General features: G+C 41.8%; 3 protein-coding genes across 3 annotated transcripts in view; 1 reads left to right on the forward strand and 2 right to left on the reverse strand.

Moving 5' to 3' along the window:
• The window catches only part of tiparp (TCDD-inducible poly(ADP-ribose) polymerase), a 20,130-nt gene extending 9,192 nt beyond the window's left edge, over positions 1-10,938 (reverse strand). The window contains exons 1-3 of the mRNA XM_079166288.1: positions 10,682-10,938; positions 8,532-9,588; positions 1-36 (exon numbers count right to left, since the gene is read on the reverse strand). The exon at positions 1-36 is cut by the window's left edge and continues 154 nt beyond it. Coding sequence (XP_079022414.1) covers positions 1-36; positions 8,532-9,562 — 1,067 coding nt within the window. The 5' untranslated portion in view covers positions 9,563-9,588; positions 10,682-10,938. The remainder of the gene's footprint in view (positions 37-8,531; positions 9,589-10,681) is intronic.
• Positions 10,939-34,004: 23,066 nt separating this feature from the next.
• On the forward strand, positions 34,005-36,011 carry ssr3 (signal sequence receptor, gamma). Its single transcript, XM_079166823.1, has 5 exons — positions 34,005-34,214; positions 34,539-34,665; positions 34,968-35,066; positions 35,426-35,557; positions 35,763-36,011. The coding sequence occupies exons 1-5, from the start codon at positions 34,085-34,087 to the stop codon at positions 35,827-35,829; spliced, it is 555 nt and encodes a 184-aa protein (XP_079022949.1). The 5' UTR covers positions 34,005-34,084; the 3' UTR covers positions 35,830-36,011.
• Positions 36,012-39,967: 3,956 nt separating this feature from the next.
• On the reverse strand, positions 39,968-118,349 carry kcnab1a (potassium voltage-gated channel subfamily A regulatory beta subunit 1a; the record flags this gene model as incomplete). The annotated part of the gene is given in 15 exon segments (XM_079166841.1): positions 39,968-40,198; positions 40,355-40,443; positions 40,894-41,014; positions 41,634-41,728; positions 42,043-42,163; positions 43,821-43,906; positions 46,155-46,245; positions 46,248-46,322; positions 46,326-46,458; positions 47,778-47,822; positions 48,920-48,964; positions 49,904-49,983; positions 55,176-55,213; positions 64,860-64,903; positions 118,087-118,349. Coding segments are annotated over 15 exon segments (1,416 nt in total). The 3' UTR covers positions 39,968-40,108.
• Between the last annotated feature and the right edge of the window lie 14,806 nt (positions 118,350-133,155).

Here is a 133,155-nt window from a genome sequence, read left to right on the forward strand (position 1 = left end):
CGCATCGCCCCGAAGTCTAGGGAAAACACACGACCCCTGGAACAAAGAGTTGAAAAAACATCGTTAGGAAGAAGAAAGTTCTGCAGTCGGAGGGAAAAAACAAAGTACACTGGCACGGTCGGCTAACATGTGGCTGTGGCACGGTGACCTATATGGTCACAGTTTATAATTCCATGAAACCTTAATTTAACCGAAGTGCCCCGGAGCAAGACGACCAAACCTCTAACTGCTCACTCAGTATGAGTCACGCAGGGTGACGGCGTCAACCACATGTCACATGTTAACTTGCAGAGAATAGAAAGACAAATATTACCAAATCATTACATTTATACACACGGAATTCCACTCGTGTGATGATTCACACATTCATTTTTAATGTTTAAACTTTACTTTTACTTTACTCTGTCAAGATTTAAACCACAATGACATCAGCAAGACTGCCAAGGAATGTGCTATTTCTGCGGTTTTACTTTGTGACATAGCTGACTAACTTAGCTTCGTTAATATTGAATAAAATGTGTTTATAAGTGAGCTTTTGGGTTTCTAATAGGGGGACTTTTATACCTTTACCTTTATGCTAAGCTGAGTTGGCTGTAGCTTCATACTTAGCGTACAGCCACGAGAGCGGTATCGTTCCTTTCATCTCACTCTCGGCATGAAAGTGAGTTTTTTCCCCAAAATGTCGAGCTATTCCTGCAAAGCTTTGACTCTCATTTCTGCTAAACTGATTTGTCCTTTTGTCAGTCCGGTTCAGCTAGAACAATGAACACATGTCTAACGTGTTAGCATCCGCAAAGTGTTAGCATCTGCTAAGTAAATAAATGTTAGAAATGCATAGCCTAATCTTATCATGTGCATACAACCTCCCTTAACCCCTCTCTGTCTCGACAAGCGTGGGACCAACCCCCCCCCCCCCCGTGTGTGCGTGTGTGTGTGTGTGTGTGTGTGTGTGTGTGTGTGTGTGTGTGTGTGTGTGTGTGTGTGTGTGTGTGTGTGTGTGTGTGTGTGTGTGTGTGTGTGTGTGTGTGTGTGCATCAGTCTCTCTGCATTAGTCCTCCATAAGGCCTCTGGCAAATCCTTTCTGGGTCAGACATACCACTCACATAAATGTGGGCATCATAGACTGGCACGCTATGCCATGGAAGATAGCCCGACAGAGAGGCATACACATACACACACCTACACACACAGCCTCACACATATGCATATCCACCACATACACACAAGAGACACATGCAAGTTTTGCAACACACAAAGGATGCACATAGCCTGACAGTGTTAATGGGCTCATTGATTTATGCCGGGAAACTAATTGGATGTCATGTCAAAGGTTAGACATCGGCGAGTGCAGTGTGTCTGTCTGGAAATGTGTGTGTGTGTGTGTGTGTGTGTGTAAAGCAGGGGTGGTGTTCTGGTAACGTGGGTGCCTCAGGTTTGTTCTAAATAAAGCACATGAATTACATTATAGATGTTTCCTATCTAAAACACAGAGAAGCTGGGTGTGTGGACCTGCTGAGTTATTGTTCAACAGCCCGGAGAAGTGAAACCTCATTTTATAATAGGTACACTGTATGTAAGTATATAGTTTCATCTGCTATAAGTGCAATTACTGGTCACTGGAGTTACAAGCGCACACACACACACACACACACTCATCAGTTTCGGTCAGGAAGGTGATAATGAGAGCTACTGAGTCAATTTCCCAAAACAAAACTGACACAAATACTAATTACATACATATTATTCACAGGCTGTGTTTCTGCTAAGTCACGCTGTGACTGCAACCCTACAAGAGGAAGTGAAATAGGAATTCAGCCACTGAGCACGTGCAGAAACAAAACAGTAACCCAAGGAGTGAGTCACCGATTATCAGGTCTCCAGTTTACCAGAAAGACCAGGCAGATGCACAATGCAGATGTCCACCAGTTAATTCTCTCTGAACTGCGTTCAAGCATTCAAGAAACTAAAAAAGAAATGTTTTGGTTTCAATTTTAAGCAAAAATTAAATTTGAATATCAAAAGGTAGAACAGCAAGAACAGAGAATCAGAAGAGAAAGGATGATGGGAACAGGCGCTACAAGAAAAGACGGGGATACAGAAGGCAAGGCAATCAACTGAAAATACAGAAACAAATGCACTGTGAAAACAGTACATCCTTCACTTCGCCCCTGTTCTCCCCTGCTCACATTGTTCTATTCATTTGTTCCGTCATCTCTCTGCTCTGTTCCCTGTTTCACTCCTTCTTTTCGTTTCTCTGTACTTCATGTCTGAAAAAGAAAGATGCACCTGCATGGCCTTCTCTCTCTCTCTCTCTCTTTTACGGTCTCAGTACAGAACAGTTTCTGCCTGCAGCGATATGTTATGATGACAAGAGCTTCTCTATATGTGTGTGTGTGTGTGTGAACTTCAGACTGACTTATGATGCACATTGCACACACACATTTGCAGGTTTTATGATGAGGAGGTGAAGTGAACTTAATTGTCGCATTTACAAGAAGCCTTCCCACCCCACTGATCACCTTGATCTCCCTTTCTCACACACACACACACACACACTCTCTCTCTCTCTCTCTCTCTCTCTGAAGAAGACAGCTCTCCGGAAAGGTCAGTCAATGATTTTCAAAGCCTTTCACTGAGTCCTTCCCCCTCCCTCGCTCCCAGACTAGTTTGTGCCGTTCTAAAAATAAAATTCCGCCGGTTAAATTAAGTGCACTGAGATTCGGTGCTTTCAAAGTGGAGGCCAATCAAAAGTTGGAAAGAGTCGCAAGGCACGCCCACTTCTGGCAAGGTCGACACTTTCAAGAGCGAATGTCGGGCTGTTCCAGCTTGTGCGAAGGTACAGGCTCGAAAGTCAACAGAAAATGCAAATTGAAAGAGCAAGCGTCTTTTAGTTTTACAGGGAAAAGACTTAGACGTTGAAACGGAAAACCCAACTGCTGAATAGGGAGGGGTGTTTGTTTGGTAAAGGTGAAAGAAGAAGGCCCCGGAGCAAGGACGTGGACTAAAAATGCACCAAGCCGGCTCTGTTCCTGTAGCGGGCAGCTCCCAGGTGTGTGGATCAGTGCTGGATATGGGAGCAGGGTGTTGCTGGAGAAAAAAAAAAAGTAGTTTCAGCAGAACCTTTCCCTGGATAAATAAAGGTTAAGAAAACTCACAGCACTGTCAAAATGGCTGTTAATCCCCTACACTGCCTTTAGCACACACACACACACACACACACACACACACACACACACACACACACACACACACACACACACACACACACACACACACACACACACACACACACACACACCCCTTCAAACTTTCTCACGGCTGCACACACAAGGACCCGCATACCAGCATCAGTCATGCTATTGTGAACGTCACAGGTTAGAAAAAAAATAAAAAATACAACACTCATTTGCGCACACACACTCTTTTGACAGACTCATGTACACACGCTCAAACTTCATCCAGTCACGCCTTGGTAAGTCAGTCAGTCAACCAAATCTGCTGATGAAGTCTTCTTCACACACACACACACACAACCTTGATGTCATGGGTAAGTGTTATTTCCTCATGTCGGAGCTATTCACTTGCCAGTTATCTATTCAAATGTGCTTCATTTGATTTTTTTTGTTTTTTTGCTGCTCTTAAGGCTGTGAACAACATGGAGTCACACAAAGAGAACAGGAACAAATGTCCACCGGCATCTCCTGCGCATCCTGGGTTGTTCCTGTTAAGAGTGTGTGTGTGTACCTGTCCTCCTCTACCACACATCATTAAGCTAACAGTGCAGGTTGTCCTATCTCTAAGTCCTTTGACCCTTCAACTCTTCTGAAGGTACAAAACATGAAAGCACCAGCGAAGAGATGGGTGGATAACTGAATTTGACATTTAAAAAAAAAAAACACTTGGGGACACTTGAAGAGGAGAAAAGAGGATACTGCTCGAGTGCAGAGGCAAAGCACACATTTCCATATCTCTTACACCTCTTTAGGGCCCCGGGGGACTATTGAGGAATGGGAAAAAAAGGGTACAAAGACAGAGAGAAAGGGAGTAAAAGAGGGGTGGGACAAAGAAATGTACAGGACGAAGGATTCAGTAAGGAAAAAGGGAGGGAGGGGAGGGGAGGAAATGTAAAAAAAAAAAAAAAAAAAAAGATGGAAGGATGAAGGCAGACTCTGAGTAATAAGAGGCAGAGCGACCCAGACCTCGCCCGACTGATTCATGGCATGGACTGTCTGACACGTTATAGCCACACACACACACTCAGTCTGATTATCTTGACACCGCCTCTTTTCACAAATGCACAATCACCACACGCAAACAAGCTCTCATAGACACAACCGTCCTTGATTTTCTTTGATTCGTGACACAATGAGGTAACATGGAATCCCCCGCGATATCCACACACACACACACACACACACACACACACACACACACACACACACACACACACACACACACACACACACACACACACACACACACACACACACACACACACACACACACACACACACACACACACACACACACACACACACACACACACACACACAATGGTGTCAGGTCGCTCTGCCCTCAGTGCTCCGTAACTCTTTATGGCAGTTAATGACAGGCCAGGCTTATCTCTCTCAATCATTCACACACACACACGTAAGAAAAAGATGCGCTTCATCATGGTAATGTAAAAATCTGAACGTTTTATCCAACTCTCCGATAGATAATACAGGATAATTGACGACCTCATAGGAGATTTGGTTGAGAATGTCTGTTTTCCTGTAAATCACACACACACACTACAGCGCAGCATAAATCTGCTAACAAGCAAGTGTACGGCCAACGATTATCACAGTATAACTTTTAGAAGCGATGACTGTGACATTTCTCCTTACTGCTGAGTTCATGACTAAGGAGGATTAGCCAGACTTCAATTCCTGCTTATTATATGGATGGGATTAACCTGTGCTATGGATCATACACACACACGGGAACAGCACAGGAACAGCTCAGTGCAGAGCACACACTCACATACCCTACAATAGGCCGCAGAGGACATAATCAGACGCAGACACACAAAAATGCTCGTACGTTTTCTGTCCGCTCCTCTCTTCCTCACACACACACACTTCACACACACAGACACAGACGGCAGATGGTAAAAACAGGCCTGTGTTGCCATACCGACAGTAAAGCTTGTTAAGTCATCTGCTGCTCTTTAGATCGCTAACAATGTTATCATTTGGCTGTGGTAACCACAGTGATGCCCTGTGTGTGTGTGCACTTGCGTGCATGAAAAGACAGGCTGGACTGCGTCTCTAAAGAACAGTATCAAAAGAGCCCTCACACACACGCACACGCACACGCACACACACGCACACACCCAGTACAACACAAAGCGTCAAGTAAATGACTGAGCTGAGTGCTGAATAACCACAACAGTGTGAGCAGTTTACTGACTTTCCGGTTTGTCTCTCATCACCTGATCAGATCTCATGAGCCCCAAACCAATACTGAGTTGAGCCAGCGTCAAGATACTAATTCCACAACGTTCGCATACACCCGAGGCAGCTCAACCGTCTATTGTAAGTGCTAACCTGTGGGGTAAATAAACATGGGATTAGGAGGAGACAACACTTAAAAAACTATTTTTTTTTTAAAAAACAGGAATTAGCCAGTGTTTTCTTACTGTGGGTACGAATGCGTAGCCACCAAAAAAAAAAAAAACTACACGTGTTATTTGTGCTTTACGTTCTCACTCTACCATTCTCATACAGTCAAACCTGTTTTCAGGGTCAGGGTTAGAAATACTTAAAAAACACATTCTTGAGAGGTTTATGACGTGGGTGGTTGGGGGGGGGGGGGTACAAATGCTCTCCAGAAGCAGCAACACGGAGGGTTATGATAAAGAATAGCCATGAGGAGAATCTGTTTGACACCTTACAGGTGAAATATATAACGTGTTGACAGTGAATGGGACTGTGGAATTAAGTGAAAACCAGTGTGAATTCAGTGATTGTCTAGCTTGTGACCAAATGTGTCAAAAGACTAATTACCAGAGAATATATCAGAGTCGACCTGTAAAATCTATCATAGAAAATCAAAAGAAACGACTGTAATAGCCTGTGTGGTAATCAGGCCACAAACAAAACACAAGTTGTTGGGCAAAATGTTCAGTGAACATGACAAAACTTGTCTCAATATGTAAAGTAATACAAACAAACAAATATGTCAAATGATCTAGAGGAGTTGTAGTGAAGTGAGCTAGATGGCCCCGTCCCACTGTGAGAGTGTGACACACTAACGGGCCTCTGAAGAATTTGGGTTGACACCACCAGGTGCATGTCCTGTTTGTGGAGCAATATGCACTTTGCATAGAGTTTCAGTTGAAAACATGAGTCAACAAGTCAAACACATACAAATCTTTGTACACAAACCTGTGCGTGTGTGTGTGTGTTTGTGTGCGTGTGTGTGTGTGGTGTCAATACAGACATAAACAAAGGCAAACACACATGGCCGCTCAAAGGGCTCCGTTAATCATGAAAGACCCGATGATGTGGACGTGGTCGAGGGTATAATGGCATAATTCTGTGTCATTGAGTGTTTTCACACAGACTGCACTTTTAACCCGACTCAGACAATAATATGACAAAGACTGTTCAAACTCCCTGATTACATTATGAGGTCACACTTGAAGTGAACATGAAATAGTTTGAACGTGGTCGTCGACAGCTTAAGTTGCCTTAACGACGTGTCAACTCCACCTTAATTAAACAATGACTATCTGCGTGTGCCCTGACTTTGGGATAACAGTTCAATTGCTTGATGATGTCTGTAACTGTATATGTTAGAAAAAAAACAGGCTGAAATAGTGAGTCGGTTCATTTTGATAATCGATGAACCAAAAGTAATTTCTCACACAAAAATAGGAAACGCTCCTTCTTTTTATTTATGCAATAGTAAACTGAATATCTTGGGTTTTGGAAAGCTGGTCTGAACAAAAAAATAGAACTTGACAAGTTCAATGAACTGTGATTGTGGAAACGGTACGGAGCAAAACAATGTCAGACCCATAAAAAGACCAGTTTGCTGGCAGGATCTTTCATGAAGATGACATCATGGGGTGAAACAGATTCAGTAAACAGCACAAACAATAAGAGACCTGTGCTCAGAGCGAGGTGAACAGCGGCCATGTGTACATACTCCTTGTGCGTGAGTGTCCGTGTGAATGTGCCTGCATACAGTACCGTTTCACAGGAAGCGGTGCATGCTCCTTTATGTCACCCCACTGGGGCTTGCCAAGTGCTCGCATGTGTGTATCTATGTGGGTGTGTGAGAGAGTGAAAAAAAGGTTTATCTCTGTCTGCTAAAAGGCGTGCGTGTGAGCACTGCAAGCCGCTGAGCTCCTCTGTGCAGCCTATTCGTGTGAGCGTCTGCGTGCCAAGCAGTGTGTGTGTGTGTGTGTACACAGTAGTGTGCATGTCTATGACCGAGGGAAGATGAGAAGCTGCCAAGTGCGTCTGTGTCAGTGACCGCACAAGGCAACTGGGGGTCATGGAAGTTCACAGCTTTCTGCCATAATTTGGACGGAGCGCCGGCCAATCACAGGGTGAGTTTTGGAGTGTAGGGGGGGGGGGGGGGGGGGGGGGGGTATCCAGGCTGGGATATGGAGTGCGAGGGCACAATAGCTGATACGATAGTTCAAATAAAGATGCGTGTCATGTATACATTAACGAGAAGACGCATGAAGGCCAAAACACACCCACGGAGGAGATAAAAAACAAAAAAAGGGACCGACACACGCGCTTTCACACACGCATTAATAAACCACATTGATGGCATTAGGAACTGTGAAAATAACAGGCACATTCACTTGGCTGCGGTCCATGAGCCACACATGCACAGAACAGCTGTGGAGTCAAAAGCTTTCAGTTTGTCGGTGGTGGTGAAACCAAAGAGGAAGCTCAGGCCGAGGTCTACTGTTTCCAACACGGCAAACTAGAGGTGCTTATCATTCACAAGCAGCCTATCGGCTTACTGCGCCATTGTTGCCATGTCACAAGAGTCAAATGTTTGTTAATTCATAGGTACTTGTGACATGGCGACAATGTAACTAATCAATGGACCCCTTTTCAGCAGTACTTAGGACACTACAATATACTGGCGTGGGTGCAATGTACTGTATCGACCCAGCAAGTACGGGTTTGTGTGTACTGCTATCAGGGTATTAAAAGGTCTATTTTGGCATCTTTGTTTCAAAAGTATTATAAATTACATTTAAGTCTTGTTGTCTAGAATAAACAGAAATGTTGGAAACCGATGCCTTACCATACGTGCATGAAAAATGTTTCCAGTTCCTCTTTTGAATTGATTGAATTGAAAGTGAATTGACCCCCGTGTTGCCCACAGGTACAGATCTAAAACAGAAATGCTCTGTTACTGCTTCCCTGCACAGTAAGATCCTGTATCTAACTTGAGGGCATACAGTGTACACGATAACGGATAATACCGCTCAAACCCTAGAGAGGGATACTTACTGAAACTTGAGCCTGACTTGCTCATTGTCCGGGTTGCAGTACAGTCTCTCCAGCTGTTCCTGGGAGTCGTCTGCTATGCTCTGCCACGTCTGATTACTGCTCCTGCGGATCTGCCAGTAGTAGGGCAGGACAGTGTGGTGGTGGGCACAGTCATTGCCGTACACACACAGTCCTTGGAGGAAATCCACGCAAATGTCCACTGAGTCCGACTGGTGTGTGTGATACTGGAGCTGTGTGAGCAGCTCAAAAACCAAGTCCAAGGAGGCCTCTTCACTTTTATCCTGAAATAGCACTCCTTTGTCAGGCTGCAGGAGGAGGGTAAGGGGGCCCGGGACGCCGGTGCAGTCTTTGACTGGAGGGTTTTTAGACCCAGAGGTTAAGAGGTCATTGCTTTTGATGCTCCCCTGCTGGTGGAGAGCCTGGGGTGCAACTGTGGGAGGTATATCTCTGCCGGGGGCCGTTATTGTCACCGTGCTGCCGGCCGCCCTGAGGCCAGGTTTCGGCTGAAAGCAGCGGCTATCGGGGGTAGTAGGATCCGCGATCTTGGGTCGCTCCCCTCGCCGCTCGGTCTCCTCCAGCTCCGCAGTAGTATCGGCTAATTCCACATCACCGTCTCGGGTCAACAGCCCCGGAACTCCGGCCCCAGCCGCGGTGTCTACAGCAGCTCCCTGGTCTTTGAGACACACTTGGCCCATACAGTTCTGTTTCACCACGACCGCCGCGCATAAATTGCCCGGAGTCCTGCCCGGCTGGCTCCGGGGAACAAACACCCCATCCCCGGAGACCAGCGCATCCGTGCTCAGTAAAGTGGTCAGTATGGGGTCCTCCAGGGCGCGGTGGAGGCATTTGGCGTCCAATTTCCTCTGCTTCTTTTTGAAAAAGGGTTTCACCAGAGGTATTTTGTCCGGGAGACCCACTATCCGCTGTTCCGTGAAGTCTTCCCCTTCGTCCATATTTAAACTCATATCCAGGGAGATCCCAGTCGGTACACCGTCTGTGGATTTCTGGAGAATGTGCAAAGTGTTATCCATGATGCCCTCCTAAAACCCCGACAGTCCTGTGAGAAGGAAAGAGAAAAAAAGAAAGATGCAGTCATCAAAGATAACACCTATAATCCTATAATCTTAGTTTAAAAAGGTGAAGTCACCCCGTCATCTATAAAGCCATATGATTAATAGGTCGGACGAGCTGTAAAAAAAGAACTGTGGAAAGTCATCTTTCCTTTCATGGGAAGGAAACCCCTCGTTTCATCTGCTGAAACGAAACCTGTTTAACATCTGACAAAAAAAACTACAGACTGGTCTGATCTCATAATGACCCTGCAGGAATAATTAAACACAAATAGGCCCTTACATGAATAACACAGCAAGAGCTGCAATAACGATCAGCTGAAACAGACTATTATAAACACATAAATGATTGTTACAGCTCGTTAGGCCGATAATGGATCTCGTTTGGAAAGGAGACGGGTTCAGCTGCTTGCATCCAGTTATCGAAGCGGAAAAAATATATTAGCCTACCTAATCCTGCTGTAGAGACTTTAACAGAGTCACTAGTTTCAGATTTTTTTTAATAAAAAAATGAGAATATATAATCGGACCGTAATTCGCTTTTTTACTCTTGTGCGTCCTTGGGCTCTCACTAACGTCATGCGTGCAATTACAGCTGCGTCCCCGAGCAGGAGCGATAAAATCATCACTGTAACAAAACCCCCCTCTCTCCTTCTCTCCCGGGACTATATATTTTGATCACGGGAGTCCGATACGCGGCCGCTGCCGTCTACGTGCCGCTTTCACATCGTTGCGCGAGCAAGTTTGCACGTAGGCTACTGTCGACACGTTAAAACACACAAGGCACTGCGGCGGAGCAGCGACAAAAGAAACACGGTGCGAGCTCCCCGGAGCTGTAATTTCGCCCGCGCCTCGCTACAACAGCTTTCCTCTCGTTAACAAACGTTTCTTGCAGCAGACGCGGAGCGGTGCGGGCTGCGGAGTTGAAACGCTTTAAAAACCAACCGGAGAAGCACTGCAGTAGGCAGGCAGGGTGATTTGTAGCAGTGCAAGCTTTCCACGGAGCCGGATTCGGGGGAAAAAAAGACCCTCGCTACATTTCTCTCTTGATACAACGAGACGACAAAAAAACACCCCTACCTGCGCGATAAAGTCCGCCCCTCTCCCCCTGGTCTCGACACTCTTTGGTGGGTAAAATCCAGTGCGTACATCGGCGGAGCTCCGTATCCAGTCTGGAGATATTAGTATCCGTGTCTGGACTAGACTGTAGTCCGGTTAGGTTTTCTCGTGTCCCTCTGCTGCCCCCGTCGCTCTCATGCTCTGTCTCTATTTCATGCTGTCTGTCCACCCTCTCTTTGTATCCTTCTACCGGATAGAAAAGGCGCAGGCGAGGAGCAGAGACCGACAAAGGGCGAAGCACAGCTGTGGCGAGCTCTGCCTGCCTCCCGGCTCCGCACAAACAGGCCCCGCCCCGTAACCTGGTCACAGGCGGGGCTTCGCTTCAAAGACAGGAGGGGGGAGGGAAAGAGGGAGTCGTCTGGTGGTGATCGGAGGAAGCTGCATGGGGGTTGTGCAGTCCGTCGGGGGCTTTGTCAGGCGCCGAAAGTAGGGATTAAAGACAATAAATGACATTATTATACAATCATTAAGGCAGACCAGCTAGAATAATTTAGATAATTTCATTAGGTAAAAGTTGCAGCCTATTAAATCAACATTCTCCACTTCAAGTAAAACACGTGCATTTCTTTTTACGTTTGCAAAGTATTATTATACTTTGTATAATGTTGCCAGATACATTTTTGAAAATGTATCGTGAACCTATTGTTCCTTTAGTGTGTTGTGTGTTGTGTGTGTGTGCACACGGTCACAAAGTTCCTATTAAAGACAGTTCACACAAAGAACCTTTAAACAACCAGTGGCTACTACACTGGACCACTACAACACGTTTCTAAGTTTTCCATTTGTGAGTTAGTTTGAGCTAAAGGAAATAGGGTCTAATGACCCCTCAAGACGGGTTCACATGATTAGGTAGCTTAATAATGCAAGAGCCTTCTTAGTTGAAGGCCTACTTTTTGGTTTTGGGGGCCCCTCGGGGGTCTGGGGCCCCAGGGCAGTAGCCTGCTTTGTCTGGTTGGTAATTTGGATTTAGTTAAATAAAAAATACTGTGGGGATCCTGACAAAGGACTATTCACCCACCGAATAGATTGTTTTACAACCTGGAAAAAACTAAATAGTCTATTTTGGGCTGTGATTATTTTATAATCATCTAAATAAAAGAGTAAAAAGTACAATAGGCATCTGAAATATAGTGAAGCATATTATTATCATTAAATGTACTGTAAATACTAATGTGAAGTTTGAGCGTCGGTACAGCGGTTATATTCCTAGAAATGCAGTGTAATAATCCGCCTCAAACATGAGTTCACTGCATGCAAGAAATAAGTTGTGTTATGTTGTGTGAATATGATTACTACTCCTCTCATGACAGGTCTTGTAAAGAAGTTAAACTGCATTGGAAACATTTGGATGGATCACAGCAGAACATTTCACATGAGACTAAGCATGAAACTTGTTGAGACATAATTGTAATTACACCAAAAGCACAAGAGAATGAGTCATTTTCTCATGCTTGTATTTATTAGTTTCTTGGTGTATTTACTGGCCTCAATAGCCTGTGCACTTGATCGGTCACATTTCCATAGAGGAGTGAAATGTTTACTGACAGTGCATTGAGTCAGCTTCTCTCTCCTCCCTGTTTTACCAGAAGTAGTTTTTTAGGAACCTGCTGTGCTGCACTGCCTTCCGGCTCAAGTTTCGTTGTGTGCAGACAAGCCTGCTCAACCAAACAGTTTCTAAAGAGAGGATTTCACAAAAGGGCTGGTCTCTAAGCAGACAAACTGCAAACCAACCACATCGTCATATACGTCAGAGTATACCAAAAACAATTCAGAGATTCTTGTATATTACGTTACATCCTTGTTGTGGCTAGAGTTATAACTTCATGCAATGTGACATGAGATGAGTGGATCCAAAGGTAAGCCTGCTGTGACAGTCACAAGCTGTGCTCTATTATTCCCTTTCAACAGGAATTAGAGACAGATTTTTAAAACTATTTTTTATAAGAACACCTACATCCAAAAACTCAATCAAGTATTTAACCCATTGCAGTTTAGTGTACAGTTTCTCTGTAAGGACGGGAGACAGCAGTAGGATGAAACACTCCGTCTTGTACTTTTTCCTACTGATCTAGAAAGGGAAATAACAGGAAATTAAAATCCCCCTCATTTCCCCCTCAGGATCTCTGTGGGAGCCACTATGGAGGAAACACCACATCTAATATGTTATTCATGAGATTAATTACCTATTAATCTCCCCCTCAATGCCGTTTAAGCACCCACACCTTTTAACATCTCTGCCTATTAACCCCCTAAACTTTAATGACAAAGGTGTAAAGAGCAAACCTGATGTGCCACAGCTATTGACATGCAAACTATTTTAACACCCACAAACCACCGACAGATCTCGGCACAGTTTTTAAATTATTTATTTTTCTATAGGCTGCGGTTCAAGAGGTCAGAGATCAACACAAAAGTGCGCAACCATCTTCCAGGCAAACGCTATGCCGTCAAAGCAGTTCCAATGAAGGTTAGTAATTGGGAAATTGCAGGCTTGCTGCTGAAGACATGGGAGAGCTGACGTATATGAGAGTAATTGCCTGGTTGCATACCGACGGATCTACAGCATTCCTCCCTGGCTGACATGCATAACGACGTCCTATTGTTCAAGTTTTGACTTGTCTCAGAGGACGCCCTATAAAAGAGATACCTGCCTGCCAACTTCAGCTCGCTTGTTTTGTTGCCTTACTAAAGTCAGTGAGTGATCTCAACACATGCAACAACAAGTACTGTGATGGGCCTTCAATATATCTGGGAAGTGCTGTCATGAAGCGTAATAGAAACATTACAGAAAAACTATCAACATATCACTGGAGATTGAACATAATGTTCCATGAAGTGTGTCCGCATCTGTACTGGGTGAATTATTGCAGTATTTATTTGGCAGAACTTAACTCAGTAAAAACATACTGATGCTTCAGTTCCTACATTTCTGTTCTGAAAAGGAGGTCAAAGTTCAGAGCTGCTCGCAGGAGCAGGAACTTACTACTACTGATACTAACATTAAACTTTTTCAGTTATTCAACCAACCCAAAGCACAGGAAAGGACATTTGGGTGGGTCTTTTTAAGTGGCAGGGTAAAGGTGCCGCGTTTCAGCCCCCACCCTCTGAATCTTATCTGTTCACATGACACAATTACTGGAGGCAGATCAGTTAACACTGGTGACAGGCCTTCAGCCTTGACACGCCTGTTTTACGCACAAAAGGGTTTCACAGTGTGGAAACATAAAAATAAATTTTATTGAGGTAATTGCTGTTGGATTGGCTGTGGAACCCGTGGGTGCCATAAACAACGATGAAAGTCTTGTTGTATAATTATTGTCATTATGACCAGTCATGTTGTCTCTTTCATGTGAATTCCAATGGGCTTCACACAGCTATGTGTTGTGTAGGCTTTACAAGTGGAACATAACACATTTTCTCACAAATTTAAATACTTTAAATACATTTTGCTGCTTATTGTTCTTAACCTTTACTCTAAAAACATTTAGAATACAGGACTTGTGATGCAGTATGTGTACATTGTTGTTAGTAAGTGAATTATCTGAATACTAGCAGGCTTCACTGATAAAACAGAGTGCAGTGTGAGTTACCTGCTGAGACTATTGACTTTATATGACTAAAGTTCCAGATATGTATAACTTCCAACGCCCATAGCAGGTGCTTTATTTTGTGAGTCAGCGACACAGCTTGTTCCATTTTTTCAGATTGAAACTGGTTCTGTGTATTTTATACCACCTTTGAGCTGTGCCAAGGCCATTTATTGTTTACGACTAATTCTTTTGTGCAAGAGACGAAACACCATTGAAAATAAAAGACTGAAATTGCCACATGTATACTGGGAAAATCCATAAATGAGGGGTAGTTGTATATATACAGTATAATGATTCATTTTCCCACTCTTTTACTCCAGCCAAAGACAGAACAAAACACATGGAAATATGGAGATATGCACAAGTCAAAGTGGCATTGTGACACAAGTAGTAAGGCTAAACACAACATTAAAACACTGTTGCTGCAACTCTAAATCATGTATTTCTGGGTCATTGATTCACTGAAATCCAAACACCTGCTTTGAATATCATGCAATGTGAACCATATTTCCATCTAGACAGTCAACAAACTGTCAAACAATCTGAATTAATGGGATTCAAAAGCAAACAGAGTTTTACAGAGAGATGTGAAGCATCACTAATGAGCGACCTGTAGCCTGCCTGTACCCAGATAGACCTGATGTACATTATCTATTTCTCTGCCAATTTATGTTTGCATTTTGTTGCACAACTTTCCTCAAATGATGACAGAAGACACATTAAAAAAAAACATTTCTTTGCAGGGCGGCTTTGATATGTGAACACACCCAGAGGTATCTCAGGTGATCAGTGACTAAAATAATTGAAATGGTTCTGTGTCTTCTCTTTGTGTATTGTGTTACAACTGCACACATGCAAACACAACTGGAAACACCAGGGAGAAAGATGCATTCTGAGTCTTGAAATATAATGCATTTCAGTGAGCAGCAAAATCTAAAGTCAAAAGGCACAAAGGGTGAATTCTTAAGGGTAATGAGATGATGATGGTGACTACAACGGTTCAATGGGATGTTAATGGGGCGGAGGGAAATGTGGTGGTGGTACTAACCCACTGTGAGGATCCCTTCAGGGCAAAAAGAATTTCTCACATCTATTGAACCTTCCTTCATCTGTCTGCACACTACTGCCACAGACACACACTCTCCTTTCTTTCTGAAATACAACACACACAGACATCATTCTTCTTGTGATCTAACCAGTCAGGCTACCTGTACATTAGTCTCTCTCTGACAACAGTATATTACCTGAAATAACTTGAAGAGCTTTGACAAGCATGCTAGTTTAAGGAGACTGAGTGGAATACTAAAATACCATCTAGATGTAGTGTGTGTATGTGTGCGCGCATGAGGTTTAGCTAATGCATTCCTGCATGTGATGTCAGCACAGGGGCGAGTGCATCAGATTGCAGACATTACAGCAACATTACAGTAAAGAGCTTTAGATGTGAGTAAACCGCATTAACTCAGTCTCAGTTTTAAATATGTATTAATGTTATTCTGAAAGTGCTACAGAGCGCTGCAGGAAAACAGTCTGAAACCCAGAAATTAGTCAGATTTTCGGTTCCCTTATCTTGACGTCAATGCGTTTTTTGAATAGGTTTTTGTGGTTTGATGCCTGAAATAAAGTCTGCGATGAACATAAGTTTAATAGATTTTTAAGTTTTGTTCTACGTCATAAAAGATGTCATTAAATACCCCCTTTCATAAGTTTTTACTTGTCTTAAAAAATGCTAGAGCTAACAAGTGGCTGAGTAAGACTATTAAAGGAGAACACTAGTCCGCCCTTAGCTTAGTGGGGCTAACGTAAAGTTACGTGACCATGTTGTAGTTTGTTTAAAGTCTTATAATGTTATATTTTTCAACATCAGGTTAAGCAAGACTGAGGCCCAGCGGTGTCTTGAGCTAAATGCTAACATCAGCATGCTAACAATGCTAACAATGACAATGCTAACATGCTGGTGTTTAGCAGGTATATTGCTTCACATGTTCACCATCTTAGTTTAGCATGCTTACATTTGCTAATAAGCACGAAAAACAAAGTACAGCTGAGGCTGATGGGAATGTCGTTTTTTGCAGGAATTCTGTCAAAAATATTAGTCTTGAACAAAGAAACATTTTGACCTGATGATGGTGCTACATGAAAAGCTAGAGGATAAGCATGTCATTAGGATTCCTCCTTTGACCACCATGAATGTCTGTCATCCGTCTAATAGTTGCTGAGATATTTCCATCTGGACCAAAGTGGTGGTCTAATCAACAGATAGACAGACTGCAGTTACCATCCCAGACGCCACGCTGCTTGCTACTGCTCATCATTGACTTGTTTTTTCATCTTTTTCTACACTAACATGTCCCGGTAATGCATGCTACCTTTTCTTAAGACTTTCCAAGCTTCTAATCATACATTAACCTTTAGAAGGAACCATCTCAGTGTCAGATCACATCTGTCTGAGTAGACCCCTAGAGGTGAGAATGACCTACTCACATACAGGTTCAAAGCTTGGTATCAGGGATCTCTGCTGCTATGGCAACATAACAGGAATGCATGTGTGTCTGTAAGAGAGAAAGAGAGAGAGAGAGATAGAGAGTGTGTTTGTGTGTTGGTGTGAGCGTGTGCTTTGGTGGTCTCTTTGATGATCTATTCCAAGAGTTTGGCATTAGTGTATGTTTGAGGTTCAAGGAGAGAGGGAAAAGAGGTCAAGAAGAAAGAAAAGGGGGGAAAGGGAGACGGGGAGGGGCAGAGGAGAGGTTGAGGGTCAGCTAAACAAAAGGCTCTTTGGCCATGCTTCCCCGGGTCAGGGCTTAGAGGGCAGGAAGTAGCGCAACAATATCCGGCACTTCAGGTTAGGACCTCCCGCCCCCACCAAACTTCTGCCTCCCTCACACACACAGCCAGGTCACCCAGTGTGCCTTGACAATGTATGCTGATCAAAGGCAAGCTCTGGCTCTTAGAGGGTGGGGGTGGGGGGGCAGTGTAGGAGATTAGCCTGGGAGGGAGTGTGAGCTTGTGTGTGGTTGTTCATGTGTGCTGTGGGTGAGCAGGTCCTGTGTGCCTGTCATTCGTCAAAGAGTAGTGGGCAGTTTTGGGGATTACACAGTTTGAAATATGAAGGGAAGTTATTGTCTCTTTAGCAGTCACAGCCGGTATTTGTGGTAGATGCTGTTGTTAGACAGTGTATTAAGAAGCATTGGGGTCATTGGTTGGCAAGCAAATCCTAACTTTAATTGGCGAGACACATTTATTTAACATTCTGGACGATACAGCCTTTTTGATTTTTCTGGACTGAATCACACAGCACACGTATTGTTTATTGGCTGGATAGACACACACCTTACACCTAACTCATATATCACAAAGGGATTGGCTTCAATAAATGTTTGTGTAACCCCAATACATTATGTCCAGTGGCGACTATGGTTAGTTCATTTTCCTGGGTTTGCTGAAGGTGTTGATGCAGCAAACATTAAATGATTCTCCAGTGATGTAGTTATGCACTTTCAAAGATTTGCAAGATACACATTCATGTTGATGTTTCAATATCTTGCATCCACTTAGACCTACATTTGTCACGTATATATATACGCATATATATATATATATAAATAAATATAAAGTTAAGTTAGCTGTCACATGGACGTGCTGACGCAATTTAGTTTGCAGTCTCAATGATTTAAAGTCTTTGTCATATACATAGACTTATTGTGTTGATACAAATAAATAGCTCATGTTGTGTTTAGTGTGTTGCGTTATACCGGTATTTTCTGTGATATTTAAACAATGAACTATGGATATTGTTTGAGTAAAACACATATGGTAGTATTGTGTAAAGAGTGCCTCTTAAATCATGTTATAGTACAGTTATGGTGACAGACTCTCTCTCCACCGCTCTCCACTCGTATTTAGAGAATTAGTTTGCCGAAAAAGAGACAAATCAAACAAAAACTTTTTTATTTTTTCAAATCTTCTATCAATATCGGGATAATATCATTATCATGAATTATTTTGGCCACGATAATCATGGCAGCCTTAGTTGTGTTACATAAACAGATTACTGTTAATCCTCAATCATCACGTACAATAAGCATCAAGTACTGGAGCTACTTGCCAAATTAATTTCAACATGCTTCTCGTGGCAGTTTTTGTGGTACTTGTTGTTTTCTCTGTTGTGTAGGTGACATTTGGAAGTGCTTGGGCACTCCGGTTGCCTGAACATATTTCAGTCAGGTCAGGTTTTTGTTGAGGTTGTTGTTGTTGTTGGCAGGATACGCCTAAACAAGTGGTAAGGAGTCTGGGCAGGTTTGACGTTTACTTTGTTTGCTTCATCATCTCAGATTTGAGCACAAGTGACACCCCAGAGAATACCGCCTTACACGCTTCAGTGGACAAAGAGGGAGCAGACAGCGGGGAGGGGAAGGTGAGTTGAAGAGAACCAAAAAAGAAAGTTGGAAGGGAGTGAAGCAAGACAAAGATGAGGGATGACTAATATCTGTGCCGTCAAGGAGACTTTATTGCGATCACATGTGGATGTGGAAAAAAGAAAGAAAGGGGTGACAGAGAGGGAAACACGAGGCAGCCAGAAGAACACGGAGAGAAAACTTCTGGGGAAATTTGTCTTCCTGACTCACAGGGAAAGCAGTTTGCTCTGCAGCGGGGAGATAACAGAGAGAAAGACTGACGGGGCAGGAGAGGAGGTGAGGCCCAGCAGGTGGACATGAGCCAGCATGTCGCTTGGGGCAGAAACTGTGGCTTCAGAGAGGAGCAGTGAGGAGAGCAGAAGAGGAATTTTAATGACCCAGAAACCAGCCCAGCAGGTTTGCAGTGGCAAAATGCCTCAGATACCTCCCATATCCTCCTGCTCTAAATCTTCTACTTCCCCCCTTGTTAAGTTAAATACAAGTGTCGTTGTTTGCAGGGACCATCAGCAGCAGCATTATCTACCGCACCTTTGTATCTTTACGCAGTCATGCCATCAGTGTCGGTTTCTGTGTGTTTTGAAGTAGAATCCCTGTTTCCAGTCACGCATAACAGCTAGTTAATGATTCCTTTAAGTTTCTGTTTACATGACAGCATGTTGCCTTTCCCTTTCCCTCCTCAGCTGATGTTCCAAGTTTAACTTTGACCCGAGCATGACGCGGCCGTCACATTCCCTCAGAGTGGTGCGATCTGCTATTTTCCTTTCTCTGTCAGACGCTGCACCGTGTTTCACCCTATCAGGCCTCGGGAACTATCTCTCTGTCTCTCTCTAACCTTCTGATCATTTCTCGAGAACATGACTTAACTAATGTTTTGCTACAGCGCTCTTGTGTGCATGTGATATGTGAGTGTGAGTGTGTGTGTGTGTGTGTGTGTGTTGGGTGTGGGGGGGAGGTTTTGGTTTTCATTCTCCGTCCCTGTTTTGGTCCCATGTTTGGTTATAGCACATGTTATACAAGCTGATTGTGCAATGATTTCATGTTATCCCAATGTGCAACCCATGTAACTGCTGATAGAAACACTTTATTGTTTTTAAACTGAATCATTTATTAATGTATCAGTCTCCTATTTGAATTACATACTTTAATGTCTAAATTGGCTGTCATATGCTTTCTCGGCGTTACTGAACTTTCTCCTGTTTTCATTTTATCTTCTCAGTATTTGTCCCCCACATTACTGTATCATGCTCAGGCTACAGGAATCCACTCAGTATGAGATAATACGCTGTTGTTATGATTAGTGTCTTTTGAATATGAAACTTGTTCTGTTGTTGTCCCTCAGCTCAAGGGGTGAAATGCAGTTATGAATATCTTTGTTAGAAATCTAATTTGAGGACATGAAACTAGAAGTCTGTTTTTGAGTCTGTAGCCTGTTCCTGGCCTGAAGTCAGCCATCACTGCTGTGTGTAAGACGCTGTAAAGCCGGTTGACCTGGGAATGAACTCGACCGAGTGGTGCCATCATTGCCATGGTGACCAGTACCGCCCCTGGCGTGCAGGTTTTAACCACAGAAACTTGAAGTTCCAGCAAAAAGAGAGAAAAGAGGACATAAAAGATCTCTTTTTGTTGAGGAAGTGGTAAATGTTGCTTTGCTGGCATCTCTATACATGTTAAAGTTGTGGCATCTGTTACTGCCACATGTTACTCAGTATGTGACTGTAGCCAACTGTATGGAGACATGTAATCTGATATTTGGTTATATGAAACATATTTAATCCTGTTTAGAAAGACGACCTTGAATGCCACTTTAATTTTATGGGCCATTTTTTCTCCCCCGGACACTCTGGTTCTCCTCAGAGTCTTAATATTGATCGGTATTGCTGTATGATTGCTACCAGTGGGTCTAAAGGTTTCAGTGTCAATCGTTTGGTCCATCTGTCCATCCGTACTTCTGCCAAAAAACTTTGTTCAAGAGCAAGATTGCCATGAAATACATAAAGTACCTTTGGTCCCCAAAGGCTGATTCCCAGTGATTTTTCTGACCCATTGACCTTTCATCTGTCTTAATCGATACTTAAGTCGATTGCAAATTATCTCAAATTCAACTGGCCTGATAATCACCAAAATGACTGTGGATATCTATGATCTCATGAGCAGGAACGCTAATACTTTGATGACTTCCTGACCTCTCAAGCAGCACCACCGTCGAGTCACATTTCACAGAACCTTTAAAATCTAGTGAAATTTACAAGCGTACTCACGCTACAAAGAGGAGGAATACTTTATATTCTGAGCACTTCAGGTGCTTTCCTCCTATGCCAAACTCAGGCCACAATGTCAACGCTTCACACACTTTTTTCTGGCTGTAACTTTCATATCATATGATGCAATGAAGTCTACTGGCTGTAGGATCCACCAGTGCGGCTTTAAACTTATTTTTCCTTCCTCAAACTCTGTTATCATGTCCTCTTCTGTCTGTCTCCTCCGTCTCTCCCACTCCCACTGATCTGTGATACCCCTTTCTTCTACTTATCCTGTCATATTATGTTTCCTTATCCTCCCTCACTGACCATCCATCACTCCAAATGACACGTTTACAAAGGCCTCAGAAGAATAGAGAGAGAAGCAGAAAAAAAACTATGTGAAAGCAAGCTGGAGGGCTGTTGGCTAGTGTCAAGATTTCAAGTATATTGACTGAAGGAGGGGAGGAGGATGATAGAAAGAATCCACCATTTCCTGACTGGAAAAACTGTTTTGGCAGAATGGTCCCACATACACCCTCATGCACAGAAACGGCAATGTTGACAGGAAAACAGCTTGTTGCCAGGACAGAGTATTCATTTATTACTTCCCCTCTGACTCTGTGGATTCACCATAGGGTACTGACAAGCACACAGGAATTGTTCTGTGCATTGTTCTGTATGTGTTCCTGCTTGCATGGCAACCGCAGCATTATGAAATGAAGCAGCAATAAGTGTCAGAAATGAGCTATGAGTAACGGAGCTAAAGGTGAAAGGTTTGTATGAGCTTGTGCATGTGTACGTGATTTTCAGATGCTAAATACACAAGTGTGCACTCACCAGTTTGTAGGATAACTGACTCACACAGAGGGTGAACTTTATCCCCCGAACGTTCTCCAGAGGAAGCTTGTGTACAGCAGTTGGCTTTGTGTTGCCGCATGGTTTGAAATGGAGTCAATCACCTCATTTCCTGGCAAAAGGGCAGAGTGGCACGAGAGGAGAGGCGGAATCGGAAGGGGAGTAGAACAACAGAGAGAAAAAAGCAATGGACAAATCTTCTTTTATGACGCAAAGTCCAGGACGTGTAGGCAGCAGGGTGGTATAATGGACAACAAGTCGTCCTCCATCCACAGTTCATGACCTTCTGAGGATAAACACACTCCCTGCTGAGGTGTCCTTGAGCAAGACTCTGAACCCATACCAGCTCTCTATCTGACCCTGATCTATCACCTCCTCTTGAAAGGAAGTAAAACAAGATACAATGTATCTAGGGAGACACAAGCTATCATTTCATTAATAATATTACTGCACTTGTTTGTGCTCCTGATTGAGAAATATGAAGACTTTAGCTCCACCTCCTGGCCTTGTGCTTTCATACACCTGCTGCATGGGGGAGAGGCAGAAGGAAAAGATTGTGTAAAAAAAAAAGATATCGGAGTGACTCAGTTCCTGTAAAGGATGAACATTCTAAAAAGTCCGCGACTCACACACACATGCACGACCAATGATAGGGAGTGTGCAGTCTAAACATGTGGGTATGAGCCTATTCAGTCTTCCCAGAAATTATACACAGTACTAATCCGGACCAGTTGGACTGTTTCTTTCTGTTACATGTGAAAGTACCACACCTCTCTCGCTCTCTCTCTCTCTCTTTCTCTCTCTCTCTCTCTCTCTCTCTCTCTCTCTCTCTCGCTCTCTCGCTCTCTCTCTCTCGCTCTCAAACACAGGCACACAAATTAAAGGAATAGTTTTGGACATTTTGGAAAATGCACTTATTCCCTTTCTTGCCGAGAGTTAGATGAGAATATCGGTACAACTCTCATATCTGTCCATATATGAAGCTGGAGGTGAAGTGCAAAAGCAACGATTTGTGATTATATGGGGGGTTATGCACAGGACTGTCTTGGCTCTGGTGCTGTGACTTCCTGTAGTCTTGTCGTCATCGTGAGGTTGCCTGGTTCCAGTAAAGACATCAGAAAGTCACTGCACCTGGCTGAGAAATAGTCCCGTACGTAGCTCCTCGAAAAAACCCCCAAAGTTGTTTTTGCACTTTTAAGTAAACAACATCTAACATGTTAATTAGTGAACTTCAGAGGGGCTGTCAGTTCCAGTCTTCATTCAAAGCTAAGCAAACTGCATGCTGGCATTAGTTTCATATTTGACAGACAAACATAAGCAAATACATTTCCATGCAGTAAACCATGATTGAAACCAGAGAAAAGTGAGATAACGGCGGATAGAGAAAGTATGAAACAGTCGAGCAGATAAAGGGGAGTAAATGTGAGAGAGGGAAACTGAAGTACAGACAGGGGTGGGAGTTAAAGCAGCAGTAGGGAGGAGGTGGTAATATGGAAAATGTGCTCCTTGCTACCGGCTTTGTGCAACGGTTAAGTCATATTGTATGATTCACTGGAGGACCACGGACCCATCTGGAACACAGCTGCAAGTGTATGGTACGTGTGTGTGTGTGTGTGTGTGTGTGTGTGTGTGTCCATGTGTCTGTGCACACATCAGTGTCCGTGTTGCCTACGTGTGGCAGATAAAGCCAACATGCGCAAAAACATGTGGTCTTGAGAACTAGCGGATTCATCCCACCCCACCCTCCCGAACAAGTCAACTACAGTAGAAATACACACACGTTTGCACTATGTTGCATCATTGGGCCCACAACCCCGGATCTCACCACCAACACAGCTGGTCATTCACAAAATTGATGGTAATGTCGCAGAACCTTCAGGGGCATGCCAGGAATCCCTCTGATCCTGATTGATTCATTAGAACTTTACAAGAAATAGTAAAAAAACAGATTATTCACTGTTGCTCTCTTTATTGCCTTGTTTTCTTCACACACTCACTCACTTTTTCTTTTAAAATACCCAAGTCATTGCTCTATAAGGAACACCACTTATTTTTCGAATTAAGTCACTGGCTCTCACAGAAAAGTCTTCACTCAAAATAAATGTATTGGGTTTGTACGTTGTATTGCAGTGTAAAGTTAGTCTTAGAAGTACGATAAGGAAAATTGTAAGATGAGACTGTTACATATTCCTGTTTTGCTCCCTATTTTACTTGGAAAATAATGCAAGACCTTTTTACTTCATGGTTTGTATTCTTAAACAATATGTTTCACTTTAGATTTCAAGACAAGGCCTCTGTCTAGTGAACATAACCCTCTCTCAGATGATGAGTTTGGCTGGGGTTGTTAAGAGTGTAAACCTCCACAAATGCAATAGTGCAGGATAGAACCGCTAACGTTCAGTGCAGTTCCATCTTTACTATTTCAACATTTGGAATAATCCAGTGCACAATTGCTGTTTTGGGGAGGGGTTACAGTAGGGGAATGTTCAATTTGCATGCTCTTAAACACTAGCAAAGAGGTCTTTTAGTATTTTGTTATACTTTCACTCACACACATTCTGTAGCATGTCGTTGTCAGACAGCATTACTTAAACCCATCCACACACACATGCAGAAACACACACACAATCTCACACACGTACACACAAAGTCAGAGTGAAACACGCCATTGTTATCCTAATAATGCTCCCCAGTGCATGTCAGGGAGGCTGTCTGCTTTTCTGGTGTCAGAACCGTCTATCCTTCACGCCAGCGGCTCCATGACCTACTGCCTAGCGTGCCTCTGTCTGCATGCATGTACATGTGTGTGTGTGTGTCTGGAGGCTCCCGGACTGCCAGCTGTACTCTCAACATGCCCAGGGAGAGCCTCGTCTCACATGGGATAGAGAAGACAGAGAGAAGACCTCTTTCCACGCTAACGCTTCTATGTTAACACGAGCTGTGCACGCATGTCTGTTTATGTGTGAAACAGAGATTGAGAGAGAATGTGTGTGTCTGTGTGTGTGTGTGTGTGTGTGTGAGAGACAGAGGGGGAGAGAGTGCCCGACGGGATTCAGTACAGCAGAGGGAGGGCAGAGGTGACTTGGAGGGCTTTCACATTTCATTAGGACAGCGGTTCACACATGTAAACACACACACTAGCACTCACACATTTCCTGCCCACCTCGTCCACTCCTCATTTAGCATCCCTTTCACTAACACGTTTGTTCCCCCCCCCCCCCCTACATGCGAGCACGCACAGCACTCTTCTCATAAGACCTTGGCCCCTGCCTCACCCAGTGGCACACAAACACACACGCATTTACCCTCTCTCATGCAAGTATGCCAGCCTCTCACAGGGAATTGGACATTAACTCACACATGCACCTTGGACATATGATCAAAGTGACACGCACACCAGCAAACAAAGTACTTCGCTATTCACAGTTTTACATGCATGCATGCAGAGCATCATGCAAATATGTTTTTTATTACCATGCCATCAGTGGCCTCTGCACACAATTCCTTCTTGACACACACACGTTCGCCATAGGTGGTGTTTCACATGCAAAACACACAAATACGCACGGGAACAGTGCATGTCAGCTGCATGTCAGGGGACCAGGACGTCATTCATATCTGTGACCTTGTTTTGACAGACACACAGACGGACTGATTGAACAGACAGTTCCAGAACAGTGTCAAACATTCAGCCAGCAGAACAAAAATAATATAAATACAACTATTCCTTTTGTTGAGATTTTAGAAAAAGCTTATTTTCCTTTTTGGAACAAAAGAAATACGCCACATGAAATAGATTAGTCAGAAATGGATGATGATTAAATCCAGTGACATAATCTCTTAAAAGAGCAGAGTTTGTGTGATTCAAGTGACTCATAGTTTAAAGTGATGTAATTCACAGTTTTTTTTTCCTTCAAATTATGAATATCACATTTTGTCATAAAGGTCTTCAAGATATGATTTTTTAAATTAGATGCTTCAACTGTGACATAATCTAAAATGTCATTCTCCTGGTCAAGGACGACAGCTTTGGTTTGAATATTTATTTATCAGCTTTAAAATGTTGGATTTTAAAACATGAACTAGTCCTCTGAATCCTACAACTTTTAAGCTAAAGGTAACATGAATAGTAAACCTGCTTCGGTCCAGCAATTATTAGCAGAAAGCAAGTTTCACTAAATACTTAATACATTTTTGTTGTGCTATATTTTACTGTATATTATGGTTGAAGTATAGTTAACGATAGGAAACTAGGTTACAGAAATATTGTCATTGATTGCGGTTAAAAAAAATCCAACATTGACTGCTGGGCCTCTTATGACTCAAGCCTCCACATGTGCTGCAGTGTGTAGGTGTCACAATACTTCCTGCAACGCCACTGAACATAAACTGTGTTCATGAATTGTCCAATAAAAAAGTAAGAGAGGCCTGAGGTAGAATGAATATTAAAAAGGACACATAAAACAGGGAGAGACGACAAACAAACAAAGTGAATTTTGAAAATATGACAGAAACTAACTCAATCGAAAATATCTATCTGCTAAATCAAAATCGGCTGCTATGTGTAGTAGAACCAGACAGTCTACAGCAGCAGAAGCCCTACAGCTTTGATCCTGGGTTTTATACGGAGTAGGTCAGACATGCAGTATATCCAAGAAGAATTCCTTCTGTTATCTCACACATGTTCTCCAACCACACCGTCTGATCCCTCATGCTCCCCATATGGTGAGTTTTACACGTCCAAAGACACAAACAAACACACCAGGGATGTTCACAGAGGCATGCGTTAGTGTATACACATGTGCAGGATGTATGAAGCAGCACAGCTGTGTGCGCACACAGTCAAACAATCCCACCGCATCCACTCGGTAAACATTTAATTCACTGAGATGCTTAATCTTCGGAGGTATAACAGGCACCACTCAGTCCCTTTCACCACTGCTCCCTCATTTTGGTAAAGCGCCACCTGACGGAGGAAATTTTGGAAGTAGTCGCTTCTATGTAAGTGAAAAATCGCAGTCTCACATTTAAAACAAAGAGGCAAATAGTTCCACTGTGGCGTCCAACGAGTCCAAAAAGGACAATATCATCTGCACACAACAGAGATGCCACTGTAATGTCACTAGACTGGACACTTTCCAAACCTTTCTGGCATCTTGATATGTCATCTATGAACATCATAAACTGTTACATCTGACACCCATCTTTAAAAAGCTTGACTTAATGCCATGAATGCAACTCTTACACCAAGTGCATGAAGACCGGCTAAACTCTTGGCTCTCCACACGCCACACATACTTCTCTCGGGACATCTTTGCCTTTTACAGATCATAAAACGTGCAGACACAATTAGCTAAGCTCTCATTATTCATGTATTATCTCTGAGACTGTGAACAGCTGGTCTTTGGTTACATGACCAGGATGGAATCTGCATTGTTCTGTGTGAATCTGAGGCTCAGATCACAAGTGACCCGTAACCACCACGCCGTGAAGTACTTAGTTGACCAGACAACAGAGCAGACTCAGGTTCGCAACTATGACAGGAAGGCACTGAACACATTTTTGGCCGTAGCTCCGAGCAGCTGCTTCCACGGCAGCGGATCAACTGACAAACTTTCAGATAAACGTCTTCAAGCACACTTGAGGTGACAGTTGAAATGCATTGTTCCAAAGTGAACATTCCCACCACATCCTTACTACAGGTTTGTGCTTACAAGGTTTGTACCCCTTCCTGTCATTTGACACAACTCACTCCCCAGTAGACCTCGTGTTTGTTATTCATGGCCAGCACAAACGTCTCCATTTCAGCTTCCAACTGCAAGAAGCCAGTTCCTCTCAGACAGACAAAATAAGACAGTTTTCAGTTTTGATGAGTTAGCAGTGGTTGTGCTACATTAGGCTATGTCAGACATAGATTTGACTGATCTAAACTTCATTTAACCATAAGTTGGTAAGACAGAATTCCTCAAAATGTCAGAGCATTCCTTTCGCAGAAATGTTCAAATGTTTGTTCCTATGTAGCTCCTATAAACATCTTCAAAGCAAAAATGTGTGTGTGTGTGAATGTATGTGTGTGTGTGTTTGTGAGAGAGAGGCGGGGGGGTGGACTCCTACTACTCTGTTTGTGCTGTGCCCAACACTTCCAGCATCTTTGTTTACAGCTCTCCTCTGCTCTTTTCACACTGTATTTGATGAGAAAGACACACACATTAAACACACTGCTGTTGGCAGGCACAGGGACACACACACACACACACACACACACATTTACACAATGGCACACATACTGTGATCCAAAACCCACCGCGGTGACCTTTCAGATGCAGATGGAACAGCAGCTTCTCTCCACTGCCAAAATGTCAACATCTTCTGCTCTCTCTCTGCTTCTTAGACAAGCCAAGTTGGCAGCAGGTTAGCCTTCATGTCCCTGCACATTGACTAAACACTCACACACACACACACACACACACACAATGACCCGCGCACAAAGTTCTCATTATTAGATCTGCTGAAGGATATAAATTCCCAAGTAATTCATTCAACAGCAAACTGCCTTGCATGCAGACAACCGTGCTCATGGTGCACTCTGCCTGTATCTACACATTAAAACAGAGCAGTACAATCTTATCTATTTGTTTTTCTATGAGCACACTGTGAAATCTGGGATTTGTTGCTGGGAAGGAATGAACCACGGCAGCGTTTGTTTTGGGACCGAGCTCTGCCTGAAGGGTCACCATAACTCTGCCAGTGGAAGCCAAGCCTGTGTCATCGTAGTCCGGATAGTTAAGAATCTCAACGCCCGGGTCCAGCTGACCCGATAAGTAATGTTTATCTAAACCGCAGCTACACCTCCACACCTACAGCGTAACTCTCACACGCCGGCGTAGTCATCATCAGTTGGGAGACACAAACACATGGCAAAAGAAAAAAAAGAAAATCAACACATACAAAAGAGATTCATGCAGGTTTTTTTAAGAATCTGCAAATGACACAACCTTTTTCTTTTACAGTGTTTCACTTACAGGAATATTCCAGAAATAGGCTTTGATGTCATGAAGTGTAGCAAAACGATACTTGGAACAGGCTGTATCTGGTCACAAGAAATCCTAAACCAAATATCTCCACCTTAAATAAGTAATTGGGAAGTGTATAGATTTAAAAATTTGATATTTAAAAAAGAAAAACAAGCAAATAATCTTGTTTTTGTGTGTGTGCATGTGTGTGTATCATGGCACGCACACAGTTTATAGTTTTAACTCCTACACATTTTCCTACCAATGATGAGGAAAGGGGATGGTGAAAATAGATCAAAGTTTGGTCCTCGGGGTTCCGCGATCTCTCTCTCACACACACGCACACACAGTCATATGCTCGCATGCAGGTTCACGTGCAAGCGCACAACCCCGAGGGTGAGGAAACTATTTATGGTGAAAGTGGGCAGAAAGTGTAAACACATGTCTGGCATCCTTTGAAAAGACAAATATTTCACTCCTTCTCCTCCCTTCATCTCTCTGAGGGATCCCCACCCTTCACCTCTATCCCTTCCATCCCTCCAGCTCGACCATATCACATTCTCCTCCATGCCTGTTAGCCGAAGGGGGAACATAAATCACAGGACATAAAGGAGATAGGACTGGAGAAGCACACGCAACCATTTGAGCAAATGTATGTTGAAAGGCTGGGGGTGGAGAGGCTGGGTGCATATTGTGTTGGAGGAACACAATCCCTCCCTGCAGGATATGACAGAAGAGATGTCACCAGACCCTGAAACTGTTGAACGGCGCCTCCAGTGCCATCACACAGGTGCTTCTGTCTGTCTATCTTCTCCTCCTCTAATCTGTTCGTTTTACAACCTCTACATTCATCTCTCAACCTGACTCAAGGGTGTATATATATATATATATATATATATATATATATATATATATATATATATATATATATCAAGGTTCTGTCCCCTTGCATATTTATTTTTTCCAAAGGAACACTTAAATCTGAAATGAATAACATCAGCCAAACTGCTGCTGTTGCGTAACAATGATAATATCTAAAATAGTTAAAGTATCAAAAAGCCATTGACTTTTAGACGGGGGAACTGGGAGTGTTAAACTGATGAAATTGTAAGTCCACGCTTAGGCCACAGTTGAAATTGTCTTCAAAGACCAGCGCTGTTCTCGGGAACATTGTCGAGCGAGTCAGCTCACTGGGCTTATTTCCATTTCCTGTGCTCAGTGTTGTTTACTGATCCTCGGCATTTTGTTCTCATCATTTCATGCAATAAAGAGTTATCGAAGGGCTTTTGTCGCTGACTGGACAATAAATTCACACATATTATTCATATTTATTCTGTGCGTCAACTCCTGTCTCATTGTCTGCAGGCCGTGCCTCTTTTATGGAGCATAATCAGAGGAGGTTAAATAAAGAGGAACAGCGCAGCACGATTAACATAGCTTCCTCTATTTTTGAGTTAGGACTGTAAAGACGGTCAACTATTGGTCCATGATGCAAATTCACCTGTCAAAGCTCACCAGTTGATTTAGCTCCGAAATTTGGCGGCTTTAAACGCTGGTGACTGGCCCTTTACCAATTGACTAACTGTGGAGTTATTGTTTTGCGTAACAGAGCATGATATGAATCTACTGTAAGTATGTGTGCATGGCATTTTGTTTTCAGCTTCATCCCTTTTATTTCTGTTTATAGGTAACTCTGCAAAGCACATTGGATCAAATTTGCTATTAAAAGATGACTTTACTAGCCCAAAGTACACTTCAAACACATTTGATTTGATTGTTTCACTAACAGTAGTAGATTATACGACATATAAGTTATTTGAAAAATACACCGGAGAAGTAATTGTGCATATTTTGAGCTGTAGTTTGCAGAATAAAGCGGTGTTTTGGATCGCACACATGGAACCGTTTGGAACCGTTTCATAGAAAACTAAGAAACCAAAGTTTTTCGAGGAAAGGGAAGAAATCTATAAAGTCCCTCTCTGAGCCTTCCAACCTAAGAACTCATGCCACATGTCGGTGATAAAAGATTAATAAACGGCGTTCATCTTTGAACCATCAGAAGCCGGAGGATGTTGGGTGACCACACGCCTGCTCAGGGGACTTCCATAGTATCCAACATTGTGGAAAAGGACTTCATTCTGTAACCACTTTTGTTCTATCCAAGAAGGACTGGACTCATTTAAATGAATCACTTCATCAGATTCTTGTCTCTGTGAATATGAAGTTGGAGAGACATTAACACTGATGAATATTACGTGCTACTAGATTCATGTTGATCTCATAGCCTTGGAAAGCCGATGGCACAATAGTACTATCTTTACACACACACACACACACACACACACACACACATACAATGTTGTGGCATGCAGATGTTAGAGATGTAGGGCTCCAAGAGATTAGCTTTGGGCTGGTGAGATAACTCCAAAATAATTTGTCACTATGATAGGTGATCTGTCATAAATGCTTCGACGGGTACGATCGGAGTGAGATAAAACATACCAGCACTACTAGGCACAATGTCCTGGAGCAGTCCACTGTGTGTGTGTGTGTGTGTGTGTGTGTGTGTGTGTTTTTCCCCCTCATTCCCTGTTGGCTGTTGATGGTCAGTATGTGTGTTTGCCCCTGTGGTTATGTCTCTGGTGCCACCAAAGCCAAAGTAATCTGGCACAAGTTTATGCACTTACACATACGAGAGAGAGAGAGAGAGAGAGAGAGAGAGAGAGAGAGAGAGAGAGAGAGAGAGAGAGAGAGAGAGAGAGAGAGAGAGAGAGAGAGATCCCCAGCCTTGCCTGGCATTGTGTTGGCAGGCCTTTTGGCATCACCTCCTCCCCCTCTCTCCTCCTCTTTGCCTCCTTCCTGCACCCCTGAAGTGCATGGTTAATCCCTAAACTCTATCCCCATTTAAAGACATGGACATCACTTGCATTGCATTCTAATACACACACACACACACACACACACACACACACACACACAAGCCCATGCACTCAGTGTCACGCACAGAGAGAGAAAGAGAACAGCTCAGCGGGCGGTTAAGCACTGCAGCGGCAGCAGCAGCAGCAGGCCGAAATATCTGTCTGGTTTTTCCGCGGTCCCGAAATGTCTCCGGCGGCGGGCATGTGACAGGCTTGGAGGACGAGATAAGGAAGCGAGGGGGACTTTTGAAGATGCTCGTGCTCCACTAATGGGTCATGACTCCGCACGGTCACACTCTCATGCACACCACAGAGTGTGGCATGTTTGTCAGATGAGGATGTGTGTGGAGGAGGAGCTTTAAATAGCACCTTGAATAAAGTGTGTGTGCACTTAAAAGCAGACGTTCCACAGCAGGCATGAGGTATGTGGGCCCGTAGGGTGGGCAGAAGTCTCATTACTGTTTATGGAGATTTTATTTTTTTGTTGTGCTTTTGGGAGAGATAGTCTTCACTTATCCCTTTAGTCTCTAAAAAGTCTCTCCAGTCAGTCCAAACCTTAGCTGTTTTTCTGTAACTCTAATCTCTTCCTCCTGAATGGTATCCACCTCTCTACAGTGTGTAACTGCTATTTAACAAAATGCTAAAACACTGAATAAATAAGTTTTATCTGGCACTATAAGCAGCATGAGGTCATGACCTTGCTCTTCTTGATTGTTTATAATCCGTGTGATTTACAACCTGCAGATCTACTGCTGCACTCGTTGCCCTGGCGCTCAGGAAGTGTGCGTCAGTTGGATACTTAAACTGACATGTACAGACATGTAGATGTTGACCTCTAGTGGGCGAAATGTGAACTCTTGAACTCTGCTGCAGTAGCTCTTGTAGAACGTCTTCAAACCATCACAAAAATATGATTTTTCATATTGCAGTATCTGTTTTTTAGGGTTTAATTTCATTAAATGGTAAAAACTGCTGAGATTAAGAAGTATTTTTGGAGTGGAGTTTCCAAATAGGAAGGAGGAAATATCTGTACTTCTACCAAAAAAAAAAGTATTTATTCAGGAATAAAGACATGGCATGTTAATAAATGTGCTGATGTGACTGTAATGGTATGGGATGTGGTGGGGCACTGAGCATGATTCATGCAGAAGTCAGAACTCTGAAGAAAAGAGGAACGGCCCTTTTGATGTTTCAAAACCTTTTTGTTGTTGTTTGTGTAGTTTGGTTAGAAGGTAAGCATTGTATTTTCTCTTGATTTCTCCTCAACCATATCCCCCATTTCACCTGTTTCTCACTTACATACCTTTTAAGTTTATTTTACTCTTATTTATCTATCTTCTTTTCTTACCATTGTGTGTTTCTGATATTTTTGTAGTTGTTCTTGCTCTTGAACATCCAGTTATGGCAGAATTACAACCTCTGTTTCACTATAGCACACTTGTATGGCAATGCATTGGTGTAACTGTCCACAAAAATGCATAACTAAAAAAATAAATGAGAAAATAACAGGTTGGGAAGCAGATGGCAGTTCTAATTAAGTAATATAACAATCTTTGCGCAGGTTTTAAGATTTACTGTATAAAACATGCTAATTTGTTTAAATTATTTCTTTCTCCAGTTTGAGTTGGTTGAAAGCAGTTTTCCAAAATAAAAGAACAGTAAAACAAGAACTGAATTGATCACATTTTCAGTTAGTTTTGGAGCAGGTGGTGCTACTATGTTTTCCCTGTACGCAGAGGATAAGTTGCCACAACACTTTGAGTTTTTACACATTGTTTTAGAGTAATCCACAAATAAAAGTCCAGTCAACTTCATTGCATTAGAGTAAACACATACACAGAAATAGACATAGGCCTACTGAACAAGGACATCCAATCTAAACAAAGGTAAAACATCCAGCTGCTATCTACAGACTGTAAATGTTAGAGGCAGAATGAGGGTTTGTGTCACAACTTTACTGAGGCTACTTATAAGGTGCATGGAGAAGAGAAAAAATCTGTAGAGGTAAAAAAAAAATGAAAGTAACATGTAAATGTTAGAAATCTCACGAATGAATACAAAACAAATCACAGCTATAACCAAGAGGAACGTGAGGAAACATGGGGTTGTATCTTGTGAACTGACTGTCCTTTGATGAAGCGTTACCGGTGCAGTACTCTTGTTTTCCTGTGGAGGACAGCAATACGTGGCAGTGCCGGAACTAAAGACGAAGAAGAAGAAAGCCAGCGTATTTCCGGGTTTATGCTGACGCGTCCCTCTTCTCCTAATACTCCGACGTGTCAGTCCTCTTGTGTCCCGAGCTGAGCAGCAGACACACCGGTCAATCCGCAGACATGGCTCCCAAAGGCAGCAAGCAGCAGTCAGAGGAAGATCTTCTCCTCCAGGACTTCAGCAGAAACCTCTCAGCGAAGTCCACCGCTCTCTTTTACGGAAACGCACTCATCGTCTCTGCCATCCCCATCTGTGAGTACCAGAGAGAGGCTGGAGCAGCTAGCTGATGCTAACTAGCCTAGCTACCACTGCTTGAATTTAGGAAAAACACGATTTAATGATGAGATTGTCAAGAGTACTTTGAATTAACTTCATTAGCACGTACACGTTTAAAGGCAGAAGAGCATAATAATACAAGATTATCAATACGAATGACTGTGATAGGCTAAAGGTTGGTTACTGTGACTGCTAACTCTGTCAGTGTGGTGACTTTAGGTTCAGAACACCTGGATTATGACATGTATTGAATCAACATGCTGCACATGTGGCCAATATTGATCGACTCCATCTTTCTAGGGCTGTTTTGGAGGATTTGGCACATGGACCTTGTCCAGTCTGCAGTTCTGTACGCTGTGATGACTCTGGTCAGCACCTACCTGGTGGCCTTTGCCTACAAGAACGTCAAGTTTGTCCTCAAACACAAGTAAGAAGCAGACACACACCACTCTGCATCTGAAGTTTCTCTTTCCTGCACGTGTACGTTAGTTCGATCTGGGGTGCACTTATGTTACCTTGCTGGTACAGATGACATTTACATTAATAAGCACAGAATAGGGGGACATTTTGTATGTAATTACACTTAATACATTTGGTAAACAAAGTACCAAGGAAGACCAATTAGTGGGGAACTGCTGTGCGCCAAAGTACTTGTTTTTATAAATCTGGCTCAATAATATTCTTTCCCTGATCCTAAATATTTGTGACCGTTCTCCCCCCATCCTCCAGAGTTGCCCAGAAACGCGAGGATGCCGTCTCCAAGGAGGTAACCAGGAAGTTGTCCGAGGCAGACAACCGCAAGATGTCCCGCAAGGAGAAAGACGAGAGGTGAAACATGCATCATATCGTGAAGCCAAACCTCGATACAGTGTGTGTTGGGCTGGACATTTGCGCCTGTGGTTTCACAATTAGCTTTGGCAAATTAAAAGTGTTTTCAGTGTAGTATGTCAAGACATAGATGTGTATAAAGCATAAATGTAGTGCCGACGTCTTGTGACTAAAAAAGCAACATATGGCAGAAGAGACGGTCTTCTTAAACGTGGGTTAACGTTTAAATGTCTCTCCACGTTGTTGCTGAAAAGCCTGTTGATTCAGTGTGAGTCTGCAGTGCCCCTGAGACACGTACTGTGCTGTATCTTCGTATTTTTCTTTACATGACCATGAAAGTTATTTTTCTGTCTGTTTAGGATCCTGTGGAAGAAGAATGAGGTCGCCGACTACGAGGCCACCACCTTCTCCATCTTCTACAACAACACTCTCTTCCTGGTGCTCGTCATCATCGCCTCCTTCTTCTTGCTCAGGAACTTCAACCCCTCTGTGTATCCTTTTAATCACAATGTACAAGCCGTCGGCATATTAACGTTTGGGATTGGAAGCGTTAGTGCAGTTCTTTTGTTGTCATACACTTCACGCAGGTGAAGGCAGATGTTGCACATTTCCACACCAATTCCTTTCAACTCTGATCTTTCCGAGTTGTCATTAAACGCTCCGAAGTTTTTACCTTAACCTACTTTTTTCCCCCAGCAACTACATTCTGTCCATCAGTGCTTCCTCAGGACTCATCGCTCTGCTGTCCACAGGCTCCAAGTAAAGGAGGAAGAAAAGGGGAATAAAAGCTTGAGGGGTGGGTTAAAGAGGGTATACACTTGTTTTTCACTTAAGTTAGGAATGGGGTTTGAAGGACCGAAATATCACATTTCAACTTCATGAAATTCATGATCAAATGTCTGTCTTCTGTTTTTTGTAACAAATAAAGCAACCAGGTATACTTTTCCTCTGTTAATTGTGTGTGCCATTCAGTATGCTTGAGAGCCCTTTTATTTATTATATATTCATTTATTATGTTTAGTAACCTGTTGGACAAAAGTGAGACGCTGACGTTTCCATTGGCAATGCATTTAATTAGAATCACACTTTCATATAGACTATTTACAGAGAAAACAAAAAGATACGCTGATGATTTAACACTAACATAACAAACTCAATGTCAAGACTTTTCCATCAATAAGTTTACATGTTGTAGAAAATCTGCAGAGTAGATTACTTGACATTTTTATGAGGATTAATCTAGTTTGGCTTCATACCAGAACAGGAACTGTTGGGTTGAAGATGATGCGTCACATTGCAGGACTCTTCATGTTATGTGAATCAGAGTTCAGCCACAGCTTAGTTTCTAGCTTTGTTCCTTTTTGACCTTCAGACCAGTGTTGACATGTTGGTGAAAAAGTCTCTATTCTCGCAAACAAGGCCAGTTTCCCTCAATTATCAAAGCATCACATTAGTACCCAAAGGAATATTGTATTGCTTGTTTCCCTCTGTTGAGCTGTTGAGTCTGAGGACAAACTGATGCATCATGAAGCAAAAGGTTGGTTGAAGGAGAAGATACGAAAGACAATCACCTTCACGTCTCTTTGACTTAACTGTTCCCATAACATTATTTTGCCAAGATGGAACAAAGCCGTACACCGTAACAAACCGTAGGGAAGGACTAAGTGGACAAGGATGACAATTCTAGTAGTCGTTTCCTTTATTTTAAAAAGGTATAATATGCAGCATTGTCTGTGGCTGTTTGTAAACACACAGCATCCCAAAGTTGGCCTCTTCTTTCCTGGTGCAACAAGGGAGAGAGAGCTCAGCGCTGGTTGAGCGAGCAAGATAGTGAATGAAGAGAGGGAGCGATAAAGCAGTGTATCAGAAATAAAACGTTTTTTCTTCTAATTCTTCTTAACACAGCAAAAGAAGAAGACAAGAGAAAATACAGGCAGAGGACAGACACTTCCAGTTGGTCTGAAGTGGTGATTGAGAGGGATTACATTTGTACCTCTCTATACATCCTTTTTTAGGGAAAATGATGCATACTATACCTTTAAGTCAATATCCAAAAAAGTGATCCCTATATAAACGGTGCCATGAGAGTCTTACTGCTTTGTTTTCAAAAGCTTTTGTCCAAATGAGGTAATAGTTAATATATAGTGTAGATTAGGCAATCTAATAACACAAGAATCAGCATACCTATTGTTCTATTCTCACTTTTATTTGTCGGACAGCATCCGGACACCATTTAACAACTCGTCGTGAAAGACATCCCTGATTTTGTGTTCCTGTAGTGGGACTCAAGTCAAGGCACTCTGTCGGGTGGAGAAGTCTCCACACACGCCGGCAGGCCGCGGTCCAACATGGTCACTGATTCAAAGTGAGAAGCAGCTTGTTGACTTGCAACCAAACTGAAAGTACACATTAGTACACGTCACACATTTTGCCACCAGGATTTACAGACTGTTTACCAATTACTATTTTAGTATATAAACCACTTACTGCCCATATTTTGAGAAGGAGAGTCAAGTCTTTTATAGGAAAAGAGCAATACCAATGCTTTTCTGGATATTTTCTGTTTGTAAATTGCTGGTTGTTTGCTTTACAATGATGACCAAGAGGAGGTCAGCTCACCCTTCTTTTTATACAACAACAAGTCAATGCAAATAGTCACAAGAAAGTCTGTTCCTTATCCGAGGCCAGACTTCTGAAAGTAAACCGGGAGCCAAAACACTGCTCACTGATGCTGCGTTTTAATATGTGTAACAGCATTTCTGGAAAGTATCTATATATGCTGAAATTTCCTTTGATTAAAAATCTGGTGGGTGTTTGAGCTACAAGTCAACAAATGTACACCGATGACAAGACAGTGACTCAACTGAAACCAGGCCAACATTTCTGCTGATCGCTGTGATGGCTTGTTTTCCAGATGAAAAAAAGGAACGACGGCGACACGAGCTGTGAGAGCTGAGCCACCTGGTCAGAGACAGTGATTCAAGGTCGATGCTTAAGTTCGAACAGAAGCTCCTTCTTTAAATGTCATTATTGATGCAGATTTCATAATCTGACGTCATGATGCAAAAACAAAGAAAATTGACCTTTAGTCCTTGTAAATACTTCTGTGAAATATCTTTCAGGAGGCAGAAATGAGTTCTGTGACAGTGTGATGGACGAAGAGTGACTCAAACACTGCAGAGGAGCAACACAATATATTTACATCATATCTATATATTTGCCATACAGTACTGTGAAGTCCTCATATGCACGAGAGGCTTCTTCCTGGTTTTGCTTATGTTACAAAGTATGCCGTAACATTTTATGTACACGTAACATCCCCATAGTTCTCCAAACAATATCTCAAAATGTCAAAATAAATTTCTATATATATATTAGCTACTCTAGAATAAATACTGTAATCTTTGCCACATTCCAAAAACCTTGCCTATATGCCTCTTTGTGGCATTAACACGCAATTGTTGCAGATATTATAACCATGACCAGCCAGGTGGTCAGTCATCCTTTTATAACATAGATTTGCTATAAGTCATTTTCTGCAAGGTTCGTTGAGGCAATCAGCATCGCAGGTTCAGTTCACAGGCAACAAACGGAGCCAAATGTCTCCAACATGAATGCAAACCGAGAGAAACGTAGTCCACTTCTTTTGCAAAGCAATATTTCTCTTTTCTATAATCTAATGAAGCCGAACAGCAGTTCCTGAAAGAGACCACACGGGGGCGACATGCTTCCCTCTCTCCCCCCTAACAGAGTCCCGATCCCACCGATGGTCCACAATCCTTTTGCTTCACAGGCGATCACAAACAGTTGACAAGCTTGCAGCATTTTTGATCAAGCTCCTTTCTGTTTCATTCTGTGCTTTGTAGAAAAGTAACGAGAGGCACACTATAGCAGGAGAAGCATGCACCTGTTGGATAATATACTCAGGATTTGCAGCCTATAATATGTACTGAATACTATTCTGTGCTATGCTAAATATGGGACTGAGTACACGTGGTAGGTAGTTTAAGATTCATTCAAGCTAACAGGGAACTGGTTTGCTGAGGCCTCATTCATGAAGCTCTTTTCAAGAAGTATGAGCATTGTCACTGCTTAACCTCACATTTCATGAAAAAAAAAGACCCCCCCCCCACGTTTTGAGTGACTGCCTCTGACACAAGAGGTGAGATGATTGAGCTCATATGTTAATTTTTTTTGCTGCACTGCATAGCAATTGAATGAAAGCACTGACTGACTGGGGGGGTGTTCATGCAACAGTGTCTACTTTCCTAAGCTAAGCAAGTCTAAGGTGCTTGTATTGAGATGTGTTCAGCTTGTGGTACAGCAATTGTCATGAATAAAATATGTGCTCAGTATGAATTTTGTGCTCAAATTAAATAGCTCGTGGGTGGAAGTCTGGGCATTAGAGAGGAGGATTGAGACCTGAGGGTCACTGGGAGGATTGTAGGTATAGGAAAAGTGAATAAGTAGCATTACCGTCTCCCTCAAGAACTACTATCAAGGTGCCCTGGAGCAAGGCACTTTTACTTGAAATATTCCTGCAGTGCTTTTCATACTGTCCTGCTCAAATCCCAACTGTGCATGTGTAAATATGTGTGCATGTGTATCACAAACTATTAAGAGCTGTTCCTGCAAGCCTTGCCATCTGATTTCTAAACCGAGATGTGGTGCTCTAGATGGGCACGGGTTAGACTAAGCGCTGCATAGATATAGTTAAATGGACCGGTGCTGAAAGAGAACACCTTGGTTGGAGGGGGGGGGGGGGGGGGGGGGAGGACAAAGTTTTGATTTGCGGTGAAGTTGAAGTTGCGTTTTGAGGCTGCAAAAAGCTGAGTTGGTTAAGCGTCTCTTGGCTGAGCTGGACTGGACCTGAGATGAACCCGATCTGTGCAGGGCAAGGCTGTCTGTTCCAGGCTGAAGTGGGCTGGAGCTGAGTGGGGCCCAAGGAGAGAACCATGGACTTGAACATTGAACGGTGGGTCCATGGTAGCAGTATGCTTAAGTAGGTGGGTGAGTAGGAAGGCTGAGTCCACCCGCCTGGTCTAAGAGCGGTAGTCCTTCTTACTGTACGGCCTGTTGCCCAAGATGTGGTCGACTTCAGACACCACATGAGATGTCATCTTAGGAAGGACCTGGGTGAAAAGAGAGAATGATACATTGACAACATGCCAGGCAGGAAGGAAGTGAAATATACAATGAGGCAAAAAAGGGGGAAAAGTAAGGAAACCAAGATGTATAAAGAGATTTGGATCTCGACAACAGCTGTGTGTGTTTCTGCATGTTCCCACCTGTATGGCCCCGAGGTTCTCAGTGAGCTGCTCAGGGCTGGATGTTCCCAGAAGAACTGAGCTCACTCCCTCATTTCTAAGACACCACGCTGGAGAAAGAAAGAGAGCTTGATGTTCCCACAGAGCCCACGTGATGGCGCACTATTGATTATTACACAAATTAAACTGAGCTTTTAGTCGCTCCTCCGGGATGTATACAACAATTTATCTTATTTACCTACTAATCGAAGTTTTTTGTTTGTTTACCAATTGCAAACCTTAAATGTCTGTCAGCCTTTTTTCCAAAGCACACCACTGATTTTTTTTAAACGTTTGATTACATTTACTTCTACCTTCCAGGCAGCTCAGATATTTAATCGGAGCTGAAAGCACAAATAGATATTGAGGTCTGTTTGTCGCTATGCTGCAGGGAAAATCAAACACAGACATTGTGTAAAGGATTTGGTGATGTCTCACATTGAAAGCCCTGAGCAGTTGTGTTTTCAAAGCCCCGCTTCCGGTTGCTTCCACAGTATTTGCTATAAAATATGAAGTCTTACCAACAGCCAGCTGAGGCAGAGTGCAGCCCAGCTTCTCTGCAATGTGGTTGAGCTCTTTCAGCTTGGCCTGTTGCTTCCTTCCATCCTCACTCACTATTTTCTCCTTCAACCATTGATACGACTGGCGGGAGGGAGGAGAGGAAAGAGATTGCGTGAGCGAAGGAGGAAGGGAAGGAGAAGTTATGTGAAAGATAGATTAGACACAGAAACATGAAGGAGAGACAGATCAAATAGACTTTCTCTGTATAATTCAGTTAAGAAGATTGACAATAAATGTCAAAACAAGATTCAGAATCATATCCAGTGTAAGTATACATAATATTCGGTCACTTGTTTTAAGACTTAAAAGACATAGAAGGAGATTTTCACAGTGATCTTGTGCCTAATATATCAATATATCTTGAAGTCCTGACCCCCGTGTTATACAAAGCTGTCTAGTTTGGTACAATCTTAGGTAGCACTGATTATCTGTGAAGTCTGCATACATTAAAACTTAAAAATAAAACACACGGACAAACAAGCTAGAGCTTTAGCAGCTTCTGCAGAAAACATTCAATCACAATTTTCCATCGCCCTCCCTGACGCTGACACTAATTAAAGTAATAGTTAGAAAGTAAAAAATCTGTTAAGGATGGAAGCTTTCTCTTCAATTCACACGGTTCTTCTACTTTTGGAACAGAGCAGATCAATTGTATGCGTTATAATAGAAAATAATCATGGTGAAGTTGAGTTTTGCATACCTTCATGGAAGCCCTGGAAGATTCAGGAATGCCATTTTCATACTTTCCTGTGATGATGCCGCACGCCAACGGTGACCACGTCATCGCTCCAACTCCTGTCACCATGGGGACCATAATGAGTTAAACAGGAGTTTTAGTCAGACGTGTTGAAGGAAGAAGTGTGAAAAAAGAAATGTGTGAGAACAGTGCCAGGAAAAGATAAAGATAAAAAAAAGAATTAAAACTCAGAGGGGATGAGCAACAGATAAGTAGAGAGATTATTTATCGGTTTAATTGGTTTCATTAATTTAACTCATCTATGAGAAACTGAGTGGACGAATGCTCTGACCACAGGACGTTTGTGCTAACTTGTCTTGGGCCATCGGTTGGCTAATTCGCCACAATAGTACACAACACAAAGAATACTTGCCTATCTTGTGGTAAAGTTCAGGCAGTTGCACTTCTACTTTCTCCCTCTGGAAGAGATGATACTCTGCCTGCTCACACACTGGAGGGATAAGATTAAACTGTCTCGCCACTGAATAGGCCTCCTAGAGATTTAAAAAAGAAAAGGAGGGCAAAGAGAAAAGAGGCAAGAATTAGTTTGTCATGACTCACTGCAGCTTCATCCTTCTATGTAGCGTTTAATGTAATACCGCACTAATACATTTGTTTTCTTTTTGGGGAGAATAAAAGCGATGAGGGTAGAAGAGATGTTTGGTGGCCATAGATAGCGATGGCTTTTCTTGGTGGAGGAGATGAGAGGCTGTTCATCAGCTCGTGGGAGCGTGGTACAAATTCAAATGAAGGGCTCACAGTAAGTCACCCAATCAATATTCCATATCACAACTCTCCGAGGCATCATATTCAAATTTCACTCTATACCGTCTCATCTGGATTTCCATGTGTCCGTCAATAACACATGCCAGAGAAAAACACACACACACACACACACACACACACACACACACACACACACACACACACACACACACACACACACACACACACACACACACACACACTGGGTTTGCTGCTTCTTTAAACGCTCCCCACTCTTCCATTGTGTAGGGCTCCTGCTGTGAAAAATGTCAGGATGAGAGAGCAGTAAAAGAGGGGGGGGGGGGGGGGGGGAATCTATTTAGCAACGATAACGTCGGTGTCATCACTCAACTTACAAATTACATGTTGCCCTTCTGTGCAGCAACCCCACGGCATGCCCCTCGAGCCTGCGTATGTGTGTGTACTTTACACGCCTGCCTTGTCGTACACCGAGAAGACGTGTTTACCCCCCCCCCTGCCCTTTCATTATTGATGCTATAAATTGCACGGCTTTCATCTGGGCTTTAGTTCTACAAAGATATCCGCTCCTTTTCACTGAGAACACAGAGACAGAGTGTCAACGCGTCGTGCTGTGCTCAGAGGGGGAGGGAGCGGGTGAGAAAGAGGCCAGAGAGAGTGACATGAGAGAGGGGAGAATTTTGGTGTTAGGTCCTTGAATGTCAGTTTAGACATTCGCTTATTTCACAACCCTCTGTTGTGGCTTCATACTCCCCTTGTATGTATTCATTACTGCAGCGAGAGTTGAAACGGGAGGCGGATTGTTTCTGACGGAAAGCGTAAACAAAGATGGAGGAAACCACTGTGCCTCTGTGGGAACACAAACTGGTTTTCCTCAAACACAGTCCTATTTTCTATTTTCCTCCCATTTCTTCTTTCATCACTTTTTCAAAACCATGACTATGCATAAGCAATGTCTCCAAGGTGGTACAAGATAATGAGCTGCTAAGAATGGGTTCTAGTGATGTTTGGGTACTGAACATAACTCGAGTAAATATGGCTTCTTGAGACTTCATTCTATGGAGCATTGAATCAACAAATATAAGGTTTGAATTCAAGTAAAGTGGCTATCTTCTGTTATTCTAGTCAGTGGGATATGAAATCTAATCTAAACCTAAAACTTTCCCCTTAAATCACAAAGAAAACATTTCATTCCTTAATTCTGACGAGCTGAGAAAAGTTTAAAACTGCAGTACAGCAACTAAATAACAGTTTATTTATATTGAAGTCATTTATTCTGCACCTTATGTGTGGTTTAAAAACTTTGCTTCACTGAAGTTCAAAACCTACTTTTATTACTGATAGAAAAAGTTTGTTTTTATTATTTTTTTTAGTCCAAAAGACAAACAGAGACAAACAAAGTCTTACCATGATCTCCATGGCCGTCCACCGAGACGTCCCCCAGTACATCGCCATTCCTTGGTTGATCACATAAGTCATGGCCCGAACAATCTCTGCAGAGACATACACATGCCCACATCGCTTCAGTCAGTTGGATCAACAGTGAACAATCTATTTATTGAAACCACCCTGTGCACTGCTAGTAACAGACAGAAACATTTATCCTGAATTCAATTTGGCACAAACGAAACACATCCGTCCCTGCTGGATCCAAGCGCATTCAAAATGCATTCAACAAAACGGTCGAGTCTTCTCGGCTCGCAGTAAAAACGAAATATTTCCTTCTTCTCTTAATGCAGTTAACAGGATTCAATGTATTCAATGTATAAATTGAAGTCATTATTCACTCAGTAGAGTTCATTTTAAAATGCAATAGACTTATTAAAGCTTAATGAGTGAGAATAGAGCATTATAGGTCAAACTGCAGTCAATCTTTCAATCGTGCAACTGTCTGAAAAATGTCACCGAGGGTCAAACGCTTCATCTAAAAGAAACCACAAGATATTCAAAATAAGAATCCAAATCCTTCAGATCGTTTCTTTCCTAAGTGGTTCCTGATATGTAGTCCACACAGAGAAAGCACAAAACACAGCTGGCACTGAAACAGAAAGTGATTTAGAAAACGTGTTTTGTTTTGTTTGCTTGCTTTATTTTCTACCAAAGATAGGGATAAAGATCAATAGATTTCGCTTTCCCGGAGGCGGGCAATATTTTCTGAATCAACAACAGCCATGCCTCAGGAGAGACAGAGAGATGGAAGAAACCCAGAAAACGGTCAAACAGAGAGGATGAATGAAACAGAAACAATGAGAAAGTAGGCATTTAGGAACGGGCTTGCCATCAGAAAAAGCAAGACAACAAGAGAGACTAATCTGAGATAAATGTTGTCCTTGAAAACACACAAACTTGAACAAACTGATGAAGTATAAAAAAGAAAGAAGACCCCAGAGGCCACCCGCCTCCGAGTCTCTCTTACATGCTGACGGATCGTCACCCGTCCCTAACATCTCGGGGGACAAACTAACAAGCTCACATACTAAAAACCCTCTGATTACACTCCATCTGCCGCATTTTTAATGACGCAATTAGGTCCAACACTGCTGACTGTGCGAGCCAACAGCGGTCAGGGCCAACAAAAACTGAGATTAGGACCGTCTTTAAGGTTATTCATCATCGCCCTGCGCTCACTCCAATTATACTGCAATCCTCCACTGTGGCAGGACGCTTGTATTTCACTCTGCATAACTGGCTCTCGGCAAAACGACAGGATATGAGGGATAAGAAGGTCGGAGAAAACAATGAAAAGAAAAGAAAAAGCTTAGAAACACAAAGAAAAAGTAGATCTGCAAAAAAAGTATAATCAAGAAGACCGAGAAAGACTTTTGTAAATGACAATCAACAAACACAGATGCCTTACTTAATACCATCCTGTCGAAGGAAATAACACAGTACTAAGCAAAGGAAACAATTCTGTCTCTTGTTGCTCCTGCCTTCATCTCCACCCAGCTCCTGCAACATGCTGTGATTGTGCACACTGCGCTCACATTTAAATACCAGTTTGCCTCAATTTCCGTCCAATATAAAAAGGGAGAGAAGAAGATGGAGAGTAAAACGAATTCAAGGAAGGAAGAGCGATAGATAGACCTAGTTGAAGGAATTAAATAGGAAATGAACAGTGAGTGCAGATGGTGGAGTAAAGTAAGCCCTGTTTGCAGCACAGTAGAAATCTATGAAGAAGAAAATCAAGGTCTTTGTTTGAATGCATCATATACTGCACTGCTAGTCTAAATGATAAAAAAACAACAGCTTCCACAATTTAGACCTAAATATAGAAATCATATGCAAACTGTCACATCAAAGTAAAAACATAAAGTCTCATTACTTAGTTTGTCATTTATGTGCATAATCAGTATCATATAAGTCTTCAATAAGGGGAATGTATGATGTATGATCGATGTAGGTATGATGTTTCTACGCAGCTTAAATACATAATATTTTAAAAGCCCCACTGAAGGAGAGCTGGAAAAAAAAGCAAAAGTAACTAACTAATTGAGATACAACTTCCTTATTGATTAGTTGTGAGCACTAATTAATAAGACATTGAGAGAAACCCCACAGTTAATGGGCTTTACCTGTGGAATGCAATAGACTAACGAGGAGCCCATGCACTGCTAATATGCATGCCAATAAATAACTTCTTGATAATTAATTATACAGGACTGGCTGCCTAACTTAAGCTACACATGGACCTCGAGGTCACTATAACCGGGAACACAAAACATCCCCTGAAATATGACTCACCCTCCATGGGAGTGTTGCTGTCAGGGCGGTTGGCAAAAACGACATCTACGTACTCCAACTGCATCCTTTGTAGAGAGCCTTTTAGACCTGAGAGACACGGAGAGATGCAAAGGCGGAGATAGCGGAGGGTGAATTGACGAGCAGTGTGCAGTGGAGAAGAACATTTATCTAAGGTTTGTCGTTAGTGAACATTTTTAAAGTTGTTTGTTTATCTGGTGTGTGTGGGTGTGTTTGTGTGTGGATGTGTTTGCATGTTTTACCTTCAATAATGTGTTTCCTGGACAGTCCTCTTTCCGTCTCTGCTCTGATGGGACAAACACAAACCAAACAATGAGCTACATTGTAAATATTAATTCAATACTTATCTTTTGGTTATTGGGTTCATTGACTCATTGAGTACATTTCAACCCACAGACAAGGCTGTGAAAAGAGTTCTTATTTCTGTGCTCTTCTGACCTTCTTGTAAAGTGCAACGTCATGTAACCAACAATGTAAATGACTGAATAGACGGCATGAATGGGTGTATGAACCATGTTATTCTTGTGTGATGATGTTTGGGGCATAGAAATAACTCAAATATTATCTGAACTTTCTGGTGCTTAATCAACTTCTAAATATCAGTGTTCTAGCTTTCCAGGCAGAGTGAAAGTCCTTTTTAAATCACCTTTTTGACCTCGGCAAGGGGACATGACATGAGAAAGTTTGCATCAGGCTGTTTTATGTAAATGGATCAGTGAGCTTTCAACTGTTCAGCATCATTATGCAACCAAACTCTGGAGAGGTGAAGGACTGAACCTTCCTCACAGACATGTAGGAATGCTCAGGAATAACTTCAACCTTATCTCCAGACCCAGTTGGACGGTCTCCGCTTAAGAGTGTGTGAGTGTGTGTGTGTGTGTGTGTGTGTGTGTGCTATAAAACGTTTTTTTTAATCCTTCCATTTCTTTCTCCAGACTCAGCAGAGGACTTGGTTGTTCCATTGGTTATTGTACTGGTTACTGCACGGGGCAGGACGTTGCTCAGGTTGTTACAGAGAAAAGGTTCATTGTTGAGAGGCTGAACTATTATCGTCTTTGCACAGCGGATGCTGCAACAAGAGATATGTAAGAAATAATGTACGGCCGCAAAATGAACCCCGACATTATCCCACTTATACGGGTACTTGCTAAATCAATCATTTGACACAACATATTGATTTAAAAAGAGTTTTAGTGATTTAAGAATGATTGTAAAAAATAGTCCCAATAAGGCCGTGGAATGACCTAATTGACCAAGTATTTAACAAAGCCACGTAATAAATACACATAACCTATTGGCGTAATTTATCGCTATATACATGACAGATCATCAATAGATTTGAGAACAGATTGTTGTAGTTGTTCGTGTGGCTGAAACTCAGCTCCTCTGGTGGACTTTGACGTTTTACTCTCCGATATTCTGAACAACATTTGTGGATGTACAAATGAGTGTGTCCGTGTGTGATGACTGCTTTGTACGACGGAATTGTCTTGTGTAATGTTCTCTGGTCAGACCTTGCTCTCTATGAGGCTTCCTAAATAAATACAATCTAACCAACCACTCACAATCTGCCTTCAGACATGGAAATCAGAGTTTCTTACTTACTTTCCTCCCCAGTAGAGTTTAGTTGTAATGACCATACTGGATCGCCTGAGAAAGAGCAGAGAAAAATACAGAAAGTCAGAAGAAACATGCAGCAGAATGAGTGATACCTAATGCATTGTACTTCATGGATGTGTTTATCATCCTGCTCTCTCTCTGCTTAGTTGTTGAGTTCAAACCATAATCATCTGTTCTCACTGAGGTACATTCATGTCCAGTCTGAAGCAGTTTAATGTGACCGAACGTCCCCCTTCCCTCAAAGGGACAAAGCTGGACTGATGTGTCTGAATATATCAGACTGAAATGCCACGTCCATCGAGTCTCTACTGCACCAGCGTCAAATGTCAATAATGACACTTAGAGCAGGGGCATGCATTATGACTGTTGAGCCGATTTTGGCCTTTACGGTGCAAATTGCACTGCATATTAAACATGTTTGTGCTTACAAGGCACTGTACAAACACTACAAGTTGGTGGAAACAATCTTTATGCGTGCTTTGTCCAGTCATAATAGATTTCAGCTAGTTGTCAGGTTTGTTCCAAGTTTAAGCTGCACAATGATGAGTGACAACATAAAGACCCATCAGGTACTTCCTAGTACTATCAGTTACTTCCTTTGATACTGTAAGTCTGTCTTTTCTGTTTCCTACGCAGTCGATCAATAATAGACTGAGCATGTTTGAAAAACTCCGTTAAGGGAATATTTGAGATTTGAGGAAACAAAAAATGCCTGCAGGCAGACTTTTATACAGTTTCATGCTGCTGTACTGTGATATAATGTGCGTGTGTGTGTGTGTGTGTGTGTGTGTGTGTGTGTGTGCAGAAATACACAAATTACTGCCAATAAGGAATGTAGTCAGATTTGAAGAAAGAGATCTGACTTGGCAGAGATAGTAGTCCAGATCTCAGCATCCCTTTGACATCAAACATATCGGACTCTCACACACACTCACAACACTAACGCGTGCATTTGAACACACCAAATGATGAAAACCACGTCTCTCGCTCCCATCCCCCCTTTGTCTTTGTTTCATACACGCCCCGCACACACTTGTCTTGCTGCCTCTTGCAACGTGCACACACGTTTCATTTGTCTCTCACAACAAAAGTGATGAAGCCATCACACACATTTACGTCACCATTACCTCCAGCATTTCTTCTTGATAATGTTTCCTAGAATGACTTCGGCCCTGCAAGGCAATATAAATGAGGTGGTGTTATTAAATTGCAGTTTGAATTCATAGACATTCGCTCCACTAATATCAACTCTGCAATTTATTGCTATCGAACTGAACTCCCCCCTGTGCGTTGAAAAGATGGCAAACCACTGTGTCCATAAATAAGTAATATGGTGCATTAAAAAAACACTTAAAACATTTTACATCCCATGTGCCATCTTATCGTGACAGAGGCTATGTTTGACAGAATTTGGGTTTCATTGTTGTTTATGTATTCTGGTAAGTTAGGATACAGCTAACAGGAAATCACTCCTTATTGGTGGATGTTTTAAAAATCAAAACCCACTGACACTGGAATTTAATTTCTCCAATTCTAGTATGTGTTGTCACGGTGACTAATAATGAAAATCTTCTCACTTGCCCTGATAAAGCTAGGACAGGCTGGAAAGGTGTTTTGCAGGATTTTCCTCATGTTTGCATCAGACTCAGACATCAGATGGTTTAAATAAATAATAAATAATAAATATCAGATTCTGCTAATTAGTTCACAGGGTAAGCCTTTCGGCGCTGCAAAGCATTCCTTTAATCCTAAAGATCAACCTAAGGTTCTGCATGAATAATAATGGAATACATTTTTCTTCATATTCAAAGAATATCCAAAGGCACAGGCTCAGGTTACTTCAAGGAGCCAGAAAAACATAATATACCAATAAAAACAATGAATCCAACCTCACATTAACAGCAGTTGGTCCAAGTGAATTTACCAACCCAGTCTCAAATAAAGGGCATGTCTAGTGTGGAAACCTTTTCTGAAATTGCACGACACACAAATTAGATCCGCATGTATGAAACATTTAAAAAAAAAAAACATCGTGGAGCCACACGTCGGCCCCTGAACACACCGAACTGAACTAAAAAACAAGTGAGAGGTTGGTTTGGTTCGACACCTACCTGCCGCCTGCGTAGACCTCAGCTGTGTCAAACAGGTTGACTCCACTCTCATAGGCAATAGTCATTAGCTGCTCTGCAACCTGGCAAGAGGTCAGGACACACACACACACACACACACACACACACACACACACACACACGAAGAGAGGACACAGAAATGTCAGTGTGCTGAAAATCTCATATTTTAAGACACCTGTCGAAACAGAAATCCATGCAAGAGATGTAGCATTTAGCTTATCAATATCTTAAATACAAACATTTGTGTTTCAACAGCTATGGTGTTCCAGGTTTACCAAAAACTTTATCTCTGAAGTAAAACATGGCACACCATGAAAGCTTATATATTGTATTGTTTAACTGTAAGTCAATAGAATAGACACAAAACACCACAGCAACATACAGTAAGGGTGCAAACTCTCTAAGCTACAAGAGGTGAATAAAGGGACAAAAGGCTAAACAACACTAATAATTCACAACAAGGCCTACAACCAATGTGCCATCACACTTAATTGTGAGAATGTTTTAAATGCCGGGATAAAGAGCTGCTATATTTCTGAGGCTGAGCGAGTGCCCAGTTAGAGTCTGTCTCTTTAACACAAATCATTTACTAACCAATACAATGCACTGTACTTTTCATTATATTGCCCTTTTTTTAGTCAGCCAGCTCACGAGAAATAGATTATTATGTGATTGTAGAATATGTGCAGAGTTTTATATTGAATTAGAACTGCCTGCCGAGCGCTCAAATGGCTTTGGAACCTCCCTTTACAACGTCTATTGATGTTAGAAATCAATCCAGCGTTTGAACTGTGATCTCTAGCTCTTTCTGTCCCTTTTCATGTGAACAACTGAGTGCATTTAAACGATTTCACGCCTCCCCTCTCTCTATGATGGCAGACTTTGAGCGCAGACGCTCAGAAAAGCTATGACACTTAAAACTATAGCAAATTGTATTACTGGTTCTGCTGGAGCACAACCCTCCCTAGAGCCCTCAGTTGGGGGCTGGGCTGGCTTATGAAATGCTACATGAACAGCAGTGCAGCATGGCATGGCAGAGCCAAAGAGCGAGTTGTCACACAGAGGTTAAACAGGAGTGCCCTGTGTTGCAAAGGATGCGTTAGACAGTAAATGCTGCAGGGAGCGCAGTACATGTATGTACGATGCCGCAGCACACTCAAGTAGCCTGCTTGAACGCACACACTCAAACATGGCTTGTACTGGACGTCTGTAAAGTACAGACTTAATTGAGCAAGTGGGATCTGTTAAAAAAATGATGTACGGTGGTGTCAACTAATTCCTCTTTAGTTAATAAGTGCTTGTGCTTTACATAAGTGTGTTTGTGGCATATGTACATATTTTTGCAGACATGATGACCATAAATCGTCAGACCGAAATCCAATTTCCCTGTGGTGAGTTTTATAACATGGGGACTTTAAGGGAATTTTCCATCGTCTCCCTGTGGAGCTGTGTGTGTGTGCATGAGTTGAGTTCCTAAACGTGTGCTGACAGAAGGTTGTGCTTTCGCACGTGGCGCTTGTGTGTGTTTGTGTTTACATGTGTGCGTAGAATCTGTCTATCTGCCGTTGTGTATGTGCCTGCAAGTGCTTGTGCAGTAAGTAGATGCGTGTGTGTGTGTGTGTGTGTGTTGCTGTTTCAATGGTGGCAGACAGCGGAGGTGTTGTTTCTAGAAGGATTAGATAATCTCTCTTCTAAGAATCTGTCTCGGCCTTCTATCTGCAACCAGTGCAGACTGGGCAGCAGTCCAAGCCTATGTGTGATGATGATAAAATAATAATACAATTTATTTAATTAGTGTCTTTCAAGACTTTGAAGGAACAACCAAAGTACTGTAATATAGCAAGACAATAAAACTATGCAAAACGAATTTAGATGTAATAAAGCAAAGGCAGAGCAAATGATGCGATTAAAGAAGTAAAATAAAGACGATAAATCATAATTAAAGATTAAAGAAGATACCAAAGTAAAACAATAAAGTGATGACGAGTCAATAAAAATGGGTACCAAAAAGTGAAAGTCAGTAGACTGCTCACATGCGGGGTCTGTGAAAGAAAACTAATAATATTCTAAGTATAACAAGTACTATCTCCAGCATATCTCATCATTATCAGATGCAAATCCACTGCTTTCAGGGACAGTTGAATGGGCAGTGAGGCAGGAAAGTAAAGGACTGAGAAGAATGAGCAGACAGAGCTAGACAACGGAGAGGTGAAAGACAGAAGAGGTCAGTTAAGGAGAAAAAAAGACTTGGAAAAAACAGGGACGACAGAAAATGAACAGCATGTTCTTTCTCCAACTGGTCTCTCTCGCTCTCTCTCTCTCTCTCTGCCGAGCGCACATACAGGGAACAATCTCTTTCACCACCAGTGGAGGGTGATTTTCAATAAAAGTGAAGGAAGGTGGTGCTAAGAGATTTTTTTGCCGAGGTAAGAAAATAGATGGCGGATAAAGAAAAAGTTGGAAGAAAATGGAAAAAGTGATCAAGTGCTGGATGGGCAAGGTAATGGAAATTGGGAGAGAATGTCGGGGCACACACTGTGGGTAATAAGGGCTTTATGAAGACAGACGACGAGACACAGACGAGCAGAAAGTCACATACAGAGAGCCGAGACGAGGGTGATGGAGTCGGATGACTGGCCTTTGCAGATTGCTCATTCCCGATGAGTCTTGTAAGACGGAAGTTCAATCTCTGTCGTGGAGTGCTTAAAGCAACATTTACTAGGTCAGGACGTTTGTGTTGATTATGAAGCATTGCTGCTAATACAGATTTCTGACTTCTGGCCGTTTTGGACGAACTGAATGTTACTAATGGCCCTTCAAGTGGTGCGGTATTTTTGTCTGTCTGTAACGGACAAACTCGTACACATGCAATTCTGCCCTCACCTTCAGAAAAACACTGAGTCACTGTTAAGTTGCAGAAATACATGGGTGGCTACGCTTCAGGCTTCTGTCTTTGTATTATTGTGGGGCACAAAAGGTTTGGTTTCCATACATAGAACAGTGAAAAACAAAAAAACGTTTCATCTCTCACAACCCTAGAATCAAGGCCGTGGTAGCCTCCCACATACTACCCACACGGCCTTGAGATGATTCTATGGCTGCACTGCCTCCTCCCCTCCACACTCCCTACATCAAAGTTCAAATCGACAAGACACACTTTCTTCAATTCACTTTATGATTTATGGATCCACTTTTGGCCTTTTTGAATGAGTAATGTTAACTTGCAGCCCACCAACACTCTTGTGAGCGGTCTGTCTGGGAATGTGTTGCTGTCCAGACAAGTGAAACAAACTTAGTAGCCCTTTGATGAGGCATACTAGTATACATACACCTTTCGATGACCTTATTTTTAAGTGAGAAACCGTCCTCTTACTCGGCATGATACACATTAAGCTAGAACCTGCAGGTGATTAGCTTAGCTTAGCATCAACACTAGAAGTAGGGGGAAATGGCACTTCTAAAGCTCATTAATTTTTACAGCAGTCATTTTGACACACAGGTGTAATTAATAACATAAATTATGTTAATAATTGTTAATTCTGTTAATTACCCTGTTCCATTTAGGTGGGTCAGGGCCCTGGTATTGTGCATGCTGGCTCACCAGAATGACTGTGACACACTAATTAGATAATAATTAATTTGATCAATGACACCTGTGTTTAACCTGCTGAGACGTGTCAAAATGGCCGCTGTGAAAAGGGTCTGTTGGGCTCAGTTATTTCCTGGGATCTACCTCACAGTGACGTCAAGACCTGGGTATTTTTCAACCTTGACTCTATTTTACCATGTTTTTGTGTCTTAACTGCATTTTTTTGTGGTTATTTTTAATGGCAATAATGTGCTGTTGTGTGTCTCTACTGAGAGCTTAAACATCATCTTCAGAACTGAGTCAACAAGGTAAAATAGAAAAACATTTTATCTGAGCCTTTCCCTTATGAATCTCAGTTGTTCAGTGATACCAGTGACATTGAACTGGGGACATTCACAATAGTGGAGAGAAGAGCGGTGCTAAGCTTTGAGCGTACCGTGTGAGTTGATGGCACTAAGCCTTAAGGTAAGTCAAATAATAGTGTCAGCTTATCGGTTTTTCGTGTCTCCTGGGGTGAGATTAGTTCTCCTCCCCTCAATCTAAGTGTGTGCATGTGATGACCAAGACCACAGCAGCAGCATCAGAGCATGTTAAGAGTTCATCAACATGAGTTTAAAGGGGATTTAAGTACAAACACATGTGTTGACCATAAGCATGCCCCTTTTCTATCTTATGTAGCATCAAATTTCAGTCAGTCCCAACAACCTGAATCATCACACCTGAAGTCTTTGTGACGGTTGTCCACCTCTGTCATTACGTCACGTGAGGGAGCTAAGCTATAGGCTAATTGAGCCTTCAGGTATTAGAGCTCGTGGTCCGATCAAGGTTAACTGTGACAACAGCTGTGTGTAAACATTCATTGAAAGAGGAGCGTGAGACCGACAACTGAAAAAAAACGAGGATGAAACACTGAAGGAATCGTTTGCTTATTAATGGTTCAGTCAAAGTCAATTTCATAGCTTGCATTCAGATTACAAAAGAGGCACAAAAATGGTTGGCTTTCAACTTACTCCAATGTAAATAAATCTACGTCACTTTTCCTGAGCCTAATCAAGTAGTTTTGTTGCCTTAACCGAACCAAGTAAACCTAAAAACTAAGTAAACCTACGTTGGAAGTTTATTTTGAAAAGACAGTATGCCTGTAACGAGCTGAGACTGACTAGAGCGTCATAGCTTGACGCTTGGGGCCACTGACCAAGCGTCAGTATTTGACGAGTTGGAAGTGACTCAGGACATTGTTCCTCGGGACCGTCTGTCTGTTGGTGTTGTATCACATGTGTTCACATCAGGAAAACATTAAACTCCACCCACAAGCAAGATTATTTTATATTTAGTCCAAATCAACGGACCTGAGCCCACATGATACGGGGATAAGGTTCTTACAAAGTAAATTTGTATTTAGGAGGCAACAGAGGTAGTTTGTCCTTTGTTAAGAATGTTCTTGTTTACACTTTGTGTTCCATACCAATGGTTTATTACAATATCAAACATTTTCCACAGTGTTTTCTGCCCGGGACACTGGGTAACATGACATCAGGTGTACATGTTTCGATACACAATACATTCAACCCTCTTTATTACATTACTGCATATACACAGTACAACAAAATGTATCAATCAATAAGCAAGAGGCCACTACGATTAAATAAAGGAAAGAAATCATACCTCGTCTGTTATCTGTCCCCCAAACGTCACCCATGTACCTGCACGGAAGAAAAACACATTTCAACGTTAGAAAAGATTTATGTGTGTGTGTGTGTTTAACACCCTAGCATAAACACCACTACAGTAATCCCTGGACTGTGTCACTACACAAGGGAGGCTGTCAAGTTCCCAAGAGAAAAATCTGACCAAGGATCACCTTGAGTTTCTGTTTTCACTGGCATATTTGGAAGGCCGTGTGTGTGTGTGTGTGTGTGTGTGTGTGTGTGTGTGTGTGTGTGTGTGTGTGTGTGTGTGTGTGTGTGTGTGTGTGTGTGTGCGCGTCTGACAACATGCTCCTAATTACACTGCAAACACTGCTGATAAGCCAGACACAAAGCTCAGCCACCTCAACCAGAAGAGACCCTAAATCCTCTGCACACTCTTTCTCTGAATTATGTACGAGGCTTTGTTGTGGCAGGAAACGTTTCAGATTATGTCAAAACTGTTTACAGACATGTCTGCAAACCTTTAAATGCTTATGTGTGTCCTGGGCTGCCTGATAAGATATGAGATAGTCAGTGTTTCAGTGAATTTTAAATTTGGCAGGGGAGACAAGGACATTGTTCGCCACATGAAAATGGAATATATCAGACTTTATTAATACGGTATGATATCGCTCGACAGCGACTGGAATCTTTAGGCCAATATGTGAGAGTTCTGATAACGATATACCAGCCAATGAGCCGACATTATATGTATATACGTATATGTTAACATTCATCTATCATACACTGATGGCAGGGGGCTGCCATGCAAGGGGCCAACCTGCTCATCAGGACCAAAACTAATGCTCATTCACACTCCGATGGCACAGCCGGACTTCTGACTCGCTCTACTTTGAGCCACAGTCGCCCAAAATGACTGATGTCAAACTTGCTTTAATTAAAAACTAACAAAATCAGTTAGCTTTTGTTTTACACATAAAAGAGTTTGATGTTTATCATCTGTGAAAAGGCCATACATTTGCTATATATTGATATCTGGAAAAATATAAATGTGGTTGAGTTATACTGAACAATATATATTTTTTTGTATTAAAATAAACTTGTTAAACTGGGTATAAACATTACTTTAGTACTTAACAAATAGAAGCAGCCATGGCCTTTTAGCCTTGGAGAATTATGCAACTCCTCCAGCTAATAATGTATTCTCTTTTTTGGGGGATATCTATCTATTTATTTATTAATTCCCTTCAGGCCATGATACTGTTTTGACTCCCCATGTAATCCTTCTCACTCAGTCAAAATGTTCACACTACAGTTCTTCCTCTGACGACGTTGACCTCCACGGCTCGACTGTCAGAAAACAGTTGATGTACCGGAGAGACAGGGCGAACATGAAACATCACTTAACCATCTACGCCTTTCAACAGACAGGATGTCAGGATACAACAGAGCTCATTGAGCCATACGTTGCAACACCATCAACTCCACTGAGGTTTAACACACAGATGACACCCTGCGGATGAATTGGATCTTTTGGTGCATAATGATATTATCTTAACTCAGTAGGGAGCAGAAAGCTGCCGTTCTCAACATGCATCACCAGCGGCATCGTAATCGGAGTTGTTTCGGCAGAGCTAGGTGGCTGAAATAACGGTAATCGCTGGTGGGAAAAGTTGCTTTTTTGGACATTGAGCCTCAACTGCACCTCCACTACGGTCATTACCAACTGCCCTGATTATACAGTACGTGCATGATGTCGCATGCATGCAAAGTTTGCCCGTGTAGGTTTCCTTATACGAGGACATGAATGTATCTCCAGTATGGTGAAACGGAAGTCAAGGCTAACGCGGTCCAGCAGCAGCTCAGAGCGAGCGGCTCCGCATGGGAAGAGCTCCCCGCAGAGCTCTAATGTCAAGGCCACCGCTCTTATAGGTTCAACTTCATTTTCCGTTTGATGGACATTAAGGCCCTGTAACTGACAAACGGCTCTTTTTCTTTCTTACTGACAGTTGCAAATGGAAAGTGCCGGAAGTGGCACTTGACGTTGCTATGCAACAATACAAAAATCTAACAACTTGGCCCTTAAAGCTGAAGGGCGTTCAAGTAAAACAGTCAAACTCAAACGAACTCCTGACAAAGAAACTGATGAGGTTGTACCATTTATATAAATGGTACAATCAGGAGGTCATTGTCTGACTTGATTTCAAATCACTTCACTGCCCCCAATGCTTTCCTCTCAGCAACGTTTTTCTACTTTAATAGTGTTCCCAAAGCTGACATGAGCCCAACCGGTCATGGCAGAAGAGAAGGAGAAAAGAAGGGAATGGAAAATGAGAACACGGAGTGAGTAAATGATGATAGAGATTTAGATTTGGCAAGAGGTGTCATTTGTTTTTTTTTTGTTTTTTTTCAGCTTTGCTGTGAATCCTTTTAACCTGATTCTTCAGTCTTGAATCCAGTCTGCGTGCCTGGCAGCGTGATAGATGGCACACACTTAGATGAAACATCTCTCTCTAGTGTCTCAGTTTGACTGACCTCCCAACTCTCTTTTTCAGCATTTTTCAGCTTGTCTGCCTACAGATAGAAAGCATGAGTCATTATTCTTTTGTTGGACTAATTTTCGAGCTCTACATCTCTTAACTGGTTGTGGACGTGGCTTATATTGGGAAAACTGTACCTGCGTGATCTTCTAACGGACACGTTTTCGAACGACTCAAGGAGCTAAAATCAATTATTAATGAATAATGAATGAATCGTGCATATAATAATGATTGTTTTTCTCAGTCTTGCCTCTATTTGATAGCCAAAAGTATATAAAACTAAAGACCATCTTGTGATGGGATCACAGCAGCATGACGCCAAGTAGTGTCTCCAGGCAGGCTGGTCTCATACAGCATTCAAAGCTATAAATATGAAAATATAATGTGCTGTAATTCACACGTGTTATCCATATAATCATGAATGAGGCAGTATAAAGAACGCAATAGCCCACACGGTGTAGGCACGAGGGGCGGAGGAACCCTTACCCCCAACCCTTTCCCTACACCTAACGGAGTCGTTTTCTGTGGATACAGAAGTTTATTATAAAAACACATGTTTGCATGTAACAAGCTGAAAATGACACGTGTTGCTGGCTGTTGTAGGAAAATGTAGGAGTAACTTTTGGTAAGATATCATTCGAATCGTTGTATGACGATACGTTGCTCCAGGATCACATTTTGCACACACACACACACACACACACACACACACACACACACACACACACACACACACACACACACACACACACACACACACACACACACACACACACACACAGTGAAAACAATACCAGCATCGCTGTCGCAGCTGGTAATCAGACCGGAAACATGGGGCAAAAGGACACAAGCTGAAATCGAACCAAGGAGATTGTGGTTGTGCTGTTGCCGATGTGTTCTAAACACTACAACACTAGAATGCCCCATTATCATTAAATTAAAGTATCTAGAATATGTTCTGTTATGCAGAAACCCATTTAAATCTCGTTTGGTAGAAGAACAGTCCCGTAACGTTTTTTAACAGACCACTTTCTATTCCTGAAATGATCAGAGCAAACTGATTTTGCCAGTGTGAGTTAAAGCTTGAAGATCCTGCATGGCACCTTGTATTTTTGTAGAGAATATAGACACAAACACAAAGGAAAAAACTCTCTCTCACACACATGCACACACACGCCATCCTTTGCACCTATTTTCTGTTCAGTTGCATGCCCCCGTCTCCTGTACAGTTTCTTCAAGTTCTATTGACTATTCTACTTCAATCGCCTTCGTCTATACGGTTACATCTATCTGTTTCTGTCTTGTCTACGCTTTCAGCAGCGGCCTACCTGGAGTTCACAAAACAATAACAACCCTTTACAATGTAACACAGCACCAAAATATGTTGGTTTTTTTTTCTCCAACCGGTTGACATAAAAGTGGAAAGAAGGTTTTTGAAAAACAGCATCACAAAGTGCAGCCTCACAAAAGATCAAAGTTGAATCAACTTGTCTCTGACAAAGTATCGACAGAGATAATAAGCCTTAGTATTGGTTGAAAGGCTTCTGCATTTAGTTGCATGATATTTTAGGTCTGTTCAAATTGTTGTTTTCACATGCTGCACAATTCTACTGATCAATACCACAATCATCACAGCTGGACTGATAAAATACAATGTACTGTGTGATTTCAGCAAAACGGAGCAGAACTCTCAGTCTGATGCAACGTCGATGTTTGGAGACAAGCTTCTGTTTCAGCTGCGAACGAGGAGGAATCAAGGTGAACGTCACAATTCACTTCGACTTTTACTTGACTGAGGGTAAAAAGAGTGGGCACCGAAAAAAGAAAGCGATGACAAAGTAACTCAAAGGTTGTCTGCTCGCCTTAGTACTGCGAGGACATGTAATGGCATTAGGATGCTCAGCCACACAGCTGTAGATTTTAACAGATGATGTTAAAGTACAAGTCAAAGTAGAAAACAGATGAGAGGAAAGCAAGTGTAGAAGTAGAGGGAAAGAAGCCGTATAGTACCAGTTGGTCCATTCAGATTCTCCCCTGCACAAAAAACACAGTGAAAACATGCTGAGGTCCGACCTCTTGCTTTCTTTTCAAAACCGCAGGATTTTTCGGGGGAGAACAGTTTTAATAATTCATCAGTCGATAGCACCGCAGCAGCGGAGCAAGCATGCAGGAGCAAATATGGACCTGGACACCGTGTGTGGCATCTGTGAGGGAAAAAATAACTGCTTATGGTTCAGATACTGCTGACCGCAAAACTTCTGCATCGACTTTTTTCGTTTTGTCAGCCAATTAAACGGGTTTGCACATGCAAACACTCTGTTTTTCCAATTTTCACAACCAATTAGCGTCGTTGGAACCAGTGTGTGAGAGTGTGTTGACAGCAAAGTGAAGCCACTGCATAGCTCCCTGCGTTCAGTCTTTTATCTGTTATCAATTAATCCACCATCCGGGCCTCTCTCCTGCGATTATCAGTTTTTTTATTGAAATCAATTCAGTTGCATTTAACTGGTGAGAGGTTTTAACTCTGTGGAAAGAGATTGTGACATTTTCAGATGCGTATAAAGTTAACTGATATTGAATTGTACTCTTCTGGAATGGGAAATTAACTTTGTTTTTTAATTGTTAGTGGAGCGCAAATAACTGATATTGAATTGGCCAAGTATTGGTTTCTCAATGTGAGCTGCTGCCAGGAAAAAGCGGGTGCAGCACAATGCAATAATGTACTGTTATTAATATCAAGGTTGCTGTATATAGCAAATACAACAAAAACAGTTTTTTGATTTTCTCATACATGATAATAAAATATCCTCGGCAAATGTCAAAAGTGTTTTGCTTGCTGTACGGCAAACTGTGTGTGTGTGTGTGTGTGTGTGTGTGTGTGTGTGTGTGTGTGTGTGTGTGTGTGTGTGTGTGTGTGTGTGTGTGTGTGTGTGTGTGTGTGTGTGTGTGTCCTCTTGATCTTGCCTGAGCACAGAACTAACCTCTATCCAACCTCTTTTAACCAAATAACAAGCTGCTCGTACCAGCAGCTGGGCCCTTGGAGAACAATGTGCACGAAGGCAGAAAAGAAAACATGAAGGAGGAAATTGCGAGTCGTGAGTGAAAAATAAACAGCAAGTAAGGAAAGTGAGAAAGGAAAGAAGGCATCTATTCCTCTTGGTTCAATTTCTGTTCTGCTTAAATGTCTCAATGTTTATTTTTCCTCTTCCTGTGCTGACATTAACGGAAGGAGTTGATGAAGAGTTTAGATACAGATGGAGGGATGAGAAGATGGATCAGAGAGGATGAGAGAGAGAAAGCTCAGTTCATAGAGAGAACGACTGAGTGTAAGAGGTGGAGACTCTCAGGACAGATACAAAACTGCCGAGGCAGGAGTCGCACATTTCCTCTCGTTTTTTTTATGTTCACATTTAATGTGTGTCTATGAGTTATAAATATGAGTTAAATATGGCAAGACGTTTATTTCTCCCATTTAAAACGGCGAAGAATAAATGCAGCCAACTAGAAAATGATCTGCTACACTGAACATTATAATAGACAGCAAGTAGTTTATAGCAGAGGAACGTGATAACTCTGCATGTGATTATCTCTTCACTAGAGCCTTATAAATGGGTCGTCAGCTGCTGGCTGATTCTACTGACAACTTACTATTTTTTCATATTGTGCAGCTCATTAAACATATTTAAGTGGTAATGGTTCATTTCATTCACAGCACTGAAACTTTGTCAACTTTTTTCTTAATGAATTGAAAATGTATCTAAATCAGGAAAAAAAAAAAACATTACATAAAGATTAAATTAGCATTAATTCGTACTTAAAGGTCAGAGTTTCACCATCACTGCCTTGCTTAAGAGCACGCTTACGGTCTGCATCCTACATACTGCAGCAATCAATCACTGTCCTCGTAGAAACAAAGTGAAGTAGATGAGAGCCAGTCACTCCGTATGAAGGTCACTCTGCTCCTTTACTGTTGCATAACGTTTGGGTTTTTCAACTGAAACGCATTCTGGTTTCCAGCTTAGTTTCAATGTTTTAAAAGCAGCCTTGGGTCTCAAGTCACGTTGCAGCGAGCAAAGCACTCTAAATGACATTTTTAGGAATCGCCACAGCTACTTTTGCTAAAGTCTGTTTTAATCTAATGTTCTCAAACCGCATATTCCCGTGTATGAAGTGAAGAAATAGGATGTGGGAATTCTGAACAGCAAGCAGCAGCAAGAAGTACTTCCCTTCCACTTAGCACTTAATGTGTATTCATATTAGTGTGTTGCACTTATTGTATTAGTTTGTTTCTGCACTGTACTTTGGCTCTGGTTTATGCTCTTAGAAGCTTGTTTAAAAAAAGGAGATGCACTTATGACTTCTGGTGACTAGTTCTCTTGAATACACTTATTGTAAGTCGCTTTGGATAAAAGCGTCTGCTAAATGACTGTAATGTAATGTAATGTTGTGAAAAAGGAGTCTTAGAACAATTACACTATGGTGTAAATGAAGCCAGTGCAGGTGAGACGGTGTTTCTCTCGGGGGGCATCGTCATGCTGTTGCAGATTGGCTTTTGTGTGAATCCTACGACAGTTACGTCTCCTTCTCCACAAACAGAGACAAATGACTGAATCCCCATTTAACATGACTGAATGTGTGTTTTCTTCATTTTTCAGTCATACATACAAGAGTGTGGGTTCTGCTGAATTCTTCTGTAAATAATGACAGTACGATTGTGAGAATATCTGCACACATGCCCCCCACACACACACACACACACACACAGAGTACATCCTCATCGATCTTGACACTGTTCCTTCAAGTTAAACAGTGAAAGAGCATTTAGCATCCTGCTCTTTGCCCTCCCACTTCCTCCTCTCCCCCTGCCAGCATCATGTCCGCCCTGGGCGCAGCATGTGGCAGGCAGCTGGCATTATGCTGACCTTTTCTGTACCGTGAAGGCTCAGCCATACTGAGTCAGACCTCTCAGTCTACCGTGAACCACCTGGGGCAGCGGCCTGAGACAGAGACGTTACACTCTGAAAAACAAAAGCTCTCCATGGCAAAAAAAAAAAAAAGCTTGTCTCTATGTAATCTACGACACCTCTTGGTTCAACTTCACAAAGCTATTCAGCCAGCTCAGACACTTTTCATATTGAAAGGTCCCTGGTGACCCCTGCACAGACAGATCATCATCATCTCAACGATACCGTGCTGGGTAAAGCAATGCAAAACACAATTAGAACCAGACAAAAAAAGCACAATTTTGGCGTTTCTCAAGTTAACCATTAAACATCAATTCCACATAATTAGGATGAATGTAAATACCCTGCTTTGAATTATAAGTTGTGTCTGCAATAGATATTCTACAAAAATGTGTCTATCTACCAGTTAACAATTCTTAAAATTACATCTACTCCTAAAAAGCACAGATGAACTGCTGCAGCAGATAACTGTGCACACGAGTTTGACACTCGCGGTTTTCACAAACATCGTGCTGCACAGTGAAGGTCACCCGTCAATAAGCAAAGTTCATCTTTGAGGGGAGGGGGACATTAAAATGCCAATCAGGTCAGGCCTGTTTAAGTCAAAACAAAAACAGAAATGAACCACCGTGCTATTTGGTGATATTTGATGTCAAGCAACACACATGATGCATGTATCGCAACGCTAAAACAGGAGGTATCTTGTGCCAAATGTGGTGATTGGGATCAGCTGGTAAACAGAGAAGCCGGAGCGGCTGAAAACTATAACTGAGTAAACTACATCAGGTTTGGCCAAGTTGAAATCCATGCAAGAAGGACGCCGCCATATGAGATCACTAGATATGAGGAAGCTTAGTCACCAGAATTACAATTTAGTTCTTGTTTAGACTACCAGCTCAAATCCGGTTTCTTTTTGTATTTCCAGACTGTATCCAGATTGATTTTAGAAAGTCTGGGCAGCAAAAAAAACCACACAAAATTAGATTTTTTGCAAATCAGATCTTTTGGAGGTCTGAAATGCGATTCCAATCGATTCTCTACCGATGCGCCTCAGTCCAGACAACCTGGCCACTCAAATCAGATCCCCAAGTGTGAAAATACTGAGCAGAATCCACGCTGCTACAGAGTGGCTGATCTGAGCCCCCGAGGACCTCTGAGCGGAGAGAACGATGAGGAAGGTGTGATTTTTCAGGGATGTGGAAGAACCCTGAAATACTCCTTATTGAGATATATGATTTATTCATGGTTGATATCAGAATACATATAAAAACTGAAAGCGTGTGTGCAGTTTCAGTGATTATGTAAATCATCAGTGTTCAGTAAAGTTCAATCAGTCTGTGTTCCTCGTCACATTTATTTCGCCAGATTTTGTATCCTGTAACTTTTCTACAATGTATCAATCTTTATAACCTTGTAGGCCTAGATACAGAGGATGTGTATAGCAGGATTTATCCTCCTGGCTTCTGTTGCTTCCATTTCATTTTCCAACTCTGTCTGAGATAGCAGGAACAAGTAAACACACACACACACACACACACGCAGCATACCTATATCTGTCACCATGGAGAGCTCTCAAATAACAACAGAGTACTCTCTGTGTGTGTGTGTGTGTGTGTGTGTGTGTGTGTGTGTGTGTGTGTGTGTGTGTGTGTGTGTGTGTGTTGTCTTCTACCCACTCTCATGCTATATATTGAAGCAGAAATGGAGTGGGTTTGACTCTCTTGTATGAGAAGTGAACCAGCAGTTTTACCAGCAACCCACCTTTGATATGGCAACACACACACACACACACACACACACACACACACACACACACACACACACCACCTGATTAAGCTACAGCCAGCCATTTTATCAGAAAGGAAGCCGATGTGTGTCGATCATGAATTATACCACCAAAGTAGATTTGTTGGTTTAATAAGAAAACAAGCTGAACTTAATAGTTTAATTTCTAGACCAATTCTGAAGTTAATGTCGTTTGTTTTACTTTTGCCAAGTCCTAACACGTGACTTAATAAAGTGTGTAAATGACTTAAGGCTAAAAATATCTACACATGTTCTACATGAAACAATAGAAACAGGTGGTCTCTTTTTTGTTTGTATTATTTGTTTAGTCAATGTAGTTGGTGTTGTTGCTGATAAGTAAGGCCTGAGGGAGAAAGGCATTATGGGTAGTGAAGCCGAGAGTCTACTCACCCAGTCCTAAGCAAGATACTCTGAGTCCTGACTTTCCAAGGTTCCTGCAAAAACAGAAAAAAAGGGAATTACATAAAAGCTAAATCCAACACATGTTTCAAACCAAATAAATTAGAGGATCTTATAATCCAAACAGAAGCTCAGTAAAGATAATTCTGCAAAACCCTGGATCATCTGTTAACACTATTAAAAGAATAAGGATCAGCTAGTAATCCAACTCCACCGTAATCATATTAAAAGTTGTATTTTGTTGGATATTTCAATCCGCAGTGGATGAAAAAGTGTGTATGCTAAATGATGTCAAGTGAATAACAATCAGGCCTTTCATTTTTACAAGTGGATGGATGCTTTAGACAATCACATGACAGCTTGACAGTTCTTCAGATTTCAGGAAATTGAATTTCCCCTTCGCAGACCTTGAGGTGGACGTGCCGACGTTGTCAACATCCCACCGTGTGTAAATAGGTGCGTGCATGTGTGTAGGAGGAAACCTGGTCATCAGGCCTTTAATGGTACTTTCCAGTCAGCCGTGAGAACAGACACCCAATGTCAGAATGATGGAGATCGAAATAAGACAAGAGGAAGACGCACTAATGAAGAAACATCAACACTGTTTGGACTAAATGGAAAATACCAATCAAATCAGCGCACGCAGTAGTGAAAAAAAAAACAATGAATAAAAAGTTACAAATTGTTTACTGCAGATGGAGATGACGTACGTTTGTGTGTGTGTGTGTGTGTTCTACACACAATGCATCCTATTAGCTTGCTAGTAGCCTCATTAGCTGTGTCATTGACAACACACACAATTTCTGCTTGAATTCGATTTTGTGTGTGTGTGTGTGTGTGTAGGTGTGTGTGTGTGTGTGTACAGTCATGTACCTGCATCCCTACACACGGCATTTAGTCTGTCCCTCTATTAAATAATTCCACACCTGCCTTTGCAACCTCATGAACCAACAACATCAACAACATACTGACTATAATGTCTATAGTGTCATTGCCCGTTTACCCTGTTCATGGTTAATGGTAAATGGACTTGTATATCAAAGTGCTTTAACACTACATGTCATTCACACACTGATGACAGAGGCTTCCATGCAAGGTGCCACCTGTCCATCAGGACTTTGCCCAAGTGTCTTGCCCAAGGACACATCGACATGGACGAGCGGAGCCTGGGATCGAACCACCTATCCTCTGATTGAAGGACGACCCTGTTCTACCACTGAGCCACAATCGAACCATCGAATCGAAGGATCCCCCCCTGGAGAGAAGAAATAAACAACATGAATAGTGCACTCAGTAGAGTGCAGCTCTCTGCCAGGTGTGTCTCCCTCTTTCCTCCCAAACAAAGAAGAGTTTCACTGAGTTGTCCCTCCCGGCTCCCTTACAGTCAAGATGACAGCGAAGATAACACAAACAAGGAGTTATCCAGCTCGTATCGGGCCTAACTTTAGTGGATCATAACATATTGGTTAAGGAATCTATCTGTAGCTGCTAAATGCTCCACCATGTTCACCAGGTAGCTCTTTACCTTGTCTGTGGTGTGATGCTGGACAGGTAGTGAGTGTGCAGAGTGCTTTACAGAGCTTTTTTGCTAAAAACAGACACATACTTTGCATGAAAACGATGCTGAAGACAGCGGTGAGAGTGATGCAAAACAGTAAAGTTTGTGGTTTGTAAAAAAGAACATATAGATAAATGAGCTGAAAGATGCTTGACTAACTCTAAGATTACATCAGAGGTTGTCCTTCCTGCCTGTTCCACTACTGTAGGCAGACTGGCAGATCCCTGCCATGTCCAATCAAGCATGAGGAAGAGTTATTGTCCTGTCATGTCAGTTTCCTGTGAGAGCATCCATGGACTAATGACTAAACTGATGCTACAGAACACACACACACACACACACACACACACACACACACACACACACACACACACACACACACTTGTATACCAGACTTCTGAGTTTTGAGCAGGTGCAAAGCAAAAACCACTGCTCTAATTAATCGGCTTGTCGGCAGTACAGGTGGCACAGTTTAGAATATGCAATGTCAGCACTTTCCAACTTGCTAAGGAATCCTATTTAGAGAGTGAACTTGAAAATTGATCTCAAATTAAAACCCCCAGTCATCATTTTTATTTCAAAACTTGCTATTTTCAAATCACACTTTGAAGAAGTGTTCCATACTGTGTACAACGTGAATAAAAAAGCAAGTGATATACTTGTATCACAGTTAAGGTTTATTAAGCAGAACACACACAATGTGGAAAGTTTGATTTATATCTGATCGAAATGCAGAAAACAACACGTGTGTCTCTCGTCTTGTGAGGTACAGACAGTACATGCTGTTCTGTTTTCACTGCAAACTGGGTTCTGCCCTTAACACACACCAATGGAAATTCACAGGTTTGTTCGCCTTTAAAACTGTTATTATGAAGTAATTTAAATTCTCATATTTTAAGTAATGAATTAATAACATTGCATAGCCTCATTAAAAGCATCAGATTCACAGGCTCAAGTACATTAGCCACAGCTGTCAGCAATCTGTCATTTTTGCTCATCTTTCAAAACCGCTTTAGTTGCGCATTGCTGACATGTCACCTCCACATCCTTCAATATCTGAATAGTTAATTGGGCATAAAAATGGAGAGACCCTCAGTAAATCGATTCTTGGTGATGCATTAGATCCTCTGCAACCTACAGAATCTCCACAAAGGACACTGAACATTTTGTACAAGGTGCTCTTGAATAACAAGTCACAGGAGTTTCTGTTGCTCTGCAGACAAAGCACCGAGAGACGATTATGTGTGAATATGGTTTAAGCATCGCTCAGTCAAATTCATCTTTAACCTTTGTTTATTGTGCATTTTGTCTCTTTTTGAAAATCAATTACACTCATAATACGAGTGTAGGGAGGTGTAGAGAGAGAGTCTGTAACCTTTCAGAGGTGGATTATTTACACAATATTATATGTGTATTATTAACATATCATCAATTTAAATAGTCAATCGTCAATGCCAGTATAAAACGACACCCCGTGTTTCCTTCCACAGTCCTACGCAAGTGGATAATCGCTGTCTGATGTAAGTAAATGTGAGGTATTGATACTCTGTTCAACTTAAATCTTGCTGTCTTTCTCCAAAAATGTGCAGTGATCCTGAACAGGAGTGGGCAGGTTAAACAAAAGCATTAATAAAAGTTATGTAAAGTTGATTTTCTTGCCCCCCCCCCCCCACAAAAAAAAAGTACAGGCCTGCCTATAGTCAGGGCGACCAGGTGGACCAGAGGTGCTGAGTCAGGCTTTGGGCGCCATGCAGGCGATTGATGATGATGTCGCTGTTCCCCGGCCACAACCATGAAAGATTACGATACTGGGGACCTCTACTTCAGGCCTAAAGAGAAAAGCTTGGTTGGAGCCAGAGCACAGACAGATCACCCATCAAAGCAGAAAACGGCACATTCAGATGAGTGATACGACAACCATAATCCACTCAAGAGTACTTTTGTTGCCAATGGAGTGATGGTATCTTATGTGTTCTAGCTACTTGGCATTTATAGCTGGGTATTCTGTCTTTTGCTCACTGTTGCAGAGCTTTCCACAGTGATGTGGAGTAGCCAGCCAGCGGGGGAAAAAGTAGCCCTCTAGGGGGGGTTAGGGTGCATGCTCTCCTGGTGAAATATTTTGGTCGTGAAAGCCCAAATTTGGTTCTTCTAGCACCTTCCAATGCCACCATTTTCGTCTCATTGCCTGCACTGACTGATCTTACAAAATTGCATATTTCAACAGGTTTGTCTTCCCGATTGTAAACATGTAGCAAATTATTCTAAAAGGAGAATAAGGCTTCTTGTGCGTTTTAGCTCACAGTCTGTAAATAGCTACTAGTATTTAAAACCACGCCTATTCCTAACTGAGCTTTTGAATGCTTCCTGCTCAGTCGTCATGTTGCTGCCACCAGTGTTCATCATTGTACAGTGTACATCAGTGTACATCCCCCGCAATTTTTAATATGTTTTGTCGTCAATTATTTTGGTAATATTTTTTTTCAAACACTGGAGATGAATTAAAAAATAATATAATAAAGTAGCCGGCTGGACTTAAATGATTAAATTAAATCAGTTGTTTTGCCGGCAGCCGGGCAGCGATTGTGGAAAACTCCGCTGTTTGATTTATGTTGACTGAAGTAATAAAACAACAAATAACTTTTCTCAGATCAGCTCGGTTGGCCCGGATGCTGCTGAACCTACGCAATGCATCCCGTTATTCAGCTTTCCCAGCAACAGATTGCGAGATGAATGAAAGGACAGCGGTGAAGAGGATAATAGATGAGATAGAGAGAATGAGGCAGAAAAGCAGATTTCCCCACTTGAAATGGAGTGAGAAAGTGATCTTCTCCCTCATTTAAAGCCCCTTTAAAATGACTCTTCATAGATATGCAAACACTTATAGCCACACACATAAATAACCAAAGCCCCACTACTAAACACACACACAACCATCCTCGCCCATCAAATATTTATTGAAATATGAACCCCCCGTAGCTGCTTTTCCAAACAAGCCTTCTCCATCAATGAGGCGATTCATCTCCACTTAAACGTGTCTTCTGATGATGGACAGTAATGACTTTCTCTAATACTCCCCCAATACTAGAGCAATATTATATTCTCTGTTACATCTGCCAGTCTCTCTCTCTCTCTCTCTCTCTCTCTCTCTCTCTCTCTCTCTCTCTCTCTCTCTCTCTCTCTCTCTCTCTCTCTCTCTCTCTCTCTCTCTCTCTCTCTCTCTCTCTCTCTCTCTCTCTCTCTCTCTCTCTCTCTCTCTCTCTCTCTCTCTCTCTGGTTACTTTGAGTAGATTACTTTTAATTAAACAATGTTGCATATCTATTTCCCTTCGAATCATGTAATAGTAATGGGTGATGTCAGCCACGGACAGTTTATTTCTATGAAAGCTAACAGCACAGAAATAACTTCCTGCTTGGCCGCCCTTGTAAGTATATGGTCAATATTTGTCAGTGTTTTATTTATGGCTGTACTTTTCTTTTAGTGATTTTGTGGAATTGGTTTCACTTTTGTGACCAATTTAAAAAATGATCTCTGAATTCTTGTTTAAGATACGGAAAAGTTATGAGCCACGAGAGTGTGTGTGTGTGTGTGTGTGTGTGTGTGTGTGTGTGTGTGTGTGTGTGTGTGTGTGTGTGTGTGTGTGTGTGTGTGTGTGTGTGTGTGTGTGTGTGTGTGTGTTTTAGAGGGAGTCAATGAGACGGGGGGGGGGAAAGAGGACGAGGAGGAAAGCGGGAGAGCATGCCAAAGGCCACCTGAGCTCCAGATAAAGTAGGTTACAATGTTACAGTAATCTCCCAACTTTTGGCATCACACATTGCTCGTCTATGTCGACACTTCACACGCCATGGAGACAAGAGCAGTTCCTGTGTTCGCTGTGCTTCACGTTTCTTTCAGGAGGAAACTTTCAAGTCTATTTACCACCGTTTGAATCTCCCTCTATATCACTGTCTTTCTGTCCGTCTACGCCTTTACAAGTGTTTCTCTGTCCACACCTTCTTTCCACATTGGTTCTCTGATCCTTCTTCATTGCCCTCCTAGTTTCGGTTATTTCTGTTTTTCACACAATCCGTCGTCTTCACACATGGCATTTTCCAGCACTTCATGACAATCAACCTTGTGATCTCATGTTGTGAACTGATCTGCTTTTGCTTTGTCTTCATATCTGCCTCAATCTTTTCATTACCATTTGTGTCCATCTGTACAAGGCAATTATATTTATACAGCACTTTTCATGACTGAATATTTAATAATCAATAAAGCTCTATTTTCTATTGGAAAGCATTTTAGCTTTTAGCTTAAACAAAAACTGATTACAAGTAGTTTTGCAAATCATTTAAAAGCATATACTGACATTGCAGTAATCGTGTGCATCCATCTCCTCTCACACAGACCATCAATCTGCCCGTCCTCTCACCCTTTTTTACCACCCACTTGCATGCTATCATCTATTAAACATGACAACTCTGCAACCAGTCCACTGTGTCGGCCTACATTCATCGCAATCAATTGCATATTCAACTCTGGAAGGTGCCTGAATTACGCGGTAGTTTACTTGGCAAAAAGCCTTCACTTTTTGTTTCCTGGCTGCTGCTGACTTGTGTTTCTCTTTTAAACTTCTTCAACCTAAGATTCATCCAACTCCTCGATATATCTTTGCCGAGTTTACATAACCAGAGGAAATAAATGGGCCAAGTCCTGTTAGAAGTCTGCTCATGTGATAGGGATGTACAGAAGAAGATGAAACACTCGAAAGTCATTGAGCTTTAAGATTGTATAACTGTAATTTGGGGGGGGGGGGGGGCATATTCTCTTGCTTAAAGGCTGCATTGCTAATGACTTCACTTGAGAGGAAAAGGGAACCATCTGTAGATAAGCATCATGTTGTGCGGACTAATTATCTCTCCATATCTAATTGACTGAGTAATTAAGAGAGGGAGATAGTTGCGATGATTGATTATAAAGAACTAAAAAAAGCCAACACAGATCTGCTGAGATATCAACTATGAAACACATCAATGAAACTCAGATGAGAAAACAGAAAATTCTGTAACCTCCGATAAAATGTCACAACTTCCAAATCCTGCAAGATGTGCGAGCTTTAATGCAATTATGTCGGCCAGATGGAAAAAAACGGAACCAAGAGAGTGGAAAAAACAAAACAGAGCAAGCGAGACGCTGATAAACTGCACCAGGGAGCTGCAGATCAGAACAAGATTGTGTTTATGGTGATTAATGACATACCAATTAAAGGCTTAATTATAATTAGGGGTGAAAAATGAGAGTGATGAAGTTGCCTTCAGTAGGAAATAAAGAGGAACAGACGGAAAGAAAAACAATCGTACGGTTACACTGTGAATGCTATCCTCTGGGTCGTTTAACTGATCTACTTACATTGTGGCTGTAAAATAATACTTTATCAATGATTTCTGCAAAACAACCATTGATCTATTGCATGAGATTTAAAAAAGCTGATACACCACTATGGCAACGACATCCCATGGACCAATCAGCTGCTCCCTCCCTTTCTAAGTCTAACGTACCAGTCGCTACGTAGAACAACAGTCACCATGGGCAACAGTGAGACGGACGCTACATCAGGTCGTTCTAACTAAAAACACCTTGGAGAGTTTTTCAATCAAACAAAAGCATTAATGCCGAGCGTCTTGTTTTTTCATTTGTTCCCAATGAGGAGAGAGCATTCGAAGCATTTCAGAGCACTTTGTGTGCTTCTAGTTGAAAATCTCTGAACTTGAAGGAGTCCATTTAGCAGGGGGTGGGGGGGGGGGGGGGGGGGGGGGGGCTCGTGCTGGAAAGTAGAGGATATTTTAACTGTTACGCTCGTCTAACACCTCTAAGACAAAACTTGATCCGCTGCAAAACAGAGGAGCGAAGACCCAGCGGACCCAGCGCGTTGTACAGGAAACTGTTTTGCAGCAAAACTGGGGCCCAATTCTGGAAAGTCCTGAGAGACGGAATAATTCATTGTTGGTTTGGGTCTTTTCAGTTGATTCGTTGACAATAGGAATCATAAAACAACTCCAATCATATCTTTTAGAATCGTTATGTTCCATTAAACCAACACAACACAGGGAGAAATTCCCCCTCCTCACATCCACCACGTTATCTGACGTTCTGCCATATCCTGCAGGCCGTAGCTCCAGAGCACATCCATCCACCTTCTGTCCATTGCTTCAAAAGACGCCCATAGTCCCATAGCAAAACAAATAAATAAAAAAAAAAAAATGAAACCATCATTTTTGAAAAGTCTCCTTTGAAAGCAATCAGTGTGTGCGTGTGGTTGTGTAAATGTGCATTTGCAGTCGTGCAGCCATGCATGCACAAACACATGAATACATTTGAGTATATGGTCGCGGAACATGCTCGGCTGTACATGCATCTGCGTCTGCTTGCATGTTGTGCCTGTACGTGTCCGTACCTGCGCGTCCGTATGAGCGAAACTGTTTCCGTGAACTCGGGAGCAATCTCAGCAGCGGGGGCCCCCATTTCATGCCCATCCAGCGCTGAGCTCTGAGTGGGTGGGGGGTGTTTGAAAGATTATTACGGGAGTAATATAATAGCTGTCACCTCACCAGCGAGGCGAGATAACACCGCCAATGGGACTAGTAAGAAGCACACTTTCAGAAAATCAGTCTTTTGACACCTTCACAGTTGCAGCTGCAATACCTACTGTCACGAGAGCAGTAAACGGGAGTATGGGGAGAGATTCGTGGTGGTGCCTGTGTGCACACGTGTGCTTGCGCATTTGATTCAGCAATGGATCATGTGAAAATGCATTGCTGTGCAGTGTTTGCACCCTTGGTGTATGCAGCTAGCGTGTCAAAATGAAATATAATAAAAGGTGCTGCATACGAGATTGGGAGCATTTCTATTGCCTCTCAACTGCTCTCAACATCTCAACGCCTGAGCCGAAGGCTGGTAGCCAACGCTGGGATAACAACACATACACGGAGGGAGAGCAACTTCATTCTCTGCTCAGGTAAAAAATGGTTCCACTATAGTTGTTTTAATCCTCGGAATATCGTTTATTGCTCCTTTAACACATGTGTGTGAGAGATCAACACCTCCTGCCATCAACATGAAACAATAAACCTCCCGACAGAAATAGAAAGGCACAGAGCTCTTGTTCAACCTCCTTCATGCAACTCTTGGCTTTCTTCTACCTGCAATGCTTCTACAACTCACACTTCTACAGTATAGAATATTTCTATATAAATACACTCACGATACTACCTATGTTCGAAGTAAATGTGTAGCCTTCTAGCGTCACTGTTCACTGTAGTGAGCTGTGTGAACTGTCAGTATGGAGCTCTTATATTCTTAGTCTTCTACTATCATGGACAATCCATTTGAGAAACGTAGAAAAATGTATTACTTTGTTAGTGGCATCCACGTGGTTGAGACTCAGAGGAGCTTAAATTTTACTGCACATTGCTTAAACCCCAATGTTGTGTCTCAGCTTAAAGAGATTAATGAGAGAACTCCAGGCTCATACAACAGAGGCTAACTTGGACAAGAGGAATGAGCTCTCAGGTCTCTATATAGGAAAATAATAAAGAACCTACAGCGTACTGTAATTCCACACCTACAGTAAGAACACACCACCGGGAGCCATAGTATTTGCATTACTTCCATCCTTTCAGGTTTGTAAGAACTGGATTGCTACCCTGGCGGTGTCCTTGTTATGTAAAATACACACATACCTCTTGATTCTTTCTCCTGGGGCCAATTTGCATTAAGTAAGGTGCTCAAAATGCTAATTACCCACAATTAGCTTCATGCTCACAGAGACAGGCTAGTGATATATTTGTCCATGTGTTATGGTGTTCATCAGTGTAATGGCACCGCTGAAAGGCTGAGTGGATGTTCTAACACGTGTTGAAGACAATTTAGAAACGATCATCTGTGTATGTTCACCGGTCATTATGTGGACAGTTGAGTAGTTACGGAAGGAGAAAACCCGAGCACAGCTCCATATGTGCCTGCAGTGGCTCAGAGTGACTGTGTGGGCAAAAGATCCGCACATTTCAGGCCTGACTCATTCCGCCAAAGTCTCTGATCTATTTGTTGTCAAGTGGCCTTGCTGTTCAGCAACAGAGACTAAATGGTTTCCAAAGCTATAAAAAGCCAGTACATCTGAGAAAGGACACGCAAATTCCACTGACTAAGATCCATAACACTACAGAATCATTTTCCCCTCAACAGTCAGCTGCTTCTGTCATCTTTTGTCCAATGGGTTTTTTTTCATCCGAGGCATTGCAAACAATGGTGAGACACTATACTTGAGGGGCAGAATACAGTAGAGCGCTGCAGCAACTTCAAGTGCAAACTAAGGACAGAATGTGGAGGAAATGCTGACGAGGGAAGAAACTTTTTTTCTCACAGATTTGTTCGAAGAGAACTGGCGCTTATTTTTGTTTCTGCACAGACACGCTTTAGTTTCTGACAACAGCTGTTGCGTAGAATTATGTTGAAATTAAAGATAGGGAAATGAAAGCACTCACATTGGAGTGTGGCTCGAGGGTGAATCCTTAAAAATGAGAGTGGCACAAGCCTAAAGGAGCTGAGAGTCATGATTTCTCTTCTGAACTTGTTAATATTGCAAGACACCAGCACCAAGAGCATGAAGCTATAGGCTCTTGAGTGCTCAACAAAACTCTCTTTCTGAACATACCACATTGTTTGATGTTCTTTCTTTGAGAAGGGGGGAAAAAAAATCAATGCATTCTTTATAGTGTGTAAAAACAGCTCGCTCTGATACAATTTCCCCCAAAACCTCGAATGTGGACCTAGACTCAAAGCCCGGAGGCAAAGCAAAACAAACACTAAATGAGATTCTTAGAAGATCCCAGATTCTATTTCACACACACGCAGCTTGAAGCTCGTACAGTTGTAATGCTATCCTGTATTCAGTGTAATGAGATTCGGCACCATAATCGTGATTATATGAAAAATGTCCCTTTCTGCTGTTGAATTGGGCTCTCTCCCCATAAAGAGGGAGGGGACGGACAAACAGACGGACCGATTGACCTAGTTTTATTTGGCATTCAGTGAGAATGCCACCGACCAACCAGGTAACATGACGCAAATAAATGATTTACAAAAGAATTGGTGCTAGATGTTATTGAGCGGTACATGTGACACTATTGCAATGATTGATCTAATAACAATATACTGTATTAGATTAAAAAAAACAGTAAAGATTGCAGCTAGTCAGACAAAGGGGACTATAACACTAGTCCAGCATATATGCAGTTAGTAATCTATTTTATTTGGATTACACCTTTACAGCAGCTTGTCCTACCGCCAGCCAGAGCAGCAGCGGGGGAGTTCACGTGCACATTCCAGTTAAAACCAACAAAATAGTTTGTTATGGCGTTGAGCAATGAGCTTTGCTGTAGATGTGTGCAAGAACCATTATAAATGTGATGTCTTACTAAATCAAATCCTCAAGAGACCAAGGCTGTACACACGTTTATTCTGCTGTAAAGTTGGCTGTTTTAACATGTGCGCACAAAGACAAAGTTTCAGGTAGAAGTTATTTGTCTGCCCATTTGACTTGACACATCACTCACTGTGAGCGTGCGTTTCTCTGTGTGTGTATAATAGAGTGATGTGCCCATAAAGTGTACTACAAATGGATGTGTTCACGCTACATATATTTGCGACTTCTACCGTGTTATTGATTTCACAACCTTGCATTCAGTAGTGAGGATTTATATCACGATTCGGCCTGGATTCATTTTACTGGGGGGGGGAGAGGACCTGTAATATAATTTTTCCTTGTTACGTGTACGACTCCAGAGCATTCTTTACACAAGATAAAGCTCTCAGCCTGGATGGAAAACATGCTGATCTGCACTTCCACTTACATGAGCAGCTGGTCAGACAAACTGCTGCACTTCAAAAACGTGATGAAGTGTTATTTACATGTCAGGCAAAATGTGTCTGCTTTAACAGTTATGTGTTGGTTGAACACAAGGTTTGTACTTGAAAGGTATTACAGCCACGTCAGATTCATAATGGACTAAAATGAAGGATGCAACATCCACTATTACCAGACTCTAATACAGTTTATATGGGGATGAATGTGTCTTTCTGCCTGCAGAGCCCTGCAACCAAATGAGCAGCGAACAAACTGCTGACAAAACAACAAACTCTCAGTGCTGCGATAATAAATGAAATGTAAGAGAGGACTTATTCTTAAAAGGTCCATCTTTACATATAGATCTGTCAAACACACTAACACTCACCAGACGATGCTGGCATGGGGCAAAGACATCACATTAATACAGATGGAAGGCTCGGCCGCTTACAGTGATGACTTTGCATTGTTTATGATTAAAATGTACCAACTAGGAGGAGAGACGAGGGAGAATGGCAGGCTGATGGCCGGGAAAATAAAACTCAGCAGAATGTTCTGTCCGATGTCCAAAGATCCGTCTGCCTGTGCTGCTGTCACCTGGTCAGCATCTCTGTTGCTTTAAATGAGGACACACGGTTGACTTCCTTGTGTTGAGACTCACTGCTGCGCTGCAGAGAGACGGAGGTGGACAAACTGAGACAGCAGCCAGATACTCACAGATACTGTATCTAAGTGGTCTCGCCACCAGAAGAGCGTAGGTTGAAATCCCGAACTGTGTGAAAGTCACAAGATAAGATTTAAAATGATTTCTTCTTCTTCTTCGCAATGACTCAATTTACATTTGTAGACACCTCATTCACAATAGATAGCTCACAAAAAAAACACAGACCAATGAGCAATAACAAGAGAGGCGGTTGTTGTTTCTGTCGATCTGCAGCGTGTTCAACTAATCCTAAAGGGTCATTAAATACACTAATTAAGACTTCAGTTCAATCAATAAAGGACATTGATGTGTGGACACACACGCACACACACATCACATCGAGTCATGTTCACACACAGAAAGGCACGCGGAGAGGAATTTATTTTCTTGTCATCACCTGTCATGGTCTCAAGAAATCGTTTTGAGTTGAGGTCATGAACTACTTGTGTTTCAGAAAACAACAATTCTGCAGAATTTACTTTTGTTAGATGTAAATTGAAAAAAGCAATTATCCATATTTGATCACCGACTTTATAAAATGCCTGAAAACAACATTTGAAACACATCGCGCTTGCTTTTTAGAATCAAATTGGAAATTCTGACAAACTGTGTGCGTTTTCTGAAAGCACTACTTGGTGACATAATCATTCAAAGAACCTAATGTTCAGTAGCATGGGAGTCTCCATGGAAATGGACTAAATATATCTACAAATAATTGATTGAGAGCTGACATTTTAATGCATACTGTACATACACGAAACACTCATAACCTATCAAGTCTATTAGGAATTGTTTAGTGCAAAGGCTCCGTCATTATCATGCCATTTCATAGAGGGTGGGTTTCTTTGCATTATAGTCAGTGAATCGGAGATCAATAGTGAGGGATACAATCAAACCACCTGGCATTACTCCCCATTCAAGTGGTCTAATTTATGCAGCCTATAGAAGGGAAACAATGTTGATCCAATGACTGTCTGACAAGGAGACCAGGCTTCTAATTAATTATTTACACAAATGAGCTTTTCTTTCATCTCCTGGGTCACGGCCGTTACATTAGAGAAGCACGTTTTCAAACTAGAATGTCATTGCATGATGGGAGAGTCCACCAGGAATGTCTTAGAGCGGCACTGAGTAATTAACTAGAGGACATTGGTGGAAGAAAAATATAGAATAATTAATAGCATTGAATATTAAATACATCTAATATATACTGATGGTGCTGTGTTATTTAAATAAATAAAATAGATCACAATATGTGGGGCAATGGTTGCAATATGAACAAAAAACATAAAGTGTATAAGAATGTGTAAACTGTCTTTAAAAACATTTGACTTAGACTAAAAATGTGTTATTATAACAGGTAGTTATGAAGCTTTCTGCAGTTCTGAAGTTCTTCTCAGAGAACGATTACTATATCATCGTTATAGAATAACAAACTGAAATAGTCTGATCTCTGTAATTTACTGAAGGAACGAGGAAATGAAATGCAGATAATAATATCACCTGTGATGTAAGTATGATGCAGAGCCAAAGAAAAAAATATATAATTTTACAAATCTTAGGCTGCGCTGTAACTGTGCTGCTGGTTCGATCATCCCGACTGTCAGAGCGTTACGCTGTAGAATCACTCTTTACTGTTAACTGAAGTTGTGGTGTTTGAGTTTGCTCATTTTCCCCCTGTAGATGGAGTGATCACAATATCATCCCAAGAAGGGCTGATTCAAAAATAAAGAAGATTATTGATGTTTTTAATCTCTACATCTTGCAATAGCCTCCTTCTATATAAAGGTCTAGAAGTTGGAAACAAAAGTCATGGTATGGTGTGTGGGACACTAAGGGTTATGTAACTGTATGCTCGACCAGAACTTATAGTTCAAAAATGTTGATGGCCGTTTTGAATCGACAGAAATAGTTGTGTAACAAATGATAAAAGAGAGAGCAGCAGTTACAAGTTCAAACCACTCTTCACCTTAAAGTCAGATGGACTCACACTGAGTGAGTTTCAGCCTTTCATTCTGCAGGTTTAACAAAAGTGCATTCAGTCCAAGTGGCTTTAGAAAAGCATGATGGACTTCTCTTCATCCATTGCCATAATTTACCATCTCTGGGATTCGTGCAACTCGAGAATGCATGAAGAAATAACTCAATCAGTTCAGATTGTTGCCTTGAGTTCATCTCATAATGTTCTGCCGCCTGTGAATGTCAGCATATGTCTGCTTCTAGCTGTAGAAACATATGGCAATGAATAACATTATCAAAAAAACATGTTTCATATTCATTTCCTCGAGCTGGTACAATCGGATTCTCACATTCAATAAATAAAACCACAGTTGGTTGCTTGTGCAGAGGCTCACATTTTGAGGTGCAGTTTATCATGCAAGTTTCTTTTTAAGGATTGAGCTGAATTGATGTGAGGGTGCCTTCACAGTATAATTGGTTCTTTATATACCTGAAAAAACGATTTACTATGGGGAAGGAAACAATTGTTGTATCTTGGGGTAAGCATGGATTGAAGGTAATGAAATCTCCATGTTCCTTAATACTTTCCTAGAAAAAAACCTAATAAAAGAGTAATGTTTGTCTTTTTGAATGAATTTAAGACTTCTTCATCCCCCAAAGACACACTGACAGCGTTGCTGTTAAAGTTCGCACACACAAGCAGTTTACTTCAAGGCTTCATTCAGATTAAAGGAGAACATGTTCATCCTGATGCGCTGTGATATCGTTCAGGAGCCTTTCATCATGAGGAAAGCTGTAACTAAACAGGAACCACTCTGGCACACTTTGAAACACATCCAAATGCACACACACATACAGGCATACTCATATTCGTAGACGCACACACTCGAACCCTAGCACAAACACACATACTGTATGCAAACACAAAAAAAACACAGATGCATGCACATTAGCAGACAGAATCTAGTGAGACAAATGCTTCTTTTTACAAGCATTCATACTTGCTTCCAACATGCAGTAGTTCGGACACACACATATTCACCCACCCAACGTGTGGAGATTTAATTAAATGTACTCATGGGATGCAGAGAAAAGTCAGAGCCAGCTGATATTCTGGCCATCAGAGTGCATGTTGGGGAGCTGGAGTGTGTGGGGACACAATCAGTAAATCCTACGGAGCAGCTGACCAGAAACGCTCCGATGGTTTCACTAAATTACTGCTTTATAGACTTCAATGAACAGTGCACGTGCATGCACACACACACACACACACCCCATTCACATTGATATAGGTACAGATACACACACATGCATTCCTGCACTCCCACAAAGAGGTCTTGAAACACACCCATACACACACAAGTACACACACTTAAACGGTTTAATAAATGGCATAAAACTGCTGTGGACAATAAAAAGCCTCGGCTTCTCCAGCATATTATTATTACTTATTGCTGTTTTATGGTTGTTATCACTGTATTGTTTTATAGTGATGATAAATCACACTGAACAAAGCCAAAATAATACAAGATATCTTTTCTTTTCAGGGATGTTTTTTTTTACAATAAGAAGTATTAAAAGGATGTCATGTGTGAAATGTCCGGTCAGGAGCAAGGCTCTATATGAATCAGCGTCGACTACTAAGAGACAGTAAGAGAAAGAGACAGCTCCTGTGTTCCTGGAGGAAAAAGCATCTGCAGCCAAAGAGCAGAAGGTGGCAGAGTTCACACTCTTGTAGTCTTTTTAAACATAAAAGGAAAGTGCTTTTTCAATGGCGGACAACATTTTTTCTGTGCTTCTTCAACTACCATTACATTCTTTTTTACAGGCATATTGAACATACAGTAACCCACCGCATAAAGTGTTCTTTGTTTGCTTATTTTGTTCGTCTAAAAAGAGCAGCACAAGATGTTTTCGGACAAGGTTTGTTTTGAATGTATTATGTATGTTAGTATGATCTATTTCGAATTCAGAATGCTCTAAAACGTTACGTTAAAATGTTGCAATAGAACAAGTTTGGCATTTAGACTGCATCGGCTGAATCCAGCCCGAGCATCCTCCCCGCTGTGTGACACCTAAATCCCTCCAGGGATCAATAAATGTCTCCAGCTCTTTGATTCAATTGTGAGATGTATATAAAAAGGTTAAGAAAACAAAGTGAATCTTGAATTAACTGCAACAAGGTGACCTTTGCTTAACTACAATGGGATTTAGAATACATTTGTAGGTTTACCAATCCAAACAAAACAGTGGCTGGCGGCCCCGTACATTACTACAACATGCTGCATTAACGTGTGTGAGCCGTAACAAATTCAGGTAACTTCTCCACCGACTCGCTCTCCTACAGATCTGCACTGAGAAATAGATGCATCTTCTTCATAAGCTGTACTGTTCAGTCCACCATCTGATCTGTGAATTAGTTCATGTATAAGATAAGCACACTCAGTAAACATTGCTTGATCACTCCATCCTGCATTATTCACCACACAGCACCACTGCTGCTCCGCCGCGCACCACACTGCAGCATCCCTGACTCCACCTATACGGTCTGTGCTGTCCTCTCTCGTTTGAACTCTTTCCAGGTTTTGTCCATCACCAAGAAATATAAGCTCTATTGCGCTTTAGCTCCCTCTCTCTTACTCAACATGTGTGGAAAGCGGGGGTTGACAAGAAGATGGGAATTTAAAAAAAAGGAACAGAAGACTCTTTTATACACCATCAAAGAAAAGCACGCCGTCTGCCCGGACCAATCAGCTTCATCATTACCACAGAACCTGATCTACAGGAGCTCGCTCAGGTTTCATTATCTCAGCGGGTCATCATCCCCCGTTTGGGATTGCTGGGAATTAGGGGTGCTTTCAGTTTATGTTTTAAATGTGAATTTCTACACCTCAGAAGTGAGGGCGAGATCAATTCATTCATTACTTAAGGTCTTATTCATCTCCTCATCAAAGCGGACGCAGGGGTGCATTCCCACCTTCAATATATTATGTGAAATATAATTTATTTTTATCTTAACTTATTATCTTTTATCATTGACAATACCACTCTCAATATCATGGACAATATTACTTTTCTACTAGGCACTGGTGCTAGTTTGACTTCTTATACGCTTTATATCTTTACTTTTGTTGTATCTGGCGGAATAATTTCCTTCAGGATGAATAAAGTTATAACTTATATTATCTAGAAAACACTTATGTTAATGAGTTATTGTATTACTGCTGTACTGCACCGTGTTTAGGTCCAGTTTCTGTGTTGGTGCAAAAATTACTTTACCTTTTACTCACATGGTTTCAGTCAAATTGTGATAACTTTCATAAAACAGGTGACGGTCATTAACGTGAAGACTTTAAAGATAAAAGAGGGGACTTGTTACCTTTGTCCTGGTTTTATTTTCTATAATTAGGCTATCATCATCAATTTAACTCTCCTAAATGGAGTAAAATTCTAAATATGTTGCACATTTTCTTCATGTATCAAATTTTAGCAGGTCAACAGCTTTGACTTTACTGAGAAGTTTACACAGCGGATCTGACTTTTCATCGCGTCAATTATTCAACATCTCTGAAGTTCATTATCTCAACTTTTCCCTTTGCGCTGGACTGCACCTGCTGCTTCCCAGAGGCAGTGAGTTTTTAAGTGTTAATAACAGACAGTTAGGGAACATGGTTCATGGTCAGAAATGTGGGCATTAATGTACTCATCGTAAAGGTTTAGGTGACATAAGACCCTGGCTATGTTTGTGTTTGCCAGCTGTTTATGTAATTGGTTTATTAGACTCTAGGAGCGAATGTGATAAATTAGGCTTCGGCTGAGGAAGTGCTTGCTAAGTGGTATAAACCAATTTACTGATTTGCTGACTGGCGAAGCTGTAATGCACCTGAAACCATGTTTTTCACAAACAAAATCATATTGGAAATGTAATCTCGATTGGGTCTCTGTTGACCCCTTTGCTTCTTATGTTCCTCTCCCTCTTTCCTCCAAAAGAAACTGAGCAATTTCTAAATGATACCGAGGCTCCAATAACAGCACTACCTTACACACACAACAGCACACATTCATTAACAACTAGTTAGTTAACCCTTCAATGCCCTCACTAAGAAAAAGCTATCTTTTCATTTTGTATGTATTATAGGCAATAATAACAACAACTTCTCTTTATAATAAAGGAAACTCAGGAATTATCACATTCATTTTCAAATATGTATTTGCTGTTATAAATGAGTAGTATGCAATGGATACAGCAGACAGGGCCACAAGTAAGTGATAGCTAATAAACCCCTATGGGGTGAAGAGTTTGCAAATGTAAACTGAATCCAGTAGAAAAGTGAAGCCAACAGAGGTGAAATATGAGCCTTATGCTTCTCAATTACAGTAATGAGTTCATAGAGTTATTGCATCCACCTTGCCAGTGTTGTTATCAGTCTGTCTTTTCACGTCTGTAACCATTGCCAAGATCCAGCTTCCACATTAACACGGTTCAGCTCTCGTCTCTAACGGCAGATGCAATTTAACTTCATGAGAAACAATGAGAAGAAGATCCGCATTTTGCTTTTCCATTAGGAAATATAATGCACATTTGATGACCCACTACCTTCAACCGACAGGTGCTTTATAATGATGCAGGGCGTGTTAAAACTACACGAGGATTAGTGCAGTGAACATAAGAGGCTCTTATAGGAAGATTTTATTGTTTCAGCTCAGATGTTGACACACACTATAAAAACAGATGTGAAAAAAAGGGGAGAAGGAGAACAAATCCATCGTAGTCCTCTTAAAGCATAAGCTGATGGATTATATCTCACCATCTCTTCTCTTACCTCTCTCCATTCTTCACTCACTCTATCTCATCCCGTTTCACTCGTCATCACGCCCTATCTTTGTTCACACACACACACACACAATCTCCCTTTAATTCATCTGTGCTCACTCAAGACTCACTCTATCGATCCGTATATAGTGAAAGAGGGTTTCTTTACAGGGTGTTGAAGCTCATATGCTTTGTGTGTGTGTTTAGCAAAGGCATATGATTCTCTGTGTGTGTGTGTGTGTGTGTGTGTGTGTGTGTGTGTGTGTGTGTGTGTGTGTGTGTGTGTGTGTGTGTGTGTGTGTGTGTGTGTGTGTGTGTGTGTGTGTGTGTGTGTGTGTGTGTGTGTGTGTGTGTGTGTGTGTGAGAGTGAGTGAGTGACAGACAACAGAAACAAAAGACTGAGAAAATTGTATAAACATCACAGATCTGAGTTTCACCAGCGCAACAATCCGGAGGAACTGGATGTAGGCTACATATGAAAGAAAAATATATATAAATATATAAAATAAAATAGTAAACTGTGCACATCACGTTTTGTTTCAATTCTACATTGTAGAACGACGGACTTCACAAAACAAAAAACAAAAACGAAGCCACAAAACCTCCACCAAGTCAAATCAAACCTACGCGACTGCAGCTTTTGCACTCATTCACATCTCCATGGAGACGAAAGTCAATTATATGGCCTTCATATGGAAACACACACGAACACGGCACTCTTCCCCCACGCTATGCAGATAGAACGGGTTCATCGCAGCGCGCACACACACTAAATGTTTCGTTTTGTCACTTTCGCCATGTTCCTCATGGTTGCAGAGTTCAAGCTCCTCCCTTTTCTTGGACAGACGACCCAACCAGCCAGAAGGAGCTGCCGATGCAGTGACTAGCACATGCTATGTGTCAGCTTCCCCCTTCACAACATTGACGACTGCGTCGATTGGCTTGATGAGCAGTAGCCATCGAAGTCTCTCAGATTCAAGGTCGGATATTAGGGACAACTAAACGTATGAATTCACTCTGTGTATTTGCCTTCAAGTCATTTTAGCACTCATTTTTCTAATTTTCCAGGCATTAACCTCTTCCTGCCTTCTGTGTTGCCACCACTCCCAGTCACCTGATCCCCTCACTAACCAGCACACATGTTCACCATTTCCTTAATAGCTCCCCTGAATAAATGTACGGTAGTAGAGTTTTCTGCGGCTTGACTGATGATGTAATTGACAGCTCGATTCAGCTCTACTGCACAGCGAGACCGTCCATGCTGTTCCACGTGTTGATGTGTGTCAGTGAGCCAAATATAAAACCCTTACCTGCTCACTCAATTCATCAGCCGAACGCGTAAAAATGTAAATGAAACGCGTAGGTGTTATGTCTGCATTTTGTGTGTTTGTGGATACAATATGGACATGTTACATTTAGCCCACCATGCAGGAAACATGACATCAGCCTCGGGGCACGGTTCTGTGAATTTGATTATGCCGCGGATCAAAAGGAACCGAGTTCAGCAGACACCGTACAGTTACACCTATTCCTCACAGCGTTTAGTATGCCACTGCTGTCTGCGGAGGGAGGCAAGGGGGAGAAAAAGTGAGAGGGGGAGAACAGGAAAAGAGAGACTGAAAGGGTATAATCTGAGGACGGAAGAAGTCAGCGAATTGAAAAAGGACATCTGTTAGGGAAGGAAGTGTGTGAGTGTGTGTGAGAGTGTGTGTGTGTGTGTGTGTGTGTGTGATACTTCATAGAATCTGAGGAATGGGTCGTTCACATGCACACATACGACATATAGTTCACTTAAAGTTCACTTAAAGCCGTGCATTAAACACACACATCCATAGACAGGCGCACAGATAGTTAGCAGATCGCTGGAGCTGAGGATTCGCTCAAAGTGAGTTCAAAAATGTAATAGAACCAAATACTTCTCGCATCTTCTCTCATCTCTCCATCCTCTTTTTGCCTCACTCTAAATAACTTCTATACAACCTTCTGACGGAATTTCAATGCAATTCCGATATATCATCGGCAAAAATGTCTTCCCTGTTAAATAATGACGTGGAGGAGCGATATGGATCATTAACTGGCAGTAAGATCTTCATCAAAGATGAAAAGCAATATGCCAGAGAACAAAGCACAGTTGTGTTAAATTACAACACACTGAAGTCCTCAGGGGTCGGTATGATCTTTGATTTTTTTGCAGTCCACACACCGACTATGTTTCAACAGGGTGATCAGAACAAAGAGTTTCCCAGGATTTGTGAATTTGCAAGAGAGACAGAAAGAGAGGAGAGCTTGAAGAGAGAAGAGTCATTTACAAATACAAGCGCCTACGAAGAACTACTTCTTCTGACTATCGGTTCAACACAGACATGAGGATGCAATAGCTTCCACCAACTCACAAACAACACGATTATAACAAGAGCATATTCCTTGCTGAAACTGATTCATGAGCAGCAGCTGTACAAATAGCTCCTATATACCAGCTGTAGTGCAGTTCGCACTTCTTCTTCCTTTTGTTGGCCACGAGAACAAGATTCACAGTGAATCATTGTAAACCCGGTAAAATGAGCTGTCAGGAGAGCGAGTGTGAAAGAGACAGGGGCCCCGAGGACAGCCGCCTGTCTGATAGGCCTAGTAGTTTCAACGCTGGCTGTTATGGAGATCTTTAGCTGGAAACAATGAGGATGCTGTGTTGCTTCAGGAGTTGCTCTGCTTTTTGGACACAGTTTTCATCAATGGAGAAGGAGCAAAGTTTACTTTTTTGCTATACATGCCGTGATTGATCCCCAGAGGCCGACAGGCTGCTAGTGACACAGACTACGGCTCTCCGGCTCAGTTTGCGGAGCAATATCTGCTCGGAGATACTCGTAAAGCCATCTGCTTCCTTGGCGCCTGCTGTGCACTGCAGTCCCATAGTCTTTAACTGGCATCAAGTCAAGAGCAGAGCGGATCGACCCAAACTCATTATCCATACATGCCAATCCACTGAGAAACACATTTCGTTCACCGTCTTTCATTTTGACATATGGAACATGCAGTATCTTTCAAATTCATTATCGTCCCACTGCAGCCCAGTTAGTCACAGCTGCGTCACTGCTTCAGTTTAGGAAACATCTAAGCAACGAAACCACACTAGCTAAATGTTGTGTTGAAAGCAGTAAGCACTCATAATACAATATTTTAACATTTACTGGAAATTAAAACACTTTTTTGTGATAATTGCTGGGCAGCCCGTGTGTTTATGGTGAAATGTTTCTGTGATGAAGGATTCATCACCGACTTTAGGAGACTTTTGTGATGGAGGATTCTTTTTGAGGAGAAAGTACTGCACTTTCATCAAGATGGTGGTAAGCACTTAAAAACATCTGGTATAGAGTAAAATCATTGATGAACTTTCTTAGTTCACCTGGACAATCTCCATTTCTCTTTCTTTTGCGCTCGCTTTCTTCTATCCTGTTTGGCAGCAACAACATTAGCAATAAACTCGCTGATGCTCACTTTTGTTTTTTGGCTCTCGGCTCCCTTTGAATCACTCTCCTGCCTCGCCACGGAACCAACCTGACAAGCAATCCTAGCACTTCTTTTAATTAAAAGCAAAAGTGAGAGAAGAAAGCACTGAAAGCATTTAAATGAGGACGACTCCATTATCCTCAACTCTAACGTCAGAGAAAGCTGCACAGTGGGATCAAAGCAGAGTAACTATAAAATGACAGACCGTGTTATTATTTTATCTTTATTCTGACTGTAACTTCAGCGGTCACAGAACGAGCAAAGCATTTGATTCAGCTTTGCACAGAAGAGGTATTAGTCATTATCAACTGCTGCCACATACCCGATAAAAGGTTCCAACTATAGCTTCAGCTGCAGACCTGTCACTATAATTAATATTACTATCAGTGTCTTTCCGGACGCCCAAGGGCACAGGAACTGTTCACAGACAAACTGACAACAATAGACGATCAATGTTTGTTATTCTGCCTCGAGTTATATAGTATACAATATAATAGGTCCCTGGAGGGATTTAAAGTTTAATCATTCATAGATTTGACAGTCTCTCGTTGCCGTCTTTCTTCCTCTGGTTACAATCCCTCCATCACTCTGAGGAAATACCTGCAGCATAAATAGATTTCAACCCCAATGTCAAATCTCATAAAGTCACCACAGCACTGATGTTTGTGATCCATGGGATTAAAAAAAAAAAGTAGGTAGCAGGTAGAGGAATGTTTGCTTTCTTAAAATGACGCTTATTTCCTAGATCCTTATTTTCTTTTAGCCTAAATCTTAAAAAGGAAAACGTGGACCGTCGACTCTGTGCCGTAAATCAATAAATGTATGTTCTGTCTTTTTTTCAATCCCATTATTCCGGTCACTCTTTAGTTCAGGTGCCTTTTCAGTTTACCCCTCAATGGCTTAAAGTCTTTCTTCAATGTGTGCGCCTGTGTTTCTAAATTGAATGATGGCACGACAGAGCCAAGGACATGATTACCATAGCAACAAGCAGAGAGGATGTGTTGGTTAGGGCCGCGGAGTATTTGTTGTGTGGTGGATTTGAGCAAGACCACGAAGAATTCCTTCCTTTAATTATCATCCTCTCACATGTTATCCGCTTTTCTCCTTTGTATAGAATTTGTTGTTGTTTTGGAAAAATTAACAGCTGTCATCTTTCTATAACACAAACACACAAAAGGGATTTAGAGTGTCAATATTTCCATACAGTGCTAAAAAAGAAAAAAGACAATTGTAAAATTACAACTAAAACATTTATGTCTTTCACATATACGCACACAGAGAGCACCTTCACACTTCCTCCATTGGATGGCACATCACACAGACACTTTAACAGCAGCTAATCTGGCCTTTCACACCACTGTGCTGCGCGAGCTAGCAGCAGGCTACGTACAGTAGCTGAGCGGACACCCACCTTCTTCTGCCAAATTAGCCGTTTGTGAGTTGGCTCATGCAAAAGCTTGCTCAGTATTCACAAAGCCTTCATGTTGGTTTGTTTCAACACATGTTGAAACGTCATCAGGAATTAGCTTTTTTTTCTTCCCCCACATATGGACACATCAGCGGTGACCAGTTACTAAAACATTTTTTTAATTTGTAAGGCTCTGTTTTTTCATTCCACCAATTTCAACTGATTTTTTTATATTTTGCTTTTGCTGTGTTTCCACTGCTTTGTGTGTTTCAGAGTCACTCGTCTCTGGCCTTGACTGCTGAAAGCCGTTAAATGCCTCCCAACTCCCACATCTGCTGCCTCTCTTTTCTCTCTTTACAGAAAAACTAAAAACACAGCAGCGGTGTTAGCTGTCATGAAGGAAAATATTGTGTGTGAGAGATATACAAACCCAAAGCAGCCACACTCTGAGAATTGTGTGCGTACATGTTGAGGTACAGGATGCTTCAATAATGTGCAGATCAGCCTGCATATTCTGTCAACATGGGTTCAGCCTGACATGAGTTTTGTAAACTGTTACTCCAACATATTTTTGGAATCAGAAAAAACCATAGGCAAGGGCTTTTATGAATGTGATATTCTTCTAAATACAGGATAAAAGACGGCTGGCTGGGCAGAAAAGGTGTTCAGACAGCACAGAACCACCTGAAACCGTCACAAACCTGTGTTTGACGGCCTGAATACAAAACAACTAGAAGCAAGAAAACGTAGGTACATTTTGTTCAGAGGGCTGTAAACTGTGTCGAAGTATATAGACAGTTGCAATTATAACTAGTAAGAAGAGAATTTTTTGGAGGCAGATGAAACAAAGTTATGACATCATGTTAAAGGGAATTGTAGTGTTTTGCATGCTCCCAAATTAACTGTTTAAAAGCGATTTGAGGAGTTTGTGACCCTCTTGTATTTATGAGTGGGTCCCCTTTTGTCTAGTGCATGCATGCACATGTTGGTGACGCAATAAACATTATCATACAGGGAGCAGTAACCACCAGGAACCCCAGAAATGCACCAGCTAAGGCTGTGAAGAAGAAGACTGCCATGGTAAACATGGATTTGAACAGTGGAGAGTTAAAAATGTTCTCCATCTCTATAAAATCGCCGCGCAAAGAAATAACCACATACCAACACAACCAGACAGTCTCACAGGTTTTGGTCCAGCATCCTGCCACCTGATGCGTGTCAGAGCAAAAAGTCAGAGCCTGTGAAGCCTGTTGGAGGCCAGGGAACATATGCAACTAAAAGTATTTCAATGCCTCACATATTTCTGTGAGGGGGTTGTACTGACACACATACTCACTACTGATTTATTAATGGATTTGTTATTAAGTCAAGCACAGCCTCATGCCTCCTAATGCTCCCCTCTATCAATTATACCAACCTCCTGCTCCTCCTTTTATATCTGCGCTGTACTAAGTTGTACCCTGGTGGCTCCATCTATACAAGTGCATACTGCATACAGTAGCCAGACCACGAGAGCCATCTAAATCCACTCGCTCTCTCTCTCCTGTGTATCTTCTTTCACCTGTCTGACAGATGCAAATGTTGTTGACCGAGTTTGAAAGTAAAGGAAATCGTTATCAATTGAATGAGCGCTCTCCGCACAGTGCATCAAGAGCGACGGCAGGAAGACTTGATGCCCATGAACCTTTTGTTTCTGCTGTACTGTCGGATATGCAGAGAGTGGGTAAATCCGCCATAATCCAGTATCTTTTCACCGTATTCAGATGTACGGCCATGCATTCACCGCCCCCACCCTTCCACACCACACGCGCATGAACCAGGCCTGCTCCCACTCTGCTGCTCTGCTGTGGTCAGAACTTATTAAAATGTAAATGATTTCTGCTCAGTCAAGCTTGCATAGGGCACCAGTAGACAACATAATTACATCAGTTAATAAGTCATTGAGAATATTGATGGAGTTTTAAAAATTCTGTATACGCCTAAACTGAACATCAAAGTTGAAGTTGAGAGCCTCTAAAGGACCAACACCTCAGACTCTGTTACAGAAGTGCTTGATGTACATTGTTTTATTCTACTAGGCACAATTGACAATCTCAAAGTCTCAAGGTCCTCCGTAACAATTTCTGCCAGCCAATTTGATCTGTTCTCTGACTATTTATTCTTACTAAGACAAATGTATGATTCACACGTTAAACAGTCGAGCCCTGATGTGACGGTCATGTGCTGTAAGAAGCACACGAAATGAAGCGCGCGCACACACACACTTGTCATGCTTTCACTGACAATGCAGTGCCAGAGCAGATGGTGTGCACAACCCTGAGTTCACTTCCTGAAACAAAAAGAAACAGAGAGGGAGAGATGGAGGAGGGGGTAGAGGCTGCCTATCTAATCCCATACTGTCCAGCCAAAAGAAAGAAGGAGACAATGCAGCACTGAGTGATTAGCACACACACACACACACACACACACACACACACACACACAGGTATTGTCTCCTGTCTCTATCTCTTTTCATTTCCGTCTCTCTGTTCTTCTCTCTCCATCTTTCCTCCCATAGAGCTGTGAGCGGAAACTCTAGCCCGTCCTCATCTATTGTCAGAGGCAATTTTCGCCATCATTCCTCTGCCTACTGAACTTTTAATGACAAACTGACAGGAGGGCAGCACTGGACGGGGCATCCTATAGAGGAACCTGTGCGTGTGCGTGTGCGTGCGTGTGTGTGTGTGTGTGTGTGTGTGGTTTCATATGATAATACTACTATAACACTGCTCACGCTCTTTAATGCATTTTCCAAGAAGGGGATTCAAATGAACCGATCAATTTGAATCTATTTCTGCACTCAGGGTCCGGAAAGTGAAAAGATGGATACGAAAATGAAATTAGGAAAACATAACAAATGATCATCATCAACAGTATATTCCATGAGCATCAATATCAATAACCCATTCCCAAAACTGCCACAAATCACCACAAGTAAAGTGTGCATCTTCTGGTAGGAATGACGTGAAAAAGTCTGTACATACACATTTTTTTGCCACGTAATATTCAGGTTCTGTGTAAAGTATTCATGAAGAAAAGCAATAGTTTAAAAACATATACTGAAGTGCGAATTAATCGCACAAAAAAAACACACCCCGGGGCATGTAAATGCCTTAATAACACTAGAATCCTGTCACGCACGACAACACAGTATCAGTCTGTCTCTGCATAGCCCTCTGTTTACCCGTAAATAATACAGCAGAGGAGCAGTAAACAATGGCATCAGTAGTACAGGAAACCCTGAACAGCCAAACCTCCACTTCAGTTAAACACGTGTGACTTGCATACAACCATGTAACAGCATTGTCAACATACATCTCTACTAACCATCAAACCATCTGTAAAATGATGATCAAGATATTTCACCAATTGCTCAACTTTAAAGCATCTGCTCTTTAGGAGAACTGAGAAAATACAAACGTGTTTTTATTCGTCTTCCATTTGACTAAACTACCCAAAGAAACATTTCAGCAGCATCATGACACTCAGCTGTGACATGACGTGAGCCAAATCTTTTTTCAGGCCTCTGGCGTGTTACTTCTCGACCCAAGAGCCTCCACGGATACAAACACAATCTGTTGGCATGAGATCGGGCAAAAACACTCACCGTCCCTGTCTTCACCACATATTGTTCGCTTTTCCAGGATATTCAATTTATCGTCCTCTCCTTAGCTATTACCTACAACTTTCAGCTAATAGTCTGTGACTGAGACGTGTCTGAAACTGCTGTCGTATCATGGCAGAGTCAGAAGCGTTCAATAAACCGGTCAATAAACCCCATCAGGAGGCGTCATGACATTTCTCAGGTACAGGCACATGCCTGTTAGTTCTCTTCATGAAGCCTGATCAATTCTCCCCTGAAGCGCTGACACATCAATCAATTTAAACAACATCGGCATGCCCTCCGGGTATAGAGATACGAATAGAGTGTCTGCTACCGATTCATTTAAACAATTCAAGCATGTTTTTAAGTTATTAGAATCTTTCTGCGGTCCGTTATAACAAACATATTTTTGGATTCCTCTAGCTCTACAGAACTGACTCCATAGGTTGATAGCTCAATGTCACCTGCCAGCTCTGCAAATTTCATTTTTACTCGCACGCTGCCTCCACCCTCCTGGGATGCCGTTTCCAATGCAGAGTGAAGTGGCACCGAGCCATGGCCTGTATGCTGCTAGACCCGTCTCCCAGCTCTCATTACTGGTCAAGCTGCATCACAGCCCACTTACATTACATATTGTCTAGACTGCTTCAGAGTCTGGATAATATGTAATGCAAGTCCAGTCTTAAAACTGAGTCCAAGATTTCCCGTTTGCTATTAGCCTTTGAACAGTGTTGTGAAAGTCCTAGCCAGGTGTTCCAGATCAAATTTGTAATACTTGATAAAACATCACAACATAAAAAAATATATATATACCTTTACCACTCAGGCACATGTTTGAGTTATTGCAGAAGACATATTACGTGCTTCATTCTGCTGATATTCAGTTTATTTCGCTGTGTCCTCTGCTGCCCTGTTCAATAATGAAGTAGTCAAGACTTATACTTATATTTCCATTTATAGCACAACACATAAAACACTTGCAGCAGTAGAATAAGTTGAGAAAACAGTGTGCACTGTGAGAAGCTAATACTGTAACAAACACAACTACTAAAGCAGAAGAAATCCAACAGTAAAGCAGTATACTACTTGTTTTATTTAAGCTTTTTCTCCAACTTAAAAATCAATGTCATCCCATCAAAAAGGAGGGAAAAAATGATCTTTTCTCTGTGGACGAAAAATGTATTTCCCTACAAGTCAAAATACTATTTTGTATTGTTAAACCTTTTTTTTACCATATGAAGAGCGTGAAAATCACCCTCATTTTAACAGAGCAGTCTACAGAACTTTCTTGTGGCATGAGCGTCATGTTATGTCCTAAAACAACCCTAAAATGCATCAACAGAAGGAAAACCTTCGTCAGGTTGAAGTCTGATGTGTATTGACACGGCGTTTTATAAAACGTCTAAAAAGAATATTAACACCATCACATACAATTGGGCTGAACTCTTGAACGATACCTTCAGCCTGCAATCTGTCACTATTTCTTTACAGATCCGCACACAAAACATGTCTTCATACACACTCACACGCATCACAATTTGATTTCACAGTGACCTGCAGAGCTTGAAAAGAAAGTAATGGCACCATATCTTCTTCCGAAAGATTCACAGCCCGAGGCCATGAGAGTCAAACACACAAGTCAGCTCAGCAGCAGCACTGCAGAGGTCAAATCCGACTCAGACACTCTGCCCACACTGCAGAGCCGTCTCACCAAACCACGGAGAGAGGCAGAGGAGGAGAGGGTTTGGAGAGATAAAGTGTTTAGGTGTGCGTGGGTCCTGCTCCATTCATGGCAATTGACAGCAATAGAATTAGAGCATTTGTATATGTGAGAAAGCGTAAATGAACTGTGAGGAGAGAGAAGGAAGTGGAGAGGAGACATGATGACAGAGAGAACAGACAAAGAAGCTGTAGGAATCGTCAGTAAACTCAGTAAAACAGGGAGCATTTATTCCTAAAACCTGCCCGGTTTGCTTGTGACACATAAAAAGGGAATGAGCGGCTTCTGGACGACTTAGTGATGAGTCTTTGAAATGTGAAGCCCAAGCGCACTGAAAACATACTGCAGGCTTGGCAGAAGGTGGCCTCAGATGGTGCTGGCAAGAGTGGCTTTATGAGATGCCACAATATGACGCGAGTGGGGATTTCAAGGTAGAAAAAGGAACATTCGGTGGCTTTCAGTGAGGCGGTGAGATATCAACGAGATTTGAACAAAACTGTTTTCTCATTTACATAAAAAAAGAACATAATAAGTGTCTCTGGGTTCAAGAGAAGTTAGTGTTGAAATCAGTGTTAAGATACTAATAAAGATATTTCTCTGATATCGATATTGAATTTGTATTAATATGATTACAATTATGATTAATTAACAATAATGAATTATTTCCAAGTCAAAACAAAAGGGTCTTTCTAGGTAGTGTGTACTTCTTTGGAAGATTTTAAAAACCATCCTTTCAACTTTGTAACTCTCAAAAAGGTATGAAAGGAAGTACGACACAAAACTACAAGTGTGTTGACAACTCAATTCTAATGAAATATTAAGCGGCATAATTAAAGAGTAATGAAGATGTAGCAGCTGGACAAGAAAAGAAACAGACAGAAACAAGAGCAGCATGGCAGCACACACAAACATGTGGAGGAGGAACACCTGACAAGCTTTTTTTCAAGAAACACACACAGTGCACTCTAAACCCTGCCCATAACTCAGACACACACACACCTGTACTTCATGCCCGTGTGTTTCCCCGTGGACTCCTTGAGTGAAATGTGCCTCGGGGTGAAGGAGCCGAAGCTGCGGGCGATGATGGCCACGGTGCGGAACTTGGCCCTGGCTTGGTTCACCACGTTGGGGCTGGTGGCGCTCTGCTTGCCGTGGTCCCCATTGCCCCTCTTCAGGTTGTGGTCCGTGCAGGCGATGGACACCTGCATGGCTGAGCTTCAGTCGAGGGAGCGGAGCCCGAGATGCAGAGGAAAGTGTCCTGACGGGACAGACGGAGTGGAGACGGAGACTGATGGGGGACGTTTTTAAGGTCTCTTGATTCAGCGTCTCGTCCTCTTTCACTCAAAGTCTGCCTTCAGAATCTCCTGCTTCTTTTGCAGCTCTTTTTCTTGGAGATGGATTGAGTCTTCACTTCCAAACGCTGTGTCTTCATTTGCATCACTTTGTTCTTTGAGGCAAAATAAAGCTGCAAAAGCTTTTGTTGTGTTTTTTTTCTCACCCTTTCTCTCACGTCAAGTCTTCCATTTAAAGTCGTTCCTTGAAGAAGAGAGGCAGCGGAACAGGTCAATCATCAAAAGCGTGAAAAGAACAAAAGACTTAAATTCTTGAGGGATCCCCAATGTATTCCCCCACGGTCTTCCCTGCTCCTGCGTCCTGCCTCTGACGCCGAGCTCGGGGGATTTTCTGAAAGGGTTTCAGCTGCCGAATGACAAAACAGAGGAGCTGGGGAGAGTGCGAGAGAGAAAGAGAGAGACGGAGATGCAGCTCTGCTCTCCCTGGTCTGCCTGTGGGAAGAGAGGGAGAGAGCGAAAGCATGAGAGAGAGAGAGAGCGAGAGAGAGAGAGAGAGAGAGAGGAGGAGGGGACAGGGTCAGAGAAGGGAGAAGAAGACAGGGCAGAGAGGAAGGAGGAGACAAGGGGAGGGAGTCACTCTCAGGTCCTGGCAGGGTGCACCAGCACACTTCTGCCATCAGCACTTTTTCCCCATCTTATCACTTCTTGCCCTCCTGTCATCGCTCTTCATCTCCCCCCTCCTCTGCCCGCCTGACGACATTAATGCGTATCACTAATGTGCTTCTGCCCCAGTTTCCCCCCTTTTTCACTCCTCTCCCCCCTTCTGATATTTGTTCTCATTTGGAAAGCTCCGCTTTTCTGTTTCTTCTTCCTGTTGTTTTTGTTTGTCTCAGCAGGGCAGCAGCTACTTCGCCGACAGCACACCTTCAGGGAACTGAGGCATGTTGTGCAACACACTCTCTCTCTCGCTCTCTCTCTCTCTCTCTCTCTCTACCTGTCTCACTCAACCGCTCACTCTCTTTTCTCACCTGCCATCCACCTTTGAAGCTCTTCTGATCCAATCAATTGAATGCAGCAAAGCTTTTCTATCTTTCCCTCTTTCTCTCTCTTTTTTACGAGTACACAAGCTACACATATCTTTTGTCTTTATGTCCTTTAGCACTGCCGTTTTAACTGAGCCACCTTTTGGCTCTTTACTTTAAAATGTATATATTGAAAGACCGCATACACAGGACACTGCAATTGGTGAATCTCATTAGTGCCGTCATATTGTTTTCTGTATGAGGCACACACAGATACAAACATTATGCAGAAATCATAAACATACAGGCATACAGCTGACAAAGTAATATGTTTTCCTCCAAATCCCCTCACACATACAACCCGCATGCAGCTACAAATCAAAGCAAACGAGAGGAGGATGGATGGACAAGATGGGGGAGGTGTGCAGAGATTCCAATCAAGAGAAGGAAAATGACTGAAAACAGCTTACTGAGGCGTAACAGAGTTGAGAAGAGTGTTAGTGTTCGATTACTGCACATCCAAGTGTCTGCCTGCCTGCATATAATTAACTGTGTGCGTGTGTGTGTGTGTGTTTACAGAGTATGGTGTTTATGTTGTGTGCTTTCCAGTAATTCTATAAGGGGTGTCAAACAGAGGTAAATGGAGCATTTGGTTGCGGGGTCTCAACAGTCTCTCTCTCTCTCTGTGTGCACACAGTGGATGAGCATGTGTGGTGTAAATGTCAGCACTGCAGCGCTTGTATATGCAAGTGTTTGGACAGAAGAAACTGAAAATATGATTGTCTGGACAAATATGCAAACACATTTAATTGTAATACTGTTTGTGTGCTTCTCTCCATTGTCATCAGACATTTTTACAACTAATAAATGTCGAATGTTAACACAAAAAGGCTGTACCAACAACAATCTACAAGGAGAGAAGAAGTCTGTAGATGCCGTGGAAATATGATGTTATCAGTCTGGTGTGTCTCTCAAAATCAGCAGTAAACTGGAGGTGGGAGGCGCAAAGCCAAGAACAAGGAATTAACTGTAGAACATATTGCTACATTTCTTAAAATATCTGATCTCTCTTCAGCATCACACAAACAATGTGAGCCACATGTTTGTTGGGTTAGTTTTCTTGACACAGGAGAACGTCAGTGCCCAACATCAGTCCTGGGTATCGTTTTGAAGTGCCGATACAATACCTTTGGTCCAATAACAATACTTTTTATGAACCATTACTCCAAGGACAATAATCGTTTATACAAAAAAATAGACCTTTTAAAGTCGGGCCTCCACGTTGCTCTAAACAGAAATGATGCCCAGAGGATGAACTCATCCCTTTGATGTGAAATGTCTCTTTAACTATTGGATGAATTACTATGAAATTTGGTCACCACAGTAATCGTCTATCATTGGCAAAAATTCGATTCAAATCAGGTGATGTCTACTCTGATGAATGATTAGTCAAAACATAAAACTGACCGGGCATTCAATACTATTGGACCATTTGATTACGGCGCTACTGAGTACTTTGGTCAGTTCCATCAAAGTATTGAAGTTCGATAACGAGCCAAACTCAACTGTCTCAAAATGTACTGGAAGCAATAAAGTGCTTTAGATTCATCCATTCAGACTGTCGCGGGTGTCATCAACAGAGGGGAAAATAACTGTTGCACGTAAAAGAAAGCGGTATATGCAGTCTATAAACATGACATGATAAATACATCCATGCTACTGAACCCATTACCGGAGCTCCTGACCTCGTCTGAAGAGGGCTTTGGAATCACTCAATGAAAGTCATTTGGGGTAAAGTGATTCATGGAGACCAGGGCCAGAACTGCCTGTTGAGGTAAATCATTATATTTTATTATAGGAACTGGGTAACGGCCATTGTTTTAAAACTCCTCATTGATTTGTTTTCAACGGCACAGAAGCTCATTGTGCAATCATCTTAACATCTTTTCTCAGACTACATTTTCAAACATTGAAATAAAACTTCCCTCTGAATAACAAAAATCTGATTCTATGTAGTGTAATATGCATTGCGTTGTGTTTATTGTAGACATTTTTTATGGAGGAGAAAGTCAGACAGCATGTTTCTTGTTAGTCCTTTATAAATGAACTCTTCATATCACCCCGTGCCCTCCTGTCCAGTCTTAAGATGTACGCAGCCTCAGATCAAGTTCATACCAAACAGGAAAGCCGTTCTCCAGCAGCTCATTCCAGATCGATGGCATCCCACTCCTCAGGGGAACAACAGACTACCGACCATATGGAATTGGAGCTGGTTTAAACCCTCTTTCCTCTAATGAGGAGCACAAAAGTGCTGAGTGAAAAAGCGCTGTGGTTGCAGAGTGTGTTTCTGTCCTGGAGTGTGTGTGTGCAACTCATCGGCCTCCATCCATCACTGTCAAAACAGCTGCTGGATGAAATGCGAGTGCGTTACTCTAAACACTTTTTAAAAACATTTCTTATATTACTGTGTGTATGAGCGTGCTTTTTTTTAATCTATCGTCAAATCAAGGTTATGAAACATGTGTCGTTAAAGTAGAGATGACTCATTTTATATTTAAACTGTGAATCACTCCTCTGACCTAGAACTCAACCCAGGTCTTTTATGTGAAGGTCGTGCGCAGTGACCCACGAGTTTATGAAGCAAAGTGAGGATCACTGAACTGAGACCTAAACAAGACAGTTTAGGTCTCGTTATTTGAGCCATGCCAGTGACGGACGTGGCTCTAGGTGGTCAGTCAGTCGTGACTTTGGTCCAGACCGAAATATAACTACTGGACGGCCACAAAGAAGAGAAATTCTACTGACTTTGATACACGTATTCATGTTCCCCGTCATTGTAAATTGTAAAGACTTTGGCGATCCGCTCATTTTTTAATCTTGAGCCATCATCAGGTTGAAATTCCAGTTTTTCTGATACTTTGGTTTATGACCAAATAGCTGCAAAACTAACAACATTCCCATCAGCCTCGGCTTCACTTTGTGTTTGGTGCCTAGTAGCAAATGAGAGCATGACAACAACATGGTGGCTGAACATAGTAAACATTATAGGCATATCATTATCAGCATGTTAGCGTTATCATAGTGAACATATTAGCAAGTCACTCAGTCTAACAGAGCCTCCAGCACAAGCTTGTTTTCTTACAGTTTGAGTCAAAACCATTTGTTTAAATGTCGGAGGTTTGGGAACATCTGCTTTTTTTTCTTTCTTTGTCTTTCTTTTATCTTTTGTACGTCTTTGCTTTGTTTGAACAAAATGTCACACGCGCGCACAATTTAGTTATGACTCAAACACTGACAGATGCCGTATGAAATCAATATTTCCAACATAACGGGACAATTGCACTCACAAGCGTGAACGCACATATGGACACATACTGTAGCAAGTTTCATTATTTTATCTGAAGCACCACACATGTGTTGCGCTGTTGCCCAATAAAGAAGGCTCAATTCCAGCAGCAATCAATATCAGAATTCATGTTTTATTAGAAGTTTCAAAGCCAATCTGAAGCTCACAGAAGAGAAGAAAAGGCGAGGTCAGAGAGCTACTGATTTGTTGAGAAGAATCTTAAGGTCTGTGAGAGCACCTCTGCTGACTGATGGGTACTATAGGTCCTCTAGCTTGCTTGTATTCTGCAGCAGCTACTGCATCTTCTCAAACAATGTGAAGTGTCACTCATGCACAGTATGTGCTTGTTTTCCTGAGGCGCTACTGCAAGTGAACATTTCTGACTGCAGCTGTTGTATTGCCTGAAGTAAAGTGTAATTTCACATTTGTTGGAAATACAACACATAAACCCCCAAATGTCTTTTTCATTTATCTTGATTGTGCCTATAGGACCATTTAATTCTGGCTACTGAGCGGTAGAGAGGCAACCCATAACTCATGATAGATCACAGCTACACAGCCAGGTATTTCTGCCTCTGCTCTCCCAGCCGAGCTAAAGCCAAACTGATGCAGCAGTCAGCCTGATGAGAGTCTTTGCAGCTGTGGCCCAAACAGCACGAGCACAGGTCTGTGTGGAGTGTTTAGAATCGACTTACTGACCATCACAGTGACTTACACTGCCCCCCCCCCCCCCCCCCCCATTTCTATGATCCATTAGTCTGGTTGCACATATTTTAAGCTCTTTTCACCATTTTCTGATTATCGTCTTCATTTTGTTTTTGTTTTCCCAGCTGCCCCACATGCAGTGATGACATACTCATAACTCTGAGTGTAAGGCAGTGTCCTACTTTTGCACCTGTGTGTGTGTGTGTGTGTGTGTGTGTGTGTGTGTGTGTGTGTGTGTGTGTGTGTGTGTGTGTGTGTGTGTGTGTGTGTGTGTGTGTGTGTGTGTGACTTCATGGTGGGTAATGAGCTTTGTCAGCAAAAGTCAACACACTACATATCGAAATCCCCTTGAGATGCCCAGCACTATCTGTGTGTGTGTGTTTCTGTACAGTGATTGACCACTGGTCAACCCTACCTGACCTAACACTGATGTGAACAACATTTCTATGACACACATGATGTTCACAACGCTGACAGACACGTTTTAAAGGATACAGAGTAGAGTTGGATCCATTTGCAGTTTTGCTGGTCTGATCTGGTGTATGAGCTTAAATCAGTTTGATTTCATGCAAACCAGCTGAACCGGCATTTGCCACGATGACACATCCTGGCAAATTAAAAAAGTAGCCGACATCAGCAACCTGTGCTAATGCTGTCACAGTGCTAAATCCAACTTGTATTGCATTAGTAAGCAATATGGCAACGTGTCATACTGCTGGGGCGACGATACATGGCAGAGATAGTTTTAAAGACAACCAGAAATGCACAAATATGGCGACATTTTGGATTTGAAGCCAACAATAGAAAGCAGGAGCGGCTGCTGAGTCAAGTGCAACAACTAGTGGTCAAATTCAGTAATTAAGTCTGATGCTTTGCTTAATACCAAACCGGTTCTACACTAATTCAGAGTGCATAAAACATACACATACTGTACACGCATGACAGTTTGTGTGTTGTCCGCATCCAAACATGCTCATGACGCTACACACGCAGAAACGTGTGGCACGATGTAAGTCGACATGGCAGCATCAGGAACGTCAGCCCTCCTTGTGACTGTAAGCTCTGGACTGAACCGTTTGTGTCAGCTGTGGAGGCAGCTGTGTGTGTGTGTGTGGGGGGGGGGGGGGGGGGGGGGGGGGGGGGGGGGCTAACAAATCTGTACAGTAAGCAAAACACAGAAAAGACTCTGTGGTTGAAGAACCTGACCCTCTTTTTTTTCATCAGTTCAAGAAGCTATTTTAATCTTCCAACTCTCAGAGTCTCCCCTTGGTGAGTCAGGTATTTTAAAAAGCTTCTCCAGGTGTTAGAACTAGGTTGGAAGCAATGTTTTTCCATAACTTTAGCAGAAAATAATGTAAAAAAAAAAACCCTAGTGAGGAGGTGATTGTTGAGTTTCACATGAATCAAGTGTATTAGTGGATCAGGCAACAAATCCTCCAAATTAAACGACTATAATTGTGTCCGTGCCCTCTAGAACAACACGCAGAAGCATTCTTAGATCCGATGCCCTTATCGGCAGGCTCTCTGCATCATCAACCATATCCATTAACCCCCCCCCCCCGGCACTGCAGTCAGTGATTGGTTCTCAGCACAAATGGTGACACCATGAAGCAGACACACCCCATCACCTCCAGCAAGGCTCAGGGCTGAGTCAAGTAGACAACAGGCAGCCTACATGTTAGATGTTGTGTTTATTATGTTTATTATATATTGTATATATTATTCTACTACATGTTTCCAGCAAAGGCATGTTGTATTGTATGCCTCCTCATATATTGTGCAAATATTATTATATGGAAATGATCATGCAGAGTTAATTCAAAGTATATTTGTGGAAACTATACGTTAAAATGTGATTATGGCAAATTTACAGTACAAATATCAGCACATAGCGATATTACAGTTGTTGTGTCACTGGGAATGGAGCCCGATTTAATTTCCTGTGCAGTTAATAAATATTGGCAGGGCATCCTGTGTAGTAAGGATGACATGTTTGCACATACTGAATTTCGCTCATTGCTACACGGGTCAAGGATACGACCACCATAAGCGCATTACAGTGATGAGTCGTGGCCCCGAGGTCATCCTCATATCAATCAAGGGCCATGAAGAAACGATGTGATGGGCCTCAAATGACAATCCCCTCCTCCATCTCCTCACTGTGGCAGAGCTGGGAGCTCGTTTTCAGGGGAATCACATGTGAGCTTAAGGATTGTAATGTGATTTTAATGACCGACTTCTGAGCTTTGTAATTGACTTTTATTCGGCTTAATTGTTTTGTATTTGTTAATATATCTTTCATCATTACAAGCTATTTCATTTAACGGGCCGCCACAAGGCAACTGTGGAGATACAGACTCTGATTTGTCGTGTGCAGGAGGTGACATATCAGGGGTGTTTTTGGTCACCATAAGAAAAATGATAAGCTGATACAAACAAGAGTCTTCATGAAACTTACGCTTCCTTTATGTTGCATGTCTGCATCATGAAAACTCTGTTTTACAAACATGAAGAAGGGTAAACTGGGTTGATTACTCCTAAACAGTGACATATGAGCAGAGGAACATTTCTCTACAAAATATCCCGACTCAGCTTTGCATATAAAAGCAATGAGTCTCTATTATCCTGTGGCTGAGCACTGAGCACTGAGGTGTCACAGAGGAAAGATGCCAGACCTTCTGCAGCTGCCACCACCATTTAAAGTATCAACAAAATGACCCCTGAACACTAATCCACATCTCCTCCAGACCGAGAGAGGCTTATGTAACAGAGTGCTCATTAATTACTACAGTACATGACTCCACTTAATTCTTGTCCAAATTGAGAGTTCACCTTTAGTTGAGCTTATAATTAAGATTGTTTTGTGGTTCTCTGGTAAAAAAAAATGAGCCTTCTACAAAACGTGTACCAATCATGCACAAACAACAGAGGATTTCTGATGATTTGTTTGCCTTACTCTAGTAATAGACATGTAATCATACTTTTGATAGAAACAAAGTCTCCCTTATTCCGTCAGAAATTCTGTAAAGTAATGACAAGGAGTGGGATCTATGTGTGATATAGATTGTGTTTGGTTCTATTATAAATGTAACAGTGAATTACACTTTGACAAAATACCACAAAAGACGTGTGATATCAACAGACAGCTTAAAAACACAAGTGTGTCTCCTTACCCTCTGCATCACCCTCTCACTTAAACCCAAACACACACACACACAGGTCACTATTGGGTCATGATCTCGGGTGTATCCATTTAGAGGCTGTCATTCTTCCCAGAGGAACATGAAACTACCGCTAGTTATTAAGACTTGAGACAGCTGGTGAAGATAAGAAGGGTCAAAGTGTCATGAACATCCATCCATCGCGACCGACTCCCTGTACTGAGGGCAGTCTCACGGTAGACGTGTAGTCAGAAGATAACTCAACACGTTGCAACACAGTACAAAAACAGCACCAGGTCTATGTTGTAACTTCGACGCCTGGAAGTCTTAATGTGTGTATTTAAACATCATTACATATCACTCTAAAATAAAAACAAAAACCTCAAGCAGACTTAGACTTACTGATTATGGTTTGGCACGACTCGTTTCACCACTATGAATAAAAAGCTCAAACTTATAGAAACAGTGATGATATCAGTGGAGGCTGCACAGTTCTTTAAAACATGTATTTTGAAATATTAAAAAAAGATGTATATTGAAATCCCGCAGGTTGGTCACCATGATAATATCTGTGCATAGAGCCATATGAGCTGCTAGCATCATATGTCTGGACTGAAATGTTTTGCAAGCACAAACAACAAGCTCATTAAAAAGTGCCTGGGAGAAAGGCACTGTGCTCTTACACTTCTCCAGGAGAGATTCAGCTGTACGGCGTTTGTGCCGAGAGTTGAATCTTTACTTCTGTGTGTGTGTGTGTGTGTGTGTGTGTGTGTGTGTGTGTGTGTGTGTGTGTGTGTGTGTGTGTGTGTGTGTGTGTGTTAACACTTCCTCCTACTGCAGCTCAAGTCATTGCTGTATCCATCCAGGGTCACTGATGTAAATATCAATGTGTTGCAAGGGACCAATTGAAAGAGAAAAGAAAATCTCCGTTCTTCCATCCGTCTCTGTGTATGATGAAGTCAATCGAAGAAGAGTTTGGAGAAGGTAGTAAGGCGTAACTTTTGTGCATTGTGCCTAAATGCATGACATAACGGGGTTGTTCTCAAACTTGCACACACTAAGCACACACTCCTACACTACCTGCACCACAATTAGCTATTTGTTGCAGAGAGCAGCGTTGCTGGCTGCTGGAGAGTCTCCAGATATGGACACTTGATAGTGAAGAGTGGTAACAACGAGAGGAAACCGTCATCTCAGTAATAGCATTGCTATGGAAACAGTATGGAGGCGTTATGTGTGGGGGAAAAAAAACAGCAATGAAATAACACCAGGCAAAAAAAAATAAAAATGCCAGATGGCAACCAGGCAGCATCTGGAGGAACGAAGGACACATACTGGTTACCTTGGAGAAGAGTGTACAGTAAAGGGTGTAATGAGACACGATGCTAAAGACACTTTGATCTGCTTCAGTACGACCACATAACACCTCCAAAGGAGATGTGTTATAGAGAAGTACACTGCTAAGATGTTTGACTAAACCAAAATCATTGTTTTTAACAAGTGAACAATTCAGGGAACACGTCAGTGTGGTGTTATAAGGCAGAACATTTAGATTAGTATTTTTGTTTTTTGCCTATCAAGCGCCTTAACAGTGGGTACCACAATTTCCCCTTTGTTTTAAGTGGAATCACATTGTAGGATTGATTTTTAAATAGATCAAATACTTTCTCATCACCTGAAAAACAAGTCAAACGTTGACAAAACACAGCAGCAGAAGGCAGCAGCACTCATGCAGAGCCGACGTCGAGAAAACTCAAAACCAACTTGCCCTCAATTTTATTTTTTTAAATTGTGTCCATGACCTTCATGCCCATTCTCGAACAGACCCACACACACACACACACACGCACACACACATTTCTGCAGCAGTTTTGTTTGTGTTGCAGGGGAAAAGAGTTTGTGAATGTGCTGTACTGAATGTATACAAGGTGCCTGCGTGTTTGTGCATATCTTTAGACAACGCTGTAATCAAGAAATTAGTCCGACATCGGAATTATTTTGTGCAACAAATCGATCTAAATGAGAGACAAAAACACTTTTGCTGCAAATTACACAAGTCATTATGTTCTCTTGACATTTGAGTTGGGCTATGAGAGTTGCATTTTTGCACACACACACACACACACACACACACACACGTATACACAAATCAAAGGTCAGAGCAATTATTATGTACTGTAGCCTTGGCTCTGAGAGTACAAACAACCTTCAAATGGGCTCTAAAGGCTTCATGACCTTCATCCTCAGCACACTGAAAGAGGCATATAACTGTGGTTACAGTGCAGTGTGCTTCTTCAATACATATAGCATTGTAAACTTCTAAAAAACCAATGTCAATGTTAATCAAATAGTCTATTTCTACAATATCCTTTACGTGGCAACCACAGTATGGTTAAAGTAGGACTAAGATTAGGCAAAAAGGCCAATATTGTTGCTATTCACCGACACAGCCTCTACACCATCACATTTCCTTTGACTGCCTCAGCAGCACACCTGCATTGGCCCTGGAGTTTGTCAGTGGTCCAAACACAGAAGCTTAGACGGTGCTGGAAGTGGGGCACGATTTATTTTCTTGCACGTCGGCACTTCTTTCTCTATCTCTCCCATGTCGATTCATAATCATACGGGGCAGCGCAAAGTTTGTGTGCCGCTCCTCATTAGCCGTATGAACATAAAAACAATGTGGAGAGCATCTGGACGGGCCGAGGGACGGTATGGGGGAGGGGGGGTGAGACCGGGGGTGCCGTTATTTATCGATACGATGTTCACATCCTTCTGATTTACAGAATATCATTTTAAAAAAGGGAAAACATTTCTAGAAGAATTACATGTTCAGATGAAGGCTGTGATATGTGTAATAAAACAATGATTTCATCTTCAACCATTATAGGCGTTAGCTTTAGTAATAATAATAAGTTTGTGCTTGTGAGTATTCATTTGCATGTGCAATCATGCAAATTTGCATTTTTATCTTATTTTGTATTATTCCATTTCTTCAATTCAATATCTGCTCTGTTATTTTATTGTACTGTATATTGTGCATTTCCATACTTCGTATTTTATTCTACTCTGTAACTTGCTGCTGCTGCTACAAACAAATTTCCCCCTGGGGATGAATAAAGTTTACATCTATCTATCATGTACATGTGCGCTTACATCAGCAATTCAGAGGCTGCGAGAGAAAGAGAGCGACGAAGAGCTCAAGAGACGAGCACAGAGTGAGAGAGTAGATCGCGCGTGCTTCGCCTCATTTTGTTAATTGGATTAAATATCAAACACCTGTGTCTAGTCTAATGCGTCTGCCTCTGCTTTAGTTTCATGCTCTAATTACTTGAAAAAAAGAGTAACTTAGTTTCTGACTTTTATTTTGCATTTACAAAACTTTCTCCAACACATCTCACTTTACAAAAAGTTGTGAGCTCGGCTGTGGGTGGACTTGACTTTCGTTCATTTATGGATTTATTCTATTCATCTTGAAGTGTTGTTAATTTATGAAAAACTAAAACTGTAAGTGCACTATATTTACATTAATTTACATGATATGTATGCATTAAATATAGTCAGGATGCATGATCTCATTCTTACAAGTCAACATTTTTTAAACTACACTTTGTAAAGTAATCTACCGGAAGCACAACTTTGTTTACATTATAACCCTCTTAGAGAAATGAATCTCTTGTCCCACTTTGTAGAGGATGACCATTGGCAAAATGACAAACCAAAAAAGTGTTGAAATTAAACCACTTGGAGATAATGGGGAGGTGAAGTGGTCACATGAGGGAGGGCTCTTCCATCCTGCCAAACCACTTGGCTCTTCTGATAAGTGCTTCGTGTGGCTGTGTTCCTCACCAAGGTGAGACGGTGGAATAGGTTTGGGAAGTCACACTAGGATTGAAGTCCTAACTTGTAAAAAGGGAGACTTGTGTTTTCTGATGTTCAACACAAAAATGAGGACAATCTTCTCCGTGTTTTCACATCAATCGCATTAATCCGAAAGTTCCAAAACTTTGCAAAAGTGCAAAAAGGGTTGCTCCAAGCAAGGAATGGAAAGAAAAATGTCTGTATGTGCACGTGTGAGCACTACTGTGCAATGATCTACACACGAGGGATTTCCCATCACTCGTGTGTGCTGACAGGGAACTTCTGCACCGCATCTTCACGCCATTATATCATCTGTGCCACACACAACTCATTCAGAGGGATTTATTGACCGTCTGTGTGAAACAGGTGAGATCGTTTCCATCAGTATCTGTTCCAGCAGGGGAGATTATATATTATATAATCTTTTGCATATATATTATATGAATAACTTGCAGAAACATGGCGTGTTCCACAGTCCTTAATCCTTAAGCGAAAATATAATATGAAATATAACAAAATATTCTGTTTCGATCCACATTTGTTAGCGTTCAGCCTTTCACAAACTACATTTTCACTGCTGTAAACGCCAACTATTCAGTGACTCGCCATTGAAAGGTAACATAAAAAGAAATGTTTTGATGCTTTGATGCTCGATGACCCGAGAGGCCAGGGTTATAGCATCTAAGCAAGCAAGAGAACCGATCGACTTTAGCGCATATGGAAGACAGTAAGTGACTTGAGGGCAGGCTTTCTTTTATTAGTGCACGTTCAGACTCTGAAAGAACTGCAGTCACCCCGGTGGTGGATGACGTATTTTTCAGTAAAAGTGGCAAAAATACAAAAAAACATGTTACAAGTAACATCCTGAATTCAAAATTGTAATGGAGTTAAAGTACACGTATTAGCAGAAAGATATACTTAAAGTAAAACTATAGGTGTCAAATACATGTAGTGGAGTATAAGTATAAAGTAGCATAAAATATAAAAATACTCAAGTAAAGTACAAGTACTTAAACAGCATTATAGTCTATTTAACAGGTCTGGTTTTGATCAGAACTCTTATTTATGCAATATTCTAAGTCAACACAAACTTAATCTTTTAACATAGTTGTGTAAATAGTCGTGAAAAGACACATTTAAACAGCAGACTGCAGTCACTGGTCGCTGCATCTTTGCTGCACTGAAGCCACTAAAACACTCAACTGCTCATTTATGGATTTGGATTTATGCAGCTACTTGACCAGCATTTGCACACAATGCTCAGAGTGTTGTGCATCTATTGACACGGCCTTTCCCCGCACTTATTGCAGTGTTTAAACAGTGACAAATACTGCAGTAAAAGCCACAGGGAGGGTGTGCGTGTGCGTGTGTGTGTGTGTGTGTGTGTGTGTGTGTGTGTGTTGGGTCTACACTACCCCATTTAGACGCTGTTACGATGGCAATCTCTCATGTCCCACTCTGCGTCCCCTGTCCTCTCACCTCTCCTCCCTAAATAGGCCTTGGAGGAGACCACAGTATATTACCTTTTCTTGCAAAAGATAGCACCGCACCCAGAGAACACACATCCACAGTCTCTCTCACACACACACACACACACACACACACACAAACTGGCAAAGACTCAAGCTCCACTCTTTTCTATACCAATCTGTGAAGACACCAACACACACAAAAGAGACGAGAAAAGTGCTGATCCGAGGAAGCATAAACTTTGCCTGCGTCAGTGTATCAGCGTAGTGCTGTAAAGCAGAGATATATGGTGACACTAAAACTGAGTGTCCACTCGGAGCATGACTGTGCAAAAAACGTAGACGGGGGGATACCGCTAATGACAGGACCGAGGGAAGAAAGATTGACTGATAGAGGGAAAGGAAAGAAGGGGGAAAGAAAATGAAAGAGATGGGCAAGATGAGGTAAAACAGCAGGAAGACAAAAGGCTTGGAGAAAATCGGTTTTCGAGGAAGAGGTGGGAAAATTAGAAGGAAATACAGGAAGGGAAATGGTTTGGATATTATGTTGTCCCCTCTGGAGTCACGGTTTCAAGGATCTCTCTGCGAGCTGCTGCCTGAGCACTGCAGCAGCTCTTAAAGCACTACAGTATTTACCTTTGGTCAGACATTTTCTCTCCTCTTGGCAAACACACCGGAGCTCTGGGCTCTCACGAGTAATTGACTTTCCGCTGCTTTGATTCACTGCCATCAAGCTGTGGACACAGGCTTTTAGTTTTGTTGAGGTGTAATCAACGAGGAAAAACCGTGCCGTACAAATCTGAAACTGCACCAATTAAATTAAATATCCACATAAATGTAGTTTATAGTTTTATACTTGTCGGAAGGACACAAAGGAAGTGGACGTGACTGCTATTCACGGTGTTATTTCTCACCAGTATTCCCACACTTTTTATGTCCATCGTCAGTGTGACAGCAGGTCCACGGCTCCCCCTAGTGATGAAACCATCAACCAGCACTGTAAGACTAATTACAGGACATCTCTTCTGATCTCTCTTTGCATCTCCCAAGGCTCTCATTTTGGATCTCCTCTCTGTAACTAACGCACTCAAACTCACTCACCCACCCACATGCACCACATCGCTGTTAAACACGTTTTAAAAGTGTCTCTATACTTAGCCCTCTTGGGGTTCTTCCCACACCCACGCTATTACCCCCTCATGTGCATCATCATTACAAATGAGCTATTATAACTGCTGCTCTTATCTTGATAGATCTAGTAGTCCAGTTGCAGACATCCACTCACAAACACCTATTAAGTGAGTCTCTGTGGAGATTTCTCACCGGGTGGCATGAATATGTGCTCAGTCATTAGGAGTTGTGATATTTTGACTGAGGTCTGATTTGCCAGAGGCTACAAGGTCCCCTTGCACATCAGCCAATAGCTTTAATTAAAGTGAAAGCATGAGTGCGTTAAAGGTGAAGCTTGCACGGCTCCTTTCCTTTTACATGAAGCGGTGTTGGGAGAGTAAGATGAAGCTCGACTGGGGCGTTATCCTCAGGCAACCTCACTGGGACCCAAGGACAGCCCTGCCTCTTAAATAACCGCTTATCAGCTCTCATTAATAATGGACAGGTACCAAGAGAGGGGATGAGCGAGTCAGTGATACTTAAAGACCAGAGCGGAGAGAGAGAGAGACGGGGAGAAACAAAGACGAGAGGGGAATCAACAGGCTGCTTGCCGACGCTCAAATCTCCATCTCATGGTGTGTATTTCTCAGCAACAATAGGCAGAAATGTTTTTATTTTTCTAAAGCTGGGAGAGTTTCAGAGAGTCAGCTGAGCATGTTGATCCACAGCGGCCGTCTGTCGCTCTGCTAAACGAGCACGTCAATAGGACAAACTGATGCCCTATTGATTCACTCCGTTGTCCCCGTGCTGACACAAGTGAAATACCAGAGGAGTGTGTGTGTGTGTGTGTGTGTGTGTGTGTGTGTGTGTGTGTGTGTGTGTGTGTGTGTGTGTGTGTGTGTGTGTGTGTGTGTGTGTGTGTGTGTGTGTGTGTGTGTAGAAGCTCTTGGGAGTTACAGAGATGAATGCAATAGTCCCGTTAATTTTCCAAGCTGGAGCATTGATTGAATAATCTCACTCATTAGTCGACTAATGAACTGGTGATGTGTGTCTGTTGTGGGTGCTGGCGCGGTGCCCGTGTGTCGCATTTAGCAAGCAGCTTCAGATTTGTTAAGACCAGTATATACGGAAACAGCACGGACTAATGGGGAACGAAACTGGCGTCCCCAATTTGGGGTTAGACATTTATAGATGAGGGTGGTCCTTTAGGGAATTAAATAGTCAATGAGACGTGACATTTAAACAAATGCGTAAGTGAGAGAGAGACAGAGAGAGAGAGAGAGAGAGAGAGAGAGAGAGAGAGAGAGAGAGAGAGAGAGAGAGAGAGAGAGAGAGAGAGAGAGAGCAGGCAGTGCACAAAATGATCGACCAGTAAGATCAAGAAAACAATAATCAATTTAAAGCACTTCTGTCTGAGAAGTCCATCCCTCTCCTCCTGCTCTCAACTATTATTGGAATCAGTATCAGAATTTACAGGATTTATAATCTAGTCTTGCAATAAATCCTTCATGAAGGTTTTAATGCTCAGCTTAGTGTTGACTCAACTGTACGGTCCTTTTGGAGGCTGCAGTTTATGGTGCTGTTGAACTGTCCCCCGCATATCAACTAGGACAGATTAAATAACAGAAACACCTCTCCCTACTTGTGTGTATGAAAACTGCAAGATACATCATAATATAAATAGATGTGTAGTACATTGTGGTGAAATAAAACAACTCACATAACATTTGATTAGCAAACAATATGAAGTTTCTTTTCACATCGCATGCACACAGGCGCAGTTGATTCAACTACATTTGACCAAAACATCCTCCATGAGCAACTAGTTGGTGCTACACGGCAACCAAAAACACCACATTTAAGCAGCAGGAAAAGACACAGAGTAAACAAAGTCACAGGTTACGAGACAGAGAGACGTGACTCACGCTGTTTGAAGAAGACGCCACTCAAGTGCTGTGTGTCCATGTATTATTTCACACTGCACTTGATACTGGGACGATACTATGCGCTGTTTTCTCTCTCCTGGTTGTCACAACCTCATTAACTTTCTATCATTTGAGTTTTGTCCATTCGCAGCTTGGCATTTGTATAACAGCGATGGGTTTAACACGTGTTGTATGCTAATTAAATGACGTGAACTTAACCTGGAAACCTGGAAACACGTTGACGTCTCATGTCGTAAGGCTGCAATATTATTTCTCGCCACACAGCCTCAAAGGGGCGCTGTTTCACCGATTTGAAGAAACTCAATTGAAAACTGTGAAGGAGACACCGGATGTGACGAGTCATTTACAGGAAATTGATCAATCTTTTTAATCAACAATTACAATAATTTTAAAGGGAAAGGAGTCCTTAAAACCCCCTGGCGTCTGTTGCTTTAACAGTGTGTAACTTAATTGAACACACTGTAAATTTAAATAAAACCGCTTCAAGTGATTTTCTGATCTTTTGAAAACAAAATGATGTGATTACTTTACCCATGTCTAAAGTTGTTGATGATGTGACTGGTAATACATCAATGGTGTCTCATGAGCTTTGCATGGGAAGCCTATCACAGTCTTTATAAACCAGCACAGGGCTTTAAATAGCTCTAAAGCATTACTTATATAACAAAAGGCTCTAAACCAGTCACTGATACGTTTGAATACAGGTGGAAATTAGCCAAAACGAGAGTCACCTTTTTATTTGAAATTAGAATTCAAATATATTCTACAACACAGAACTGTAGATAAGTCTAGTTTGAATTTGTCTGAATATTTCTTTTTAGTCACAGTGATGCAAGCACTTTCAGAAGAAAGTCAATCTTTATCCTGTACAACAAACACACTCGATTTGCCAATTGAAAGAGTCAAAGCAGTGTAATGAATTTCTTTCCAATAAAATAGACATCGGGAAAAAATAGCTAGTTTATAGTGCTATATATACACAATTGGACGCATGCCTCCACACACACACACACACTTCTGTGACTGCCTGACCAATTAAGTATTTAGTGAGGATACCAGCTCCCAAGTTAAATATTCACTTGTTTTCCAAGATAAATAAAGGATGAGCAATTGACGCATTTATCTGCATGCGTATTTGTATGTCTGCGTCTGATTGCATGTGTGTGTGTGTGTGTGTGTGTGTGTGTGTGTGTCGATGTGTGTGTTTGTGTGTGTGTGAGTATGAGTGTGTGTTTCCATGTGTGGTCTATGAATCACTGGTTGAGTGCACAATTTCACTCACCGCTTCTCAAGTGTCAATCGGTTACAGCTCCATTAGGCTCCGATTAAGAACACCGACAGACAGACACAAATTATCCCGACAATATAAAGTGAGACAAATCAGTCCCCATCTTCCTGTACTTGAACATGAACACCACAAGCTTCCTTTAGTGTTTAGGAATATACAGTATTGTTTGATTGCGTCTCTCCTTTTTAAAGTAGTCCTCTGTTATTTGTATCTCTCTCTTCGCTCTTGTTTCTGTCTGCTAGACACCATAATAAATAGCTGTGTGCCTGGTCAGCTTCTTTTAAAATAGGCAGATGCCAGAGTCTAAACACTTTTAGTGGACACAAGGCTCCGGTCCAGAGAGGACAGGCTGGTGACTGGCTGCGGTCAATAAACATTTACTGCAGCTTCCTCTAATTTGGGGTTCAAACACTGTTCAATTTCAGCTCGGAAACTGTTCCACAGAGCAAAGCTTCACTCGGACAGAATAAATCAGAAAATCAGAGAGCGAGTCTATACAGCAAACAATTGCAACTCCTGAACAATATGTGGTTTAGTATCTTTACATCCATTTTACATAAAGTGCTAGTTCATTTGAATTGCAGTGTTAATGCAGAACTGCATAATGCAAAATAAGATCTAGAGCAAATCATAATGCATGCTTGAAACAGTGTGTCAGAGCACATTTGGTGGTATTCTTTATAGCCTGTAGATTTTTAAATGGAGCAGATCAGTTTAAACAGATTTGCATTTTTCTTCCCATCTATGAAAAATGTATGAAGTCCACTGCTGCAAAAAGGTTATTTGTTACTGCAGTTTATGCTAAATGTAGTATTCTTGTGAAAGAACAGTTCAGAATATGTATCAGGTATAGAAAGTAGAGATGAAAAAGTAGTTTCCTGATTATTCTGCAGATTTGCCTCACTCATAACGTACCAGAATAATAATTAAAAACTGTGAAACTATAGAGGGATCATTTGTATTGCACTCATTTCGCCCATTATTGAGATTTTACAAATATTTTTCTTTAAACTATAGCTCTCATAAAAGTGATGCGCACTGAATGATGAATCAACTGAAAAATAAGAAAAGCGTAAAGAACAGAGGCACAAAGAAACAAAGTGAGTGACAGAGGAGGAGAGAAACAACTGTGGGGACTTTGTAACTCTGTCACACAGTCCATCAGCGGACAGAGCTCATTTAATCAGATGGACTGACAAACATCCAGACTGTCTGTACACACACACACACACACACACACACACACTGGTACACTCATGAACACATGGCATATGCTTCATAGTGTGACCTTCCACCCCCTGGAGATCTAAATGCCCCCCCTCACTGTCACCCCTTTACACAGCATTCCCTGCTCCGTCTCTAATAATATCATGGGCTTTTGATTAATCTATTCCATCACTAGGTTGATTTAATTGATTACTACTTTAATTTCGGTCAGTGTGATCAAAAATTAGCAGAGTGCATTTTCCATTTAGGTTAAAAGGGGATGTACTGTGCTTTTTGTTTATTTACAGAAAACAGTCATTTTTTTATATTCTTTTAGCTACCCAAATGAAAACATGGTATTATAATATCACAACAACTGCAGAAACTGTAAACCAGCAAGTATTGCTGCATCACTGGCATAACGCAGCATTTTACAAATGTATAAAAAGCAATCAAAACTTCATCGTTGATTTCTGGCATGAATAAAGTGTTTCAACCACAGCAGGAAGAGTTACTCACATTGAAGTGATAACAAAAATTGGCAGATGGTGGAGGCCTTAAATAACAAGCTGAACCCTCTTTGATACAGTGCAAAAAGACTAGACTAACGCAAATAAAGCAAAGAAGGAGAATGAGAGAGGCGGGGGAAATATGCAGTGGTGAGTGGTTCAGGACCGACATGTGCACTGGCTGGCTGTCAAAGTCAGTTTCTAAAGATTAAAGCTTTTTATAATTTTTTATAACTCTTTCTGGAGCAAAGTGGCTGATGTCTGCCTTTCTAACGCGTTTCATTGACATTGTCACATAGCGACAGTGTCTGGCCCTGATTAGATCATTTGCGTTAACATTCGCCATGTTAGCCCCGGGGGAAAGTTGAATGCTGAATTGAACACAGTAAGTTGTCACCACGGCCTACATGGTCAAGTTGCACGTTGACGATGAAGTGAGCATGCACACTGAGGAACTAACACACTAATACACAGAGGTTCCTTCACAACCGAAAACACACACCCACACCCCAAAGACAGACACACACACTCATGAATAATAAAGTGTAGGGCACGAGAGGGCACGCTGTGAAGCTTAGGCTCATCTTGTAGTTTGTCTCTTCTTCCTCTTCCCATCTGTGCTCTTTGTATCATGTTTGAATGAATCACGGGTTTGCAGAAATAGAAACCGTGCACGTGAGTGTGATGTGCATGCGCTCTTGCACGTCTGTCTTTGAAAAGCACTAAATTGAAATCCAAACAGGAAGAAAAAGTTCGGGCATTTTTTTTGGCAGCGTCCTTTAAAATTCTCTGGCCTGTTTGTATTTCATTAAACCAATCACAATCATCTTGGGCGGCGCTAAGCACAGGATGCATCGACTTCAGGTTTATACCTACAATCTACATCCGGTGAGTCCGACGGCAGGATGTAACACGACATAAAAGAAGAAGAAGAATACAATCTTCATTTTTGTTGTTGTAAAATACTGGAGAGATATATAATAATAAGTATAAGTATTCAAAAGGGGAAAAGTAATCTATTTTGGTGGTGAACAACCTTTGATGGAGTGTCATAAGTAGACGTTTCTTTGTTTTAAGGGGTCACAAGCCTAGGCTAGATAAATAATACCTCCCTAAACTAAAGTAGATTTTCTCTCCTGTTTGTGCCAGAGTGTGTGTGTGTGGAAGGAGTGCCCAGTGCAGGTCTCGACCGCTATTCCACACTGACCTGGAAAAGGAAGTCCCCAGCCAGCTGTTTTATCAGGGTACCATGGCAATGAACAAACATTCCAACACACACACACCAACAGGCCCATGAACACGCATATGCCAACGTCCCAAGGTGAAATTCTGACAGCACAAGGCCATATGAGCTCCCACTGACCCAACAGAGACACAGACTGCCATCACACTGCCCTCCCCCCTGACTCCCCCCGTTCTCTCTCACTCTCTCTCTCTCTCTCTCTCTCTCTCTCTCTCTCTCTGTTGGTGGATACGGAGGGATAAAGGAAAAGTCACGCTCCATGCTATCATTTCTTCAGCACTGGCACAACAAGTTTAGATCATGTTATTATTACACTGATTGTAATACGGTCAGATATGTTTGCAGTATACAGCCACAGAATCAGTAATGACAGCACTTGGGGAATGACATGTTCAAAAATACCGTTCATGGAAATGTTAAGCCAGCGGTCTCTCCAAATATAAAACACTTGTGGACACCTTGCTTTTTATCCACACTGTGAAGCCTAATTTGGATATTTTCTGATTGGCATTGTGGTAAAGTGAAAAAATAAAATCACAAGCCACATCAACAATAGAAACTCTATCTGAGAATGAAATGCCTCAGTCAGCATCATTCGTCAATGGACACAACAACACAATGAAGTCAGAGCAGCTACATGCTGCTTTCTAGCCTGAGGGCTGAGCAGCGCACAACAATGTCCCAATCACACTCACTCAAACCACTCACTTTAATCCATGTTTTCTATTCAGTCAGTGTACAAATCCATGCATGACCCTGGTGCAATAATGTCTGTTAAAGAAAAGAAAGAAAGACTATTTGTTTTGAGACACATGTCCAGTTTAACATGCTTTGGTTGAGCTTTAAAAGGACCGTGAAGCAAACATAGAAAGGAGCTACTACATACGTTATACAATAAGCATTAGTGTACACACAGTACAAACAGTACAAACACAGTAAATATAGTAAAAACAGCTAAAGAAAGTTAATGCAAGGATTGTGGGTTGCACATTTAAAAACTATAATCAAACTGAGAAACCGTGTGCTTAGGTTAATGTTTTGGGCGTCGTGCGGTTTGTCTATTTATGTGAATCAAACACGGTTCAGAAAAAGCTTGTGACAGGACATGAAAATGTGACACATTACAAAATGAGCGCAGACACTTGTTGGTAAATCTCATTTGCCTCTCTCGTTGTTTATTTTAAGAATGAATTTGTCAAGGGCCATAGAGTGGTGAATCAGATGAGAGTTACTCACGCAACAACACACTGACATATGTAACCTCAGAGAGCGATCAGCCAACTGTTGCGTTTCACATTCAGATCGTTAGTCCCCATGATGCAGTGGGCATTGCATAATATAACACGGGTGACCTGATAACAGTTGGAAACAAAGATGCAGTATGTGTATGAACGTGCAGGTTTTACTAGATCAACTTTTTTCCGGCTTTTCCCGCATGTCAGGTCTCCATTTAGAGTCATTATTCCAGCTACTGGTGCGCAAACTTTTTTTTAAATCTCGTATCCCTCAACCAGTAAACACACATGATATCATACAAAGCTTTTTCAATCAAACTGTTGCCAAATGACTACAAGCCCCACAACCAACCGCCATCCAACTATCCCTCACCTGTAACATATAGAAAGTCGATTCTAGAACCAAAGATGATGAAGTAATAATAAATAAATAATATCAACGAGGGGGGAAGAATCTAAAGTTACCACACTCTAAAAAATGGAAACAGCCCATTATTCTCAAGACAGCAGTGGACAGAGACAACATCCATCCGTCTTCTTGCACAGACGTGTGCCTTGTAGTCCTCCAGGGGAGTCTTACAAACATTCTCACACACACACACACACACACACACACAGATACACAGGTGAGGTTACCTGTAGATCATGCCCGTCTGGCTCTTGACCGTGTCGTGCAGCGACAACGAGTGGAAGTTGAGAAACTCCTCCAGCTGTTTGAGCTGCACCACACTTTTGGATTTGTTTGGTGTCCACAACATCAGAGGAGCGTAGGGTCGCGGCCCCGTCCCCACGCACGTCTGCTTGGCGAGCCTCCCCTGACCAGGGCCCTGGGCCTGACTTCTGGACCCCCTCTGCTTCGGGTTGGGGATGTCTGGGCACGTTGCTTTGTACAGGTACATCTTCCTGCCTTCTTCTTCTTCTTCACTTTATCCTTTTCTTTCAGTCTCTCCGGTCTTCTGTGATTCTGTCCCACGAACATGTACGCTCAGAGTAATCCAGGTAGGCCGCTTCGCCCACGCAGCACTACATGGAGCAGAGGACTCATGTGAGTGTGTGATTAAAGCTCAAAGGAAAGTGAAGTGTTCTTCTGGATAAAGCTCCAAGAAAAGGAAAAGAAGAAGAAGAAACGTAGGAAAATCCAACTTGGAATAACATAATTTGAAAAGAGAAAAAAACCTATTCAAGAGTCCATAGTTAAACTCGAGTCCAATCTGTCTGCAGGCTGCACGTCCACACAGGAAAAACACAGAAAAACAGGCTTTTTCTTTACATGTGCTCCTCCATTTGCTGTGCCTAATATGTTCCCTGTGCACACACACACATGCAGATATAGAGACACAGATATCCCACTCTCTCTCCTCTGCCCACTCTACCACACAACACACACATGCTGTCACTTTGCCCCTTGCTCAGCCAGTCTACATTATAAGCTCAGTTTGGTTTTGCTCCCTATTAAATGGCATGGGAATCTGGGACATTTTTTCCCGCCCTCCCTCTCCCTCTCTCTCTCTCTCTCTCTCTCTCTCTCCCTCCCTCTCTGTTTCTCTCCCTCCCTTCTTTTAGCATTTTTTTTCTCCAACTCCCTCTTATCCTCTCTCACTTTCCCCATCATCCCTCCTTTGTCTCAGAGTATTCCCTCTGTCACAAGCCCTTTCACACTCCTGATTTCCTTTTGTCTCTCTTTCCTGCTTTCCTTTTTCTTCCACTCATCTCTTTTTTATCCGGCACAAATACACACATGTACATATATGTGTGCATGTTTTACTCACTTTTACATCCTCAATACCCTTTTAATATTTCCTTTTGTCTGTCATTCTTTGGCCTGCCTGCACTTTCTCCCCTTTCTCTCTCTAAACAAAGTGTACTCTGGAGTTTGGCCGATAACAAACACCTAAAATAAACACACACTCTTACACAAGCTGACAGCGAGTTATGCACAATTGTACACTGTCTGTGAGCAGTGTTGTGGTAATGAAGTGAACCACAAAATAAAATAAGGAAGCCTCTTTATTTCTCTCTCTCTCTCTCTCTCTCTCTCTCTCACACACACACACACACACACACACACACATAATCTCTCACCTCTGGCCTCCTCAAGGGAGTGTTCAGTGACATCACGTCTGGCCCTTCAGTGGATTGTGGGAATCATAAGGAATGCCACTCTCCCATATCAGGAAATTTGAGTTCAGACACACACCGTCACTCTTTCTACAAACTACATACATACTATATATTTTCATGGACTGTCGTGAGACTGTGTTGCACATGCACACACAAACGAAGCACATAAAATGAATTAATAACACATGGAGCGCAGTTGTGAATGTTCTTAATTGTAACATAAATCTTGTTTGTCAGGCTCAAGAAGCGCTGTTCTCTGCTGCAGGTAGCAGGTACCGCCTGATTGGCTGTCCTTTGTTTTCTAAACTTTCCGAAACCCCAAACTGTGTGTACAGCAGACCAGCAGGCTCTGGTGTGTGTCACTGCATGGATTTTAGTTTTATTGTTTTTGTGTACAATCCTAGTTTCTAGTCAGGAGAGACTGACCACTACCAGACTCCCATACTGAACCTGTGGCAGGAATTGATTGTATCAGTGCAAAGACAGCCGGGTGCATGCACACACACAACCGAACACACAGAATTAGGGAGGGAAGCTGAGGCAGAGGGGCAGCTGTGTCCATTGTCCAGTAGGATGGGTGGAAAAACTGATCCTGCCTGGCAGCAGAAATGTCAGCTGAGCTTATGCAACAGGCAGAGTGTGTTTACTGCGTATTTATAGTCGCTAGAAGCATACACATCCATACACATGGAGCCCACATACTGCTATGCACATACATATTTAATGCGTATATACAGTAAACTATATTATCACCACCACAACAAAGAATGAATGCTGTTTTGTTAAATAAAAATTCACTTTTCATTTTACTTCTCTCTCGCTTCGTTTTGTTTCGTTAGTCTGTTATTTTTCCTCTTTAACTTTGGCCTCTGGTGTTGAGAACAGTCACAATCTCCTTTGAGCCGCTCAGCATGTGAGTCACTGACAATAATAACAAAACGAGAGGGTGAGGATGGAGGGAGGGAGAGAGAGGTCAGTTTGGGGGGGTCCAGTTGGGGTTTATGGCAGTGAGTATGGGAATCCTGCATTATGAGTAACAAATTGCTTTTAACCCATGTCTGCCTTTTACACTTTCCTTTTTATACTTTCCTCACTTCCTCTTCCCTTATCTGTTTACCGTTTCATGCTGAACTTTTTCCATCGGCTTCATGCTCCCTGAGACTAATTAGCCATCTTTCTCCCCCCCCCCCCCCCCCCCCCCCCCCCCCCCCCCCACATGCACTCCTTCCAGTGAGTGAATCCCTTTACAATAATCGCATATGTCTGATAATTATCCATCGGCACACGGCCTGATAGAAACACAACAAGTAGAGCAGCATACCGCAGCACAACGCTGTGCACCTTTTTTTTTGTGGATGAATTAAAAAAACATTAAGTGACTGAAGTTTGTGTTCACGTTGTAACCTCTCGCAAGCAATCCTGCAGTGTATTGAACAACATTTCTGTGTGGTTTACTTGAATGAGAAAGCTCTCTCTATGCCATCTGACTCTATAGCAGCAATAATTATGCCAGTGATGAGTCTCCGAGCCTCAGGGACCGTGCTGCTCCTGTTTAACACCAGTGTGCTGGCCTACATTCTCCAATAAATCCCATTGTTACAATCATTGAAAATCTAGACCGGCTTTAAGCTGAAGGGTGAGAGCAAAGCAAGGAGGATAACATTATATTACATTGACTGTATAAAATATATGGACAATTCAACATGTGCAGTGTTGCATAATTAACATTTCAGCTGTCCCAGGGCTCCTCTTTTGATCGCATTGTTCTTTTAATCATCTAAAAAGGTTTTAAAAGATGAACCAACGAGATAAAACACTGTTCCACTGTATTTTTGTAGTTTGGCTACAGTAGAATGAGGGAGGATACTATTATAATGCTCCGTGCAAATGTCTCTGTTGTGTAAATCATTCCACTAATCTTGGCAGCAGCCCTGCACTTCATCCATCAAGCTCCACTGGAACATGTGTTTTGTGAACATGTGATACATGTGAACAAGTATCGTGTTACCACACCTTTTGTCTCTGGTGCCAAGGATGGGAGGAAATATATATCCAACACCTGGTTAGAGAAGGGCAGTGACACGGTTGGCTGCCCATTATCGTTTTAACCAACCAAGTTGCCTTCTGTGCTTTCTGTTGTAGGGGGAACATGCTTTAAATGTTGCCATAAAGTGGTGATTTAGAAGACGAGAATAACACACATGAAAGACAGACACAGAAGATAATATTTGTTGGTGTAGACACAAAAAAATCAACTGATTGCATCATGAAGTTGTTTTTTAAACGTAGCTGCTGCATGCTCATCAAAGTATTATTTTATTTCATTCTATAAGATTTCTGATGATTTATTAACCAAACATAACAGAGGATTTCTGTTCCCATCAGAGTAAAATAAAACATGGACAATACTGTAAACCATGTGATTCCAAGAAAGCACCAACATTAGAGAGTATGTGTGCACATGATACCATACAAACAATACCAAACACCATCTAAAGATACATTTACAGTAAATAAAGTTACCTTGATCTAGTAAAGTAGAATACATGTGTTGTCTACACATGCATAAAGACAACTAAGAAAAGGAATAGTTTAAATACTGTTGTCTCTATTAAAAGCACATTAGCATTAAATTAATTTATAAGAGGAAACAAAATGCACATTTGAAGGGGGGAAAAGGCTATTTTTAGCTCAGTTATAGAAGCCCGGGATTTCTGTTGCTACATTCTGCCCCAGTTTTTATGCAGAATCACTGGAGAGCTAAAAATTGTAGCAATTGTTTTGATTCAAACAAGAGAGAGGATATCCAGCCATCGTATGCTGTTTGGCATCCGCATCAGGGGTTCAAAGAGGAGAGCTGGCAGACAGCATGTGTGTGTGCGTGTGTGTGTGTGTGTGTGTGTGAGGCACGAGTTGGCTGATTGCATGAAGGGGACTTTTGGAGGGTTTCATCTCATGCTCACGTCTTTTCTAGGTTACAGACAATCGTTCTTTCAAGCAGAAGACCAACTCCCCGTTATAATCATGGCATCCTAGTGATCAGACACTAATGATCGGTGTCGATTCTCCAGAGGGGATCAACTGTAAAAATGTAAAAATGTGTTTTTATCCGTGTGTGTGAGTACAGTACATCTGTGTACGTGTGTGAAGGTCGTGCTAATCTTCTAGTCATTTACACAGCGTTGTCCATTTTTATTGGATCTTCCACTGAGCTCATCACTTCGGAAACATATTAGACACACTCACACTCACACACTCCACAAGCACCTGTCAATCTGTCAGTTGAGCCACGAGAGGCTGTCATCGTATCTTTATCAGCCTGTGAATAAGGACCATGTCAAATGTGTGGCTAACTTAGGATAATAAGTACATTAATTCTTTGAAAGTGCTTGAGAGGTGGAAAGTAGCTGAGTAGCTAAGTGATTGAAAGAATACTGACTTTAAAATCTCCATCTGTCAACACTACAGTGCCATGCAGCGAATGCTGTATTTTAAAGTATTACCTGGTTTTTATCAAGCTGGGTCTTCTGTACAGAATTGTGGCCGTTTTGACATTGGGTCACAATCACTTTTAAAGATAACCCTTAATGTCCAATATAAAATGATCCTGGACATTTACATTGTATTCTACATCTGAAAAAAAGGCTTAAAAAAGAGATCACACAGTACATTAAAGCTGCCAGAAAGCTTACATGGACAAAAGTTACTTGAGGCCGATTGAAGATCCTCCAGTTCCCAGCTGATTCTGAAACCGTCAGCCAACTAATAATGTTCATGATTATAGAAATCCTTTGAATTGTGACATCTTCTGCTTTGTTGCTCTACAAAATAAATTGAACCATAAATATTTGGGAGACCTCAACATTTGGTCGCCGCACTGCGCGCTCTTGGCTCTTAATCATCCTCGTCTCTGCTTTGTTTTTCTAAATTAGAGAGTGAACAGAGCCCAAACCAGCGGGGAGCCTGTAGAATAAAGACAGAGAGAAAAGAGAGGAGAGGAGATAAGGGGGAAGGAGAAAGGCTGGACGATAGACCCATGAATGTGAAGCTTTAGGCTTTGAATGATTGGAATGGGGCACAGACGGATTAGGCATTTAGCAGCAAGAAAGGAAAGTAGCGTGATGGCGAAGGAACTGGAGGGGTAACCCAATACTGAAAATATCCATGTGTGAGAAAAAAGAGAGGAGATGGGAACACAAGATCACCGCCACTTGCTGCGCTGATATTCTGACTTCCAAAAGTGGAAACGGTCGCGCACGTCACGGCCCGCTAACCAGCACCATTGGTGCCCTCTGTCCGTCAGTCACACAGACAAGAATCAAAACACTCCCTACCAGCCTCCATATGTTTTGTCACCATGGTGTTAGAGGATGTCAACACGGCCTAATGTGGCAAGACAGATGCTGGCTATTAGCATTACGGCCAGATCAGGTGGCACGACTCTAGGCCGGAGGTCTTTGTGACCAGCGGGACTCCTGAGACACACAATGCTCACAAATGAAATGATGGGACAGCAGGGGGACCACTTGTCAACTGATGGGCCAGCCCAAAAATACAGCGTACATGCACACACCACGTGTTTTTACTGAGCAAAAAGCCTTTAATACTTTTTTTATGTGTGTGTGTGTGTGTGTGTGTGTGTGTGTGTGTGTGTGTGTGTGTGTGTGTGTGTGTGTGTGTGTGTGTAGGAGTGGGTGAGCACTGCTGAGATGAATTTGTCCATGGAGCCAAATTATTGTGTGCATCAACAAGCAGCTCTGTACAAAACATTAGGACTTCTATCTGTTTGCACTGTGTCAAGTGTGGCTGCATGCACTATTTAATCTCTCTCTCTCGCACACACATACTCACACACACACACGCACACACACATTCTCCCACACTAACAGGGCTTAACTGACCTGTAGGGCATGCCAGTCTTGTGAGCGACTGTGTCCTCTTTGCCCAGTCCAAGCATTTTCAGGTACCAGCTGGTCTCAAGCTCTCTGATCAGCGCCGCCTTGTGTCTGTGCTGGGGCCCCTGCTTCCCGGATGTGGAACCGCGCTTGGCATCCTGGCTGCGGTGGGTTTTCGTCCCGCTGAGAGAGGCCACCGATTGTTTGCGGTGCGGGAAGTTCGGCTTGTGCCCCCCGCCGTGACCCCCTCCGCTGCTCCGGGTGGCGGCTAGCATGGCCCCAGAGGATGCCCCCTCCCCTCAAGGGCAGAGTTCAGAGGGTAAGGGGAAGAGGTGGAGCTGCAGGGTTCCAAGTGTTTCCAAGTCCTTCTTTTGGACTGATCGCTCCAGTTCAGAGTGTTGCAGCATTCAGGAAAGCTTCTTTTGTTTGACTGTCACAACCTTTCTCTCTACATTCGCTTTTGTTTTCAAGTTCCTATCTGTTTATCTTGAGTTCGGTCTCTCTCTCTCTCTGTCTTTCTGTCCGTTCAGTGTGCTCTCTCTCTCTCTTATAGCCTCATCCAGCCTGAAACAGGATCCTGGTTTCCTTGTCTCGTCACCACCAGCCCTGGCCTAAAAGAAGGGAGCCAAACATGCCAGGGTGTCGACAATGCATCACAGACGCACACACCCTGCACAACATTTAAGAAAAAATAAGAACACACATGTGAGAGTTATACAATCCACACAGACAAACAAACTGTAAAGTGCAGGTAGTAAAGAGAAGATAAAATGAAAATACTCTGCATTTCAATGTGAATTTAGACAATAAACACAGTGGAAATTATTTGAAGCAGAGCTATTAACAATGATTAACACACACCACATGTGCACAGACACACACACACACACAGGGCCTCGTGTAGCAAAAATGTCTTAAATTTCTCTTATGTTTTCTGTTAAGAGAAAAAAAGGAAACTCCAGATGCACCAAAGATTCTTAACCATCCTGCTCTTAGAGCTGAATGATGAATCCCACTTGATTATAAATTCGAGGCGTGCGGAAGATTGTTTATAATTAGCATAGGACATGCCTCCTAAACGTGGTTGGTTGACTGTGAAAACAGTCAACCAAATTGTTTTGGTAAGAGTGGTCTCGAAAAAAAACTCTGAGAAGAAACTGAGAGAAGAGCAAAAAATGAGTATGGGTACGAACAAAATAAGAGGACATTTGTTTGTATATCGTTTCCTGCATGAGGCCTGTTGTTTTTTATCTCCAGGGTTGGTATCAGTGACAACTCTATATTTATACTCCTGCAGGACCATTTCAGAGTCTTGGAGTCTTAACACCATTCCTTGTGTCATAAGTCACCAGACAGAGAAACACAAATGTACATCTTTATCAGACATAACAATGTGGAAACAGACATTTGGCTGCAAAATATGCAAGCACAGATGCACACTATGTTAAATACTTGTAGTATTTCAGACTTTGCCAAAAAAACTAAATTTATATCTGACTATTACATGTGGAAGAGGTTTAACGAGGAGAGCATGAAAAGAATAACACTGCAGCCAAGCTTTAATGTATATGTAAAGTCATAGAGAGGCTTTGTGTGGGGTTTTGTGTTTCACTCTGTTTCCATTTGTGTGTGTTTGATCTGCTGGAAGTTCAAAGTTCAAGTACACACCAACAGGGAGCCTGTCTTGATTCCCTCCTGACAACTTTCAAGCAGATTTTGGAATCTTCCTCTGAACTTTTTCTGACCACAGATGCGCACACGAACAAACTTTATTTTTTGCCTGAATGCACCAGAGAGGTGTGTGTGTGGGGGGGGGGGGGGGGGGGGGGGGGGGGGGGCCTATCAGCACTGCGAAGAGGGGAAAGTATATTTACTGAAGGTGAGTGGAAGGACCCAGGAGATGCAGGCATTCAATCATCGTTTGTGTGGTGGAGGGGGATTGCATGCTGATGAGGTGTTAATTCATGTCAGGTACTGCAGGAGAGCAAGGGGCCGATGTGGTCCTTTACCACCTGACTCAACACAAGTTTAGCACAATACACAGAGAAGTTCAAAGTTAGTCTAAAGATGGAAGGAGAGAGGCAGTGAGAGAATTTGGTTCCTGTGTGGAGTTCATTTATCATGAAAGCTGGCTAAGCAAAGTGCTGGCTGACATGTCCACACCAAAGGATGAGAGCAAGCTCTGTTTGGGGAGCATCAGGGAGAACTCTGCTTTAATTTTTATCAAAATGTTTGAACAATTGTTTGAATTTATTGTGAGCTGATCCCATACTGGTTAACTGCAAAGATGACAGAAATGTCAGGTATAATTTGTTGACGCTCACTAAATTCACTCACTGAATTCTTTCAATAAGAGCATCCATGCAAACAAAATGAAACCCTTAGTTATGACACCTGTCAGCTAACATGAAAAACAATGTCCAGCTGACTCGCTTCAAGGCAACAATCTTGTAAAAGGTTTCTTAAAGGAGCAGTGTGTAGGATTCAATGATATATAGCAGTGAGTTTGCAATACGTGATCAACTAAATACCTCTTCTCTCACCCCTCCCTCAGCATGTCGGAGAGCTAGGGTGACCTTTGGGTAAGGTAGGCTACTTCATAGATGTATAAAGAGAACTGGATACAGCGTTAGAGGTGGGGCCCCATTCCTTCTCATGAAGCAAACTGGTTCTTAAATCATGCACTTGATGGATATATTCACGATATTATGCTTAACAGACTGAGGGCTGAAGCTGCATGTTTAGCTAACGTAACTCTATCTCAGTTGGCTGGGTTTTCTGGAGTGTAAACTTACCCAAATCCAAAAAAGAACAGGAGCTGCTAGCGCTGCTAAAACTCTGATAGCATCCATGACTGGCTTCCACACAGTGGGGAAATACAAAGAAGTTGATGTGCTAGTCATTAACGAGGGGTTTTTAGATAGCACGCAACCCCAACTGACGTAATTAGTTTTAACTAATGTGTTTGTACTCGTTCATTCAATGGCTGGTCTGAGGATCATCTTGATGTTTAAGCAGAGACACAGAGGTTGGTGCCCTCAGAGGTTAAGTGAACAGATCAGCGATGGAGTGTCAGCCCTTAATTATTCAGGCGGGTAATGAGACCCTGAAAGCTCACTGGACACGTCTCAGGGGCTTGGGGGGGGGGGAGGTTAGGGTCAGTGCTGTGGTCAACAGCTCATTTGTATTGGAAATGTACTGGAGTTCTGCAGTGTATTTTAAGACCATGTCACTGAAAGCTACCACTTGGGCTATATTACAATAAATACCTTGAAATATAAATATATATATCACCTGGCAGAGTTTTTGCCTCCATTGCATTGTTGGACATCAGTTCTGCCATAAAGAAGGACTACTTTTGGGATTTAGAATCTTAGTGATGAAGTACCTTGAATTGTGATATTAACAAAAGACATTGAGTTATTTTATCTACAGTATGAGCATTTTCTCAATTGAGTTTCCAGAAAATGCACTACATGCTAATTCACATTCAGTAACATTATTAGTAGTAGTAGTAATAGTATGTGTCAGGATCATCAATGTCTCAGAGCTTAAACCCTTTCCAGTATTCGGGGTTCATTTCTATTAGGTTATATGCAGTGTACTGACTGTGGGCTCCTTTTGATAAAACACATGACATATGGCACATTTAAGATGACGCACACAGACCTGCTCACAGCACATTGTCGTGATGACCTGATTGTTGTCAATCAAGGACATTCGTCACACAAAGTGGACCCAATCTGGCTTCTCTGCAATGTCTTCGTCACTAGGAGAGAAATCCTAGCATGGACAAAATCCGTCATTCAAGTAGTTTATCCTGAGTGCCTACCCAGACGCAAACTGATACATGGGCGCACACACACACACACACACACACACACACACGCGCACACAGGCCTGCGTGGTACACCCAACTCTTTCTCTGAATATGAGATGCTGTTTGATTAGTCTAATTACTACTGGCAGTGCAGTTGTACACCTTCTGTGGTTTGCACAATGCATTATTTTAACAAGATGCTGCATGTATTTATATGGTCGAGGTTCTATCTGCCTTTAATTCTGAGATAATCAGCTTTAAAGAGGACATCCATTTAGTTAACTAGTGATGAGTTAGTGAGCTGGTAAGACTGCACACATGTAAATGGAAGCTAATGTGTGAGAGTTTTGACACAAAAGGTTGACACTACCTCAAGGCCTCATTATCAGTATGTCTGGTCACTTTAGACATTTAATATAATTTCCGTGTACTTTGGTGAACAACTTACATATCAGCAATATACACACATCAAATATTCCATCTCACAGTAAAACAAGAAACTTTACATCGTTCTGCACTATTACGAGTAAAGCCTGATGAATCCTTACGCATGCATTCTTTTACCTGCCCTTGTACTGTACATTATATCGGATGTACAGCAAGCATATTTTACTCCTGCATCAATTCAAGCTGCGTTGTAATATTTTAATCTTAAAACTTCTATGCATAATTCATCACCAAGCTCTCATTTTGTATTAAATATGTCATATGCTTATATCTGGATAATCACACAGAGAATCCTTAATGAACAGAGTTCACTTACCCTTTAAGAGAAAACATGAAAAGTATAATGAAAATCTTTGGACCGTGAATGAATGTCATTCTGACCTTAAACCCATCAATAGTTGCAGGAGCCGGTGCAGTGTATTCTTCTCCCAGACCAAAAGGTTTAAAAAAAAGACAGTGTGGGATTAAAGGAGTTACAGATACCGAGTGGGTTTATAATTAGACTGAGAGCCAGATAGTGAACGAATGTTTAAGTTAACAGAAAAAAAATGATCTCCATTGGAATCGCTGTAGTCGGGTAAATTCTTAATCTCTGCAACATGTCAGTTTTTGAGAAGATCAGAAAACAAATGAATTCTAGTTTTGAATAAATGGCATTTGGAGAGCAGATCTTTCACCTACAGCGAAAACACAGTAGATTTACTGACAGTTTGTTCCTGCACCGACAAGAACAATGAGATTTTTTATATCTCTATAAGAACATTTCTTATTGATTGAGGACTTATATACTCCAAGAAAGTGTGCATCTGTGGAAAATAAATTGGTCTTGGGAGCAGAGAATTTATCACCATGGATAAGACAAAATCATCAAAGAATCCACACAAACACAGACGCAGTGATTCATCACGGGCTCAGAGCATTTCCAGCTCTTCCTGGAGAACCCCAAGGTCTTCCCAGGCCAGGCAAGATAAATCACAATCTCTCCAGTGTGTTTTCAGTCAGTCATCTCTTTTTGGCTTTTTAACCTACAATACAAGTTATGGCAAACCCACTATATCACAATGATTAAACAGTACAACACATCAAGGTGCTTGCACCCCTCCACTACCTAAACAACAAAAACACCAAAATAGTGATGAAACATCATTAATGATTTATTTAAAAGCACAGGTTTGCCTTCTTACCAGAGCCACATGAACAGAGCAACAGTCTAAGCCACATGGAGTGCGCACACAAATCCCCACGGTCTGAGCATAAGGGTAGCCTGCAGTGTCAACACCTGCTGCCCATTAGCCTACTTATAAGTGTGTGGCTCTCACCTGATTGGCTAATCTGGCATGGATGGTACAGTCTGTACAATATTGTGAATAATGTGTTATCACCTTCACGGCCAAAAGACCTCAACCCAGCTGAACTCCTGTGGGAGATTTTGGAGTGACATGTTAGACAGCCCTCTCCACGCCCAGTATCATCATTCCAAATGAGGGAATATCCGTATGAAGAACGGCGTTCATCCCTCCAGTGGAGTTTAAGTTTGACTTCCCTGAAAAAATAAAGGTTTCAAAAATGATGCCAAGGAGTATAAAGCTGCTCTGTAGGCTTGGGGTTGCCAAACACCTCACAGAGACACTTTGTTCATCTTTGATTTCGTTTGTCCCTGATCTTATCTATGGTTAGACTCACTGTAGCAGCATCAGCATCAGCTAGCATCTCCCTCTGCTGGTACATTTTTACAGACTGGCTTTTATGTGACGTCGTCGCTTTACTGCTTTATTTTTATTTGTTGATTTTACTAAATGATTTTACTAAATGCTTTTATTTTATTTTATTTATTTATCAGTTTATTTGTATCATATCGATTGTTTTTGTTTCATCTCTTGTACTGTTTTATCCGGGTTTAGCTCTTACCTTTGTTGTTGAACTTTCTGTTGTTAAAGGTGCTATGAATAAAGTTATTATTATTATTATTAATATAATTATATGTTGTAGACTCACTAATTCTATTTCAGCCTTGAAATAAAGCTTTAAAACACATACATACAACAAATCCATACACACATGCACACACACTAAACTCTATTAATCATTTTGAGTGACTAACACTGTACTCGTCCACACACACTACAATGATTAATCACAAGACCACCGCGTGTTGATGATTAGCGAGGCTCCTCTCTGCATCTCTTGAGAGTTTCTGTCTCCGATTAAAAGTTGATAAATTCCTCTCTTTTAGTTAACACAGTACACGTCCGTGAAGTTGACTGGACGGTTACTTGGAATGGAAACAAATGACATTAGCTCTTTGGCTCATTTGGATTGTGTCACACTCACTTAGTTCTTGATCAATCACATGGAGACCGAGGAAGATATACAAAAGACTCAAAGTCCTTCAGGAGTAGGAAGTGGATGAGAACGTCTCGAAATGAATCACTGAAGTTGTCTAGAATCAATGCAGGCTAATTCAAGAGCAGTGTTCCTTAAACTGTATAGAAGGAAAAACCCAACTTGTGTGTGTGATGCTTTACACGAATTAAAAATAGATACAGTTACATTTTCTATGTATCGCTATGTTGCACTTGGACTTGCAATATGAAACATGAAGATATCAAAACACAGGAAATCACAAGGTAAATTGTTTGACTTTATAAAATAAAGTGTTAACTGAAAAGAACTCCTGCAAGTTAACATGAGTGCATGCATGAACACAAACACACACACACACACACACACATGCAGTGATGCACATGCACACACACTTTGTCTTGATTTAACACTACTGCTCCTGTCCACGCTCGTCAGCCGGCAATAAATTATAAACACATTCCTTCACCACTCCATCACCTGGAGGATGTATTACCGTCCACGGTGACAGCTTTGGTTGGACTTCACAGCTTCAAAGATTCCTGGAAGGCCACGTGCTCATGAGCGACAATAAGAACAATACACAAACACACACACACACACGCACACACCGGTGGAGAAACAAAATCTGCATTTACACAAAACAGCATCCCAAGCACTCAAAACACACATGAGAGGATAATAGGGTCACTGGAGCACAAAAAAACAAAATAAGCTGAAAAGATTATGCGTGATGCATGAAACATCACAAGATATTGCTTCATTGTCTTTTGCAATGTGAGGTTAACAAAGTTCACCATAATGTATGAGACAGTCAACACACCCACACAGATTCTCTCTGCCTTCATATTGTTCAGTAAAGTATATCTTGTCTTTTCAACACTCAGTCATCTATCACACATATTCCAGCATAATTGATTTCCCTCCAACTGAAAAGAATGCAAAAACTTCAAAGTTTCATGGAGCATCATATTTCCTTTCATCTTGTCATCCTTTCTAAGCTCTGTGGGAAACAGCAGAAGAGTGAGAAGTATGTATATCTAAAGTCTCCCACATGCAAAAAGCTAATCAAAAAAACAATAAATAACAAAATCTTAGGAATACATTCCAATGTAATAAATATTTCCTTCAAAGGAAATATTATCCTTTATTTCTGTGATTTATTCCGTGTTTATCACCATCAATCTATCTATAAACAAATGTAGTTGTTTTTTAGTCTATATATGATGGTCAGGGTTAAGTTTTATGTCGAGGAGCAGCAGCTTGAGCTCTGAGGTCTTCTTGTTTTACTGGCCTACAGATCATAACCTTGAGAATCAATCCAACAACTGCAACTTCTCCTACTTGCCTCCATGCTAGGTCTGCTAAGCTAACATACAGTGTTAGCATGCTAACCAGCACTGCTTATACAATGTTGAAACATGTGCTGTTATTTGTTCCTCTTGTGACCTGCTTATCTTAGAGCTGCGCTAATAGCTTTTCTTTTTACCTCTTGGGGTCAGCTGAACAAGCTGGCATCAAAATCTGACATATTATCACCATATAAAGTTATTATAGCAAACATGTTAGCAAACAGTTGCTATATCATTCATTTGGAGTCACCTCAAGGTCCACCTGGTGAATATAAGTCCAATATTTACTATACTAGCTCCTGGGAGGAATATCTGGCTCTTTAGTGGCTATGTTCACTAGCTAGTTGCTAATGCTAACTCTGTCTGTTGTTTGAAACTGGACAGGTAGCCAATGTTCGTATTTATTTGATCTTTTCCATTGGAAACAGGTGCCTGCTGTGGCTGGAAACATTACTGATAAGACCACTGAGACTGGACAAAAACAGTAAAGTTGTGGGCCCTAAAATCATAACCATGCTAAAAGAGGCTAAAAGTTGAATGCGTAGTAGGGGAACCTCAGAGACAAGTGACACTGTAACTATCTGTAGGTGTGTCACAATGAAGGTCCTCTTTAACATTAAAGTAATTTAATCTATTGTTGATACAAAATGATGATATATAAAAAATATTAGTGCAGCTTTAAAGAAGTCCCCTTTAAGCACGGCTCATT

The sequence above is a fragment of the Pholis gunnellus genome (assembly GCF_910591455.1).
Source record: "Pholis gunnellus genome assembly, chromosome: 9".
NCBI lineage: Eukaryota > Metazoa > Chordata > Actinopteri > Perciformes > Pholidae > Pholis > Pholis gunnellus.

Bases quoted from the DNA above. Each gene is read 5' to 3' on its own strand.
- ssr3 (XM_079166823.1), top strand. From the start codon at position 34,085: ATGGCTCCCAAAGGCAGCAAGCAGCAGTCAGAGGAAGATCTTCTCCTC. The intron at 34,215-34,538 runs GTGAGTACCAGA...CCATCTTTCTAG, and splicing joins CGTCTCTGCCATCCCCATCT to GGCTGTTTTGGAGGATTTGG. The intron at 34,666-34,967 runs GTAAGAAGCAGA...CCCATCCTCCAG, and splicing joins AAGTTTGTCCTCAAACACAA to AGTTGCCCAGAAACGCGAGG.